Source organism: Amblyomma mixtum, chromosome 7, assembly GCF_055824585.1.
Source record: "Amblyomma mixtum isolate Tamu chromosome 7, ASM5582458v1, whole genome shotgun sequence".
In the NCBI taxonomy this organism is placed as follows: Eukaryota; Metazoa; Arthropoda; class Arachnida; order Ixodida; family Ixodidae; genus Amblyomma; species Amblyomma mixtum.
Genome location: NC_143018.1, coordinates 125,441,918 through 125,586,096, shown reverse-complemented (window position 1 = coordinate 125,586,096; position 144,179 = coordinate 125,441,918). Strand labels below are relative to the sequence as shown.

General features: G+C 48.1%; 3 protein-coding genes and 1 non-coding gene across 9 annotated transcripts; 1 reads left to right on the top strand and 3 right to left on the bottom strand.

Moving 5' to 3' along the window:
* Nucleotides 1-37,759: 37,759 nt before the first annotated feature.
* Nucleotides 37,760-38,767, bottom strand: LOC149337422 (uncharacterized). The gene has a single exon (XM_089554881.1). It carries the CDS (start codon nucleotides 38,765-38,767, stop codon nucleotides 37,760-37,762), a length of 1,008 nt encoding a protein of 335 aa, XP_089411007.1.
* A 2,596-nt stretch (nucleotides 38,768-41,363) lies between these two features.
* On the bottom strand, nucleotides 41,364-42,533 carry LOC149337421 (uncharacterized). The gene has a single exon (XM_089554425.1). It carries the CDS (start codon nucleotides 42,531-42,533, stop codon nucleotides 41,364-41,366), a length of 1,170 nt encoding a protein of 389 aa, XP_089410551.1.
* A 124-nt stretch (nucleotides 42,534-42,657) lies between these two features.
* TRNAD-GUC (transfer RNA aspartic acid (anticodon GUC)) lies at nucleotides 42,658-42,729 on the bottom strand. Its single transcript has one exon. It is a non-coding gene; the product is annotated as a tRNA-Asp (tRNA).
* Nucleotides 42,730-61,700: 18,971 nt separating this feature from the next.
* Nucleotides 61,701-132,596, top strand: LOC149337419 (uncharacterized). Of its 6 annotated transcripts, none has more exons than XM_089553435.1 (9): nucleotides 61,701-62,096; nucleotides 100,207-100,342; nucleotides 104,820-104,971; nucleotides 113,252-113,507; nucleotides 118,953-119,119; nucleotides 123,499-123,590; nucleotides 125,294-125,452; nucleotides 127,288-127,357; nucleotides 131,835-132,596. In XM_089553435.1, the coding sequence occupies exons 2-9, from the start codon at nucleotides 100,215-100,217 to the stop codon at nucleotides 131,945-131,947; spliced, it is 1,137 nt and encodes a 378-aa protein (XP_089409561.1). In that variant the 5' UTR covers nucleotides 61,701-62,096; nucleotides 100,207-100,214; the 3' UTR covers nucleotides 131,948-132,596. The 6 variants fall into 6 exon arrangements, with proteins under 6 accessions (XP_089409561.1, XP_089409557.1, XP_089409560.1 ...); XM_089553431.1 differs by having other exon boundaries at nucleotides 100,204-100,342; XM_089553434.1 differs by having other exon boundaries at nucleotides 61,701-62,106.
* The last annotated feature ends 11,583 nt before the right edge of the window (nucleotides 132,597-144,179 follow it).

The following is a 144,179-nucleotide window of genomic DNA, read 5'->3' as shown; positions in this document are numbered from 1 at the left end:
AAGGTACGCCTGTCTGAGGTCGCTGGACCCCGCTGGACAGGCTCGAGCCGCTGCAGGTCAGAGGACACGTGCGGGCGAGCTCGAGTAAGCACTGGTCCGAGCGGCAAAGGCCGGCAGGGACAAAACAGTAGCGTACGCACCTTACGCTGTCTCGGAGGGATCTCTCTCTCTGGGCCCCGCTCGGACGGTCGCGCGGTGCGCGGCCGCCCAGAGCGGGTCCCGGATTCCCGCCAAAAGGCGCCAATGGCAAAGGCCCTTGGGGAGCCGGGGCGGAGCTGTGGCTAAATGACAGTGATTAGTCACCCAGCCGCCTCTCCACCGCCTGAGGCGGAAGCAAGGGAAAGAGGAGAAACAACGCGGGAAGCCGGCACAGCCGAGCAACGGCAACGGCGGAAAGCCAGGATTCCCACATCCCCCTCTCCTTAAATGCCCTCCTACCCATCGGCAAAGCACGCGGCCAAAAAATAAAAAAGAAATCAATACACAAAAAAAACTAGCTACACTTCAGTTCCAAAATAAAGAAATGAATACACAAAAAAAAACCAGCTACACTTCAGTTCCAGCCAGAACAACGTAAGAAAACAAAGGAAAAACAAGGCAAACAACACTTGCATACACTTCAAGAACACTAAACAGCTTGCAGATTATATACACGGTACACAAGATGTGAATACAACTGTACAACTATGTGACAGGTGGATGTCAGCCTCAAAGTTCGATGGCGCGGCCCAGTAGGCCGGTCGGCGACTCACCGCTCGCAGACTTCAAGTTGAACGGGTTGGGAGGGCTGACGACTGATGGTGGTCTTCTTTCCGTTGATGACGACGGGGCCGCGGCAGGGCACTAACCTCGCGCCCTTGGACACGACGTCACGTTCGGCACAAGACAGTCAGTGCACCCCCTTCACGCCGGCTGAAACGGGCGAGGACGTTCGGCGGCGTCCTGATGTGTAACCTTGGCCACAGCGAGGGGTCCTTCTCATCCACATGCTCACGCAGAAGCACAGAACGGCACAGCTCACAGGCGTCGCCTCCTCTCACGGTTACGGGCGCACAATGCCACAAACACACATACACCGGCACGTGCTCGGACGCCGGTCGGCGGCAACGTTCCGCTCATCAGAAGCGTCCAGAGGCGCCGCGGTGAGGGTCAAAGGGTGCACTTTCCGCCCCCCATCGCCCCCAACGCCCCGCCAACTTCCCCTTCATACGGGCCGCACAAAACCCGCACCGCGGCACACGGCTCCTTAACGAGCCAACCACCCACAGTCGGGCCGGAAATGAGAAAAGGCGCGCTGTACAAACGACACATAATCCAATCTATTCCTTCTAGAAGATAAGAGCAAGCACGAGCGGGCTGAAGTTTGCCTATGTACATCTGGGTACGTTAGAACGAAAACAGACGTACCAGCGGGGAAACGAAAGTGGCTAGAAACTGACTAAAAACAAAACAAATAAATAAACTGATAAACACACAAGGCTGGAACTGAGCATGCTGCCAAAACAAAACAAAACACACCGTGCTTCGCCTGGGTAGGGCCTGACGAGAAAGCTCGCCAGCTAGCTGAGGCTGCGTGCCTTCGGTTGCGGAAAAGTCCGCCGGCCGGCATCAATCACACCGGTGACCGTCGCCTCAGATTGTATCGGTGCTCCGTACGCTTGCGTTCCGCAGCACCAGTTGTGCCTTTGCGCTTGCCTTTGATACCAATGGGTACCGGCGCAAGCTCGTCAGACCGTGACGCGTAGGCCTTCAGGTCTGCGATGTGGGCACGGCTGGTTTTCCCCGTAAGGGGATCCTCCAGCAGGTACGCGAGTGGCGACCAGACTCTGACCACTCGGTACGGACCAAGCCACTTAGGAGCGAGCGAGGCTTAGAACCCCTTGCTCGCATCGCTAAGGACGTGGTTGCGCTTCAGGACAAGATCACCCACCTGCAAAGTCAGGCGGCGGTGCTTGCGGTCATACTGAGCCTTCTGTTGGGCTCTGGCTGCCGCCAAACTCTGCCTTTCTCTGTTGAGAGCCCGACCAAGCCGGTCCCGAAGCGTCGACGCATAAGCAGAGCAGTCTGCCCGCGTCTGCTCATCCCCGAGCTGGCTCTGCACGACGTTTGACATCGGATTCGCCAGCTCCCTCCCGAAATTGAGGAAGGCGGGAGAGAAACCAGTTGAGCGATTCTCAGCTGTTCGGATGGCGAACGCAAACTCGCTCAAATGGTCTGCCCAATCCTTTTGACACTCGGCAAAGGCCGCAAGCATTGGCTTGAGCGTTCGGTTGATTCGCTCGGTCAAGTTGGACTGGGGGTGGTAGGGTGAAGTGGTGTAGTGCTCGATTCCGAGGGAACGGCACGTGTTGCCGAACACCCGAGCGGTGAAATAGGACGCATTGTCCGTGATCAGTCTTTCCGGAAAGCCGAACCGACAGAACACTTCCTGGAGTTTATCCAGCACCGCTCGTGCTGACACTTTCCGAAGGGGGTACAACTCAACCCATTTGGAAAAGTGGTCAGCGACTACCATCAGGTAAATGAACCCCTGCTTGCTCCTGGGGAAAGGCCCCATCAAATCGCAGGTGGCCATCTGCCACGGACGCACACTGTCAATCGGTTTCATCATTCCAGGCGGCTTGCCGCCCCGTGACTTCACCGCTTGACAGACATGGCAGGAACGGCAATAGCGGAAAATGTCACGCTTCATGCCAGGCCACGTCACCGATTGACTCAGTTTTGCAAAAACTTTGGAGCCACTCAGATGACCGGCCAGTGGTTCGTCATGAGAGAATCTCAACAGTGCACCCCTCAGACTTTTGGGGATAACCACCTTGAACGGGTCGATGGACTCGTCATCGGTGGCTATGTATTTCAGCACGAGCCCGTCATTGTCCAGCAAATATGAATCCCCGGGGTTCGCCGCGACACACGCTGGCTTCTGCCCCCCTGCGCCCGCTACAATACAAGTAGCGTCACGGCGCTCCGTCTCCCTGAGACCGTCGCTCACCTCGCGACAAAAGGGGTCATTTTGCTGGGCTTTCAGTAGCTCTTTACGGCTGAAAACGATTCCAGTCATCCCAGAGGGGAGCATGGTCTCGTCCCCACTCAGGTTTGCAGCCAAAATTTCCGTTCGCGTCGACACTTCCGAGGCGCTCACGAAGAGCTTTGCCTCTCGTCCGCTTTGCGAAGCGCTGCTTGCCTGGTTAGCGGAATGGGTTAACCCGTTTGCGGGCTCCCCCTCCTTGCCGCCCGGCGGCTCGTCCGCTGTTTCGCCCCCTCCGCCTACAGGCGTCAAGGCGCCGCTGGCGAGTGGGGCACGGGATAGCGCGTCAGCTACCACGTTTGTACTCCCCGTTCGATACTGCACGGAAAAGTCGTAATGCTGTATCAGGAGAGCCCAGCGCGCCAGCCGACCCGCAGGCTCGCGGAGCCGCATCAGCCAGCTGAGCGCACTGTGGTCTGTCTGCACCACGAATTGCGTTCCATCAAGGTAGACGTCAAATTTGCGCAGTGCAAACACGATGGCGAGGCACTCCTTCTCGGTCACGGAATAATTCCTCTCCGAGGGCAGCAAGGAGCGGCTGGCAAAGGCCAGCGGTTGCAGCACGCCATCGAATTCCTGTAGGAGAACTGCTCCTAAACCCAGATCGCTCGCGTCAGTCTGGACTACGAACTGTCTGGTCAGGTCGGGTAGCCTGAGCTGCGCTGTCTCGGCAATGGCACTAGACAGGAGGCGAAAGGATCGCTCTTGCTCGGGCCCCCATCGCCACGCTGCAGTCTTTCCCAAGAGCTTGGTCAAGGGTGCCTGCACGCGGGCACAGGACGGGATGAACGACCGATAAAAATTGGCCATTCCCAGAAAGCGGCGGAGGCCGCGTACGTCCTTGGGCGCGGGAAATTCGAGTATGGCTCGAAGTTTGTCCGCATCAGGCTCAATGGAGCCCTCGCCCAGCGTGAACCCTAGTAACTGAACCCGGGTCCGCGCTATTTGGGCTTTCGCAGGATTCAAAGTCATCCCAGCAGCCCGTACCCTCTCGAGCACGTCGGCAATGTGGCCTAAGTGCTCATCGAAGGTTCGTGAATAAATCACGATATCGTCCAGGTAGCACATGGCGTGGGACCATTTCGCTTCCCCCAGGACGCGGTCCATGAGCCTCTGAAAAGTCGCAGGACCATTGCAGAGACCAAAGGGCATACGAGTGAACTCAAACAGCCCTCTGTGGCACGTGAACGCGGTCTTAGACCGGTCAGTGTCAGCCATCTGGACCTGTAGGTAACCTTTGGAGGCATCTAGCGTGGAAAAGTACCGCGCGCTGCCCAGGTTTCCTACGATTGAGCTGATCGTCGGGAGCGGATAGGCATCCTTGCGAGTCAGCGCATTCAGACGGCGATAATCCACACACAAACGGTGGCTGCCATCTTTCTTAGGCACCAACACCACCGGAGACGCCCAGGCGCTGGACGAGCGGCGGATAATGTCCGCCGACAGCATCTCGTCCAGCAACCCATCAATCACCTGCCTTTTCGCAAGGCTGACGGGTCTAGGGTTGCACTTCAAAGGAAGCGCGTCTCCAGTGTGGATCTTGTGGCTCACTAAAGTGGTACAGCCAGGTTGATCCGTGAAGAGCTCATCGTACTGACGCAATAGTGCTGTCAAACGAGCCTTCTGTGTGTCATCCAATGTTACCGCACAGGCGGCCAGCGGATGTGGTGCCTGGTCGTGCCGCGCCGCTCGGTCCCTAAGGGGAGGCTGAACGACGGAACGCTCGACACAAGGGCGTGGCCCTGTCCGCTGAGCGTGGCACTCTCCGAACGTCTTCACTGCGCAGGCAGATACTGACGCCGGTGGGCTAATGAACGGCTTAAGCTGGGAAAATGGTCCGTCGCGATAGCCGCCATTCGCAATGTCCACCACGATCCCGGTTTTCAGGAGAAAGTCCCGTCCGAGAATCATGGGCACACTGAGCCCTGGGAGATGGATGAAACGCGTGCGTCTCGTCCGCTCTCCCCACCTGACAGTCAGCCTCGCGGCGCCAGCCGAATGGGCTACGCCTTTCGCAAGGTTGAATGCCGTACGGCAGTCCCGCAAGCGCACAGAGTGCTTTTGCAAGTGGGACAACACCTCTTCACCGAACAAGGAAGCGCTGGCTCCCGTATCTAGTAACGCCGAAACTTCGCGGCCAGCAATGGTGACCGGAATAAATGGCTCGTGCGCATTAGCAAGGCAGCTTGCTCTGTACGCAGAGGGAATTAGCAGAGATTGGGCCGGTGGTCCCTTTACGACCGACCCCCGCCGCCATTTCCCTGCCTCGCAGGAGTCCTGGCTACGGTGCATTCTCTTGCTAAGTGGCCCCTCTCTTGGCAGCGGAAACAGCGCACACCGCCGCGAGCTTGGTCGCGGGACAATGGCGCCTCTCCCTGCCTGGGTCCGCCCGCTGCACGACCAAAGGGTCGGCCGAGTCGGGTTTCCCCCTCCGCTGTGCGTTGGAGCGCTTGGCGCCCCTCAGCACGCGTTTCAGAAAACGGTGCAGCGCAGGCTGCTCGTCTCCCGTACGAGTAGGGATCGAGAGCTCTGTCGCTCAACTCCCATGCCTCGTTTTGCCCGCTAACAGCTGCAAAGGCAGGTTGTGCGGGTGGTCGCCGGTTGGGTAAGGGCAAGGCCCCTCTCCATGCACAACGTGGCTCAAGGGCCTCGCTTGCCGGCGGTGGCGGACGATAGGCACGCGCGGCGAGAATGTCGCCTTGAATGCGCTTTGCCTCGGCGGCCAGGTCCTCCAAATCTCGGAATCGGCCGCCGCGCAGGTAAGCCGAAAAGGTCGGATGTGCCTGCCTGATCGTCCTTTCGACACGCTCCTCGTTCGAGGCTCTGGGCTCGGCGATTGAGAAAAGGTCTTCCATCGCACGAACATACTCTTGCAGCGACTCATCCGGAGCCTGAGTACGGAGCTCCAGCTCTCGCCGCATCCTACGCTCGTAGTCAGCGGACAGGAATTCGCGCAGGAATGCTGCACGGAACTCCTCGAGAGTCGCTGCCCGGTGGCCGGAAAGCCGATGCCACCGAGCTGCCGTGTCAGTCAGCGCTGCGGGGATGATGTGTGCAAGCACCACCTGCTCAGTGAGACCCATAGTTCTCTGATAATGGGTGAGGGACTCAAGGAAATCCCGGGCACTGAGTAGGTCATCATACCCGCGGTATGTTGGCATGGGCAACTTGACCGCGGGGTGAGACAACTTCGGCGTGGCCAAAAGCGTCCCAACAGCCCCTGACAGCGACTGGATCATCTGGGCAGCACTGGCTAGCAGCGCCTGCGCCCCAGCCTCAGTGGAGGTTTGGGCGGGCTGCACGAACGAGGGAAGCAAGGCTCCTAGTTCGATGAGCGGCGCGGTTTCCGCAGGGAACCGGGCCAGCGCCTCGCCGTTCCCAGAGCAGAATTGACTGCTCGCGGGGCACGGCTGCTGCTGTTCGAAACTGCCGGTTGCGGCAGCGTGACACGAACTGCTTTCGCACTGGGCGGAAAGCGTGCACAGTGAGACATGTGACCAGCGGATGCACCGCAGGGTGCTTCCGATACTGCTCCAATGGGAGCCGCGTGGTCGACATTTTGGGTTGTGTCGCCGTAAACTCCAATGGGGGCCGCGGCCAACCACGGTGTCTGGCTGTTCGAAGGAACAGCAGCCAGCGGATCAAACGACGCTACAACTCCGTAGGGAGCCGACATGTAGCTGCCGAGTGCCCCGCTGGGGGTAGACATGGTGCGCAAGCGTGATCGGCAAGGCGACCTGCTCGGCTAATGTGTCATCAAAGGCGTAAGCGCCAATGACTTAGCACGTTGGGCGCCAGTTGTGGGTTTCTACGTGGACACAGGCCACCACCCACCGCGGGTTCGAGCTTCGCGCGAGCCAAGGGCCCCGATCAGCCGTCACCACACACACACTGGGACACCGCTGCAGCGCACTCAACCTCCGCTGGGAGGAGAGCGATTCGCCGCAAAGAAATTGGCCTCCAAGTTCACAAAGGAGACGTTTATTCACGTCGTCCTTCAGCAGTACACAAACACTCAATAGTCACCCCGTCCCGGGGGCGCGCGAGGAGCAAGGCTCCGCTGCGCGCACGAAGCGACTCGAGTAATGCGCGCCGCTAGCACGCCGCTGCAGGAGAATGTCCCCGCGGCAGTGCTGTGATCTCCCTCTCGTGTCGACCGTTGGGCCGGTTGCGAGAGAGAGTGGGCAATCAACGCAAGGTACGCCTGTCTGAGGTCGCTGGACCCCGCTGGACAGGCTCGAGCCGCTGCAGGTCAGAGGACACGTGCGGGCGAGCTCGAGTAAGCACTGGTCCGAGCGGCAAAGGCCGGCAGGGACAAAACAGTAGCGTACGCACCTTACGCTGTCTCGGAGGGATCTCTCTCTCTGGGCCCCGCTCGGACGGTCGCGCGGTGCGCGGCCGCCCAGAGCGGGTCCCGGATTCCCGCCAAGAGGCGCCAATGGCAAAGGCCCTTGGGGAGCCGGGGCGGAGCTGTGGCTAAATGACAGTGATTAGTCACCCAGCCGCCTCTCCACCGCCTAAGGCGGGAGCAAGGGAAAGAGGAGAAACAACGCGGGAAGCCGGCACAGCCGAGCAACGGCAACGGCGGAAAGCCAGGATTCCCACAAGTTGCACTCGTGAGGAGCCCGAACCCCCTCAACGAGTCGAGTCTTCTGTCCGCACAGGCCACACCGGTCCAGCCCCTGGCCGGGGCAGGCATCCACGCGGCCGACCACATCGCAATGTCCGGAGGCTGGAATGGTTCGCTGGTAAGGCCTGACTTGCGCAAGCTCCGAGTCGTAATGCGCGAAACGTGGCTTTTCTGTTCCGGTGAAAATCAGTCTGGCTTTGTAGGAGCTCTCAAATTCACGCACTTCCACGATGGTGCCGTAGTGCCATCACAGGCTAATGCGGAGCAAGTACGCAGTGTCAGTGTTACGGACGGTAACGACGCCGTAAAAGACGTCCTTGCCGTCCTGGCGTAGGTGCCCCAGAAGGGAGACCCGCCCGCCGGGTGCATTAAGTTCAAAATCCCCGAAGATACGATCGGCTAGCTCGGGTTTAGCAGTCTGTACAATAACCAGGTTTTGTTCTCTTCCCGGTATTATGGTAAGGTTTGATGCGGGTTGCGTACCCAGGATAGCCGTGAACGCCTAGCCGTAGCCAGTCTCGTGGAAAGTCTCGTACAATGAGACGCCGGTCCGAGGCTTGATGGCGACTACGTAGTCGTCTGGAGTAGGCTAGGGGATAATAGGCCGTTTCCACTTCGTGAGTAGTTGCCGACTGCGGCCCGCCGCGCGCGTGAGCTCCGGCCGCGTCTACCGACTCCGGCTTTAAGGCTTGGTCCTGCGCTCGGCGCAGCACCACGGCGTTCAACGCGGCGCTGTGAAAACTTGCCGAAACTGGGCCTACTGTTGCCGCTTGGTTAACCGTTGTCCAGTGCATGCTTTCTGGCTCGTTGCCCCGGCAGGGGACTTGCGTAGTAGCCACACTAGCATCGGCGGCCAGAGGCGCCGATGCGCCGGGTGCCGGTTCAGCCGTTAAGCCTAACCACGCCACCGGCCCGATCGGGCGATATGTCACCCGAAAAAGGGGCTTAACAGGGCCCACCTATGAGAAACTGGTTTCCAGATGTTCCCGACAGCTTTCGGTGCACGTTGGGGATGATCTTACTGGGGTCAGGCTGAAACTTCCGCTGCTCCGGCGGAAAATCGGCGGAGCCGATCCGCAGCACGTCGATGCCAGGCGATGCGCAGCACGTGGGTGACCAGGTGGGTCCGATGCTCCGCCGGGTATCCAAGCAAAGGGGGGGACTACGATGCGAAGATGCCCTGCGGCTGGCCAATCCATTCGTAACCAGCCGGATTTTATATTCGGCTCCCTACCTCCACCTATACGCAAATGCGGTGAGAACGCCTTAGAAGTAGTTCTCCGCAAGATTTAAAACAGAGCGCTCGACCTCCCCAAAACGACGTCCAACAAGCGTCTCCTCAACCTGGGGATGACCAACAGTTTTGGGGAGTTCAGAGAAGCTCATATTAATAATCAATACTTGCGCCTGGGCAAAACACCTTCGGAGAGCCGCCTTCTGACCCGCATACACATCTACGCAACGCAGACAGAATAACGGGTCCGCATCCCTAAAGCCTGACGCTTTGCACTCCAGGTGCGACACCTTCCGAACAACATGACTACAGACACCCATGATGGTGGCCTCGCGCGGGAGGGGGCTATTTGTCAACAATGTGGCCATAAGCCAGGTTTCTTTTACGTGGATGCGGACGGCCCATACCATGGGGGTTGGTACATAGCGATCGTTATCCACCAAAACATTACTTTTCAGGGCCTTAATTTCTATGCCCCAAACATTACATTGCAGAAGATATCGCCATTGCACTGGCCGCCGCAGATCCAGAGTCCCGCGTCACGGACTCTAGGGGCGCCTGCCGCAGTATTAAGCAAGGATATATTCCAGACCATGCTTTCAACATCTTCCATGAAGGCGAGTACAGAGGGTTTCCGCCCCGTCGTACCATCGTGTGGGCTCCGGCTCATGCGGGTTTTGGGGGGAACGAGGCCGCCGACGCTGCCGCCCGCGCGCTTACTCACCAGGCATCGCCTAATCCGACGCCTGATCCGGAATTCAATTTCAATCCGCCCACCACCTCTATAGAGATCACCTCTCTTTATCAGACCTTTCATTGCCTCTATCCCTTTCCCTGTAAAGGCTTCACCAGGGGGGAGGAGCGCTGGCTTCTCCGCCTCTTTACCAATACTGTGCTGTGCCCGGCAAAACTTAAGCACTTCAAATCTTCTTTGTCGGGCGCGTGCCCGCACTGAGAGGAGGCGTTTTTGGACACCTACCACATGGTGGGGGCATGCCCTTCTAGTCCTACCTACCCATCCCACCTCCACCCCACCGATAGGACTGGGAAGCTGCCCTGCGCGGCTGTCCCGAACTCCAAGCCCAACAGGCATTGGTAGCTAGAGCCCGGGCCGCTGCGGAAGCTACAGGGATCCCAGACTAGGGATCCCTCCTAGTGTTTGTAAGGGGTGGGTCCTTCCGGCTTGCCCTATCGACCTCTCGTTGCAAATAGAGAATAAAATTTTCCCCCTCCTCCTCTGTCCGACCAAATCGTCATGGGCCTCTTCGACCCTTTCCCTTTGTCGCAGGGTGGCAATAAGTGTATCATAGTTGCTAGCGACTATTTGACTCGCTACGCCGAGACCAAGGCGATCCCTCGTGTCACAGCTTCCGAAGTCGCGGAGTTTTTCATGCACAGCATCGTCTTGCGACATGGCACCCCTTCGCACGTGATCACCGACAGAGGGACGGCGTTTACAACGCAGCTAATCGACCACATCTTTCGGATGAACTGCACAACGTACCGCAAGACCACAGCCTACCATCCGGAGAGCAATGATTTGACCGAACGATTGAACAGGACCCTTGCGGACATGTTGTCTATGTACGTACATGTCCAACACAAAATTTGAGATGAAGTCCTGCTGGATATCACCTTTGCCTACATCACCACCCTGCAGAAAAAAATTCAGGGGGGCACTTTATTGACCCAAAGTGCAGTGAGGCGGAAGCCTTAAGCGCGATGTTGCTGCTTGTGTCACTGATGTTTGGTTGAGGTGTTAAGCTTCGCCTCTAAGAGTTTAACGCCACAGCGTCATGCAACGCTGCCAGGGAGTCCACAGAACACCATCGCCCGTTCAGCTGTGCGCCTTGCTCGCCGGGCTGTGCGGAGAAGTCTTCGGACATCTACCACATGGTGTGGGCCTGCCCCTCCAACCCTGCTATCCCCCCTCACCCTAACCCAACCCGGGAGGACTGGGAGGTGACCCTGCTCGGCTGCTCTGACCTGCAGGCCCAAGGGCCTTGGTCGCGCGAGCCCGGGCGCCGGCTGACGCCACTGGGGTCCCGAACTAGGGACCTCCACCTAGTACTCGTAAGAGCTGGCCCCCTCTGGGTGAGCTCCTACATAACCTCCTGAAGTGCATGTGTATATAAATGTTTTTCACCACCACCTCGTTGGTAAATTTGATTTGAGGAAAGGAAATGTATATGTCTCGCATATCTCGATGGATACCTGAACCTCGCCGTAAGAGAAGGGAGAAAGATGGGAGTGAACGAAGACATCGTATTCACTAGACGCGCCTCTCTTCATTCGAAACCATCGAGCTCGCATGGCTGAGTGGTTGCGTGCTCGTCTCGCACTCCGGAGACCCTGGTTCGATACCCAACTCGACCTATTTCTAACTCGGTTTTATTTATTTATCTGGTCTGATTAGAAAGGCTAATTAGGCTAGCTGGTTAATTAACTAAGTACCTAAACTCGTTCATACCTAGCTTGAGCGTCAGTATACCATCCCTTTAATTGGTTGCATGGGTACTAGCCAAAGTACAATTGACCCCGTCTGAAGTTCGCGCACTGTGACGTCGCGACCATTTCAACCAATTGAAAAGCGTGACATTTCTGCCAACGGCTGCTTGCAACAATGAGTATTAAAGGCTTCCGCCTTAAAATACGCGCTTCACTCCGTTTCGCCTTGTGTACGGGCGTGGTCCAGAGCATGCATGATGCCATTCTCCCGTGCCCAGAGGATGACGAACTCGACCCAGATGTCCAACAATTTGCCCACCTTGCTGAAGAAGCCAGCCATCTGGCCCGCGTGCACATCGGGCAACGGCAGAGCAGGGATGCGCGCCGTTTCAACCTTCACCACCGACAGGTTGACTACAAACCCGGTGGCCAAGTCTGGGTGCCGACTCCTCTCCGTCGCCAAGGCTTGTGTGAGAAACTGCTCTGCCGCTATTTTGGCCCTTACAGAGTGGTACCACGTGTTAGTCAGGTTAAATCAGGTTAGTCAGGTTTTTTGTGAGGTTAACAGTCAGGTTAGAAAGGTTTTTTGTCAAATCGGTGTCAGTTTGTGGTTATTGAGTATGTTTCATCCAAAACAGTTCCAGTAACGTCGGCCTTCCTCAGGGATCAGTCCTTGGTCCATTGTTATTTCTGCTCTTCGTCAATGACATAACTAATGACATTGGTTGCAGCATTAAGCTCTTCGCAGATGACTGCATTCTTTACCAAACTATCAACAACCGCGAGGACCATCTGTCGTTAAACAGTTCTCTAAAAAATAACAGAATGGTGTAACACGTGGCAAATGACAATAAACACTAAAAAATCCGTTTGTATGACATTAACAAGAAAAAAATTCCCGTTTTGCTTTTCTTACTCTGTAAACGGCGTTCCATTAACGAAAACCAAACACCATAAATATCTAGGTATTACGCTCCCTTCTGACCTGAGGTGGGACTCTCACATTGCTAATATCACGTCTACTGCTTTACGGAAACTTCTCTTTATCAGGAGACGCTTACGGTCCGCACCAGTATCTTCTAAACTCCTGGCCTACAAAACCCTTGTAAGGCCAGTCTTAGAATACGCGAACACAGTCTGGTTCCCCCAATCAATAACTAACATCACAAAACTTGAGGCTATACAACGCAAAGCCTTACGAATAATTCACCATAAATACAAGCGCACAGATTCCCCAACATTGCTTGCAGCTTCATCCGGTCTCCAAACACTATCCGCAAGAGCAAAACAAGCGCGTTTAAAATTTTTGTTTCAATTATTACACGAGCAGTACAGGATAGATGTGAAAAAATACGTGACGCACTCACAATCGCCACCTTCACGGCACAAACATACGAACACAATACCCGAGTATGTGTGCTATAATGACACGTTTAAGCATTCCTTTTTCCCTCTCTCCATTAGTGAATGGAATCGCTTGGATCGTAACATCACCTGCACTCAATCCTTATCATCATTCGTGTCACAGATAGAGCATTTGTCGTAATGCACAGTGGCGATGCAGCAACCGTGACCGCAAATCTAGGCAAGAAGACAACCCATTCTAACTTGTCATGTATGCCATTTTGAGTGCATTCTGAAATTGTGCCTACCATTGTCGAAGATCTGTTCTGTATATCCTTTTGCTATGGCCAATTTACTTTTCCCTACCATTGCTTTTATGCCATGTTTGCTGCCTTTGAATAATATGTTTATATTTGTTTTCCTTTTTGCACTGTACTAATTGCCCCTGCTATGGTCTTGCAATAAAACCAGCAGTATTGTAAATAAATAAAATAAATAAATAAACTATGAAGTGGTTCCAGACGGTGCTGCGCAACCACGATGCCTACAGCCCAGCTCTGACACTGTGCACGTTGTGCGGCTTAAGCCGTACTGTACACGGTGACGCTAACGTGTTGATGTATTCGCTCGCTTCAGTTGCGACACTTTTCTCGTTTTTCGTTTATTTTTTGTTTTACCCTTGCATCGACAGCGCTTTTCTTTTTCATAAGGGGGAAATAATGCCACCTATTATTGCCATTGCTGCCTCAGCTTGCCTGGCCTTTCCTGTCTTCGTGCCTGATGTTAAAGCACCCTTCATTATCAAGTACGCTACAATATAACCTTCTTAGATTGCGAGAATGCATTTGACTTAGCCGAAACTCCAGCAGTCATGCAGCATTTGGTAATGAGGGTGTAGAAGAGCTTGGAAGATAGACATCTATAATGCTGGATGATATCTCTAATTGCTGCATAGCCATATGCTTGTGCTTCGTAAAATCGGCACTAAAATTTCAATAAGGAATTGCGTAAGATACGTGGGCACGATCTCACCAATGGTATTCCCGCCTGTTTAGACAAGATATTCAGATACGTTCTTTGGGAACAGTTGGAAATAAGAGTTAATGGAGAATACCTTAGTAGTCTGCGACTCATAGATGACATTGCCTTACTGAGTCACTCTAGAAATGAATTTCGAAGCATCATGCACGACTTAGAGAGGCAGAGCAGAGCGATTAATCTAAAAATCAATATACAGACAACCTAAGTAATTTTATGCAGTTTCGTGAGGTAACAGGAGTTTAAAACTTGTAGCGAGGTGCTGAAAGGGGTAAGGGAATATGTCTGTTTAGGGAAGCCAGTGACCGCAGATCCGGATCCCCAAAGGGAACTGAGGAAGAACACGACGCTGCATTCTGTTCTACAGCTGCTCCGCACTCTGCAGTAGTCCTAGTTTTCCGCATTGTGACAACTGTGCCTCGATAGAAACTGTAGAAGATATCCTGCTTGAGTGCCCTGCGTATGCTAACGAGCGTGCGTACTATGAACATTGCATGCAGAAGCTCTGCCCAGTGCCCCTAACAATGGACAAAGTTTTAGGTCCCTTAGCCTGCCTTAGGCAACTGAGCCTTGCAATGAACTTTCTATTTACATATTTAAAAGACATTGGACATCCTGATAGGCTTTAAATTCACTTGCACGTTACCTTCATGCATTCTTCATGCAGTGAACTTCGTCAGCCCATTTCTCGGACTATGCACTCCATTATTCCATAGGTGACATCAATACTCGCCATTGCATCCTTAGTACCCTTTCATGGCTGATTTATCTTTTTTTTTACCTTTTTCACACTGCTCTCTTTCTGTCTATATCTCCCAAATTCCCCTCCCTACGCGGAGTAGCATGCCAGCGATTTTTAAACGCCGGCTAAATTCACTGTATTTCATTAGAGTTTCTCTCTCTCTCTCTCTCTCTCTCTCTCTATTTTTCACTGTGTTCCGTGCCACTCAACGGCTATAACGGTGCTAAGGAAGACCCTTAAGGACAGCCAAGGCGTCGACATGCCTCAGCTCAATTTTCGCGCCGATTCGTGAAGAGTGAAAAGAATTATGGACCCTCCGGTCGTTGCCACAACCACAGCGAGTGAGACGACGAGTGCGGACCGGGTCCTTCATTGATTGGCGCCGGTCACGAGTCAATTGCTGAAGCCAAAACGCGGTCGCACAGCAACATTGATGCCGGCATAGCTGCACGGCCAACCTAGGTGACCTCAAATGCATCGTAGGCTATGGAGATGCTTCTGCTTCCAGGTACTGGTTGGTCCATACGGATACCAAGGCCAGTCAAGGTTTCAGGGCCTCCAATCGAAGCCTCATCGGCAAAGAAGGTAAGGATGGCTCCAAATACTTTAGTTACCGCTTACCCTACTCCTACCCACAAGCATTCCTTCCGAGTTAACCTCAGGCCAACAGTTCATTTTGGCATTATCGAAATACCCAGTAGACCGCCCAGCAGGAAATTGCATCATTCGGTACCAGAGGACGTCAGGTGTTCACGAGTCACAAGTCATCCAATAGCGTCACTGTACAGGCGCCCAAATCTTTAGCTTGCGTGCGCGAGCGGCGACTTTTCTGTTCGTCAGCGCCATATGACGGGGCGAAGTTGGAAACAGGATGAGGCTAAGCGCATGCTCACAAAGCACGCTCGGCTGGGCTCGTCGTCTGCTAGGCTGTTCCTTCTTAAGGACGTCACCCCTTCTTATCGCTTTTCCACGAGCGGGCAGCGTGAGTAGGCCAATGGTTTTGCTCGCATTTTACGTTCCCAAGAACAGCGTTGTAGCAGCCAAGCGAGGAAATAAAACTGAAAGATATGCCGAACACGCCAAATCATGCGATAAGCCGGAGAACATGGGTCGTTATCATTATGAATGGAGAATATGGGTCATTATCGTTATGAAAGTGTTATCACTAGCTCAGGCAACAATCTGCAAGTCTTCTTATTTTGTTTTTCTGATGAGGTAGCGAGGAGCATCTTCGATCCGACCTTCGTCCCAGTAGGCACGTATGATTCTGCCCACTGAAGTCTCAGTCACTCCACTTGCTTTAGCATCTCCTCCTGCGATGAGCCGCCCAATGACATCCCTATAATTCGGAGCCTTGTCGCTTGACATACACGGAGTGGTATCATGATAACTGTTCCGAACTGCTTCGAGCACGGCTGCAGAGCAGCTTCACTTCAGTTTCACAGCGGCCTTTTAGTTTCGTCGCCACGCTGAATCGTAAAGCACACAGAGTGTTGATAAGCGCCCTTCGTGCAGATGAAAAAAAGTTTTCGCGTCAGCAAGTAACACATGAACGATATATGTTCTTCGGGTTATCGCATGATTGGAAGTGTTCGACCTATCTTTCAGTTTTATTTCCTCGCTTGGTTGCTACAACGCTGTTCTTCGGAAATGCGAGCAAAACCATTCGTATACTCACGCTGCCTGCTCGTCGAAACGCGATGATAAGGGGTGACGTCCTTAAGAAGGAGCAGCCTGGCAGACGACGGGCCCAGCCGAGCGTGCTTTGTGAGCATGCGCTTAGCCTCATCCTGTTTCCAACTTCGCCCCGTCATATGGCGCTGACGCACAGAAAAGTCGCCGCTCTCGCACGCCAGTTAAAGATTTGGGCGCCTGTACCTTTAGCCTCACTCAAGGGAGCACAGAAATGCGCACGGTAGCACAGTCGCCCGAACAGTCATCATTACCATCAGCCTGACTATGGCCACTGAAGAGCAAAGGCCGCTCCCATGTCTCTCCAATTAACTCTGTCCTTTGCCAGCTGCGGCCACCGTATCCCCACAAACGTTTTAATCTCATCCGCCCACCAAACGCTCTGCTGCCCCCTGCTGCGTTTCCCTTCTGTTGGAATCCACTTTTTCGATCACAATCTCTCCTCCGTCCTTCAACAAATCTGCTTTTATCTGATCCTCACCAGCTGCTTTCGCCATTTGTATTGCTCCTAAGGCTTTCTTTACTTCGTCTTTCGTTACTGGCGGGATGTCCCACTGCTCTGCTTTACTGCCTCTCTCAGTAACATTCTAATTTCATTCGCTACGGTATAGATTCGTGCAAAACTCTTCGGCTACTCTAACTCTTTTATCCATATTGCTAATGACATTGCCCTCTTTGTCTCTTATCGCATACATCTGGTTTTTACCTATGCCTAGTTTTCTCTTCGCTGCTTTTAGGCTACGTCCGCTCTTTAAAGCATGCTCGATTTTCTCCATGTTAAACTTCCTTATGTCAGCCACCTTGCGCTTATTTATTAACTTCGACAGACCTGCTAGTTCTATTCTGTTTAAGGAGTTAGACGTCCTCATGATTTGCCGTTTCTTAATCAGATCTTTAGTCTCCTGAGATAGCTTGCCGGTCTCCTGTAGAACCACCCTACCTCCTACTTCCGAGGCACACTCCGTAACTACAGCTCTCATATTATCGTTCATTGTTTCAACATTACAGTCGTCATCTTCAGTTAAAGCGTAAAATCTGTTCTTGAGCAAAGTCCTAAATTCCTCTACCTTCCCTCTTAATGCTAACTCGTTGATAGCCTTTCGCTTCAACAGTTTCCTCCGTTCCCTCTTCAAATCTAAGCTAAAACGAGACCTTACCATTCTGTGGTCGCTACAACGGACCTTACCGAGGACCTCCACATCCTCTACGATGCCAGGGTGTGCGCACAGTATGAAGTCTATTTCATTTTTAGTCTCACCATTGGGGCTCTTCCACTTCTACTTCCTGTTGGCTCGTTTGCGGAAGAAGGTATTCATGATCCGTAAATTATTTCTCTCTGCGAACCCTACTAATAACTCTCCCCTGCTATTCCTAGAACATATGCCATAGTCACCTGCCGTCTGGTATCCAGCTTGCTTCTTGCCTACCTTCGAAATGAAGTCGCCCATCAGTACAGTTTACTGTGATTTTACTTTGGTCGTCGCCGATTCCACGTCTTCATAGAAGGTTTCAACGATCTGGTCATCATGGCTTGATGTAGGCGCGTAGGCCTTCAACACCTTCAGCTTCTACCTCTTATCAAGCCTGATTAGGATAGCTGCCACCCTGTCATTAATACTATAAAACGCCTCTATGTTGCCAGCTATAACCTGATTGATGAGGAATTCGACGCCTAGTTCTCGTTGGTCTGCTAATCCACGATAGCCAAGTACGTGCCCGCCCTTTAGTACTGTATATGCCTCATCTGTCCTCCTAACCTCACTAAGCCCTATGACATCCAAATTATTACCCGTTAATTCCTCCAACAGCACTGCTAAACCAGCCTCACTGGATAAGGTTCTTGCGTTAAACATCGCTAGGTTCAGTTTCCAATGGCGGCCTGTCCGGAGCCAATGATTCCTAGTAGCGGTGTGCGAATATTCGAAATTTTCGAATATAATTCGAATATTATATTTTAACTATTCGTATTCGATTCGAAATCCAAGTAATCCTGTTGTTTCGAATATTCTACCCGACGCGAATATTCGTACCCAGCCGAATATTCTATTGCGAGCACCGGCGTTCATTTCGGTTTGCAAGTCCTATCGACAGAGACATAACAATATGGCGGCGCCCAGAGCCAAGTAAGAGGGCATTTTTGTCGCTGGTGAAGTCCCTTCAGCTAGAAGGGAACTAACTACTTCTGCCTGACCATGTGGATCAGCCTGTTTTCCGTCACGGCAACCTTTTATGTTCATCCCAGCAACGCGCTTTTTTGCATATGGCAAGCTAGCCTTAACCAATTCTGTGTACTAGCCATCTTCTCTGATATTTCCACTCCTCTAAGAGTAATCTTCGAGACTTTGATACTCTTTGTGCAGCCACACACATCTTTTGTGTTCATTTCATCACTCATAGTTGAACTGTGATGTTCTTGGGTGCTCACATAATGTTTTGTAGTGGTTAAATGCGTCTGTCCTTGATTATTCGATATTCGATTCGATATTCGGAACCAAGTATTCGTATTCGATTCGTATTCAAAAAATTTGATATTCGCACACCGCTAATTCCTAGCAACCTCCGCTGCTTCACAGGTCTGACCGCCGCCTCGGTAAGCTGCTCCGCAGACGCTGGCGACTGAGGGCCGAGAGTTAATTGGGTTGTTCATAGAAGCTTGGGGCCAAGTACTACACCACGGTGGCCAAATACTGCTCTGCTGAGGAAGTGCGTTGTCGGTTCTAGTCACCGAGGTCAGGCCGCACCCCAGGCCTGTTCCTAGAGTTCCATCGACACACGGAGTGTCCTCTTTCTAAAAAAAAAAACCGGTGGAGAATTGTGAACAACGGGGACCCAGGGGAGGCGGGGGGGGGGGGGGGGGGGGGCGGCTTTACGCCTTGCTAGAGCTAAGCCTCAGCGCGTGTTACGCGTTAAGCCACTAATTTTGCTTTCCTTCAGCCATGACAATAAATGAATAAGCTAACGAATAGGCTTCTTGCGCTGCAGTTATGAACGCACTACGGTGCAATCTGATGCCGAACAACAAAACGTGGATGGGTAGTACAAGTCGTATCTTCGTAAAATTAGGCTGTCATCAAAGAGAATAACCCGTCTCGATTGTTTTTTCCACATGTTCACGCTGTACGCGAAAGTAAAAGCGAAAAAAAGACAGCGCCTGCCTCTTGCACCACTACATGCATATCCATCACATTTTGGGCATCAGTGGGCACGGCGGACCGAGAGCGACCATGTCGCCTAACAGACCATTCTTCTGCCTTGTGGAGGTCCTTGCTTTTGGTCTCGTCGGAACAACAAAGCAAATCAACCAAGTTGACGGGCAGATCGACCTTCCAAACCTGCCAGATGCAGTTGCTGATCCCCGATCTGCGGCTGCGTCAAGTTTATCAAGGAACCGAAGCTCTTTTCTTCCTTTGGAGATATCTTTACTGCTCCGTGATGCACCGACAGCGCCACCATCACGACACGTGACCTCGTCGCTTTGGGATCCTCGTCGCTTTGGGATATAAGAGAACAACTTCAAGCCTTCGACTTCAGTGGGCACGGCGGACCGAGAGCGACCATGTGGCCTAACAGACCATTCTTCTGCCTTGTGCAGGTTAGTGCTTACTACAGCTCTGTTAAAAGCGACAACCTTTGTCTTTTGGTCTTGCCGTGCCCACAGCAAGCTGTATTAATGGTGTATGACGTGTACTGCGTATGCTTGCTCCTCTTGAGCGGAGATATCGAGTTGAATCCCAGACCTGACACGGAAGGTTCCAGCACAAATGAACTGCTTGAAAAACTGCTTTTGGGACAGAATAAATTAATTGAGGATGTTGCAGCACTTCGTATACAACAAACTAGCATGGAAACACGTCTGGCGGACTGGGGGACTCGATTTGCTGAAATGGAGAAACAAGCCGCGCGCGTGGAAGCACTTGAAAGCACGGTTAAAGCCTTAGAAGCGAAAATTACGGATTTGGAGGATAAAAGTAGACGCTCGAATTTACTGGTTTTTGGGGTATCAGAGGAACCAGAAGAGACAGAGGCTGTACTGCGTCGTAAAGTTCTAACTGATATGTTTTCTACCAAGTCACAAATCACGTGCAAGTCTGTAGCCCGAATACATCGGATCGGCAAGAGCGATAAAAAGCGGCCAGTAATTTTATATTTTCAAGATTACGAAGAAAAGAAAAGTATCATGCAAAATGCTTTCAAACTCAAAGGTTCTAATACTTCTGTTCAAAACGATTACTCACGAAACACGCTCAGGAAGCGTAAGCTTTTGTGGGACGATACTTCAGAGGAAAGGGAGCTCAAAAGAAAAGTTCAACTAATCAACGAGAAACTTCGAGTCGACAACGACCTTTACATTTGGGATGACGCTAAAAACTGTAGGAAAAAAAATGGTAAATATAACACTGCTAAACAAGACTGACTTCTCCGGCCTGATACGAAAGATATGCGCATATTAAATACAAATGCACGCAGCATTGTTAACAAAAGTGATCAGTTAGAGGCTATTATTTTAGGTTACAACCCGCACATCGTTGTTTTGACCGAAACTTGGCTACACAGTGGCATGGATGATGAAGACGTCTTTCCACCATCTTACAGTGTTTTCCGTCGTGACAGATCAACGAGGGGAGGCGGGGTGGCTGTGTTGGTAAAGAAAAACTTGTCAGCAACTCTCTTGTGTCAGGCTGATAGCATAGAAGCTACTAGCCTAAAGATTTCTTACTATGGACATTCATTCTTGATATTTGCCGTTTATCGAGCGCCTGGCTCACCACCCCAATTCCTGTGTGATTTGCGTGAGCATGTCAGTTCATTCGTACATAAAAAAATTTTTTAGTGGGGGACTTTAATCTTCCAGGAGTTAACTGGGAACATTGTTCTTCTAGTGGTGAATTAGCACTCATGTTAATTATATGCGTGAAATAATCTTATGCCACAATTTGCACCAAGTTGTCAACTTACCAACGCGAGTGCATGGTTCTTCATCATCAATGCTTGATCTTGTCTTCGTGAGCAAAACAATCGAGCATTTTTCAGTATCGATTGAACATGGAATGTCTGATCATAGGATGGTGTACTATTCGTGTCATTTTAAAAATGTACCGCTAAGAAGGCAAAAATTGTACAAGTGAAGGACTTCACACGTGCCAGAGACGAAAGCGTGTTAGATTACCTCGATTAACACCTAAGCACCTTTCACGGAAGCAATGTAGTAGAACTTTGGGACAAGTTCAAAAAAATCTGCACTCATTGCATCGAAAATTTCGTTCTAACGAAAACAAAGAAAACAGGAAATGAAAACCCTTGGATAACGCGTGAGGTCATTCACTTGAAAAGAAAAATAAAACGGTTGGTTTAGGTTGGTTTATGGGGTTTAACGTCCCAAAGCGACTAAGGCTATGAGAGACGCCGTAGTAGAGGGCTCCGGAAATTTCGACCACCTGGGGTTCTTTAACGTGCACTGACATCGCGCAGTACACGGGCCTCTAGAATTTCTCCTCCAAAGAAATTCTAGCCGCCGCGGCCGGGATCGAACCCGCGTCTTTCGGGTAAGCAGCCGAGCACCAAAACCGCTGAGCCACCGCGGCGGCCCTTAAGACGACGGAATGCCTCACGAACTACAGTACAGACCTTACAAGCTACGCTGAGCTCGTCAATTGGGCATGCCAAACGGCATTATTTTAATAACACTTTGCCGCACTTTATTCGCAGGGCTCCAGAAAAATTCTGGAAATTTCTGAGTAAAAAGAACAAGGCAGTGGATCAAATAATAAAAGATGGCATTCCCGTTGTCGAAAAGCAAAGTATCGCCGAACACTTTAATGCATTCTTCCACACTGTGTTTATTAACTCAGAAGAGCTTGCACTTCCCTTTTCACCTTTATCAAATGTATCTCCTGAATTTGTATCCGCCCAAGGTGTGTGATCCTTAATCTAAAAACAAAATCTACCCCAGGACCGGATAACATACCGAATGTTTTTCTTTCGCCGATACGCAGAAATGCTGTCACACTTTCTGGTAAAAATTTTCTGTGCGTCACTGTCCACTGCAGCCCTTCCCCCTGACTGGCGAACGGCACGTGTAGTACCAGTGCCTAAGAAGGGAGACCCCACAATGCTTACTAACTACCGACCAATTTCGCTAACATCATCTTGTTGTAAGATGCTTGAACACGTCATAGCCAACTTCATCAGAGATTTTCTGGAGGATAACAATATACTTTCACCGGCGCAGCATGGCTTTCGTAAAGGATTTTCTACGGTGACAAAATTAACAACGGTAATCCATTCCCTTGCGAGAATTTTAGACAAATCCGGCCAGGTGGACGTTATTTTTTTAGACTTCAGGAAAGCCTTTGACCTTGTTTCACACTCTGAGCTTATTGAAAAACTTAAAATGATTAACCTTCCTCCTTTCATTATTAACTGCGTTGCTGTGTATGTCACTGATCGAAGACAGTTTGTTAATATTGATACTTACTGCTCCCATGAACTTCCAGTTACTTCCGGCGTCCCTCAGGGCAGTGTGCTAGGACCATTGGTATTTTAATATATATTAATGACATTGTGAGCGTTATTACCGAACCCGTCCAAATGCGATTGTTTGCAGACGACTGTGTGCTGTTCAGGGAAGTGTCAAGCGAGGATGACCAGATAACTCTTAATAATAATCTACAAAACTTTCTTTCCTGGTGTCACTGTTGGGATATGCAATTGCACGCTGACTAAACAGTGTATATGAAAATAACCAAGAAACTTAATAACCTTTCTTTTCCCTACGTCCTAGGAACAGAACCATTAACCGAAGTCAGCGAGTATAAATATCTTGGCGTCACACTAACAAACAGCCTAAACTGGAACACTTACATAACTAACGTATGTGACACATCTTTTCGGAAACTTTGCCTTCTCCGCCATAAATTGAAACACGCCCCCGCCGAAACTAAACTTTTAGCTTATACATCATTAATAAGACCAAAACTTGAATATGCATGGGACCCTTATACCAACACTAACATTGACGCTCTCGAAAGAATCCAGCGTAAGGCAGTCAGGTTTATTTTTTCTAAGTACCGTACAACTGATTCCCCGACAGCACTAATGAAACAACATGGAATACCGACACTGGAACTGAGAAGAAAATTTCAGCGCTTAAAATTTATGTTCCTTCTTAAAAATAACCTTCTTGCTCTAACTCCTGATCCGTACATAACACTACTTACGGCACGCCGAACACGACATCGACACGATGACTCTCTAACGCCATACAGCACCAGAACTAATGTTTTTAAATATTCTTTTTTTCCTCGCACGATAACAGATTGGAACAACTTACCTCTGCCTCTTCTAACCAGCATAGATTCAATTGAAACCTTGAATTGCTCTTGAATATTTTTCTTGTCTGCTTTTTGGTTGCCCAAACTGATCGTGTTTTTGCCTTGCTGCAAGTTTGACATTTCATTTTTGCATATTTCATTCATTTGCTTACTTCTGTTTGTTTATGTTTGGCTTTCCCAAATGAAGAGCTCGGTTTGCATTTCGTTTAGTCCTTGTTTTGCTCATGTTCTATTTCCCAAAGAACAAGTGTTTTGAAATTATTATTTGCTATCTTCGTTCTGTACACTGATGTCATTTGTATGCCCCTCCTGCTTGGGCCGTAAAGGCCTGCAGTATTGAATAAATAAATGAATAAATAAATAAATAAATAAATAAATAAATTTTTCTTTCTTTGCGGCATACAGTGCAATGAACGAAGCCTTCAATGCAAGCCAATCTCCAGAAACCCCAAGACAGTGTTACTCATCGCTTAGCTGAGGATCTGGTTTTGTTGAAACCAGTAAAAGCTGCATGGAGGCACCGTTTCTCAGCTAGGCATGGTTCGAAGCATGGGAAGCTAAAAGCCAAATACCATACGAAGAACACATGAGCCAATTATACAGTAACAGGTGGGCAGCTAAGGTGTTTCAAGACTTGCACAGAAAGAGCGTTGAGTCACAATAGCTTAAAAGGACTGAAAAGGTTACTATAATATATTCACGAAACAAAGACTGAGAAATAAGCAGGTTTAAAGGACGGGTGAAAAATGTAGAGGGTAGCACCCACTCTCTGACGTCCGAGGGTTTGAGAGATTAATGAGGTGAGGTGAATGAATCTGCGGTTGACATCAGCGAAAAGCATTGGGAACATTGGTGGCTCGAAAACAGTGCTGTGCCGTAAGGATGGAAGCGCAGGATTAAAAACGGGTCGAGCATAAGACTGAATAGAACTAGTATTTAAAAGAATGGTGAATTTAAAGTTAATACCATAAAGTCTGACAGATCGCCGAAAGAAATACACATAAAGAAATACAGAGCACGGTTGCTCCTGCCAACACCTCACCTCAAAGGGAACGCTCCTAACCTCCATCCATCTATTTGCAGTCCTGCTTGGGGAGCGATACAGGCATAGAAGTAACAATTACAGCCGTGTTTATTTAAGACGGAACAAGTTCACATTTATTTATTTATTTATTTATTTATTTATTTATTTATTTATTTATTTATTTATTTATCATCATACCCACAGCGCCATTGTCTGGCATTACAGTGGGGGGGGTTGAACAAAAAGTACACAAATGCTACCTCATGCAGGTGGTTACAAAAAAAGATAACAATGAGATAGAAAGAACACGGAATTATTATACATAAAAAATGTCACAGCATGGATGAAAATGAATCATTTGATAATATGGACACTACTTCCTCAGGCAGCCCACAGCGCCATTGTCTGGCATTACAGTGGGGGGGTTGAACAAAAAGTACACAAATGCTACCTCATGCAGGTGGTTACAAAAAAAGATAACAATGAGATAGAAAGAACACGGAATTATTATACATAAAAAATGTCACAGCATGGATGAAAATGAATCATTTGATAATATGGACACTACTTCCTCAGGCAGCTTGTTCCATTCCGAAACCGTTTTAGGGAAAAAAGACATTTTAAAAAGGTCAGTCCGGCATCTGTATTCTTTAATTTTAAGTGGATGATCTCTTCGTAAAGACACGTAATCAGGATTGGCTATATATTTGGTTTTGTCTATTCCAGTTCTAGAATGAAATATGTTATGAAATAATTTTAAACGCAGAACTTTCCTACGTTTTTGAAGGGAGTCCCAGCCCAAAGATTTTTTCGCGCTCGTTACACTAAAATATCGCCCATAGTTATTGAAAACAGAACGAACGGCCAAATTCTGAACTCTTTCTAGCTTTTGAACGTAGAGAAAGGATTTCGGATCCCAGACTGTGCAAGCATACTCAAGTATGCTTCTAACGTTTGTATTATACACCAGTTTTTTAGTCTTTAAGAGGAAAAGTTTAGCGTTACGTCGCAGGAAGCCTAACACACGACAGGCTTTGGCAGTAACGAAATCCACGTGACGATGCCAAGACATTGAACTTGTTAAATTACACCAAGATATTTAATATCCAACACTGAAAGCAGTATGCTATTATTTATGTTATAAGTGAAAATATGGGGAACCTTCTTTTTAGTGAAACACATATGTACAGATTTTTGTAAGTTAATATGCATTCCCCAGTTCTCACACCACTGGGCCACTTTACACAAATCCTGTTGTAATGCATCACAGTCACTTTGATCGTTAATAATTCTATACAATACACAATCGTCTGCAAAAAGACGCATGTATGAAGAAATACCTGAAAAGATGTCATTCATGTAAATTATGAACAGTAATGGGCCCAAGACGGATCCCTGGGGCACCCCTGATGTTACAGCCACCTCATGCGACTGTTTCCTGTTGACAACACATTGAAGCCTAAAGCTCAAATATTCCTTTATCCACCTAATAACGTTCTCATTTATGTTGTACCAGTATAATTTTTGTATTAACAAGGAATGTGATACGACGTCAAAGGCCTTCTTAAAATCTAGAAAAATACAGTCAACAGAATATCTCCTATCCAAAGCACTTGACAGGTCATGTACAAATTCGGTAAGCTGGGTGACACACGAGTAACCACTGCGAAAGGCATGCTGATTAGTATTCAATAATGAATGTATACTAAGATGATTCATAATAGTAGTATAAACACGTACTCTAAAACTTTGCATAATACACTGGTCAAGGACACTGGTCGATAATTTGAAACAACATTCCTAGTTCTTGATGGAACAGCGCAAAACATCGGGACAAGAGACAAGCGCTGTGCAGACGAGTCTGTGCAGACGAGTCAACTCCGATCCGACCAAAAAGAAGCAGGGATGCACGATAAAGCATCGAACCCCCTTTGTGGAGTGCACCGAAGGCCTTGTTTATTCGTTGCCAGTGACTTGCGGTAAACAGTACATTGGGCAGACTGGCAGGTGCATGAATGAAAGGCTGCTAGAACACAAAAATAATTTCGAGCAAGCTTGCAGGAACCTGGGAATACATTGCAGAGATTGCCCTTCAACTAGTTGTGCACCGGTTTTCCAAAAATGCAAAGCTTTGGCTAATCACAAAGACCAGTTAGTCCGGGAAATAATCGAGGCAGCATCGATAGCGAGTCTGCGCGACGATTGTGTCAGCACGCCGTCTGTTGCTTTGACTAAGAAAGAATTTGACATGTTAAAAATGTGATTATAAATATCTGCGATTATTTGTCTTATGCTTTTTTGTGGACGCTTGAACGATATGGTTGCGACGCATGTGCTTTTTGAGAGGGTGAAGAAGGTATAAGAAGCAATGTTTCTTCGAAATAAAAACCAGTTGTACAGCGCTTGTCTCTTGTCCCGATGTTTTGCGCTGTTCCATCAAGAATGAATAACCAACATGCCCAAGCTGCTATTCTAACATTCCTAGGTCCCGATTTATGTATAGGTACAACATTAGCAAGCCTCCATTCATCAGGCAAAGAGCCGTCCTGTAAAGACTTTGTGACAAGAATTTGAAGGTACCTTGACAAAGCAAAAGCGCAAGAAGAGAGCAGGACCGTGGGTAAGCCGTCCGGACCGGTGGCACTGTTATCTTTTAAGCGTTCTAAGAGCGACACAATTCCTCGCTGATCAAATTCAATGTTCTCCATAGGTTCCATGCAGTTCAAGGCCAGGCGAAAACCGGCAGGGCTATTGCTGTCCTTAGCAGAAAACACTGAGCTGAAAAACGTGTTAAAGCACTTGGCTTTCTCCAGATTATCATGAACGATACTTCCGTTGTGATCGAGTGGTGGGATAGACAATTCATCCTTTCTGTTTTTTTATGTACTGCCAAAATTCTTTAGGGCGATCCTGGATACGCATGTCGAAAGACTGAAAGTAGGTAAATTTAGCCTCTTTGACCGAAGCATTCATATCTTTTGTAATCTTTTTTAACTGATCCATGTTATCTTGCGACGGATTTCTTTTGAAGCGCGCATATAGTTGTTTCCTCTTTTCAACGACTCTGCGCAGCGCTTTTGTAAACCATGGCTTGCTTTTGCTGCGACGTTTCGTCATCACCCATGACGGCACATATTGCTCACGCAAATCAAAAAGTTTGGCTGTCAGTGTGCGCTACAGCTCATCAACGCTGAGTGAATCAGACAATGTTTTGTACACATCGACATAGGATTCAAGTGCCCGGGCTATCTCGGGGAAATTTGCTTTTCGATAACTGTAAATGCGGCGATTGCCACAGTCTTCAAGTTTAACATACTGAAAGTTCATTTCTGCTAAAACACAACTGTGATCACTGATACCGGGCACTACAAGGGTAGAATAAGCTGCCGATGGTTGGTTAGTCAATAATAAATCCAAAACTTTGTTACCACGGGTTGGCTGCAGCACTAATTGGGATAAGCTAAATGAATTGCATAGATTTAACAATTCTTTGCCTACTGCAGAATTGGCTCTAGACGGAAGACATCCTGCATGCCTTCCTGAATGGCAGAGGCATGCAAACGTTTCTGCCAAATCTACAACTGTGAATGTTAGGCTCCCCGAGTGTGTGTTCACCTGGAAATTAAGTCAGAAAAGCCATTAAACAATTTCTCTGTAGACCTTAAGTACCTGATACCATTCTAGAACAAGCATATGAGCAGAGCACAGCAATGTGAGTCCATGCAAGCGCAAAGCGATCGAAGATCTATCGATGGAACAGTGAGGGCCGAAATAAGTAGGTACTAGGAAGTGATTATGAATTAGTTTTGTCAGCTGCTAATGGATATAAAATATGGAGATAAATATGTAAACACGTGAGTGTGAGTTTATGTTCCTTTGTATACACACCATGCTGTGTACGTAATGCCTTATGACCCTGAGCGTACCAGAAGCTTGGAAGAACGCTAACATTAGCTTAATACATAAGAAAGGGTACATCAGGGGCCTAAAAATTATAGAGTGATCAGCTTACTCGCTGTTGCCTACAAGGTACTAAGTTACTACAGCGTCTACTCAGAGAGTTAGGACAACCTTAGACCAATCAACCAAATTATCAGGCAGCATTTCGTAACGGGTGCTCGGCAATAGACCATATTTGCACTATCGATCCGGTGATAGAGAAATGCGCAGAATGTAACCGACCACTATTTACAAACGTCATTCATTACGAGGAAGCGTTTCACTCACTGGAAACGTCAGTAGTAATTAATGCCCACATTGCGGAATCATGGTCGTTTGCGACCCAAACGCATTCCGATTCGTCGGAATCGCCCCATTGAATTTCAGCATGTCCCACTGGCAGATATCTCTAACACTGGATGATATCTATAACGACTCCACACTTACCGTAGTCGTCCACAAAGTCGGCAATAAAATTCCAATCAGGATCGGTGTAAGGCAGGTAGACATGATCTCGCCAGTGCTATTCACCGCCGCTTACAGAAGGTGTCCCAAGGCCTGAATTGGGGACAGTTGGAGATAAGAGCCAATGGAGAATAACTAAGTAATCAGCGATTCGCTCACGTCATTTCATTGTTAAGTCACTCGGGAGATAAACTGCAAAGCATGACCAATGCGGTAGGAAGAGCGTAACGGGGGGTCTAAAAATTAAGTGTCACAAGGGAACAGCAGTTCACAGTTGGTAGCGAGGTTCTGGAAGTAGTAAGGAAATACGTCTACTCAGGGCAGGTAGTGATCGCTGATCCGGATCATGAGAGGTATGTAACTAGAAGAATGGCAATCGGGTGGAGAGCATAAGTCAGGGTCTCTCAGATAGGAATGGCAGTTCACGAACATCCCTAAATATAGAAGTCTAGAACAGCTGTAACTTACCGGCACTCACCTACGGGGCAGAAACGTGGAGGCTAACGAAATGGGTTCAGCTTAAGTTAAGGACAACGCAGTGAGCTATGGAAAGAAAAATGGTAGGTGTGACGTCAAGAGAACAGAAGCAGCAGAGTTGATGAGGAAAAAAACGCGGTTTAATGACATTCTATTCAAATCAAGAGGAAGAAATTGGCTTGAGCAGGGCATGTAATGAAAAGGCTAGATAAACGCTGGTCTTTAAGCCTTTAATTAATGGTGGGACACATAGGTCCCACTTTGTGACTTTGCGACTTTGAGTGGTGTGACTCCCTCTATGGGGCTTTAAAGAAACATTCAGTGCAGTTTTCTGTGCTGATCAAAAGGTGAGGCCACAAATTACTTTCATTCAGTTTACTTATTTTTTTGTTCCCACTTTGTCTTTTTTGCTTGTTTTGGAAGCTTGTGAACTGCGTTGAGATGGCTGGTAAAAAAGTTTGCCAATTTATTCGACTGCAGAAACGTCCAGAAAAAAGGAGGCAACATAAGTTACCATTTTCGGTGAAAATACTGTTCCATGAATGAATCTTCCGGCAGTCGTTCGTTCTGACGCCTGTAGTGCTGGGTTAGCGAGTCTAGTGCGTGCGCAAACTTGACGCTGGAGCTGAATACCACGATGTATCCTTTTTTTTGCGTAGAAGAACGAAACTATCTGAGCACCGAAGAAGCCTTGGAGTTTTAGTTTGGTTTGGTTTGGTTTATGGGGTTTAACGTCCCAAAGCGACTAAGGCTATGAGAGACGCCGTAGTGGAGGGCTCCGGAAATTTCGACCACCTGGGGTTCTTTAACGTGCACTGGCATCGCACAATACACGGGCCTCGAATTTCTCCTCCGAAGAAATTCTAGCCGCCGCGGCCGGGATCGAACCCGCGTCTTTCGAAACAGCAGCCGAGCACCATAGCCACTGAGCCACCGCGGCGGCCCTTGGAGTTTTAATTTAGTTTACTGGACAAGTGGAACGACAGTGCCGATGAGTACTGCGAGAGTTCTGACGAGGAGGACTTAGTGCTTAGAGGTGATGAGAGCAGCGAAGAGGACGATGTGTCGTGATCACTGCTGTTTCCACTACAAGTAAGCGCGAAAGAGTTGCGCGGAAAGCCTTACTCAGGAAAAAGGTAAAAGAGAAAAAGGCCAAGAAGCCCCCTGAAGGGTTAGATGATATTACAGCCAGCCAGTGGGACATGTCGAAATTAATTGCGACGTTTCCGTCGAATCACAATGTGTTTGTGTCAAAAAATACCTCGGAAAGAAGCACTGCCCTTGAAGCATTGATGGTGAATTTCGATGACGACGTGATCGAGCATATCGTGGAGCAAGCCAACTTGTATGCAGCCCAAACCAGCCGCAAGGAATAGGCGACACTCACGTGCTTGCAGTTTCGTGCTTACCATGGTTTCCTCTTTTCACGAGTGTAAGTTGCATGCAGCACTTACAGATGTACTGGTGCTCAGACAGCTTACTTCATCTAAGCGAAATCGTACCTACAAACGATTTTAACCCATAACAAACTGTCTGCTCCCTAATGACAAGGACAGAATGCTGGATTACGGCTCGAAATTTTTTAAAGGCTCATACAAGGTTCGGACATTGATAGAGATGATGAACAAGGGATCCCAGACCCACTACTCGCCATGCAGTCCCCTCCCTGTCAATGAGAGCGTGAACATCTTCAAAAAAGAATTGAACAACACCTACCAAATGAAGCAAAAAATTAAGAGAGGATACAAAGTACAGTCACCAGCAGATTCTGAGACGGGCTATAACCTCAAGTTCCAGCTCTGCGAAGGGAAGAGTGCGCAGAAGCCTTTAGGCGGAACGTTGGGCGAACACGCGGTCCTGACTCTGGCCGATGGCGCAGCCCTGCTGCCTCACAGTAATTTTTGATAATTTCCTCAGCTCTACCAAGCTGCTTCAAGAGCTGCGAAAGAAAGACATTCTTCCCTGTGCTACATTTGGAGCGAACAAGATGGATCTACCACCCGAAGTCGAAGTCGACAACAAGCTGGAGCGAAAGTCCTCCATTTGGAGGGAGAAAGCTGATGCGATCGAGATTCCAATGTCGAGATTCCAAGAATGTGCACATCATGTCGAACTATCATGACCCAGAAAGTGTTGTGGAATTCCAGCGAACCCTTCAAAACAGAAGAAAGAGGCATTGTAGATTATCCACGTGTTGTGAAAGAATACAACATTTGGATGGGGGGGGGGGGGAGTGAGAAATTCGAACAGAAAAGAAATGGCTATCCACCTGACCGCCGTTCAAAGCGCTTGTGGAGCCGTATTTATTTTTTACTTCATCTTGAACGCAACGGTGATCATTGCTTTCACTAAATTTCCTCCATGAGCCCTGTGACCTATCTACAGTTCCGCCTGATGCTTGGGCGTCAGCTGATAGCCCAAAACACCTTTAGAAACTAAAAAGAGCCAAAAGCGCCAACAAGAAAGGCAAGAAGAATAGACGCGCAATGAGTGGTGTTCCTGATGAGCTCCGATTTGGCGGAAATGGCCACCACCCCGTTCTCACTGGGAAACGACTGCGATGCGGGTGGTACTCTACAAAGCAGAAGGAAGTGCGCACCAAGTACATCCGAAAAAATGTGCAATGTGCCACTTTACGTCACTTGCTTTGTCCCGTTTCACTGCCGCTGAGGCCTTGCCTGAAGTGGATGGTGGGACCCTATACACCCTATGTGGTTGGTGGGACATACGCTGTCCCACTTTTTTCTGCTTTGTGAAGTGACAGTATCAATCCGGCTTTATTTTTTTTAAATAAAACTGCACTAGAAAGGTTCTGGTAAAGAAAAAAGTGCATAAATTAGTTTTTTCCTCCTTGCATCTATCAACGGAGTGAATTCCAAGAGATAGCAAGGGTAGCAGGAGGCGGCACAAAGTTAGCTGGCTGAACACGTTAAGAACTTTGCGGGAATCTTGTGGCCGCAGCTGGCAAAAGACAGGGTTAATCAGAGAGACATGGGAGGGGCCTTTGACCTGCAGTGGGTGTAGGAAGGGCGGATGATGATGATGGAAATTCCGCCCGATAGGGTTTCGGTTGCAATAACAATGTCAGGCAGCGCGCGCCCCATCCTTACTTCGCACACGGTGCGCAAAAACGGATCACTGACATCACGCAGAAACATAAATCTGTTAACAATCTGCCGCAAGAAAAGGTGTCCCAGACCCACTCCGCCATCCTTCACTCTTCTAAATAAATTCGTCCGGCTGCACCTTTCCCATTGTGCAACCCACACAAAAACAGAAAAAATCCGATGTAGCTTTTGTATGTTCAGTCTTGCACAATTCAACACTTGCATCGCATACCACACCTTACTGATAAAGAAAAGGTTGCACACGGTGAATCTACCGAAAATGGATAAGCATGTTCCTTTCCATATTTCCGCCTTCTCACGCACATCTTGGGTCTGCACTCTCCAATATGTTTCGCTATCGCGATAGCTTTCTAGCGGTACTCCAAGGTACTGCGTTGGGGTTTCACCCAGGGTACGTTTGCAAAGTGGTCAATCGTCGTTTGCCATGCTCCGTGCCAGAGCCACACTGAATTAGACCAGTTCACTCTGCTACCAGAGGTTTTGCAGAATTCAGCGACACATTAAACTGCCTCTGTTACACCTTCTCGATTAACGGAAAAAACCGCTAAACCATCCGCATATGCCAGCAGCTTCACCTCCGCAGCTTGCAGCCGATAACCAGTTATTCTCCCGTTTTCGATGATGTTTAAACACATAGTTTCGATGTAAATGGCAAATAAAACAGGGCTTACGGGGCAGCCTTGACGTACCGAACGCTGCACACGAATGGGGGCCCCCAGACTCTGGTTAACAATCAATCTCGTCGTACAGTTCCGATACGCCAAGGCGACTCCCTCCCGGATAACATAACCAACATTCACACAATCAAGTATTCACAGCAAAATTTAATGCGCGGCACAGTCGAACGCCTTTTCGAGATCAAGCTGCAAGATGGCAACGCGACTATTTGTAAAATCACAGCACTCGAGCACACATCTTGCCTTCTGTATGTTTGAAAGAATAGACCGGCTTTTTATCGCACACATTTGAAGGGGGCCAACAATTTCCTGGATTACACACTGCAACCTTTGCGCCAACACCTTCATATAAATTTTATAATCAACATTTGTGAGAGCAATTGGTCTGTATCCTGTTACGTGTCGTAACTTGTCAGCTTCATCAGCTTTCGAAATTAGGGCAGGGTGTGATTTACCATAAGACGGGGGCAATTCACGTACGTCGTAAGCTTCATTAAGACAGTCTTCAACACTGGTGCGGTTCTGCTCTCAAATGATTTGTAAAACGCCGCGCTTAACCCGTCTGGTCCTGGTGATCTCCCAGAGTTTAAATTGTCTATTGCCATTTCTACCTATGATTCGGTTATTGCGAGCTCTAAAGCGTCTTTCTGCTTGTCGCTGAGTAGCGGCAGTGCCCCAAGAAACCTGTCCATAAACGTATTCATGTCTGCATCCTGTAATGCGAAGAGCGCCTGATAGTATTAAAAAAAAATTACCGACGATTACGTTACTTCCTAATGCGAAATTTGAGCGCAGCAAATAAGCTGTTTCACCTTTTCGATAGATTGAGGCAAAGAAATCGAGCAACACATGTATGCGCTATCACAGAATTTTTTTTTTTAGCAGACGGAGGACTTCCATCGGTCGTCTCGCTCATGGCTCAGAAAGAACTGGCAGATAATTTCGCAGTGGCGAACGGCAGCGGCAATTTCGGCTCGGGCGGTGCACATATACAGATCCGCCGCCACCGATCTGGCTCTCTGATTGCCACCGCACAGGGCTAACGGCAGCGGCAATTTCGGCTCGGGCGGTGCACATATACAGATCCGCCGCCACCGATCTGGCTCTCTGCCACCGCACAGGGGTTGCATTGGAGGAGGAGCGAAGAAAGGAATTAAGTTCGAGCCGGCGCTTTGACAACCGGAGACTCGCAGGAAAAGGGGGGAGGGGGCGGCGTGTACACCCAGCGGCAAACGATGGGGGCAGAAGCGCGCGCAGCAAGCGGACAACACGATAAAGGGAGGAGGGAAGAGATAGCAGCGACTGACTGATGCCGCTGACGCCGATAGTGAGTCAACCCCAGCTGCGGATGAAAGGGGGGCGGAGCTGGTTACGAGGCCGACGCCGACGGCAACGCCGACGACGACGACGACGCGAAACCCAGGAACGGACGCCAAAGAGCTGCGCTCTAAAACGCACGCTGTAAATGTTCGTTTTCGTTTGATAAAATGCCACCCCATTCTATGCTATCAATGTGATTTCACCGAGCATGGGCCTTTTCAATTCCCAACGCTCGTTTCGACGGCGTCTCCGCTGCTGCTACATCTTCCGCTCTGGCCCGCACCAACGCTCCACGATAACGGTCCTCTTCTATTAGCTGAATTTTTTGTTTTATTTTCCTGATGGCATCGATCCATTTACCAGGCGCTTTACTTTCCTTTTCTAGCAGTTTTGCAAGCATACATCGTAGAATGCGTTCGTTTAGGTTCTCTTCGTACGCAATGGCACTAGATCGTTCAACTGCTTTAATTTTAGCCTGTTCTTTGCAAAGCTCCCACTGTTGACATATTTTCAGTTCACTACTAGCGTCTATTCTGCTGATTTCTTCAATTAGTGCACAGTTAAAGTTATCGTCCTTAATTAGCTTGTTATTTATTTTCCACACATCCCAACTAAAAGCAGTGCCCCGTTTTTTCAATCCTATCCCACATTCTACTAAACAGTGGTCCGAAAAAGCCACCGGCACTACATGGTAACTGTTGCATTTTAGAATCACATCCGGCGATACATAAATGAGGTCAAGCCGAGCATGGCTTGTCCTCTGAAAGTGTGTGTACTTCACACCGCACGCGCCTTGCAAGCACTCTGCCACATCCTCAAGGTTCCATTTGCCAATGATTTGCTACAGTATCTTCGTACTTGCGTCCCTGAACACCCTTGCACTGGTCTTATCAAAGCCACTCAGGACGCAGTTGATTGCGCCCATGATAATAAGCTGTTTCTCGGAACTAAGACGCTGTTCAACACTTTGGAAAACCGCGGCCCTTTCGTCCGTAACATTTGGTGCGTACGCACAGACAACTCGCCACTCAGTGTTGTTCAATGTAAAATCGATAGCGACACAACGACCTGAAGAACACGAGAAATGAGCGTGCACGACAAGACCCGGCAACTTCTTTACAAAAAGGACGCTGCAGCGGATGTACCTATCGCATAACTCACTACAGCATAGAATCTAGACGTGAAACGTCGCACCATGCTCCCGGTCTCTTCCTCCCCTTCTGCTCTTCTCTCCTGCACGGCCGGTAGGTCAATATCCTGCTCCGTTAAAAGCCGGTACACTTGGCTTTGCTTTTTCTTTCCTGCCGAGCCCCTAACATGGAGTGTGGCTACTTTCAACGGGGTTACAGAAGCCATTGTCGCAAAGAGTGAAGAGGCCAAGATCATGGTGCTCACCCCACACGTCTAGCACATGGCTAGACGCCGTCGTTGCCACCGCAGCCATCCGGTGCAGGCCCCTGACCTTGCCGCGAGGCTGCCTTAATGCCGGCATGCTTGTCCGCCAAAATGTTGGGTTTCGGTCTGAAAGATGACCGTCAGGATTGAGCAGTTTTTGTTGGCGGCTCCTCACCACTGAGAGCTGCCGCCTTGTCCCCTTCGTTGTCGGTCAGGCCATGAGGGCTCTTGGCTGAGGCGGTTCCGCTCGCTCAACGGGCACAGCTATGGTCCTGCTGTTCCTCGCTGATCATTGGCTCGGCGTCATTAGTTGCCAAGATGTTCTCCCCGTTTGCCGACGTGTTCACCTGACTCGTAAGTAATTCTTCCTCTTCGAGTTGCTTCCCTTGGTTGCAGTGTCCACTAATGTCTCCGCTGGGAGGCCCTGATGCGTCGGTCGTCCCAGCAGCCTTGCCAACTTCCACAGCTCCTTTTGCCGCCTCCTCCGCCTCGACGACGTCCATGAGAAGTTCTGCCGTGTCGTCTCTCGATACCGCACCGGTAGCCACCTCGTATGTGCGAACACACTCAGTGTCACCGTGGCCATACCGCCTGCATTTGGAACACCGGGTTACCTTGCATTCACGTCGAACGTGACCCGTGCCGCGGCACCGTAGGCACTGCATAGGCCGCCCAGGAACCACAACAAGGGCCAGCTCCCCGACGACGCATAACTGGTGTGGCAGGTCGTCAACCTTCATACCGGGTTTCAGCTTCAGGAGAACGGTCCTGGTTGTACACCCCTTCTCCTTGACGCCTGAAACACGCCAACGCTCCCGGGTCACCTCCATTACATTATCAAAAGCCGCAAAAGCCGTCCGAATGTCGTCGTCGGCTACACCGTGCAGCATCCAGTGCAGCCGTAGTTTCACCAATTGGTCGGCACGATCGATGATTATGCAGCGCCGTCCTTTAACTTCCAGTTCCTTTATCGCTGCCAACTTCTTTGTTGCTTCGATACTGTTGAGCGTGACCGCTCAAACATGGTTGACCTTATACGCCCCTAACGCCACAAAGTCGGGGAGCGCACCAGCGTTGGCGAGGGCGTCGCGGAAATCTTCGACCCTGTAGGGCCTAACTCGCACGTCGCCATGCAAAAACACGGTGTTCAAAACAACACGACCGGTAGGCAACGTAGGCAAAATGATTTCGTACTCCTGTTCTTCCTTATCTTCAATCCTGTTTCCGCGGCCATCGACGGCCGCTTCGCCGCTCCGTGGGAGCTCATGATCCTGCGTCCGTACACGCCAGTGGCCGGAAGTAGAATGGTGGCCACTATACTAACCAGGAGGCAGAAGCGCAGGAGCAGCGTCGCTTTGGTAAAGGCGCACAAAGCCTAAGGGGAAAAAAGGAAAAGAAGCTCCCCGTTGGGGAATCGAACCCCGGTCTCCCGCGTGACAGGCGAGGATATTGGCTACTATACTAACGAGGAGGCAGAAGAGCAGGAGAAGTGTCGCTTAGGTAAAGACAGGCAAGACCAAAGGGAGGAAAAAAGAAGAAGAAGCTCCCCGTCGGGGAATCGAACCTCAGTCTCCCGCGTGACAGGCGGGGATACTGGCCACTATACTAACGAGGACGCAGGAGTGCAGGAGCAGTGTCGCATAGGTAAAGACACACAAGGCCAAAGGGAGGAAAAAAGAAGAAGAAGCCCCCGTCGGGGAATCGAACCCCGGTCTCCCGCGTGACAGGCGGGGATACTGGCCACTATACTACCTTTTTTTTTTATTGCCTGTTTTGACAAAGCTAACAACCAAACACACAAACAAACCGCTAAAACACGTGAACCGGCCTACGGTCAACGTGGTTGTTTAAAACTTCTTGAGGGCTGCAAGTTCATCCAGCACGCCAAGCCATTCGGGTAGCTCGGATTGGGCTCGGTAACATTCCCGCACACGCACAACACTTTCAATGAAACTTTCTCTGACAGGTCGAATGTTCACATCGGCATTTCTCACTGACATCCTGGTTTTCCATATGCTGTGGAGGCCCAGTAGCATGATGAGGTCATAAGGAACATCTCGGTCATCTTCTACCGCTAAGAACCGGATTCCATACGGCGTGATTGGCAGGTCTTTCTTTATTGTTCTTTGTAGAATGTCCCAATGGAATACCGGATCCCAATATTCTATAAACACATGCTCGACTGTCTCAGGCTTTTTGCAGAGCATACAGTTAACCGTCCATGGCACAAAAATGTCCTTTTGTTCTAGCCAGGTTTTAACTGGCAGAGTGTTTGTATTTAGTTTGAAGAAAAAACTTTTCACGTTAGGATTTACTGGCATACGTTTCACCCTTTTCAGAACATCTTGCCCTGGGCCTCCGCAACCAAGCTGTCGATACACTGGTGCAGGCAGCATGACATCCAACAAATCTTTACACAGTTTCTTTCGCGGCACAGAACTTAAATAATCTAAAGAAAAGCGCACTTTCAGCATGTTAAAAGCCGTGACAACTTCGCGCCAAAATCCTCTTACGGCTGTCGTTCTTTTATCAGAACAGGACACCAAAAACTCAGGCAAAGCATTGCGCAGGCGCACTTGCACAAAAGTACACAAAAATGGATCATTCTGGTCTCGCAGAAAAATAAAACGCGACACAATCTGTCTGATAAACAAATGCATAAGCCCCACTCCCCCTTTTCGAACCGAAAGAAACAGATTTGTCCGACTCGTACGTTCCCATGTGCTTCCCCACACGAAAAGAGCAAAGATTCGATGTATTTTTTGTATGGTTACGCGCGACATGAACAATACCTGCAAGACATACCACACTTTTGCAACCAATAAAAGGTTGCAAACAGTTGCTCGTGTGAACATAGATAGGTTCCGGCCGTTCCATGCTTGCGTTTTCCTTCTGAGATTCTCTATTTCCCTATTCCAGTATTCCTCAGTGTCATTGTATTGGTCAAGTGGTACACCCAAGTACTTTGAGGGCAGCGCTGTCCATCGCACATTGGCAAACACTTCAGGCTTTTGATCCCAATTCGCGTGCCAGAATCCAGATGATTTCTCCCATTTAACACGGCACCCCGTTTTAGCGCAGAAATCAGCCGCCACTCTAACAGGTTCTTGAACGCTTTCTTTGTCTCTACAAAAAATAGCGACATCATCTGCGTACGCAAGCATTTTTACCTCCGTTGCTTCCAGCGCGAAACCGCGTATCCTTTCGTTCTGTATCATGCTCAAGCATAACGGCTCTAGGTATAAAGCAAAAAGCAACGGGGATAATGGAGAGCCCCGCCTCACAGACGGTTTCACTGGCACTCTTTCGGTGAGATTCCTATTTATAATAATTCGCACTGCACAATCAGAGTAAGCCATTTTGACTCCCTCTGTAATAACATTTCCTATGTTCACAAATTCTAGGAGATTAAAAAGCACTTCAGGGCACACTCGATCAAAAGCTTTTGCTAGGTCGAGCTGCATCATCGCAACTCGTCCATCAAAAGTATCGCAACACTCCAAAACACTTCTCGCCACATGTATATTGGTCGTAATACTTCGTCCTTGTATTCCACAAGTTTGGTGTGGTCCCACTACGTCTTTAATGACGCTCTGTGTCCTTCTCGCTAAAACTTTCATAAGGATTTTGTAATCTACATTGGTGAGGATTATCGGCCGATAAGACCCCACCAAAAGCAGCTTTGCTGAGTCCTCATACTTCGGAATCAATACAACGAGGGCAGCTTTGAAAGATGGCGGCAATCGTTTTGTTTCATAGGCTTCTTCGATTACTCTATGCAGAACCTGACTTAGTTCATCTTTAAAGGCTTTGTAGAAAGCTGCTCCCTGGCCGTCGGGCCCAGGGGACTTCCCGGCATTTAACTGGTCAATTGCTTTCTCTATTTCTGTTATACTGATTGGAGCTTCAAGTCTTTCCTTCTCACTCTCATCTAATTTGGGCATTAATCGAAAATAGTCACGTTCAAAGCCGTCCTTCTTCACTTGCTTCTGTCCTAGCAAAGCTTGATATTGCTCAAAAAAGGCGCGTTTTTTCTTCTCTGGATCAGTGGTTTCTTCATTTCTGTACATTAGTTTTTGTATTTCTTTTTTCGAGGCATAGCTCTTTTCATCGCTCAGTGACCGCTTAGTGGGCGCCTCACCCATCCATAATCGCTCAGTGCGTGCCCGCTTAACGGCCCCTCGGTACTTATCTTCATTGGCCTGCTCTCGCTTTCTTTTAACTTCCTTTATCTGTTTCATGCATAAACCAGGCTGCGCAGATTCTATGTTCAGCAATAGTTTCAACTGGCTGTGCAATTCCTTTTCTTTCTGTTTTTCTTCGCGTCTTAGTATGCTTTCTCTCTCAATAGCTTTCATTTTTACGTCATTTTTGAAGCCTTCCCACCTTTCCAACCAGCTTTCGGCTCCAGACACATGCAATGACTTCAGTAAATTATTTACCTCGCAAACGAAGCTGTTGTCGTCCAGAAGTTTGGCATTAAATTTCCGTAAATCCCAATTAAATCTCACCGCCTTTAATTTTGATTCTAAGGGGAAGGAAACCATGCAGTGGTCAGAGAAGGATACTGGAATGACTTCGTAGTTTTCGCAGAGCGGCGCCAGATGCACCGATATGTATATGCGATCGAGCCTGGCATGGCTTTCACCCTGGAAATGAGTAAACTGTGCCTGACTGTCGGGTGATAACATGCAGCCAACATCTATTAAGTCGTACTCCTCTACGAGCTCATCCAGAACCTGCACACTTTGATCCTTTAGAGTACGGACTTTAGCTCGGTCCTCTGGCCTACAAACACAATTGAAGTCTCCCATAAATATAACATGTCGCTCTGTTTTCAAATACTGCTCGAGGTTTTCAAAAAAAATTCTGCGATCGGTTTCTTTGTTAGGCGCATAAAGACACACAACCCGCCACAATAAATCACAGAATGAAAAATCCAGGATAACAAAACGGCCACTTTCGCAAACAGTGACTTGCTCCTCCAAAATCCCAATACTGTTACGTACAAAGAGCGCGCATCCCGCCGATGTTCCAACCGCATGAGCTATACAAACATTGAAATGAGTTGTAAAGGGCTGCACCATGCGGTCCGTTTGGTCCTCGCTGCTGACCTTCGTTTCTTGGACAGCAACGATGCCCAGCTCGTTTTCGATAAGTAGCCTACTAACCTGGCACTGCCTTCGCCTACTTGTCAAGCCCCGAACATTCAATGTTGCTACACGGAGGGATTTTTTAAAGTTTGCTGCCATATTTACGCTAGGACACAAGGACCGCACGGGGCTTACCTCGACAATCTGAGGTACGCCGCTGCCGTTGAAAACCGCGGCACCTGACTTTTCCGCCCCCGCAGCAAAGTAGTAGTCCTCGTCGTTGTTTTGGCCCTTGATACAGCTCCATGTTGCACGCTAATTGCAGTTTCGTGGGCAGGAACAAGACTGGCCCGCGCTTCTACGAGGGCTCCGTGCCGCCCCCTCTGCGGTCGGGCGGAATGTTCGGCTTGGGCTTGAAACTCGGCCGCCTAGTAGCAGACGTCTTTGGAGGCGGTTCCACGTCGGCGTTGTCGCCCGCGACGACTGTTTCCTCGTGCACTCTTTTTCCTGGCACTGCACGTGTGGTGTCCATGGTTTGCTCACCATCCCACCAGCCCCCCGTCGACACTACTTCCAACTCCTTGCCGGAGTCGTCTTTCGCAGTCCCCGCCCCCGAGGGGGTGGTGTTGCCTTGATTTTGTTGGTCGCCTTTGCTGACGGCGCCTTGAGCGTCCTCGGTGGCTTCAGCCTTGTCGCCCGTTGGAGACTGCACGGGCACATTCCCAGCCCCTCTGGAAGCCTCTTCAGCGTCTTTGTCATCCGTAACGAGCTCGGTCACATCGTTCTTTTTCGGCTGACCGGTGATGGTTGCGTAGGTTTTAACGCAGTCCGTATCGTTGTGACCAAAGCGCCGGCACCGAGAACAGCGCGGGACTTTGCAATCACGCCGTATATGGCCCTTACTGTTGCAGCGCAAACACAAGGGTGCCCGGTTCGGTACCACAACTAAGGCCAGCTCACCGCCCACACGCACCTGATCGGGCAGGTCTTCCACACTGACACCGGCCTTCAACTTCAGGGCGACGAGACGTGTCGTCGACGACCTGTCGGTAATGCCGTAGATACGCCACTTCTCCCTGGTAACTTCAGTTACCTTGCCATAATTTGCCAGCGCTGCCCGCACATCATCGTCGCTGACTCCATGAAGGAGCCAGTGAAGCTTGAGCCTGACGTCTTCGTTGTTCGGGTTTATAACGAGACACCGACGCTCCTTCACCAGCATGTCGCCTTTAGCGAGCATGCTCTTCACCGCTTCCGCTGTCTTGAAAGTTACCGCCCATACATGGTTCATTTGGTACGCCCCCAGGGCGATAACATCTGGGAGTGCTCCCAGATTAGCAAGGGCGTCTCTGAAATCTTCGACGCGGAAAGGCCGCGCTCTCACATCGCCGTGCAAAAAAACTGTGTTCAAAACAATCTGACCTGATGGCAGTTGCGGCAGTATCACTTGATAATCCCGATCAGCAGTGTCCAAAATCCTGTTACCGCTGCCCGACTGGGCCGCTGAACCCGCTCCGACGGAGCCCATCGAGACACGTCCGTTCGCTTCTGCGTCCGGAAGTAGAATCCCGCTATACTAACGAAGACGCAGAAGTGCAGGAGCAGTGTCGCATAGGTAAAGACACACAAGGCCAAAGGGAGGAAAAAAGAAGCTCCCCGTCGGGGAATCGAACCCCGGTCTCCCGCGTGACAGGCGGGGATACTGGCCACTATACTAACGAGGACGCAGAAGTGCAGGAGCAGTGTCGCATAGGTAAAGACACACAAGGCCAAAGGGAGGAAAAAAGAAGAAGAAGCTCCCCGTCGGGGAATCGAACCCCGGTCTGCCGCGTGACAGGCGGGGATACTGGCCACTATACTAACGAGGACTTTTTTTTCTTTATTGCCTTCAAGAAAACAACACAAAATCTACAGGCACCAAACATTGAACAACCAGCAACCTGCCACATCTTCCTGGAAGGCCTTGTCAAGTTTAAAATTCTCTCAACAGAGTCAAATTTTCCATCCTGGGTAGCCAATCGGGTACACATGTTTGTAGTTTCATTACTTCCACAAATCTACGTACATTTTCCCGAAAATACATGCGGGCTAGTCTCGCGTCAGAATCGCAGTAATACCCCGCCATTCTGGAGCGCCATATACTATGTAGGCCCCAGAGCATTACCTTATCAAACGGGAACCCGTCCTGGTTCTCAATTGCCAAATATCTGATACCGTAGGGATGAAGCGGCAGCTCTTTTTTAATTGTTCGTTGCAGAACGTCCCAAAAAAACACCCCCTCCCAACAGTGAAGAAACACGTGGTCTATTGTTTCGGGACACTTGCATATTAGGCAATGCGAACCCCACGACAGGAATAAGCCCCTTCCCTCTAAAAACCTTTTAACTGATAGTGTTTCTGTATGTAACTTGAAGAAGAAAGTTTTGGTTCCTGGCTGTACTTGCATTCTTTTTACTCTTTTCAGAACATCCCCTCCGTGGCCTCCATCGTACAAAGCTCTGTACATTGGCACTGGAAAAACAACATCACACAGATCTGCGTATAGCTTTTTCCGCTTCACGTCACTTAAATATTCTCTCGAAAAACGCACAACCAGAAATTTAACGCTATCAGCAACTTCTCTGAAGTAACCTAAAGTTCTTCCGGAAAAATAATTTGTTCCCACAACAAAATCAGGCAAAACACGGGTCAACCTTAGTTGACACATAGTTCTCAAAAAAGGGTCACGCACATCTCGAAAAAAGAAAAACCTGTTTACAAGCTGGCGCAGAAACAGATGTCCTAGCCCAAGGCCGCCATCTTTCACACGTCTAAACAAATTCGTCCGTCGGCACCGTTCCCAGGTCGAGGACCAAACAAAAACAGCTAAAATGCGATGTATCTTCTGTACATTTGCCCGGGAACAGTGCAACACTTGCATGACGTACCACAGTTTGCTTAAAAAGAACAAGTTGCACACCGTCGCTCTCGCAAAGATTGATAAATGTGCCCCCTTCCATCTATCTGATTTTTCCCGTAGTTCGTTCGCTTGTTCTTTCCAATATGCATCACTGTCCCTGTAGCAATTTAGTGGCACTCCTAGGTATTTTGGGGGTATAGTTACCCAAGTCACATTTGCAAAAAGATCTGGGGTTGATGGCCAACCCCCATGCCAAAGTCCCCGGCACTTTGCCCAGTTCACTTTACTTCCGGTTGCCTTCCTGAAACTGTCAACAGACACAACCAGCCTCCCGTATGCTCTGCTGATTCACAGCAAACACCGCTAGGTCATCCGCGTACACAAGCAACTTGACTTCAGCTGCCTGCAACCTAAAACCTTGAACAGCCTCGTTCTTAATAATGTTCCAACATAGTGTGTCTATGTAAATGGCAAACAAAAGGGGACTGAGGGGGCAGCCCTGGCGTACCGAACGTTGCACCCGAATGGGGGCCCCCAGACTCTTGTTTATAATTAATCTCGTAGTGCAGCCGCGGTACGCCATGACCACGCCCTCTCAGATTACTGAACCTACATTCGCGTGGTCCAGAATACTGAGCAAAATTTCGTGGGCTACACAGTCAAATGCTTTTTCGAGGTCTAATTGGAGGATGACCACACATTCATTAGTCAGATCACAACACTCCAGAACCGATCTTGCCGTGTGTATGTTAGTCATAATTGATCTCCCCTTTATCCCGCACGTTTGATGAGGGCCGACAATATCCTGAATTACTGACTGCAGTCTCCTTGCTAGCACTTTCATTAATATTTTATAATCGACATTAGCCAAGGAAATTGGCCTGTAAGCTGTGACCTGCTGGAGCTTTTCCTCGTTATTTGTCTTGGGAATTAGAATAGTGTGAGATAACCCGTATGACAGCGGCAATCTCTTTATTTCGTAGGCTTCTTGGAACAACGCAGTCAATATTGGCGCTACTTCGTTCTTAAACCCCTTATAGAAAGCTGCACTTAAGCCGTCTGGCCCAGTGACTTTCCAATATTTAAACTATCGATTGCTTTTTCGACCTCGAGTTCTGTGATTGGCATCTCTAATCTTTTCTTCGTGTCCTCGTCTAGTCGTGGCATAGCCATAAGAAACTTTTCTTTGAACACGTTTATGTCGACCTGCTGTTTGTTAAAAAGCTGCTGATAATACTGGAAGAAGCCTTGTCTGATATGTTCGTCATCTGACGATAGCCTGCCGCCCCATGCAATCTTATCAATGTGATTTTTCTCTGCATGAGACTTTTCTAATGCCAGTGCTCTTTTCGAGGGCGTCTCGCCCATGTTCCAACTTTCCGCCCTTGCCCTTACTAACGCTCCTTGGTATCTGTCTTCTTCCATCAACGCAAGCTGTTCTTTTATTTTCCTAATATCTTCTATCCATTTGCCGGGTGCCTTACATTCTTGCTCATGTAGTTTTTCCAGCAAAGCCTTTAGCTGGGTTTCTTTAATTTTCTCCTGGTACCGCAGGCAACTGGACCTATCAATGGCTTTTATTTCAATCTGTTCTTTGCACATCTCCCATTTCTTCCAGATTTTTTTTTCTTTATTGTGTCACGGATTCTCTCCGTGTAGGGGGCAGAGGTAAAGGCAAAATGCCTGACAGAGCCTCTGCGCCCCCACAGTTCAAGGCAGCATAACGTGTCATTTACAAACATATTTGCTAAACATTTTTAGCACACAACAGAAAGCAAAAAAAAAATTCAGTTATTTAGATCACATGTCTTCACAGCATTAGTTTTTCTTGAACATGGTATATTTTAAAGAGGAAGAAAAGGCATATGCAATAGGTATTATGTAATAACAAAATTGGCTTGCATCAGAAGCCAATCAAAGAAAAGAAAAACCACAATTCATTGGTCCGAAAAATAAATCGCATATGCAGTAAATAGATCAGTACATACAAGCATTTCAGAAAAAAACGAGGTTTAGACTGATGTGTAGGGTACATGCTGAAACAATGGCAAATATATTGTACAACCGAACAGAGAAATAACATAACATAATACAACCTAAATAATAGAAATAACATAACATAATGCAACGTAGCTGAGGTTACATTTGTTATCAGGGATGAGCGCAAGTTAACAAAAAGAGAATGCAATGTCACTGACCACTAATAGCTTTTTACAGTTCTTTTTGAAGTTGTGGAAGGATTGTGTGTATTGTACATTAAAGTGATCACTGTTTAATACGTTAATTGTTTGATAATTCAATGTTTGCCTTCCGTAATTAGTTCTTGTGGCGGGCTTGAGATGGTGTGGTCTACGTATTGGGTATGAAGTGCAACTGTCTACGGGTATTGTGTGCAGCCTATTTTTATAAATCCACTGAAGTAGTTTGAAATAATAAACTTGATCTGCTTTAAGCATGCTGTGTTTAATGAAGAGCGGTTTTGTTCGCAGTCCTCGTTTGTCACCAATATAGTTTTCACACATTCTCAATATTTTCTTTTGTATCATGATTAGTTTGTTGTAGTTTGAAGCTGTTGTAGTTCCCCATACTAGAATGCCGTAACTGAGTTTTGAATAAAAAACTGAATAGTATAATGCTTGCTTCAACCAAGTGGGTAGTATATTTTGTATTTTATACATGCAACCAGTAACTCGATAAAGCTCACTTTTTAATTTGTTAACGTGAGTATTCCAGTAAGGTCCTCTGTAAACCATACGCCCAAGAACTTTTGCTCTGTGACTTCTTCCAGTAGCGTGTCCTCAAATTTCAGATGAACACAGTAGGGGTCTCTTTTATTTGCTGGCTTAAAAATTATGCATTTGGTTTTGCATGTGTTTAAACTCAGCCGGTTGCTTTTAAGCCATCTGGAAAGATGCAGGAGGTAACTGTTAGCTGATGATTCTATGCCCTCTTTTGTGGTGCCAGTGAAGAAGATATTTGTGTCGTCAGCATACATTATTATTTCAGGGGAGTTTGGTATTGACGTTATATCATTTATGTATACAAGAAATAAGAGGGGTCCTAAGATTGATCCTTGAGGGACGCCATATTCGACTTTCAATTTTTGTGACACCAATGTATCACAAAAATTGTATCACCAATTTTTGTGATACAATGTGCCCGGCCTTACTTTAATGAGTTCATTCAGTACAACCCGTCTAAAGGCTTCGTCACTGAGCAATTTGTTGTTAAATTTCCAAAACTCCCAGCTAAATGCATTCCTTCGTTTTTTCGTGCCGAATACGCATTTCACTAAGCACTGATCAGTGAATGTCATGGGCACAACTTGGTATTCATTGCAGACGGGAATCAAATCCAGCGACACGTAAATTCTGTCAAGGCGCGCGTGGCTCGAACCTTGGAAGTGCGTGTACTGTACGGCACGCGCTCCCCCCAGCTACTCAGCCACATGTTCCACTCGCTTCTTAACTGGCACAACACATCAGTACTCTTGTCTCTGTAGCCGCGTGTGCTGGTTTTGTCACGAGCATTCAGTACACAGTTGAAATCGCCCAGCATTACTACCGGCCTCTCCGTACTTAACTGCTGCATAACATTCTCGAAAAACACTGCTCTTTCCTCAACAATGTTAGGAGCATACACACAAATAATGCGCCACTCAGCATTGGAATATGCAAAATCGGCTACAACACACCGTCCTGACAGACATGAGTAGTGAGCCTGTACAATCAGTCCAGGCAGCTTTTTGACAAGCAATACACACCCAGCCGATGTCCCTACCGCGTGGCTCACAATGGCGTAAAATCTAGCCGTGAAACGTTGCACCATGCTCCCGGTCTCTTCCTCCCCATCAACCTTTGTTTCTTGCACGGCAAGAACGTCGATATCATGGTCACTTAGCAGGCGGTGTACTTGGCTCTGCTTCTTTTTTGCTGCCAATCCCCTGAAATTTAACGTGGCTACTCTCAAAGGGGTTTCAGGCGCCATTTTCATAAAGGGTGCAAAGACCGAGAGCATGGTGCTTACCTTCCTCGTCTAGCGCGCGGCTAGACGCCGTCGTTGGAACCGCCTTCGTCTGGTGCAAGCGGCTGAACTGGCAGCGGGGGCGCTTTATCCGCTGCACGCCTCTCCGAAGAAAGGTTTGGCCGCGGACGTAGTGCGGACCGCCGGGATTGGACTGTTTTTGCTGGCGGCTCGTCGACACCGAGGGCTGCTGCCTTGTCACCTTCGAGATCGGTCTGTGTGTGGGGTCGCTTGGCTGGGGCTGTGACGCTTGGCGAACGAGTACCGCTGGTGTCCGGGTGCTCCTCACCGTTATCCTGCTCCATGTCGTCTGCCGGCTGAGGTGACGCCTCTTCGTCTGACCTAGGGAGGTTAGGTGTAGAGTCACTCCCCCCCGCATCGCTGGCAGCATTGATGTCTCGTGCGGAGTCCCCCGACGAGTCTGTCTCCCGTGCCTGCATACGCGCTTCTCCGGTTCCCTTTGCCGCCTCCTCTGCCTCGACTACATCCATAGTGAGCTCCGCCGACCGCTCCCTCGTTCCAGGTCCCGCGGCCGAAGCGTACGTGAGCACACAGTCAGCCTCCTCATGTCCGTAGCGCCTACATTTTGAACATCGGGGCACCTTACATTCGCGGCGGACGTGTCCCGTGCCTCGACAGCGTAAGCACTGCATCGCCCGCCCAGGCACCACGACAAGGGCTAATTCCCCGGCAACTCGCAGCTGGTGCGGCAAATCGTCTACCTTGATGCCCGGCTTCAATTTCAGGAGCACCGTCCTCGTGGTGGACCCCTTCTCCCTGACGCCTTGAACTCGCCACCTCTCCCGGGTCACTTCGGTCACATTCCCAAAAGCAGCAAAGGCCGTCCGGATGCCATCATCTGCCACGCCGTGCAACATCCAGTGGAGTCGCAGCTTCACTTGTTGGTCTTCGGGATCGATGATGAGGCAGCGGCGACCTTTAACTTCCAGTTCCTTGAACGCCGCCAGCTTCTTTGTTGCTTCTGTGCTGGTTAACGTGACAGCCCACACATGGTTGATCTGATACGCCCCCAACGCCAAAACGTCGGGGAGCGCACCAACGTTGGCAAGGGCGTCGCGGAAATTCTCGACCCTGTATGGCCTAGCCCGCACATCGCCATGCAAAAAAAGCGTGTTAAAAACAACGCGTCCGGTGGGCAAAGTTGGCAGAATAATCTGGTACTCGCTATCTTCGTCGTCCTCGAGCCTGTTTCCGCGGCTGGAAAGGGCCGCTATCGCCGCTCCGCTGGAGCTCATGATCCTGCGTCCGTCACGCTCGGTAGCCGGAAGTAGAATGATACTAACGAGGACGCAGAAGTGCAGGAGCAGTGTCGCATAGGTAAAGACACACAAGGCCAAAGGGAGGAAAAAAAAGAAGAAGCTCCCCGTCGGGGAATCGAACCCCGGTCTCCCGCCTGACAGGCGGGGATACTGGCCACTATACTAACGAGGATTTCTTTTTCTTTATTGCCTGAATAGATCATCCAAACACCAACCAAGATCACAGAAACGAAGTACAAACTCTCATATCACAATAATAATATTCTTAAGCCCTCCTTCAGCTGAATATGTGGGATTAAAAGTCACTGAGATTTACCAGCACTTCCACGCGTTCCAGTTATTCAGGTACACATTTCTGCACTTTTTGCTCATTAACATAGCTTCTAATATTTTCCCTAAAAAACTATCGTGCTGAACGAGCATCAATGTCACCATTCTCAACAGACATTCTCCTTTTCCATATGCTATGCAAGCCGAGTAACATGATGAGATCAAAAGATGTGCCAGCATCTCTCTCTATAGGGAGGAACAGGATGCCGTGTGGGTTCAGGGGAAGTTCTTTTTTGAGTGTCCGCTGGAGAACATCCAAGAGAAAAATGGCGTCCCACCACTCCAGAAACACATGCTCGATGGTTTCGTCCTTTCGGCATATGATGCAGTGCGCCCCCAAGGCACAAAAAGTCATTTCTGGTCCATCCACTTCTTGATCGTTAGCGTATTGGTGTGCAGCTTAAAAAAGAACGTCTTAGCCCCAGCCGGCACCGGCATCCTCTTCACTCTTTCCAAAACATTTTTCCCTTTTTGGAAAGAAAACATCGTCCTATACAATGGCTCAGGAAGCACAACATCACACAAATCTTTGTGCAGATTTTTCCGACTGACACCACACAAATATTGTAACGAAAAACGGACAGTCAAAAATCTGCAAGCCAAAACCACTTCCTTTATGAAGCCATAAATGCCTCCTGGTACGTAGTCAGTCGAGACAACGAGATTCGGTTGAGCTCGTCCCAATCGCAACTGACAGACCGTACGGAGAAACGGGTCCTTTGTTTCTCTGAGAAACATAAATCGATGGACGATTTGGCGCAGAAAAATGTGAGCAAGTCCAAGACCACTTGAGCTCACTCGCCGAAAACGGTTTGTCCGACTTGTCCTCTCCCAAGAGGACCCCCCCACATAAACAGCAATCACACGGCGCAACTTCTGAGCATTAACTTTAGAGCAGTGTAGTACTTGAAGTAAAAACCAAATTTTGCTGATTAAAAATAAGTTACAAGTAGTTGCTCTCAAAAAATCGACCAGTTCTACCCTTTCCATTTCTCAACTTTCTCCTGAAGTTCAGTCGATTGACTTCTCCAGTACGGGTCACTGTCTCGATAGAATTCAAGTGGTGCTCCGAGGTAACTGACGGGGGTCGTCACAAAGCTAATACTGGCGAAAGTACCAGGGGTTACAGACCAGTCGCCATGCCAGAAACCCAAGCACTTTGCCCAGTTAACTGAGCTACCGCTTGCAGCACAAAAATCCCTTGCAGTTTTTACAACTTGTGTGATGTTGTAATCAGTACAACAAACCGCGACATAATCTGCATAAGCAAGCACTTTCACTACTGCTGGCAGTAGTTTGAAACCTCGTCTTTGCTCGTGATTTATTATGCTCAGACAAAACGATTCTAAAAACAAACAAAATAGGATGGGAGTGAGGGGGCAGCCGTGGCGTACTGAGCGCTGTACTTCAATTCTCTCCCCCACAGACTTGTTTACTCTCAGCCTGGTTGTGTAGGCATCGTAAGCCATGGCCACTCCCTCTTTAATAACATACCCGACATTAGCATGGTCTAGTATACAGAGAAGAACATCATGGGACACTTTATCGAATGCCTTCTCAAAATCAATCTGGAGCATTGCTACTCCATCTCCTGCAGCATCGCAACATTCTAGAATACTATGGGCGACGTGAGTGTTGGTGAAAATAGATCTCCTTTTAATTCCACATGTTTGGTGGTCTCCCACAATATCCTTTATCATGGTTTGTTGTTTTTTAGCTGGTACTTTCATCAGAACCTTATAATCAACATTGGTGAGACTTATTGGTCGGTACGATTTGACACTACGTAGCTTATTTATGTCATCTGTCTTTGGAATTAAAACTGTATGGGATGAAGCAAAAGATGAAGACAGCGCTTTCAGATCATACGCTTCGTTAAAGACCGCTTGGAGAACTGGCGACTGCAGTCCTTTACACGCTTTTGTAAAAGGCTGCGCTAATCCCGTCTGGCCCCGGCGACTTCCCGGGATTTAGGCTTTCGATTGCACTGGTCTCTTCTTGGAGTGTAATAGGCTGTTCCAACAATTCTTTTGCCGTCTCATCGAGGCGCGGCAGTAAGGGCATATACTCTGCTTTGAAGCGCTCAACGTCAACTCTACTTCGAGAGAACAGCTCTGCATAATATCCAAAAAAAGCCTGTTCTATTTCCTCGTGCACGTTCTTTCCATTCCACTTCTGCAATGTGATTTCTACGACCGTGCCACTTTTCTGTGCTTAACGCTCTTTTTGTAGACGCTTCTCCCCTTATCACGTGTTCAGATCTCGCTGTGACAAGTGCACCGCGACATCATTCCGCATCTAACATCTCAAGATTGTGTTTCAGCGCTCGAATATCTGCGATGAACAAACCCGGTCTCTTGCACTCTTCTTGCATTAGGCGTTGCAGGTTTGCGCGCAGTGAATTTTCTTCAGCTCGTTTTTCTCTAGCCACTACGCTTCCTCGTTCCACTGCCATTAATTTGAATTCTCGTTTAAAACCCTCCCACTTTGCTGCAAGTTTTGTTACCCTCTCCTGATTCATATTCGCAACAAGTTTTTCTACAACAGTCATGAAGCTGTCATCCTCTAATAATTTCGAGTTTAGTTTCCACATTTGCCAGTTGAATTTCTTTCCATTCTTTTTCTTATTACCGATCGTGAATGTGCCCAAACAGTGATCCCTAAATGACACTGGGCGTACCTGATACTCCAGAAAAAATGGTACAAGGTCAAGGGATACATATGCCATATCTAAGCGAGCATGACTAGATGCCTGGAAATGTGTGAACTGAACAGTTCGTCCATCCCCCAAGCATTCCGCCACGTCTTCCAGACCACACTCATTTATCATATCAGCAAGAACAGTCGTGCTAGCATCAATGAACGATCGGCTACTTGTTTTGTCTTCCACTGAAAGCACACAGTTGAAATCTCCAATCATAACAACAAGCTTCTGGCAGTTGCAACACTGGCGAAGGCTTTCAAAAAACTCGCGTCTATCATTCATGTTATTTGGCGCGTACACACAGATTACACGCCATTCACAAGATCCCAACGATACATCGCAAACCACAAGACGACCCGACCCACATGTCATGACGGACTGAATCACGGCATCAAGACACTGGCGCACAAAGAGAACACATCCTGCTGACGCTCCGACAGCGTGGCTAACAACAGCATTGTACCTCGTTGTAATCTGATTAACCATTCTTCCGGTTTCCTCCTCATCATCTTTTGTTTCCTGTACAGCGACTATGTCTAACTCCTGCTCGCTAAACAAACGAAACAACTGATTTTGTTTCCTTTTCGCAGCCAGCCCTCGACCATTAATAGTCGCGAATCGAACTGCTCTTTCGAGCCGTATCATCGCTTAGGGGAGAAAACCCGGGAGCATGGTCATACCTTTAGCCGAGGCGGCGGCTTGGCACCACGCCGTCACAGCCGCCTCAGGACTGAGAAGGGAGTGGCGCTCCCGCCACCTGGTTCTCTGAGAGCATGTGCGGCCGGGGCCGAAAGGGCGCCCGCCGCGTCGGAAAAGCCGCTTTTGTGGGTGGTTCTTCGTCGGCCACTGTCTCGGGAGCCTCCAATGGCGAGGTTCCAAGAACGTGCAGATCATGTCGAACTATCATCACCCAGAAAGCGTTGTGGAAGTCCAGCGAACCCTTCCAAACATGAAGAAAGGGGCATTGTAGAGTATCCACGTGTTGTGAAAGAATACAACATTTGGATGGGGGGGGGGGGGGGGGGGAGGGGTGTTGAGAGATCCGAACAGAAAAGGAATGGCTATCTACCTGACCGCCGTTCAAAGCGCTTGTGGAGCCGTATTTATTTTTTACTTCATCTTGAACGCAACGGTGATCATTGCTTTCACTAAATTTCCTCCATGAGCCCTGTGACCTATCTACAGTTCCGCCTGATGCTTGGGCGTCAGCTGATAGCCCAAAACACCTTTAGAAACTCAAAAGAGCCTGAAAGCGCCAACAAGAAAGGGAAGAAGAATAGACGCGCAATGAGTGGTGTTCCTGATGAGCTCCGATTTGGCGGAAATGGCCACCACCCCGTTCTCACTGGGAAACGACTGCGATGCGGGTGGTACTCTACAAAGCAGGAGGAAGTGCGCACCAAGTACATCCGAAAAATGTGCAATGTGGCACTTTGCGTCACTTGCTTTATCCCGTTTCACTGCCGCTGAGGCCTTGCCTGAAGTGGATGATGGGACATACCCTGTCCCACATGATGAATACACCCTATTTGGTTGGTGGGACATACGCTGTCCCACTTTTTTCTGCTTTGTGACGAGACAGTTTCGATCCGGCTTTATTTGTTTAAAATAAAACTTCACTAGAAAATCCCTAATAATGAAAAAGTGCATAAATTAGTTTTTTCCTCTTTCATCTATCAACGGAGTGAATTCCAAGAGATAGCAAGGGTAGCAGGAGGCGGCACAAAGTTAGCTGGCTGAAGAGGTTAAGAACTTTGCGGAGATTCGGTGGTCGCAGCTGGCAAAGGACAGGGTTAATCAGAGAGACATGGGAAGGGCATTTGCCCTGCAGGAAGGGCGGATGATGATGATGGACATTTATAACTAGCAAGCTATCCAAGTCTAGGTTGGTTTTATGGAGTTTAAAATCCCAAAGTGACTCAGGCTGTGAACGACGCCGTAATCAAGGGCTCCCGAAATTTCGACTACCTGGGGTTTCTTAACGTGCACTGACCTCACACAGTAAACTGGCCTCTACATTTCGTCTCTATTGTAACGCGCATCTATCGTTATGCACCATCACAGCCGAGATCAAACAAGCATCTTTCGGGTGATCAGCTAAGCACCATAACCACTGAATCATGGCTGCGGCTTGCAAGCTATCTAAGAGCAATGCAGGTGGATGGGTGTTTAAAACTACCAACACGCTTGCTGACATCATACAGCACATAAATGCGCTTGGGTTCACTCTTACTTTAGTCTATCAATGCAAGAAAATCTTTTTTGTATGACTGAATATGTGCGTTCAGAAATGAAACTACTTTCACATGAAACACTGCAGTGTTTGCTTGAACACTTGAGTGGTGGCTTCCCTGAAGTGTTCTCCTCTGTCTGGCATAAAACAGTTGTGCGCACGTTCAGTCATCAGTAATACACTTCGCAAAGGGTGCGGTTTTCAGATGTCACAGAGATATATGTTCATTTGCCGAAACATTGACACATCTGTTATGCGTAAAATTTTTCATGTACACTGGCATCCTCAGCGAACGATGTGAGCCCTCTGCAGATGCAAGAGAGACAACGTGTTTTTCAATCCATTTATTGAGTCAATTGCCATACTGACTGGACAGAGCAGTTCTTTAAAGGGATACTGAGGCGGTTTTCGAATCAGCTAATTTTTTAGGGTTTTGAAGTAGTGTCATTGCTGATCACGTCTGTGAAATTATTTTTTCGATTTTGGCTAAAACAGTGGCACAATCACCAATTAAAAACGCGATGTTCAAATCTCCCGCGCCCCGCGCGAGCGTAGGAGAGGAGAACAGCGGAGAGGGAAACCTCGTCCATGGCGGCCAACGTGACGTCACGTTGAGGAGCCGGGGATACTTCGGCGCACCCGAGCGAGCTTTCAGCGCGCGTTGTTTCTCCTGCTGCGTGCGTTGTGACGTACAAAGCGTGTCAACCGACCTTGAGAATCAGAATCAACACGAGGTAGTACTCTGCGTTCGTGTCCATGAACAAATACGGCCGAGACTGTGTCGTCTTCCACTGTTTTTAGCAAGATAAAAAGCTCGCAGCGCAAGCGCTCGCTGCTGTGACGAAGTATTCAAGCTGACCAAAGCAAGCCTACTCTGCTCGAAGCACTTTCGTAAGAGCGGCTACATGCAGAGCTTATCCTTAATGTGACCTCTGGAGATTTCTGTCGAAAACGTGCGGCTGAACCATGACACAGTTCTTTCGATTTTCTCGCGCATGAGAGGCGTGTCACCATTCCGAAGAAGCGCCTCTTTTAAAAGTAGAAACATGCTCACTTAGCCCCTGAAGAAACCTTATAGAGCCTCAAGCATGTGTCGCTCTCCTCAGCTTAGGTGCGGCCAGACCACCTGAGACGTGCTCAGCAAGGCTCGGTTAGTGATTTTATACTCGGTTCGACGTGTCCAAGCAAGCAAGCAAGCAAGCAGAGCAAAGCACAATAAAACAAAGCAAGCAAGCATCGAAGCTCTTCATATGCGGCATCTCGTTTAATCGTAGCTAAGCAATTAAAATGAAAGCGTTCGACGTTGATTTCGGATGCGAATTTATGAGAGAAATGAATGCCAACCAAGTTTTTGTAAAAAAACACCGCAACCTTACTCGGTTTCTTCATCAAGTTGTGGCAGCGGGCGAGTTGCAGCTAGCTTGGCTTTTAAACACACATATAGTTGGCAACTACTTCACTGAACCTAAACTGCAAATCTAGGAAGGGCGAACGTTTCCGAGGCAGCGATTAATATTTTCTGGCATCTGCTGAACGCGCCACGAGTGAAGCAGCAGCCTTGTGCGCGTATTTGGCTTGGTTTCCAGCGCACAATGATTGCGTCACTATCTTGTGGTCACATGTCTCGCAGTGCTTGGCCACTGCGCTTCGCTAATTTTGACACTAACTTTGTGCTCCTTCATCGTTTCCTTGAAATACTTTCTTGCCCCAACCTGCAACGCCGGGTACTGAGAACAGGATTTTTTGTACACAGTGCTTTGGGCCTTTTCTTTAGGATGACGCTCTTCCGGGCGAGCCAGGAGGCGTCCGGTGGTGGTAATTGACTTGAGTATTGTTCGCACCCCTTCCTTTCCGAGAATACGAGCCGAGGTTGTGCTGGCACCTTTTACGCATGGTCGGCATCGTGTCTTTGACGCTGGCGTATGGTTGTGCTAGGCGTAGAATTTTTTGCTGGTGTCTTTTTTGGTTTCAGGCGATACGTGGAATGAGCAAACTGCAGTATCCTTTTCTTCGGAGGTCAGTAAAAAAAATAGTCGCCGTATTCGCTTTTACAACGACACGGAAAGCTGCGATCTGCACTCAACGCAGCGCCGGATCCGCATCGGCAGCTTCTCCAGTCCTCAAAGTGACGTCACGACCTCTCTTGACCAATCACGGGCGGCGGCGCGCCGCGCGGCGTGCCCCGCGGCACAGGGCGCATATTTCGGCTAAAAAAGGCAATTCGCGCTTGGTTTTGCCTTATTTGGATGCGATACTCCAGTATACAGCATGAAAAACTGTAGGATGCCGCTGCCAGCCCGATTTTCAAAAAACGTGCTTCAGTCTCCCTTTAACTGCCCAGTATGCATGTAAAAAAGTAAATGTAGATATTAATCTTATTCCTTAAAGGAGCTTACCACAAGACCATATGTCTCCCCTTGAAAAAATGTCTTGTCATAAATGGAGTTTTCATTCCTGTGGTGGTATATTTCACCAATATTAGGAATTATCTTAAGTAATCGAAGGCCGGAGTAGAAGTGTAACTTGAAAACTGTGTGCTGCATGGCATCAGGTAGAATGCGCACGTGGTAAACAGTATTTAAGCACACAATACACTGCCTTATTAATAAAAATGTCGTTCGGCACGGCATAGTGAGGTCTTTTGCTTCTTCCCTATGAGTCGTTTGTTAACAGTGGCTCCAGCAGCTCATGAAAAATGATTGCCAGGCAAGCAGTCGCCGTCTTTAATCAGGAGACCCAGCCGGACTTGCCATCTTTTGTCTGACTTGCCTCAGATGTCGGCATCGTGGCAGGAGCCAGGGAACCTGGCATCGATGTTCAAGATGTGCAGGTCAGCATCACACACCTGCAGGAAGGACTGAAATGCGACTCATGCGATACCAGAATAAATTACAAACATTTCATAAGAATTCAATCGGTCAAAAAAGACATCAATGCTAGTGTTTAAAAATAATTGAAAATCTATGCATAATATAAGCGAAGAAGAAAAATGCTTGCACTCAGTACATGTTTATAGCATGAGGTAAAGAATAACCAATTGTTTGCATTCTATGTGAGACTGCTCAGTTACGGATGGCAGTGGTTCGTGGCGTTTAATGTTCCAAAGTGACTCAGGCTCTCAGGGACGGCATGCAGAGGGCTCCAGATAATTTCGACCATCTGGAGTTCTTTAACGAGCACTGACATCGCACAGTAGACAGGTTCATATTACTAATAAATGGGGCAACATTCTATCAGCAATGACATGCATTAAAGCAAAAGTAGGCCATACGTACAACATTGTGTTCAAGGCCTTTCTCACGAAATAGTTGGGCTTGACCACGTGTGGCTTCGACTTCAAAGGGGCATTTGCGCCAAGGTATGTCCCGTCGACGCACCCCACGCCGTCTGTCATGCCGCTGCGCAAAAGGAAAGCTTCCTAAATTACGCACGTTCGGTCGTAGCATAGATAAGTGTGTCAGGCACGCCCCTCACACATGGGCTCACAGCGCACTGGTGGCCTCCACTATACCGGTCTGCGCCGACGCTTCCCTGGAAACTCCCGGTCGCGTAGAACCGGAAGGCGCAGAAATCTTGTTCTTCAACCGAGAGCGAATGAGACCCGGTACGCACTCTCCGCAGGAGTGGGTCGTCGCCTAGCGCGTTGCACAGCCACTGCAACGATGTTTTGGACAGACGATAATGACACGAGAATTCATCGTCAGCCGTGTCAGTAAACGCGTCCAGCTAACGTTTACCGTCGATGATAGCCATGGCCTAAGCTGCTGCGGTCGCCGCCATGACAGTCCCGATTTGGATTTGAGGCCTTTCATCATTTACGAGTTTTGCCCAGAGTTCCCTTGTCAGCCAAAACCACTGGTAAGGCCCCGGGCACGGCGTGCCATTCCTGTGGGCGTACACAGTAGGGGTGGGCCCCGTCCAACGTACTTGCCGGCTACTGCTAAGCTGTGCTGACAGACCATTCGGTCGTGTGACCAACACCGCCGACGTTGACCGTCACACTATAGCAGGTTCAACGTATGTCATCGCTGATGAATCTAAGCATCGCTGTCAAGGACACAAAATGTGGCGGCTAGCGCTACTTTCTTCTTTCGTATATTACCATAGCATAACAACACTGTAACCGACATTTTAACCACGTAGCACGCAGCAAAACACTACCGGCACGTCACTATACCTGCTTGAAAGTCATTAGTCATGGCGCACGAAGGTGAAGCGTTGCTATGGGATACGCGCCATGCTCCGCCATTGCATCACAGCTGTAGTTGGTACGGCCGTCCTTCCATCAGCACCAGTGTGCCAAATACATCCAGCGTTTAGAATCAGTCGCTTCTCCAGACCCAGTGCAATGCGAGTTTCTAATTTTCATTACACAAACACCACGCACTTAAAAGCCGCAACATCTTCCTCTTTTCCAGGTTCAAATTCATCATTAGAAAAGCCCTCGCCTGCCAGAGTGCAATTACTGCGCTGTCACTGCGACATCCATCGGCGATCGCTATTAGCCAGCGGCAGAAGTAATCCGCAAGAGCCTTGAAGTGCGGAACGCAAAACAAATACTGGGGAGATGCGCACAGCAGCACCTTTACAGCTTTCAGTCAATGTATGTTGACAACGGATGAGTTGTGTCGCCGGACAGCACGCTCTTTTTGTCCGCAGTGCATTGAAGAGGCGCCACATGCAACAGGTGCACTTAACGAATCATTTATACTTAACAGCCCAATTTGTTCACACCGCAGCAGCACCCGCTGGCACCGCCATTGCTCCCATCGACAAGACGAACGTAGTGGAGGAGGGCTGTGGCCAAAAGCTTCCTAAAAGTTAATGGTAGGCCATAGCGGCGGGCGGTAGCGGCCGCAGCATGACGCGGCGCTCTAGTAACGCCTCGCGAAGGGCGCGAGAAATGGCGGGCGTCTGCTACACAGTTCCCTTTTTGGCGTTATGCAAGCCAGAAGGTGACTTCTTTATATTTTGCAATACGACAGAATAATTACATTATACCACGCGCTGCATTTCGGTACTTCTCCCGTCGTTGGTACTTTGTACACTATATGCTAGTCATGCGACTCTAATTACTTCATTTACAGGTATAAAAAATTTAGGGGGCACTTTGTTGACCTAAAGTGCGGTGAGGCGAAAGACTAGAGCACGGTGTTGCTGCTGGTGTCGCTAATGTGGGGTTACGATGTTAATTAAGTACACAAATGTTTGTGAATCTTAAATGCTGGAGACAATGGAGGGCGCTTGGGAGGCATCCGTCTGATTCGACGCCTTTCTGCAAACACTCTCCAGCGTCCTAGACAAGGATATGTGCGTTGGTAGTCTCTACTACTGTGGTCTACTTTAGGATCAGCGGCTTTTACCGGGAAATCGTAGCGATTGTGAGATTCCGTTCCGCGCGGTTTTCAAATGATTTTCTGTTGACAGTGAAACGTCAGAAACTGTACCGTGCTTTGTGCGATATAGTTTTCGCAGTGCCCTTGTACAGGGCCGTGTACCTTGGAGGCCCATACAGAGATGTTTTAAAGAGAGTGAAAAAAATGCAGGTGCCGCCAGGAACAAAAACCTTCTTTTTTAAGCTGCACGCCGGAACCTTACCGGTTAAAACAATTTTAGAGGGAAAGGAATTGTTTTTACCTGGGGATCTCACTGTTTAATTTGCAGAAAGCTGGAAAGAATAGACCACGTTTTTTTTTTTTTTACACTGATGGGAAGGGGTTTTTTTTTTTGGATGTATTGGAGCGAACCCTAAAGAAATAATTACCACTAGACCCGTATGGCATCCGGTACTTATCTGTAGAAAATGAGGATGGGGTACCGTTTGACCTAATAATGCTGATAGGCCTCCACTGCATATGGCGCTCCAGAATGGCAGGCTACCATTGTGACAAAGACGCCAGACCGGCAGGATTTACTTTCGGGAAAGCATGGACTGGTTTCTGACCATCCAGAAAGCCGCTGCGGAGTTTTCGGAGTGGCTCTCGAGACTAGAGCCGCTGTGCAATTTGCGTGAATTTTAATGAGAGGAAGCCAGATTCATGCTGGCTGACCACGACAGTGCCGTGTGCATGTACATAGCGTTTAGTGTTTTTTGTTGATTGTTTTTGTTGAATGTTTTGTGTGAAAGCCAGGCAATACGACAGAAAGCAGAAAGTAGCGTAGCTATTAGCACACTCGGCTTCGGAACGGAAGGATGGTGGTTCAAATTCCGCCGTGTACGAAATTTTTTTTTTGTATGACTAGAAAAAGCGTCACACCTCTGCTGACAACCTTCTATCGCCAACGATGAGCCATTAAAGGCGTTCGCCTTAAAACACTCACACAGAACTATCAACGCAGTCTTAAATGAATTTAGAAATACTGACTCGTGATATACATTCGATGTAAAACTTTTTTTTTGCTAAAAAAACGCTTTTTCGCGTTAAAATGCGTACAGAGTCAGAATTTAGCCCTCAGAATGCTTTAATAACACGTTTGCGTGCAGTAGTAGCACGATTTTCTTTTTTCTGGGCTAAATCCAACATGCGTAAATGGGCTTTACCGTGGAAACCTCAGGCAAGTGCTTCGAATAGACGTACTAATAAATAATTCTGACCACTCAGTTCCACCTCTGTGTGCAGCTTCAGCGCGAAGGAGCGCGTGGTTTAGTCTGAATGTGTTTTTTCGATGGAACATATAATGTGCTTTAAAGAGTCAACATTTGTTTCTTACAGCTAGCACTGGAATATTATTCCATGGCGGCGGACTATCTAATGTGTCAAGCAATGATGGCACTGGTGGAAAAATAAAAGAGATTGAGCGTATAGTAGTCGCCCAGTCTTCTCGAGCACAGGCAGCCAACGGGAATGGCACAGCAGCGCATCCGGCGGCATGTCGACATAGGAGCTCCCTCATGTGTTCGGCACGTTTGGCCGCCGCACTAGTCCGTCTGTAGACCATCCTGCCAGCTTTGACCTCACTAACGCCACTCGCGGCAGAAAGCGTCAAATTTTGGTGAATGCCTCAAGCTGCTTCTTTATGAAAGCTTTATTCCTTTGAAGCCTAAAAACAGTTGCGTAGATAAATATAACGTTAAATATATTACATGCAATCTTTTAGCGCATTTCAAAGAAAAGAGAGGGTTGATAGGTATAAGAGCGCACGCAGTTCGTACTGTTTTCCTTCTACTTTGGGTAGACAGATAAAGCCCGAAAGATACGCCCTTGACGTGTCCGAAAAAAGCGTGTCAAGTGGCTTCTGGCGAGTGTGCAGATAGATAGCGTAGAAGTCATATTACTCTGATTGCTGACCTTGCGTTGATAACTCAGCGGCGATATGGCCTTGCATTGCGCAGTCGGCTGTGTTTGAAGCATGGAACCGGCGCGCACAGGGTGCGACTTCTTGGCTTACGTTGCATTATCTCGGCATTTTATTGTCTGTCGCCTACGCACGCTCCGCGCTATCTTTGTTCACTGCCTGCTGTCTCGAAAACTCGGCAAAACCCGGGATGAGCGCTCGAGCTTTCTTGAAAATACCACCCGTGTTCTCCTTTGCACCGGTGTGGTAGGTGTGCGTCACGGGTGCGACGATCTCCCCTCTTGCGAACGGTCTATGTGTCACCATTTATTCTGGTCACCTTATCAGTAAGTACAGGTTAGAAACACTGTTTCATTGATTTTCGCTTTTTGTTGTTGTGAAGATGTCCGCTTTTGGCGCGTACTTCAGTGGACTTGTGGCACATTGAGACGACACCCCGCAGAATAAGATTTCTGCGTATCGACAAAACGCTATGACACAGCGTGAATTTTTTGCAGTGCAGCCCTTAGGAAAAGGTCTATAGACTTTGTTTAAACTCATTTAAACCATATTACCTTATTATACATGTTTAATTTTGTCTACTCAATGTAATACTATCGATATACAAGTTGAATGGGAGTTTATTAGAAGTTTTTTTATTCAAACTCTATAAACAGAAAAAGTTCTATTGCCTTATCATTGCCATTTATTTGGCATCTGTACATCGACAGTTTAAGTACTGCCTATAGAAGAAAGTCGACTAAAACCTTTAAAACTTTTGTCTTTTACTGGCATATAATGTTTCTAGGTGAAAGGCGATTGCGAATTTGCTATACTTTTCTTCATATAGTGCCTATGTAAAAATGTCGACTGTAAGTTTATTAAACATTTGTCTCATCACTGTCTATAGACGGCCTGTAGGCTAAAGCTGATTCGGAGTCTTATACATTTACCTATTCAGGCTGTATAATACTATCCATGGGCACGAGTTGAATGGGAGGCTTGACTGTATTTGCGTACGCATTTTTTGTAGACAAAAGTCGAATAGACTCTTTTAGACTTTTGTCTAATCACACTCTGTAGACATGGTGTAATCGCATATCAAGAGAGCATTTTTAGAATTCTTCCCATTTATAGTCTATTGACGGTCGTAGACGCAAAGCAGTTGAAAGTTCAACTTGCCTGCTTTTATAGCGTCCGTATACGAGTCAAATCGGAAAGCTGTTATTCTTGTATTACTAACTTATTGGTGCAAGTTCACACGAACAGTTTTATTCTCTTCTATTCGAGGCCTACAGGCTGAGCTCGATGCAAAACTATAGGAATGCCTATTTCAACTGTCCACTAGCCACCTTTAGGTTGTTTGCTGATATTGGAAGAAAAGATTTACTTGCCTGTTTCATAGCTTATAAACCATCTGTGGTAGCTAACAGACCGAGAAATTTATTTTCTGACTAGATTCGTGCTTTGGGACAGCATGTTAAGAAGTCTCTTTTCACTTTGAATATCTCTAAAAACAAGACAGAAAGTTGCTCTGTCTTGGCTACGTAATCATTGCCGCTGGAAGCATAATTCCAAACATAGTTAATGGTTCGTTCCCAGCAGTTCAGTCAGAATTCTTCCTAGGTATGTATATCCCTCGTAAAATCTGAGTGTCTGCTCGGCCAAGGGTTATAGACATTCAAAAAATAATTTACTGCTAAATGTAGTAAAAAAAGGCTTTCATGTTAGCAAATATTGTTCTGGTAATCGACTATCTCGCTGGCATTACTCACTTTTTCACCTTTGTTTGTCAATTCTGGGAGCTTGAAGCGAAATATTTTGTTTAGAGCATGTGCCACGCCCCGCAGCGGTGGCTCGGTGGTTACGCCGCTCGGCTACTGACCCGAAAGACGCGAGTTCGATCTCGGCCGCGGCGGCCGAATTTCGGTGAAGGCGAAATTCTAGAGGCCCGTGTGCTGTGAGATGCAAGCGCATGTTTCAGAACCCCAGGTGGTCGAAATTTCCGGATCCCTTCACTACGGCGTCTCTCATAGCCTGAGTTGCATCGGGACGTTAAGCCCCTATAAACCAAACTAAACCAAACCATGTGCCACACGTCCTTTGGCACATGTGTCCGTTCTTCTAGTGCCCAAATGTTGAATCATCTGCGCATTCAGCACTGCGCACAGAGCGCAACTACTAGATAGCTGGTGACCGCAAACTATGGCTAGAGCACTTCACGACCTTTGCTATTTAGAGAATTAATTTTTTTTGTTTCTGTTGTTTTCTATTCCTTTACACAAGCGGCTTTTTTCATTATTGCAATACGTATATTCTACGCACAAATAAAGAAAATTTATAGCTAACAGTAAAAGAGAGGAAGCCAGCCATTCGCGATTTCTTGTGAAACAGCGCAACGGCACAAGGCCAAAGGACAAGAAAGGACGATACGCAGCGCTGACTAACAACAGAATGTTTATTCAGTAAGACAAGCTTATAAAGGCGCCAGCAACACTGAGAAACAGAAAAATACAAAGAACCGTGACAGATATCCCTCCGACAAGGCAAGTATTTGATAACACAAGGCTAACACGTGTGCAAAAGTTCATGTTCTCTCTGCAAGATAGCGACAGAAGGGGTGCTTACACACCTCTGACCCCGCTTAAAGATCTCGGACGCTTCGATAACTTCTCTAGTCAGCTGATCTTTGTGTCTATCCACAATCCTGCTTTTGTCATACAGAGGCTGGCACGAACAATCACGACAGTGAACACCGATGTGGCGGGCAGCATTCTTGACATCATTTTTGTGCTCCCTCAGCCTATCGTTAAAACAACGACCAGTTTGTCCAACATAGGAACCACCACAACTCAAAGGGATCGAATAAACCAGATTCTCTACACACTTCACAAATTTAACCTCATGCTTTTTTGTGCAGACGGGTTCGCCTTCATTTAACTTTTTGGGGCCATTTACACGCGCGCACAATGTTTATTTTTAGGCCCACCGTTCTGCTCTGCCTGCCTAATTCATTGATCATACTTTAAAGTTCTTGTCCTGTATGACTTATGAAGGCAATGTCATCGGTGAATCGCAATTTATTTAGGTATCCTACATTAACTCCTATCCCCAACTGTTCGTTATTCTGGCTTCACAATACGTCCTGTAAACAAGCAGTGAACAGCATTGGCGACATCGTGTCTCCCTGCCCCATAATACTGCATGTACACTGGTAAGAAAACGCTGCATTCACTAGACTTGCCTTTATTAAGCTGCAAACGTCGAACTGTCGTGGTACAATGAGGTCAATCAAGTGGCTCTTATTCAGATTTATCTGGCAAACGCTTTTGATGAGGTGCGTCATGATTTTTTGTTTGCTCTATTAGAGAGTGCAAATATTGGTGATGTCTTGCTTAAAGGCATACAACTGTGTTATAAAGCGGCCACAACAAGCCTGATTGTTAATGAAAAGTTTACTAAACATATTCCTCTTAAAATGTCTATTCGACAGGCCTGCCCGCTATTGCCTTTGTTATTTGCGTTACATCTCGATCCCCTATGTCGTAGTATCACCAAAGACACAGCAGTTGGTGGCTTCTCACTATCGCAATGTGAAATTAAGATTTTAGCTTATGCTCCTGACGTTGCCCTTTTCTTTTTGATAAAAAGAGTGTGCAGGGGGTTTTACGTGTAACTAAGCAGTTTTTTGGCAGTTCGGATGTGTCTCTTAACCTTGATAATCAATGCGGTCCTGGGTAGGTCTCTGGGGTACAAACTAGGCTTTTTTGGCGTCATCAGGTGGGACTACGAGGATTTAAAGTATCTGGGGATTCCCTTTCATCGTAAGAGTGGGCCTCACTGCGATTCTCAGATCTCGTTAGTTAGGCGATAAACCCAGGCTTGGATGGGAAGGACTTGTTTCTATTTTCACGATCACAAGTTTGCAATATCTTCTTGCTTTCGAAGCTTATATACATGTCATGCAGGTATTGCATTATGCAAGGAAAAAAGTGCAGGCAGTTCATAGAATATTTGCTTCTTTTGTGTGGCGCTTTCAATGGAAGCCTATGCTTCGGTACAATTTGCTTCTCCCTCTGGAGACTGGTGGATCTTTTCACCAGCACTTGTTTGTTCATCAGCTTGTTGCAAGGTTTTTCTTTTTTCAAGCAGCGAGTCATCCCTTCCTCCTAGCTGTGTTGAACAGACGATTAATTGCTATTTTCCCTATTCTGTTCGGGCCCACAGGTCATATATGTGAGAGGCCTTTGGGGTTTGCCTTAAAGGAGTCGCCAACACATGTCATTTCCTCACTGTACGCTTTTCCTTAGAATTCCTTAAACTCTATGCAGAAGACAGGTGACAACAATTCTGATTGAGGCGTTGTTTCCTGTACTGATTTATTTGCAGCCTTACCTCTCCTTTCTGGATAACAGTGTATTAAAGCGGGTGCAACGCATATGCGTTCATGAGACCGCAAAGACTTCGTTTTTTTAAACTTCACACGTCAACTTCATATGTCAAAACATGGCTTCATGGAAAAAAAGGACTTTTTTGCTATGGTCTGTGAACTGTCGCTTGTGTCAGCGGCCAGAAACTTTTCATCATTGCTTTATGTTTTGTCGTGGTGCCGTGTTCTTCGCAGACATTCTTCAACGGACTGTCAAAAAGGACATTGATATTACGCACCATACCATAAGACGTTTGCATAGAATGGAAGGTTCTAAGGTTCTATGTGATCTTTTAGTGCTCACAGGACTGTTTAGCCTGTTGAAGAGCCGCATGACAGATTGCCATGCAGAGCAGCCAACCCCTTCTCTCCAACAGGAGGTCAAACGAGCGGTCTCCGCCCTGCAGCCTTCCATCGTTTTCCTCCGCTGGGTCCCTGGGCATACAGGGATTGACGGCAATGAGCTGGCCCATCAGCTCGCCCGCGACACTTTTCCGGGCACCGTTGATCTCCTGCCCCAAGCCCTCGGAGGACGGTGGGAGACTCACCCTTCGCTGCACCATAAAAGAGGTCTACCTCGAGCTCGGCCTCTACAAACGCCTTTACCCTCCCCCTCATCCATCACTCACAGTGCCGGAGGCTCGCCTTGTTCGGCACATCCAAATGAACGCAGTCATCACCCCTTTCCGCCTCTTTCTCTATCGCTATTGATCGGACCCTTCCTGTCCCAAATGCCCCTGTATCTATGCGGACCTGGCCCATTGCCTCTTCTATTGCCCGGCTGCTCAGCAGTCGGGTTCCTACCCCCGACCTTCTCTATCCATCACCACCTGGCACGACTGGCTTGGCGCTGAAGGGGAGGAAGAACAGCGACTTCTGGTCGTCCAGGCGGTCGACATGCTCGGCCTGTAAATTATGGTCGAATAAACGTCTACTACTACTATTATATTCATGCATTATTTTTCGAAGCCGCTCTGATGTAACTAAATCAAATACAGTGTTGAGAATGCTTAACACCGATATGGGTCGGTAACTCCATGGGGTGTTCAAATCTTCATCTTTATGAACAGGGGTAACTTTCGCGAAGTTTAAAATATCCGGGTATTCTCCATTTTTCATAACGAAATTGAACAACTCCGCCAATATCGGTGCCAGAATGTTAACACTGTCCATGAGAACCTTTACGCTTATGGGATCAGATCGTGGGGCATTGCGATTAGCCAGGCTAGGAATTATTGTTATTTCCTAAGTATCTGTGGAATCAAGCTCAAAATTGTATTCTGCTGTATCAGTTCCTGGGATGCCCTTATCTAAGGCCAGCGGGCTAGCTAGTTGCTACCGATGTTCACGAAGTAGCTATTGAAATTCTCTACTCAACTGACATCACCGAAATTGGGAGCTAAATTTTTTTGAGCCCGTTTCCCTAAGGATTTATTTACAGCCTCCAGCATTTTTTTCTTATTTCCTTTGGCGAGTTCTACAAGTGAAGTATTAAATTCTTGTTTCCTCTTTCTTATCACAGCAACCTCTTTGTTCCTACTAGCACGAAGTTTCAGCAGGTAGAATTTATTGTTTTTTTGTGCCTTCCATGTTCGGTACCAAGCGTTGTCACGCCGCAGCTAGCGTGCGTCGTGGTAAAGTGTGAGGAGTGTCGCCGAAGGGGAGCAGGGGAATGCGCAGACAAAAGGAGAAGGACTTAAAACGGCGTAGCGTGCGAGGGTCGCGCTTCTCAGCCCAAGCGAGTGGGGAATGGTGTCTTCTAGGAAGTCGGTCCGAAACCCGAGACGACGACAGGACGGCTGGGGGGGACTGGCGTTGTTCTTGTTTTCGTTCTTGCTAGCTGGCCAGAGCGGCTAACAGTGGAGCGTGTGTTTTAGAATTATGTTTGTTTGTTCTTGTTGTAATAGCTTTTAGTTACCCATGGCCGCTTACAGCGAGGCGTGTGTTTTAGATTGTGTACTTGACTTTTGCCTTGTGACCTCTTACTTCTAAACAACGGCGGGAAAGTCGTCTATTGGCTAAAAAGTAAGTTTTGGCGGGAGGATTGTTTATTGGCGGAGGATGGAGTTTTGGCGCGAATGTGACGAGATGGGTGCGCGCGAAGGAGAGCGCCGAGGTTGGGTGTGTGGCAGCCGGACAGATCGGTCGTGTGTGGCCGGTGGTGGTCCAGGGGCCGAAAGCGTAGAGTTGGAGACGCGAGTTAGTTGAGCGGCGGCCGGACGGGTTGGCCGTGTGGTGGGTGGTCCAGAGTCGTGGAAGTTTTGAGGTTTTTATTTTTAGTTAAAGTGGAGAGGCCGAAATCACTCGGCATATGTAAATAAGTTGTATATACATTTGTAATAAATAATTTCTCGAAGAAAGCCTTCCAAGTGCCTCACCATCCGAAGACCTGCACACCTGTCTAAACTCACCAGTAGCGAAGCACGTCCCCAGGGTCACTCACGAGACCCGCCCTCTACGACTCCGCGTCAACATCAAGGAGAACAACATCAACAAGATCAGGGAGAGAGAGGGAGAAAATTCGTGACGTTTCCCCGACAGGATTCGACACAAGGGACCGCTGCTTTGCGACGGGAACGAGGAAGACAGAGGCAACTCAGGTCGAGAAGAAGTCGATTTGGTGAGCTCACAAGGAACGCTTGCCCTTGGGTGGCGAAGAGAAGTCGAAAACCGGACGTCAAGAAAGAAGAAAGAAGAAACAAGAGACAGCAGAGGGGTCTTCACCGATCATCACCGATCATCGCAGCTTCGAGACCAGTGTAGGTGGGAAGAAGAATCGTGGACACCAACAGAGGAAAGGAGGACGGACTTAAATTGAAGAGTCCTTGAGAGTGCGGCGGCGTTGCGTAACAGGACTTGTGGCGTATCAGCGTGAATTTTATTGTGAGAGAACTCTGGAACTTGGTTTGACTGACGATCTTTGAAGAGAAGGCGGCGAAAGAAAAACGGTGAGCGAACAGCGCTGCTCTCAAACTTTGTGCTTTGTGCTTACGAGGGGAAAGAGTAAACTACTGGCGCCGGAGATGGATAGTAGCATCACTGAGAGAAGGAGCGAGACAAGCACGGAAAACGGCCAATCTGGACCCAATAGGCAAATTCAAATAGAACTTGAGAAAATGAGGCTAGAGAGGGCCAAAATTGAATTGGAGACAGAGAAATTACGCAGGCAAGGCACAGCTGATCTGTCAGAGGGGAAAGAAGCAGTAAAATACTCCACAATGCTGAGCACTGTACTACCTCGAATGCCGAAAGATGACTCGCTTATTCCGGGGTGGTTTGATTCTGTGGAGATGCTGTTTCACTCCTTCAGAGTACCGGAAAGCGTGCAATCTATCACCTTGATTCCATACCTCACTGACCGCATGCGAGCGATGGCGATGCAAAGTGGAACAAAGGAGATACTCGAGTACAAACTGCTAAAAGAGGTAATTTTGAGGGAGTTGCGATTAAGCCCGGCGGAATATAAAAGGATGTTTGACACAGCTAAGAAAGGACCGCAAGAATCATGGCGCCAATTCGGCTACCGACTACGCAGCTATTACTCTTATTATATCAGCAGCAGAAAAGTGACCGAAATTGAGGAGCTGATGGAGCTGGTAGTGGTCGATAAAATGAAAGAGGTCTTGTCTAACGACGCGCTCCGACAGATAGCTCTTCAAGAAAACAAAAATTGGCTTAAAATCGACGGACTTACAGAAGTAGTCGAGGCGGTGGAGAGCAGTCGAGGGAGATCATTTGGGGCTGGCGTTCCGCGCATGAGTACGGCCCGCGGCGAAGGATGTAGAAAAGAGGGGGAGGCCGGGGCGTCGCAACTTCGTGGGGAAGAACCCATGGAGGTGAAGTACGCGCCATTTAGAGCCCATACGATGACACGCCAGTGTTACCGTTGTGGGCGACTAGGTCACATGTCTAGGGAGTGTCGGGAAACTGAGGTAAAGATCGGAAACAGAGATATGGGTGTCCGCAATGTTGCTACGGAGGGGCATTCTGCCGGCAGGGAATGGGAGCAGGATAGGGGAAAGAGCCCAGTGTCTCCCCTCTGTTACCGCTGTGGCCGTTTAGGGCATATGGCCCGAGAATGCCAAGAGACGGAGGTCAGGAAGATTACAGCCAGAGTGAGAGAAGTAACCCCTCACAGCGCTGAAATTCTGTGCCAGGATCGGGAGCGAAAAGCTAGCACTCAGTTGACGGAGACGCATAAGGTGGGCGATGTCTCCCTCTGTTCTGGGGAATCAATAATCTTGGCACGAGTGGATTCGGGCGCGGACATCACAGTGGTCAGGAGGTCACTACTGCCGCAGGAAAGGGTAGATCCACGAGGCAAAGTCGCATTGAAGGGTGCCTTCGGACACCAGATTGAGGCTGAGCTCGCGTGTGTGCCGCTGAGAGTCGATCCCGGGGGCTTACCCGTGGGCATCTTGTGCGCAGTGACAGAGGAACTGGCGAGCGAAATTGACTGCTTGGTAACAGTGAATGATTATAATGAACTGGTAAAGCAGAAGGAACCCCTGAGTACGAAACATGAGAGCAGCGATGTTCGAGGCTCGCCTTGGTGGACTGTTGTTGTGGTTGCTTTGCTTTTTGTTTGCATGCATGCTTTTTGTATCATTAGCCTTCCGTTGAAACATGTAATCTTGTGGCGTATGGTGTGGTGTGTAGAAGTGTGCCTTGCTTTCATGTACTTAGATACCTGTATTCTTTTTTGGAGTGTATCTCAGGGTGTGTCTCGACGGGAAGATTTAGTGCTTTCTCGCACTAGAGAGAGAGGCGGCGGCTTGAGGCAGCCTAAAGGAAAAGCATGCTTTATTCGGAACTGGCGGAAAAAAAGGGGGGGGGGGGGTCGGGGGAAAGAATCGAGAAGAAGGGGGGAGGTGTCACGCCGCAGCTAGCGTGAGTCGTGGTAAAGTTGAGGAGTGTCGCCGAAGGGGAGCAGGGGAATGCGCGGACAAAAGGAGAAGGACTTAAAACGGCGTAGCGTGCGAGGGTCGCGCTTCTCAGCCCAAGCGAGTGGGGAATGGTGTCTTCTAGGAAGTCGGTCCGAAACCCGAGACGACGACAGGACGGCTGGGGGGGACTGGCGTTGTTCTTGGTTTCGTTCTTGCTAGCTGGCCAGAGCGGCTAACAGTGGAGCGTGTGTTTTAGAATTGTGTTTGTTTGTTCTTGTTGTAATAGCTTTTAGTTAGCCATGGCCGCTTACAGCGAGGCGTGTGTTTTAGATTGCGTACTTGACTTTTGCCTTGTGACCTCTTACTTCTAAACAACGGCGGGAAAGTCGTCTATTGGCTAAAAAGTAAGTTCTGGCGGGAGGATTGTTTATTGGCGGAGGATGGAGTTTTTGGCGGGAATGTGACGAGATGGGTGCGCGCGAAGGAGAGTGCCGAGGTTGGGTGTGTGGCAGCCGGACAGATCGGTCGTATGTGGCCGGTGGTGGTCCAGGGGCTGAAAGCGTAGAGTTGGAGACGCGAGTTAGTTGAGCGGCGGCCGGACGGGTTGGCCGTGTGGTGGCCAGCGGTGGTCCGGAGTCGTGGAAGTTTTGAGGTTTTTATTTGTAGTTAAAGTGGAGAGGCCGAAACCACTCGGCATATGTAAATATGTTGTATATACATTTGTAATAAATAATTTCTTGAAGAAAGGCTTCCAAGTGCCTCACCATCCGAAGACCTGCACACCTGTCTAAACTCACCAGTAGCGAAGCACGTCCCCAGGGTCACTCACGAGACCCGCCCTCTACGACTCCGCGTCAACATCAAGGAGAACAACATCAGAGAGAGAGAGGGAGAAAATTCGTGACTAGCATCTTTCACTTTTATTGCAGCAAGGATGACAGTGGTCATCCAGGGGCATACTGGCTCGCTATACCTGCGGTTAGGATACATGGAACACTGATTTAATATATCCTTTAAGACTACTATAAACTTCGAATATTCAGCATTAACCCTATAGCTAACACCGCAGCTGTATTTTATGTGCACGAGCTCATTACGTAATGAGCTGTAGTTCATTCGGGGTTTTCGTGAAGACGTTTCACTGCTGTAGCCGGTGGCTCCAATGCGAAGGAATGCAAATACTGGTAAATGGTCAGACATAGGCACATTGTAGACTCCCTAGGATATTTCGGTAATGTTGCACAAAACATGAGCTAAAATTGCGGCTAATGTAGCCGTGATTCGAGCAGGTTCCGATATAAAGGTCGTAAGATTGTAAGACTGCAACATTTGTATATACTCGAAGCCGACACATTAGAAAGGTCGATGTTAAAGTCTCCTGTTATTAAAACAAGGCCTTTATGTTTAGTATATATCGGCTCAAGAATTCCATTCATTTCCGTTAGTAATATACGGGGATTCGAACTGAGTGGCCTAATTACTACGCCCTCTAATATACCGTTAAAAAGAAAAAAAATGGTAATGAGCTGATGCGTTGTTAATTATCGTGTGCTGTAAAGAGCGCCTAATTAAGAGAGCTACTCCTCCTCCTCTGTGTAGCGAATTCCTTTAGTACAGTTAGTAGTGTACATCCAGCACACGGATCTGCTCACCGCTTATCAACCAGGTCTCCGTTAAAGCTACCACATCAGACAGGAAACCATGCTCAGATAGCAATGCTATCAATGAATTTGCATTTTTAAGAAAACTTCGAATATTGCAGTGAAACATGGAAAAGTTATTTCGCTTACGAAATTCAAGACTAATTTCGGCAGTCGTAAAACCCATATCTGTGTTCAAAGGTGAAAAGTGTTTAGCCTTGTAGGCTCACTGGTCTACACGACTTAGTCAAGGGCCTCCTCTTTAGTTATGCTCACAACTTTAGATGTTCAGTTTTCAACATTAGAATCTTGCCATAGTTTGCACATGCGAATTTTCCGTTTTTGTTCTTTTTCTTCTGCACAGCCCTGCCGAGAAGGATCTTGCTCTCTGGACAGAGGTGTTCATTTATGTACAGAGGGCAAAACGCTTGCCTAGAACACGTTCTGGGCCTGTTTTGAAGTGAGCACGTGATATCTAGCGATAACATTTGGTTAAAAATAGTCTGGATGTAAGCATGTGCAGTTAAACTCATGGGATTTCATAGTTATTTCATGCCTTCCTTGTCGCAGCAGCATTAAGAGCTGCGGAAAACTCAGTTCGCTCGTTCTAGACATGCGTTTTGCCCTTTGAGCACTGATTCACTACAGCCAAGACCCAGAACAGATGATATTGTCGCGAGTGTGCTCCCTGTCTCCACCTGTTCTCGCCGCCGGCCTGTACGTCAAGCTGTGAAATTTGGTGCAGGTGCTGGGTAACGCATCTCATGCAGCGCACCCCACCTCGTAGTTCGAGCCCCGTACTAAGTCTTGGCCGTCGAATGTTCTTGGAGGAGGCCTCGGCGGAAACTGAGACTCGCGCTAGCCGACGTAAGCAAGGCCAAGCGCCGGAATTCGGACTCTTGCCCGAGGGATCGCGGACATCTAGGACAGCCAACGTCACCATGGCGTCCCAGTCACAACAAACCGACCCCGCGATTGCATCGAGGATCGTCGACGTGTCTGTCACTCCAAGATCTGTCGTGCCGTTCCGTGGCGATGGCCTTGACGATGTTGAAGACTGGGTCCAACACTATGAAAGAGTAGCGCGACATAACGGGTGGACTCCCGACTAATGCCTGCAGAACCTGTACTTCTCCCTGGAAGCCACAGCGAAGTATTGGTTTGAGAACCATGAGGCTTCGTTAACATCATGGGAGACGTGTAAGAGCGAACTGGCACGCACGTTCGCGAACCAGCACCGGCGACAGCAAGCTGAAGATTTGCTCCACGCTCGCATCCAGGGACCTACCGAAAGCGTCAGAAGCTTCGTCGAAGACGTGCTGCGTCTGAGTACCCGCGCCGACCTGCGGGCCACTGAGGAGAAAAAGGTACGGGCGTTGATGAGGGGTGTCCGGAATGACATCTTTGGAGGCCTCATCCGCAATCTTCCGACCACAGTAGCCGCATTCGTCGCTGATGCTACCAACATCGAGCACGCATTGGCGACAAGAACCAGTCACTTTCAGAGACTGAGCGCCCTTCCTGTCGTCTCAAGTCTTGCCTCGTCTGACCTGGGCGGAGTTGGTCTCGCCGATGTTCGAAAAATAATTCGCGACGCCATCCGCGAGGAGCTGAAAAAGCTCTTCCCTGCTCCTGAGCAGCCTGCCTCTGTCTCCATCGCGTCGACCGTTGGCGAAGAACTGCGACACGCGCTGGCGCCAGAAGACGGGACGTCTTCGGCTGCAGCTACAATTGGGACAATTGTAGCTCCAGCCGACCCACCAGCTCTGAGCTACGCCGCCGCATTTCGTCGTCCTCCTCCTGCCCATCGCCAGGACCAGAGCGCTTCCGATTCCGGCCTTCGACGCCGCGAGTTCCTGCACTCGTCTGATCCACGCCTGGGACCGCCGAGACGCAGGAAGACCGACATCTGGAGGACTGCGGACCGGCGACCACTGTGTTTTCACTGCGGTGAGCCTGGTCACATGTATCGCTCCTGTCCATACCGCGAACTCGGCGTTAGGGGTTTTGACCGGGCCGATCCGTGCCCCCGCTACGGTGAGCAGCCCCGCGACATACAAGACTACCTTCGACGTTCTCCATCACCGGTTATAGCTCCTCGTCGCACCTCCCGGTCGCCGCCACCTCGCTTCCCACCATCCCTTACTCGCGGGTCTCGCCGTGAGAGCCTTTCGCCACTTCGGGAAAACTGAGTACGGCGACGCCTGGAGGTGGCGGTGCCGGAGTTGCACGAAGCAAAGAACCTCCGCCTACGTTAGTCTGCCCCAACTCGACCGATGGCATCCTTGGAAGCGCAAACCATTTTGTAACCTCTAGCATTGTGAACATTCTGATCGACGGGCGCGACGTAACGGCGCTTGTGGACACCGGCGCTGATTGCTCGGTCTTCAGCGACAGTTTCTCTCGGCGTCTTCGCAAGGTTACCACCCAGTGGGACGGACCGCCCATACGTACCGCGGGCGGCCACATCGTAAACCCTGTGTCACCAAGTGCACTGCCCGCGTCGAGATCCACGGCGAGACGTTCCCCGCCACATTCGTGATATTGGAGAATTGCTCTAAAGATGTTATTGTGGGCATGGACTTTCTCTGTGAATATGGCGCCGTAATCAACATAGGGCAGAACAGGTTGACCCTCCGCGCACGTTCTTCATCGCCAGAACCACCCCGGGCCACAGGCTTTGCGATGAAAGTTGATGCCGACCATGTACACTTGCCGCCGTTGTCGACAGTTTTCCTGCCGGTCCGAGCCGATACAATAGCATGTGGAGAAGGCGTTCTGGAAGGCAGTATCCAGATGTTACTTACGCGTGGCATTGGTGTTGCGCGAGGGGTCGCAAATGTTCAACGAGGGCGAGCCAAAATCTTCGTGACCAACTTCAGGAACGAGCCGCAGCACCTGACGAAATGGTCAGTAATAGCCCAAATGGAAGAACTTAGCGACATTCGTGAAGCAGTTACGCTGCCTAAGGAGGCGGCCCCGCCCGGGTCACGAGATCCTACAACGTGGCCCCTGGATATCGATCCCAAACTTAAGCCTTCCCAAACACGCGAACTGCTCTCTCTTTTGCATCGGTACAACGACTGTTCCGCGACGACATCCCGAGTTCGCCAGACGCCCGTCGCCAAGCATCGAATTATTGTCGACACCGCAACGCATCCGATTCGCCAACCGCCGTACCGCGTTTCCTTGAAGGAAAGGGAAACCATCCAGGAGCAAGTGCGCGAAATGATACTCGACGACGTCATCCAACCATCAAACAGTCCGTGGTCCGCGCCTGTAGTGCTGGTCAAGAAAATAAGACGGGACCCTTCGATTTTGCGTTGACTACCGGCGACTCAATAAGGCGGCCAAGAAGGACGTGTATCCACTCCCACGCATCGACAACACCCTCGACAGTCTTCGTCATGCCCGCTATTTTTCGTCCATCGACTTGAAGAGTGGATACTGGCAAATTGAAGTGGATGAGCGCAACCGCGAGAAGACCGCATTTATAACCCCGGATTGCCTCTACGAGTTTAAGGTGATGCCGTTTGGCCTGTGTACAGCGCCCGCGACATTTCAACGAGTCATGGATACTGTGCTAGCCGGTCTGAAGTGGCAGACATGTCTCGTGTATCTGGATGACGTTGTCGTCTTCTCAAGCACTTTCAGAGACCATCTGGTGCTTTTTGAAGCAGTTCTTCAAGCTCTTCTGAATGCCGGACTTACGCTCAAGCCTTCGAAGTGCCGCTTCGCATACAGTGAACTGAAGTTCCTTGGTCATATCGTCAGCCAAATGGGTGTGAAGCCAGATCCCGATAAAATGGCTGCCGTCGTATCCTTCCCTCCACCGTCGGACAAGAAGACCGTCAAAAGCTTTCTCGGTCTCTGCGCATACTTCAGGCGTTTCGTTCGGAACTTTGCCGAGATCGCGGCGCCATTTTACCGCCTTACGAATGATAGCGTTGCCTTTGAGTGGACCGAGGAGCAGCAATCAGCATTCCGCCAATTAAAACACGCCCTTGCAACATCCCCCATACTAGGCCATTTTGATCAAGACGGCGACACTGAACTCCACACGGACGCCAGCAACAAAGGACTAGGAGTAGTGCTTGTGCAATTCCAGGACGGCGCTGAGTGGGTTATTGCGTATGCCAGCCGAGCTCTTTCGCAGGCGGAGGGCAATTACTCGACAACTGAAAAAGAGTGCCTCGCTGTCATCTGGGCCATCACCAAATTCCGGCCCTATCTGTACGGTCGCCTTTTCCATGTCGTCACCAACCACCATTCGCTGTGCTGGCTTGCCAATATTAAGGATCCAGCAGGCCGCCTTGCTCGGTGGAGCCTTCGGCTACGGGAGTACGACGTCACCATCACCTACAAGTCCGGCCGCAAACATCATGATGCTGACTGCTTGTCTCGAGCCCCTGTGGAGCCGGCACAGGGAGGCGAAAATGACGACGAGGATGGCTTTCTTGAGGCATTGGACACGGCAGATATGGGTGCTCGGCAACGCAGTGATCCTTTGATTGGTCAGCTGATGGCGCACTTGGAAGGCCACGAAGCTGCGGTGCCTCGTGTTTTCCAGCGCATGCTGCCGCATGGCGTATTGTACAAGCAGAACATCGACAGCAGCCCGAGGTCGTGGCTCCTTGTTGTGCCGGAAGACCTGCGCTGCGAGGTCGCCCAAGCTTGCCACGACGATCCTACAGCTGGTCACCTTGGCTACAGCCGGACACTTTCACGTATTCGAGAGCGGTACTACTGGCCGTCACTTCATAAGTACGTCCGTCACTACGTAAGAACTTGTCGAGAGTGTCAAAGGCGCAAAACACCGCCCATACGACCAGCTAGTCTTCTCCAACCACTCGAACCACCGCCTGTTCCGTTCCACACTGTCGGAATGGATTTTCTTGGTCGATTTCCGACGTCGTAGTCGGGCAACAGGTACGTTATTAGAGCAATAGACTATCTAACGCGATACGCGGAGTCCCGAGCACTGCCGTCTGCGACAGCTGTTGAGGCAGCCAAATTTTTTATTGAGTGCATTGTGCTCCGTGACGGTGCCCCTGCCGTTTTGATCACTGACCGCGGTGCCGCGTTTCTGGCCAAGCTCACACAGGAGATCCTCCGTCTCAGCGCACCAGCCACCGCCGAACTACTGCGTACCATCCGCAAACGAATGGGCTGACGGAGCGGCTGAACAAGACCATGGCCGACGTGATCGCCATGTACGTGGATGTCGCCCATCGCAGTTGGGACTCGGTACTGCCCTACGTTACATTCGCTTATAATACCGCTGTCCAGGAGACGACCGGTATGACGCCTTTCCAGCTGGTCCACGGCAGACAGGTCACCACGATGCTGACATCTCCTCCAAATACGTAACCACCGACTCACGAGGGGCTTGTCGAAACGTCACGCAAGGGTGGGTTACTCCCCTAGCTTATCGCATTTGCCAAAATTGTAGCCGAGACTCGGATCCCGCGCACCGATCTATCGTTTGGGCTCCAGGTCACCAAGGCGTCCACGGAAATGAGGCAGCCGACGCCGCCGCCCGCGCGCTCTCTCTCCGGGCATTTCCCACGGGACCCGACGCCGACCATGACTTCCATTTCAATCCGCTTTACACTTTTAAGGAAATATGCGATTATTACAAATCCACGCGCCAAACTCTTCCCACCCCATGCAAAGGGCTGGGGAAGGTGAACGAGCGGGTACTCCTGCGCCTGCTCACCAACACGATATTGTGCCCGGCAATTCTACAGCATTTCGATCCTAAATTAGACGGGCGGTGCTCACACTGTGGGGAGGTGTCTGACACCTACCACATGGTGTGGGCCTGCCAGCAGAACCCATCCCTACCCCCTATCCCGAACCCCACCCGAGAGGACTGGGAGGCGACCCTGTCCGGTTGCTGCACCCTCGAGGCCCAAAGGGCCTTAACGCAGCGCGCCCGGGCTGCGGCAAACGCCAATGGTGTGCCTGACTAGGCATCCCACCTAGTGGTTCTAAGGGCGTGACCCTTCAGGTCACGGCCCCCAACACCTCTCTCTATGATTAAAGAAATGTTTTCACCACCACCACCATCACGATGCTTCACGCTATGCTACCGCACGAGCCGCCTGTCGACGTAGACGATGGTGCCCGACTAGTATGCGAGCGCGCGGAAGAAGCTCGGCAACTCGCTAGACTCCGCATCCAACACCAACAGCAAGCCGACGCTCGTCGGTACGATCTCCGTCGACGCGACGTCCATTTTTACCCTGGAGACAAGGTCTGGGTGTGGACGCCGGTACGCCGTCGAGGTCTCCGACAAACTCATAACGCGGTACTTTGGCCCGTATACAGTTCTTCGCCGCATCGGTGAATTTAACTACGAGGTGCTGCCCGAAGGAACACGACCGTCATCACGTCGTTCACCCCGACCTGAAATTGTGCACGTAGTGCGGCTTAAGCCGTATTACGCGCGATGATCGTCTGCCCCCGAACTGATTTTCCCACCTCCTTCTACACTGGCCAGCAGGAGTTTTCCGCCGTGTGCCCTTGCTTCCGTGTTAGCATCGGGATGATGCTTCTTTATAGGGGGAGGTAGTGTCGCGAGTGGAAGAAAAAGACGAGGAGTGTTTGCCGCGTGCCGACGACGACGTTGCTGCTGGTGGACCTCCCTGTTTTTCTGTGCTCCCTGTCTTCACCTGTTCTCGCCGCCGGCCTGTGCGTCAAGCCGTGACAATATGATCTTCAGTTTTCGTGCCATTTGCGGAATTGTATCTCGTGTCTTCCTTGATATTAATATAACAACTATGTGGGGTACAGTGTGGTTCTTAGAACACGGTGAACTGCATTGATTTCCTCATCGCGAATTTCCATCTCTAGTGCAGCAGCAATTTTCGAAACCACATCTGGAAGGAACTCATCAGCAGAGTGCTCGACGCCTTTGATTTCGATGTTGCTTCTTCCACTATACTGCTTCATGTCAATTACTTCGTGACGCAGTTGGCACACGTTATTTTGGAGCTCCTTGATTTTTTTTGCGTCCTCCCTCTGCTCTTGCTACACTCAAGTAAGCTCTGAGCAAACATCTGTACACTGGATTTCAGTTCCTGAAACGCATAATTCATGAAATCACTTGATGCTTTCAGTTCATTGTGATCATCTGCGACTCCACGAATATCTGTTCTTATTGTAGTTGTATCCATGGCTAACTTTTGTGTCGTATCAGGCAAGGCCTCCGCGATTTCTTTCACAGTCCCACGTGGCTTATCAGACAGTGAGTGTGCAAGCATTATTGAAGGATTGGCGTCATCGCCTGTTTGCATGTTGACTGATTAATCCAACATCAAAGCAGTAGCAGTACGAAGCGGTATGAAGCGGTTCAGGCGCCGAAATGCAAGCAAGAAGGTGCAAAGTTCATAACGTACCTGTGAAATGCAAAGCAGAGCCTTAACTGCCTGTAGTGTTTTCGGCTGCCTGAACCGCTCCGTAGTGTGCCGACTGGTCCGTGCAGCGAGTTTTTAAAGGTGGTCTGACGCGCAGGAGGCAGCGTCCGAGGTTGGTATGCAACCGCTGTCAATGGTGTTGACGTGTCTTTTGCTGCTGTCTCGTCCTCGTGCGGCCCCTGTTGTTGGCGTGGCTATCGTCGCTGACCACGTGCAGCTGTCCCAGCGATGCCAACGGCTGCACCAATGTCCAGGGAGCGGCAGTCGAAAGTGCACAATGCAAAGCAGAGCCTTAGTTTGCATTCGGTATAAATACAGTCTAAGCATGAAAGAGGAAAGAAAGAAGTCCAGTTCGTCGAAGTTCTTAGAAAAGGTGGCGCACATGAACACATACAAGCAAAAGGATGGTGGCAGAGTGTAGTAGCGACAAAATAGTCTGACGCCAGATGGAGCCACGTCTTACTAGCTAAATTTGGGGTGAATTTGAAATAACTGCAAAAAGTACGTGCACAACTTTCAGAGCCTTTAAAACACAAAGAAAAGGTTCGATATGGATGAAAATTGCTGTTTAAGGATCAAGAAAAAAAAGTGAAAGAAAAGTTGCGGACGGTTTTCCCGTACAGTGTTCCTTCAATTCCCTCTGTGACAAAACAGTTATACCATAAGGCATCCGAAATTTCAGAAGTCAATCCACTTAATCATCTCGTAAAGTAATTTGCCATCTCAGCCTTTTTCTCATAATTCCACAGCACTACATTTCCATCGCCTCGAATGTCGTCACGAAATGGGCATTGAATTGCAGGTCCCTCGAACTTTCGCTCCGTCTTTCATACCCCGTACTGATAGAGAACGGAACCAGTTTCCCGTGGAACTCTTGCATATTAGCGATGGCCCAATTTTTCGCAATGTTTTGATCAACGTTCTATATTCGTATGCTGGTTAACGTTGCATAATTTTTATCGCCTTTTTTCTCTCAGAGTTTATATCAATGTTTTCTTATTAAAGCGATAACGTTAAAGGCCCCGTTACACCAAGAAATCCGGCGTCCTCGCTGTCGCCGTTGTGAGAGAAAAATAGGGTGGCGTAGGGTGGCACAAGTGGCCACACGCCGGAAGCAAACTAGGTGAGCCATCAAGGTCACGTGACCGTGTGGCGTCATCGCAACCTGCCCACCGCATTGTGAGCAAACAGGCCATCGTGGCAGGTGGCTGTTGAGCGTGAGGTGTTGCTCATCACTCCTTGAGCATGACGGGTTGCTCGGGAATAGCAGGTCGCACAAGGCCCACCGGTGGCAGCGCCTGCCATACCAGGGCAGTGGCGCATTCCTTAAAAGTGCTCTGAAGAGGAATCTGAACTCGTCTTTTTGCCGCGGGAACTCAATCTACACGTTCCGAGCATTCTTAGAAACTTCGATTTATTGCCCTGTGTGGCCGATTTCCCTAATTAAATCGAATTAACGTCCGGCTCCCGCCTTTATTTTTCGAATTCTCCCAGTACGGTGGGCGGAGTCGACCAACGCGTGTAGTGCCTTTCAGCCAGCTCCGTGGAGGCCTTGCTTTCGCTTTATTTTGTTTTTTAGGTTTCCGTGAATAGATAGTTTCATTCGCAGATAATATAGCCACAAAATAAGCCCGCAGAAATAAAAACACGCGCGGACTATTTGCTACTACCGACTACTACGTATTACTCCGCCGATGGCAGAGCGGCAAGCCGCCACGGGACTGGGTGAAAGGCACTCCAGGCGTTGGTCGACTCTGCCCACCGTGCGGGGTGATTTAAAAAAAAAAACAGCGCGGTAGCCGGACGTTAATTCGATTTAATAGGGGAAATCGGCCACACAGGAAAATAAATCGAAGATTCTAAGAATGCTCGGAACGTGTAGATTGAGTTCCCGCGGCAAAAAGGCGAGTTCAGGTTCCTCTTCCCTGCACCTTTAACCACTGCAGCATTCCGGAAGGAATAGTGTGAGGACTCCCAGGGACCTGCGAATGTGAAGTAGAGAATGACCAATTCCGTATATATGGGCATTCACTTCACTTTATTACCTTAAAGACCCCACTTTGGGGGTATTACATAAGGGGTGGGAGTACAAACATAGATTGAATATGATTGCTTGCATGTTATTTATGAAGTGCATATTTAAATTGTTAACCAAACTTGATTGGCAGGTGATGGCGTCAACGTCGTGGGGAAGGCCATTCCAGTCTTTAGCAGTGCGAAGAAAAAAGGATGCGGAAAAAGTGACGGCGCGGGTGCGTTGGCATGAAACTTGCAGTGGATGGCCGGTGCGATGAGATATGCGAGCTGGCGGTGTGATGTAGGGTGGTTGTCCGAGAGAACTGTAAAAAAACTTATGGAACAGACTAAGAGAAGCAATGCGACGACGATGGGCAAGAGTCGGTAAACCTGATTGTCGTTTAAGTGACGATACACTGATGTCGTATGAATAGGCAGAATGAATGAACCTCGTGGCGCGATTTTGGACAGATTCTAGTGAACTGATGAGATATGCTTGTTTCGGGCTCCAGATAGCAGATGCGTATTCTAGTTTGGGTCGAATGAGTGATTGGTAGGCGAGAAGTTTAATACTTTGAGGAGCGTGCCGTAGATGACGTTTCAAAAAACCCAATGACCGGTTACCTGATGCGACGATGGTCGTTGCATGAGAGCGCCAGGAGAGATCCTGGCACAAGGTGACACCTAGGTACTTGTATGAGTATACGGATTCTAGTGGAACGTTAGCAACGGAGTAAATGAAAATATGGGGGTTATGCCGGCGGTGAAAAGATACGAGTTTACATTTATTAGGATTAAGTGACATTAGCCAGTCATCGCACCAGGCATGCACTGTGTCAATGTCGTTTTGGAGCTGTGATTGGTCAAAGGGGTTGGAAATTGTGCGGTAAATAACGCAGTCGTCTGCAAACAGACAAACATTGCAAACCAGCAAAACTAGGGTTGGGCCTAGTTGGTACATGATGTTGTGAAGGTATAGGATGCGCAATCAAAGGACGAACCACGAAGAAAGACACAGGGACACACACAAGCGCACTAACAACTGTTTATTTCTTGCTTGGAACGCTTACTTATACACCTGGCCACGCATGCTCAAAAGCAATCTTTAACCACAATAGTCAAGCCATGGGCTGTTAGCGCAGACGCGAACGCAAAAAGTTGATTTCGGCAACGTTTGATTGCGCATCCTATACCTTCACAACATTGCAAACCAGGCTTGAGGGTAAGCCGTTTATATAGATTAAGAATAGGAGGGGAGCAAGTACAAAACCTTGGGGTACGCCTGATGTTACTGGAAGAGGGTTGGAACTCTGGCTGTTAACGAGAACAAACTGGGAGCGGTTAGAAAGGAATTCTTCGGTCCACAATAAGAGGTTAGGATGCAGTTTTAGCATGGTTAGTTTTAGCAGTAAACGCCTGTCGGGAACTTTATCGAATGCTTTAGCAAAGTCTAGAAAAATAGCGTCAGTTTGTAAATTTAGGTCGAGGTTGGAGTGAACGTCATGAAGAAAGACGGCCATTTGAGTTTCACATGACAAACCGCTGCGAAACCCGCGTTGTGAGGGATGATAAAAGTTGTTAGCGTCAAGAAAGTCCATGATTTGAGAATAGATGACGTGTTCCATAATTTTTCAAGGTATGCTGGTTAATGATATCGGACGGTAATTTAAAGGAGTATCTTTGTTACCAGACTTAAAGGCGGGCATTAGCGCTATCGCGTCATATCCTTAAGGCAGAGCCTTAGTGTCCCATCCATTTTTTCGTGCGGCACCCCCTCTGTCACGCCCTTGGCAAAGAGGGGTACTATAAAGTAATATATGTTTGCCCCGGCATGCCCAGCTCACTGCGGAATATCCGTGTGCTGAGTGTCTTTGTTCCAGAATGAGCACATGAGTACCATGAGGAGTTTCGCGACTGATCAAGAAAAGTGCTCCAGTTTGGCGTCGATCGGTTCTTCTTTAAGTGAAATAAAATAAATAGAAATCAACCAGCTTTTCTGCAATAACTTTCAGTTGAGATTTTCAGATTTTCTACTATGGTAATCAGGTACCTGTGAAAGCACTCGGCTTTCAACGTTACGACTGTAGAAAACCGATGCAGCCAACGTGCGCAGCTGTCCTTCAACAGACCGAAAGCAGCTGCTCTCGCGGTCTTGAGTGCCAGATGGATGACACATGCTACAGAAACGCAGCTCCGCTGTTAACTGGATCCGTTCTTTTTTTCATTGTTAGTGGTCAGGGCGACAGACGCAAGCGCTGCTCACGGGAAAAGTTTTAGTGGTGTTTTTGGCTTTCAGAACTTGCACTCAGGTGACGTAGACAAGCAGAAAGATCCAAAATCACCTGGAGAGGTTCAACGGAGGAACTGTACAAGTCGATCTGTGTGTATTTGCAGCGTTGACTCATCCGACTACAAGAGTAAGTAAACATTGTACACCGTTGTTAAAAGCTCTGAGGGTTGTATTTCAGTGCAACCCTTCCCAGCATTTCTATTTCCATCTCTCTCGTTTCGCTGCGTTGCAGGTCGTAGTGACGAGGAAAAAGTAGCGAAGAGGTTTATTTTTTCTAAGGTTTGCTAATCTGCGGGCACATATGCAGTTTGCACTGTCAGTCACTTACTAATTGCTTATGCTGAAAAAAAACCGTTACAGGGCAGCCTCTACCTGCGCCTATTGTTCCACAAATTGCATAAATTAATTTATTCGGGTAGAGGCAGAAGCAAGAAACTGCTATTATCAACTTTCATATTTCTCTGCTAGGAGCCGTTATAGCGCCTACGACTCATAAACACCTGTCCCGCATTACAGCGCCTCTCCTGTGTCTATCCTCTCTTCTGTGTTTGTCTGTTGTTTGCTATATAGTTCTTCCTCAAGACGTAAACCATGTTAAAACGAATACAATGGCGCAAGAAAATGAAGACAAGAACACGCAAAAGATAGGAAAAGCACCACAGCCAAACCATCTAACCCGTGTGCAAGTTGTTTGAAATTCGTATTTGTCGCTGACGTTAATTATGCTGAGAACGCAGCGCCCTGTGTATATCGACTTTAATGACTGGAAACAAACAAGCAGACCAAATGTAGAGGCCCTAGTCATCAGCTTTATTTGATGATGATGTCCTCAGGCTGAATGGCACATACCCACGGCGGGGGATTGGCGAGGGTGCATAGCGGATACAAACGCACTCATGTACAGGGAATGGAGTATATTTAAAATTTTGGGACGCAGAGGTAGAAAACGAAAAATACGAAGAAGGAAAAGTTGTGAATTCGCATTCTAGCAGAGGAATCTACCAGATGAAATTATATAATTGTGAATAGAATCGCACACTGGTTTCAGGGCATATCCCTTGGCGCTTGCCCCGAAGGATAAGAGAATCGGAATAGATAGAGGAAGCCGCTCCGCTCCTTCCTCTCTAACAATTGGTTCCACCACATAACTCGTGGCACTCCTCAAAGCAATGTTCTCTATCCTAACCTTTTAGACCTTGCTATGGCCCTTCTCGCCTCACAGTTGATCGAGACTCTCGACCTCCACCACATCCATGACGACGACCCTCATGCAGGGCGTGGAACTTAGTGGACGAGGCGGGGAGGATGTGAATATTGAGAGCAGGGATTGGGATAAAAGAGAGAAAGCTGGGGAGAGGAATGGAGATACCCGCCTGAGTGAGTAGCCTTTGACTCTGATGGGTAAGGAAAGGCGAGGAAGCTGGGAGTCACGGTGTAGACTACGAAGAGACCGGAGAGGATGGAAGAGGCCCGTGACAAAGAGCTTAGCGGTGGAGGTGATGATAGGAAGGTAGAAAGCTGCCTTGCACAGGCCCACAAGGTCGGTCTCGAGAGCGTTGAGTCTGGTGAAGGAAATATAAAGTACAATGTACAAGAACTTGTTGGGGGCGCGCGTGGGCAAATCGGCACGCATCAGCCTCGTTGAGACCTGAGCGCCGAGTGACCCCGCCACATATCGAGTGGCAGGTCGTGATAGCGTGACGGAGGGCTTGCACGTTCTTGGCCGCATGCAAAGGGAAGCCAAGAACTCTGCAATGGGTGACGAGAGTAATGGGAAAGCTAGAAAGGTGGTGAGAGACAAAGTGGTTGCGCGAGCGCTGGTATGAGAAGTGGTTGAGAAGAAGCTCGGATTTCTCCAGAGCAGGAAAGAGGCCTGCGGTGGTTAGAAATAAGTCGACTAAATCTAGGCTACGTTGCAGGGCGTCCTGTGTGTGACCGGGAAAGCCAGACTAACAACAGACAGGGATGTCGTCGGTGTAAAAGATGTGGTGGAGGTCGAGAATCTCGATCAACTGAGAGGTGAGAAGGGCCATAGCAAGGTCCAAAAGGTTAGGATAGAGAACATTGCTTTGAGGAGTGCCACGAGTTAGGTGGTGGAACCAATTATTGCAGAGGAAGGAGCGGAGATAAGAGTACCTGCGGGAGCCGCCGACCAGGGAGGCGAGTTGACAGGATGTCGTTCGCGGTCGAAGGCCTTGCTGACATCAAGCGGTCACAAGAGCGTGAACTTCGGTGGGGGTGGGTAAGAGAAAGCTGTACAGGAGAATCAGAAATATGTCCTATCCACAGACCGGGTATCCAAAGCCGATAAGAGAATGGGGCATGAACTCCCTCACCTAGAGAAAATCACATAGTTGAATCAGAGGCAATTCGTTCCAGGTTCTTGCCAACGAACGATGTCAGGGAGATGTAGGGAAAGTTATAGACTGAGGGATTTTTGCCAGCTTGGGAATCATAGAAATGAGGAGGAGGTCTAGGAGCTCGACAGGAAGCCGCTATTCCAGATGTAATTAATTGTCTGGAGGAGTAATTCTTTGGCGTGGTCAAGAAAGTTGCGGATTGTAGTTAATGGTCCTCACCAGGATCCGAGCGCCCGTAGAGCAAAAAGGCGGTCCCGATCGGGTTTAGGCCAGCCCAGATAAGCCAGGTAGGATGGAGCAAGAGGAGGTGGGAGATACAGAGGGTGAGCTTGTCGAAGGCATTGGAGAGAAATCTCCTGAATAAGAGAATTTAGCTCGAATGGAAGAAAGGGCTTATTGCTGAGGGGGACTTAAAGGCAGACCATGTGGATCGCTCGTGCAGTGCAGTCGAGACTACCACAAAGCGCACTCCAACAAAAAGGCTCGAGGAAGGTGCAGTGGCCGATGGTCTCGGCCTGCAGAGCAGCGATAAGGGAGGAAAGTTGGGAATTTTTGGGCTGGGACGGGAAAGAGCATTGGGGATGTTTGCGGTGACGCCATAAACGGAGAAAGTGAGTGTACGGTTCTTGGATCGGGTGACGCGAGTGAACACGGCGGCTGTTGGATGAAAGCACTGAGGAGATGCGTGATGTTCAGTGGCCATAATATGCAAAAAGTCCGAAAGGAAATTAGCGCGAACGGCTTGCTAGTCAGAGTTAGTGACCGGATGGTTTAGGGGGACGTAAGAAAGAAAAGTGGTAATATGGGTGAGAAAGTGATCACTGGGCAGGTCTTCGGCTGTGAGTTTCCTGTGTGTTACATCCTTCCTTTATTGCTGGCGGCAGGGTACAGACTGGCGGGAAAGCCGCCAACACGTGACACATGGTAACTCAGGGTTGCTTGGCCCTAAAGATTGTCCCGCTATAACACTCCTACGCCCTACGTCACGAAGTCCTTCAGATACGCAGGGCGGCTGCGTTGGCGCTGTGGTCGCTGGACTTGAAGGGAAGCACTCGCTTCACGGTCCTCACCACAGGAAGAAGATTCGGTACTGGGCGCTGCAGCCTCCTCCAGTCTTTCTCCTTGGTCCCGTCTTCCAGGGTCCTCTGGGCTTGAAGGAATGCTAAGCCCGGAACACCCTGCCGCGGAAGCAACCAGCGGTTCCTCCTCTTCACACATCCCAGAAGCGGAACTGTCCAATGCGTAGCTGGCAGAACGACTTCTGAGTTGGTCAACATGACGTCTCCATCGACGACCGTCCTTGGTGACGGCGAAGTACGACACTGGTCCTGTGACAGCATCCGCCATGCCCGGCAACCACTTGGGCCTATAGAGATAGTTGCGCACAAACACTCGATCCCCCCCATCAAACAGTCGCACTGCCTGGCTACGGCGCTGCATCACCTGCTCTTGTTTCTGCTGCACACTGGACTGCAGGTCAGGATGCAGACGCTCTAACACAGTTGAAAGTTTCCTGCCCATTAGCAATTCGGCCGGGCTCTTGCCTGTTGTAGCATGAGGCAGGATATGCTGGGTCATTAAAAACCTAGCCAGACGTGTGTCGATATCGCCTCCAACCATTCGCTTGAGTACTTCCCTGGTTTCGCGCACCATGCGTTCTGCTTGACCATTCGAAGAAGGGTGATATGAGGCAACGGTCACATGTCGGATTTGATTTCGGCACATGACGTCTCTGAACTCCTCCGAAGAAAAGGCAGTTCTATTATCAGAAACAACAGTTTCTGGAATGCCATGGGTAGCAAAAAGGAAACGAAGCTTCGCACAAACTGCAGCTGCCGACATGGAATTCATCCGGCACACTTCCAACCACTTTGAGTGAGAGTCCACCACAATGAGGAAGACCTTGCCTTGGAAAGGCCCAGCAAAATCGATGTGTAGTCTTGTCCAAGGACGCTTGGTGAATTCCCAAGGGTGAATCTTTGCAGCTGCTGGCGCAGACCTGGATTCCTGACAACGTGCACAGTCTCTCACCTTCTGCTCAACATCTCTGTCGATTCCTGGCCACCACACGGCTCCTCTGGCAAGCCCCTTCATCTTGACAATTCCTGAATGAGCTGTGTGAACAATGTCCATGACATACGGTCGAGCTGGCTCTGGAATGACCACACGACTGCCCCACAGCAAAAAACCTTGGTACACCGACAGTTCATGCTTGCGGCTCACAAACGCTGCAAACTCTTCTGGCAGCTTGCCCTCTGGCCACCCATGCTGCACCCAATTGCAGACTAGCCAACAGCTTATCCCTTGACGTGAATATTGCCACCCTCCTAGAGCTCCATGCTACTTCCGGCGCCATTTCCAGCGTCCCTACTTCCCAAAGACGCTGCTCCACTTCCTCTGCCCTACTGGCTCTCAGTGGTAAACGACTGAATGCATCAGCAATGGAAAGCTTCTCCGCTGGTCGATACTCAATTTCATAGTCATAAGCTGATAACATGAGAGTACAACGCAGCATCCGTGGGGATAGCACCTGGGGAATGGGCTGCAACAGTCCTAAAAGAGGTTTGTGGTCCGTCACAATTTTGAAATGTCTCCCATATAGAAACTGATGATACTTGTTTATGCCAAAGCCGATGGCGAGCGCTTCTCGGTCTGTCTGGGCATAATTCCATTCTGCCGCACTCATAGTTCTCGACGCATAAGCAACCGGTCTCTCGCTGCCATCTTCGCACACATGACTCAACACAGCACTCAGTCCGTACGGGGATGCGTCACAGGCCAGCACTAGGGGCTTGTTGACATCATAGTGCACCAGAACATGTCATGACTGCAGCAGATCTTTCGCCCGGCAAAATGCTTCTGCCGCAGCTTCCATCCAACGCCACTCGCGACCCTTGTCCAAAAGCCGGTACAGTGGCTCCAAGGCATGAGCTGCTCCTTTAAGAAACTTGTAAAAGTTCAGAGCTCCTAAAAAGGCTTGAAGTTCCTTTTTGCATGTCGGTTCTAGGGCCTTGTGAATAGCACGCACCTTGTCTTCTGTCGGCTGCACACCTTCAGAGTTCACAAGGAATCCCAAGTAACACACTTCCTCAACACAAAATTGACATTTGTCAAACTTTAGTCGCAGACAGTCTTCATGAATTCTTTTGAGTACTTCTTGTAAACGAGCATTGTGCTGCGCCTCATCCTTTCCACCGATCAAGATGTCATCCCAGAACACAAGAACACCATCAATTCATGCAACAGTTCTTCCATGTACCTCTGAAAAATAGCCACTGCCACGCCAAATTGAAGATGGGTTACGCGGAACAGTCCCCGATGTGTTGTAACCGTCAACAAGTCAGCTGTTTCTTCATCAACAGTCTTCTGTTGATACGCCTGTCCGAGGTCTAGCCTTGAAAACTTCGAGCAACCTGCCAGCCTGGCAAACAGCTGCTCTGGTGTCGGCAGGGGATACGTTTCCCACTGCACTACACGATCGACTGTGTTCTTGTAGTCCCCGTAGATCCTTATCGATCCATCTTTTTTGACAACTGGAACGACAGGTGTTGCCCACTTCGAGTGCCGCACAGGCTGGAAAATGCCTTGGCTCACCAACCTGTCCAGTGCTTCGTCGACCTTCGGTCTCAATGCAAACGGTACTTGTCGTGGCTTTAGAAATCGCGGCGGAGCTGCCGGGTTCACCTCTGTGCGTACAGGAGGCCCTTTACTTGTCTCAAGTCCAGGCTCAAAGACTGAAGAATACTTCTTGAGCAAGGCTGTTGTTCCCCTACTGCCAGTTCGACTCGGCTCGTACACACTGTAAACACCACGCAGACTTATTCCCAAGGACTTGAACCAGTCCCGACCGAGAAGTCCGATACTAGCACCCTAAACCACCACCAATCGCAGGCGATGCTCCTGCCCCTTGAATTCCACCTTCACGGTCAGTTCACCCAACCCTCGTAGTTCCTTGTTATTGTAAGCTCGGAGATGAAGATTACTGGGGCGCAACGCCCTTTTCGATATTCGCAGCTTCTGCATAGTCCGGTCGTTGATGACTGAACACACTGCACCAGAGTCCACCTCCATCTCTAGGGGACTTCCGTTGACGCGCACTTCCACTCTCACGGCTGGCTCTTCACCAGACAGCACGAACACGTCGTAAACATCCGACGCAGCATTCTTGTGATGGCCTCCACTGGCCCGTTTTTTGTTCTGAGAGTTGGGTTCAGCCGAAGCGCGAGCTGCAGCCTTCCTCCTGCATGCTCTCACTATGTGCCCTCGTTGCTTGCAGAAGTGGCACGGCATATTAATGAATGGGCAACTGCTTGGCGAATGCGCACCCTTGCAGCGGAAACATCCGCTTGTGCTCCCAGGAGAACCAGCCTGCTTCTGGGCACCCTCCTTGGCTGTCACTGGCGGAGAGACCTTCGCAACACGGGGCGAAACGCTTGCCGCTCACGCTGCCAACTTCACACGATGCGACACTGCCGCGAATTTGCTCGGTCTGTCGCTGCGCAGATTCCATTGCAATGGCTTTCTCCCGAGCTGTCGCAAACGTAAGCTCCGGCTCTGCCAGCAACCGACGCTGAAGAGTCTCGCTTCGCACCCCGCACACTAGCCGGTCGCGCAACATGTCATCGAGCGACGCACCGAAGTAGCAATGTTCCGAGAGACGTCGCAATTCTGCGATGTAATCGGCAATTGACTCACCGGGCTGCTTTTGACGTGTGCCAAACTTGAAACGCTGTACTGTCACCGACGGTCGCGGCGAGAAGTGGTTTGAGAGACGCCTGACGATCTCATCGTAGGCCACGGCCGACGGCGCATCCGGAGAACAATGGGAGCGAACAATGGCATACGTTTCTGGGCCGCAAACGCTGCAGAGCGTTGCTCGCTTCTTCTCGTTACCGTCGATGTCGTTTGATCGAAAGAAAAATTCGAGGCGCTCCAAATACAAGGGCCAGGACGTCGCCTCCGTCGGAACGAATTCCGCAATCGTGCCCAGCGCAGTTGCCATTTTTACCTCGTCGCCAATTATGTTACATCCTTCCTTTATTGCTGGTGGCAGGGTACAGACTGGCGGGAAAGCCACCAACACGTGGCGCATGGTAACTCAGGGTTGCTTGGCCCTAAAGATTGTCCCGCTATAACACTGTGAAAGGAAGGCAGATCCCGAAATAATGTGAGTTTGTGTCCCGTGCGCTGCTGTGAGCCAGTTCCTGCTCGAGTAGGAAAGCCAGGAGTGTTGAGAAACTGAGGTGGTGTTCCTGGGCAAGACAATGGAGAAGGCGGCCGGATTTGAGGTGTTTCCGTAGGGTGGGGTGTGTGAGCGGCGTTAAAGTTGCCCCATAAGAGGAGATGGTTGATGTAATGAATGAAGAGAAGGAACTTGTCCAAAGGAGATAGTAAAGAGAAATTGACACCGGACTGTAGAAAAAAAATTCAGGGGGCACTTTGGCTCTTTAAAGTGCCGCAAGGCGAAAACCTTTGCTGGCGCACTGTTTGGCATTGACTGCGAGACTGTTTGTGCTGTACTAGTGCTTTGTTTGACTACGAACTTTGGCTATACATCACAACTAGACACTTTGACCGCCTACTTTGACTACTTCTTTAGCACGACTCTCTCTCTCTGCTTCGATGAGTTTGGTTGTATCCATGGCTCTGTTCGCAGTAATGAGGGCATCCACGGACGCCTTACGCCCCGTGTCGGAGCCGACGACAACTATTTTATTAGTTGTCGTCTGCTCCAAAAGGATGGGCCAGGCATCCGTGGGTGACCTCATTACTGCCAATCCGCGCACTCTGACGTCATAACCACTTCAACCAACCGAAAAGCGTGACACCTCTGCTGACAACCTTCTGTCGACAAACTTCTGTCGACAACGATGAGGCATTAAAGACTTTCGCCTTAATATGAAAGGGAAAGTGAGTTGCGGGAAGAAGGGTGATAAAAAGACCACGCCAACCAAATATTTGAGGACCTTGTAGTGGGATGGCTAAGGACGGCTGTCAGCTGTCACTGTGAACACGGACCTAACCTTTTTCCTGTTGTACTGCAGGTGAGGTTATTTGCACTTTTTCCAAAGAATTGTATCTGTGTGTGCGCTGTTGCCGAACACGACGTGTGCTTGAGTGTCGCCCTTATTACTTGAACATGAGAGCGTACAACGAACAATTTTCTTTGTATCCACACCTTTTCCACTTTCCGTCATTGTATGAGTAAGGAGGCCAAAGAATTTTATTAGGCCCTTGATGACTTCAAGCGCGATCTTCGAGTGGACCGCAGAATTTTGAAAGACAGTGCGAAATTCTGCAGTGGCACATGTGATGGTGTCAGTGATATTAAGAAAGAGCTGAAAGAACTGCGAAAAGAATTTCAAGAATTTACTGCCGAAGACCGCGGGTTGAGTGATAGAGTCAAAGAGCTGGAACAGTGTCAGAGGTCTAACAACCTAGAAATCAAGGGTGTACCAACCGAGCGAAATGCAACCGATGTCGTTAATAAAATTGGCACCCTCTTGGGCGAGCCAGTCACTGACACCGACATCGGTGTCTGCCATTGTGTCCCTGTGCACTAGTCAGAAGAGAAAACATTGTGATTCGTTTCTTCCAGAGTACCGAGCGAAGTGCAGTCCCGCAAAAAGAGCAAAAAACAAAGGATCACTACCGAAGACCTTGACTATTGGGGACAATCGTGTCCGGTATATGTGAATGAGCATTTGATCATGCTCAACAAAAGGCTCCTGGAAGCTGCAATTGCCAAGAAAAAAATCTGCAGGATGGAAGTTCGTCTGGTGCGCGGGAGGAAAAATTCACGTTCGGAAAGACGAGGACTCCGATGTCATTAGGACTGCTAAAACATCTGATATCGAAAAAAGAAACAAAGGTTCGTGCCCCATCACAGGATGCACTTCAGAACAATGATGGCGGGAAAGGATATTCGCCAGTATTACGACTGTCTTTTAACCGAAACTACAAGTTGAAGAAAAAGAATTTTCGGCTGTGCATACAAACATGCGAAACGTAAAAAACAAAGTCGACAATCTTTAAATACCTCTCCAGTCACTAAGCACTAATTTTAGATAATAGAGTTACAAAAACCTGGCTAACACAGGCAGACACGGTACCGCACCTTCCTGGTTATAAGTTTGTAAACCTTAGTACGGATGTCAAAAATGGGCGCCAGCATAGCAATTTTTATACAAGAAGACATACAGTGTGAAGCGCTGAGCGACATGACCACATGCGATCGAGATATTGAAAGTCGATTTATAAAATTGTCCAATATCACTGTTGGCGCTATCTACAGACCGCCCGCAGGCAAAACAGCGGAATTTATTGAATTCATCGACAACGTGCTGTACTGTTTAAAGAGTGTTACGAAATCTTTTATGGTTCTCGGTGACAGCAATATTGATACTATGTCAGATAGTTCATGCGCAACAGACTTTCGTGACATCCTAAATTCCCACGCCTGTTCTAACCTGAGAAAGTTGCCAATCAGGATCACAGCAGATACTGCCGCTTGTCTTGATGTATGCATCACGAACTTGAATGATACGGATGTTAAGGGCGGTGTTCTGGCATATGACATCAGTGATCATTTACCGGTCTTTTGCTTGGACTTCCATTTTCACAAAAAGGACTGCTTCTCCTCCCGAAGAGAAAAAATTTTGTACCGAGCAGTAACTGACGAAACATTCATGCGGTTTCACCGAACCTTATAGAACAAGAGAACTAGGATGATGTTTGATTTGAAGCAGCGCAAGGCCGAAAGCCAAAGAAGAGAGCAGAGAAAGAAACGGACAACACAGCGCTCTGCTCTCTTCTTTGGCTTCCCGCCTTGCGCTGCTTCAAATCAAACAATGAATAACCAACTCGCCCATCAGCTTGTGCTTTCAAGGAAGATGTGTTCAAGAAATGTAGAAATGTAGCGCCACATTGGCATACCAGGTGTTTTTGAATATATTAAAGCACTGCTATGATGTAACCTTTCCGCTCAGAGAAAGTGGTAAGCAATAGAAACGGATTAGGAAGCCAACGGTTACTAGTGAGCTTCATACCGCAATAAAAGAAAAAAAAAACAGGCAATTTCAAGAGTTTCTTAAGAACCGAGACCCACGTTCAGTGACTGAATTAAAAGAAATAACAAACACACTGAACTCGGATCTCGTGAGAGCAAAGTCCAATTATTTCCAAAACAGATTCTATGCTGTTCAAAAAGAAACACAAACGGATTAGGAAGCCGTGGGTTACCACTGAGCTGTACTCCAGAATAAAAGAAAAAACTGCAAATTTCAAGAGTTCATTAAGAACCGAGACCCACGTTTAGTGAGTGAGTCCAAATAAATAAGACACACGCTGAACTCGAATCTCGAGAGAGCAAAGTCTAATTATCTCCAAAACAAATTACAGGATGTTCAAAATGACAGCAGAAGGACATGGGATAAGATGAATAACAAATTAGCAAAAAACCAAGCTGGTTGTAGTCTGAAGGAAATCCGCATTGACAATGTCGTGCTAAGTGGGAATGATCTAGCAGACGCAATGAATCAGCATTTTATCAAAACAGGTGTTTACTCAGGACGATATGGCAGTGCTGACGACTGCATTCGTGTAAACAGTTCGGTAGACTCCAATATGCTTACTCCTACACCACCACATGAAATAAAAAAATAATAAGAAGTCTAAAAAATCGTGTCGCCTGCGGTGATGACGCGTTAAAGGCCTTGCCTGTCAAACATGTCACGCGCTTGATAAGCCCTGTATTGTCGCACTTAATATACCGGATGCTTCTTAGCGGAGATTTCCCAGACGAATTAAAGATCGCAAAAGTTACACCTATTTATAACGGCAAAAAATGAGACCAACTTAGATAATTACAGACCACTTAAATTTCTCACAGTATTTTCGATGGTATTTGAAAACATCAAACAAAAGTTAAGCGATTTCATTAAGAAACATCGAGCGATAACAGAATCTCAATACGGGTTTCAAGGAAACAAATAAAAAAAATATAGAACAAATCAGAAAAAATATACAAAAAATATATAGAACTATATAGATATAGAAGTATACGAGGTCTGTTAGAAAAGTATCCGACTTTATTTTTTTTTGCGAACACCTGATGGATATGAAACAAGCGCGCTTACAGCAGCCTACCTTGAACCCTCGTGTGCATGCAAGAATTTTTTCCCGCCTGCCGATAGCGTCAGTCGCTGGGAAGCAGCGTTTGAGTGAAGGAGTGCGCAGTGCTCTCGTCGGTTTTTTGTTGCAAGGAAAATGGCGGAGCGAGAGGAGCAGCGCTACTACCTCAAATTTTGCCAGAACTTGGCGATAGCCAAGTGGAAATTATTCGAAATGTTCAGACGGCTTTCGGTGATGATGCTATGAGCAGCACACAGATTAAGCAGTGGTGCAACTGGTTTAAAGACAGCCGCACATTCGTGGAGAGAGAGCCACGCTCCGGTCGGCCATCAACATGCCGAAATGACCAGGTAATTGCCGAAGTGAACGCTGTGGTGATGCGGGACTGTTGTGTGACTATCCGAGAAATTGCGGAAGAGGTGGACATCAGCAATTTTTCTGCACATTCCATTATCACCGAAGATTTGGCCATGGAGAGAGTTGCGGCGAAATTCGTGCCGAAGCTGCTGACGGTGGAGAAAAAGCAGCTTCGTGTTGAAGTCCACAGGAGATGCTGGATTCCACAAACAGTTACCCTGACTTCACCGACGCCATAATCACTAGTGACGAGTCTTGGGTGTACGGGCACGACCCGGAAACCAAATCCCAGTCGTCACAGAGGACGCATTCCACGTCTCCAAGACCAAAGAAGGCCCGACAAGTACGCAGCAATGTCAAAGTGATGCTGACTGCTTTTTTGACTCCCTCTGTGTGGCACACCACGAGTACGCACCCCACAGGGTCAAAGAATGACTAAACAGTACTACAGGGATGTCCTCCATCGCCTACGTGGTGCTGTGCGGCGCAAGAGACCGGAATTAAGGTCAACAAGAATTGGCGCATCCCTCGCGGCATTGCTCCTGCACATTCCTCGCATTTGATTCAGACTTTTCTGGCGAAAAACCAGACTTCTGTAGTTCAACAGGCTCCTTACTCTCCTGATATGTCCCCCTACGACTTCTGGCTGTTTCCTAAAATCAAGAGGCCATTGAAAAGAGCGCGATTTCAGAAAAGAAAGGACATTATGGCTGCAACGACAGGAGAACAAAATTCCATTCCGAAAAGGGTTTTTTCGGAACACTTCCAACAAAGGCAGCACCGCTGGGAGATGCATATGGAGCCCCAAGGAGACTACTTTGAAGGTTATTAGGTTTCTAACGCTCCAGTTATGCCAGTTTTTTTTCTTCGGCCAAAGGTCGGATACTTTTCTAACAGATCTCGTATAATGTCGAAAATATAGACAAATCAGAAAATATAAGATAAAAATCACCCTTGGCCTATTTCTTGACTTAAGCAAAACCTGTGATACTATTCAACAAAATATGCTATTAAGAAAACTTAAAACATATGGCATCAGAAGAGCGGCGTTGGAACTGATTCACAGATAGAGTAGACGAAGCGTACAAAAGACAGCACACAGACAGATAAAAACACGAGGCAGGTGCTATCTGCGGTTATCTGCAGATAGCGCTACCGCAGTTACCTGCAGACACGTTGTCAATATGTGTGTCATAGTAATTGGTTTATCAGAGTACACTGTGGGGCCAGTTGGTCATACATAATCGGAACGAACAAACGTAGCGTTTAAACAGGACACAGAAAAATGAGGACAGGACGGGGCTACATCCTGTCCTCATCTTTCTGTGTCCTGTTTAAACGCTACGTTTGTTCGTTAAGATTATAGTAATTGGTCCTCAAGAAAACTGGAAGTGCAACATGGAGTTCCGCTGTTATTTATATTGAAGATATTACAATACCCGCATCCCCACAAATAATAATATATGGAGACGATACCAATTTTTTTTTCACCTGAGTAAATGCGCAGGGTCTACAGAACTTTGCTAATTATTATTTGATCAGTTATCTAAATGGCTGGAAAGCAACCGCTTGAGTCTAAATATAAATAAAACGAAGTAAGTAATATTTAAACCAATAAACAAACGACTGCAACTCGGTCAGTATTATTTTTGAAGGACGCTTGCTGGAACAGGCCACCGAACAAAAATTTCTGGGTGTCTGGTTCAGCACCGATCTTTCATGGAAGACCCATGTTAATCAACTTAAATATGTCCTGTCCCGCACCATGAGCTGTATATCTAAAGTACAACATCTGATACTCAGACGCTTAAAACAAGCCCTATACTATTCGTTGGTTTAGTCCAAAACAAGCTATGTCGTTTTCATTTGGAGAAAAACAACAAGCCCGAACTGCTACAAACTTAATATATTAAAGAAACGAACGTTACACTGCGAGATTAAATGTAAGAAGAAGTCTTTCAGAACAAAACCATTATTTATAAAATATAATATGCTAGAGGCTGACCAGGTGCACCTCTTCTATCTACTGCGATGGATTCATAAACACAAGCTACATATTTCCCCCGTACACAGTTCAAGTTCATACAACATTCGCAACCTAAAACGAAAAATACCACAAGTTCGAACTAACTACGGAAGGCAAACACTACATTTTCAGATAACTAATGCGTTTAACAGCAAAGATATACAGTTGAACTTCAATACAAGTCTCCACACTTTTAAAAAATACTGTACGAAGTTTCTTCAGTGATATTATAATTTTAGTAGCGTAAATTATTGCCATTCATACGTTCTCTGATCTCTCTTGTCGTGTCCCTGTCATTTCCTAAAATTTTTGTGTACTGCTCTAAATCTGTGGCATAGTGTATAGGCAGTAGGATGGTTATCATGGTTGCGCGTGGTGAATGTTGGTTGGAAACCAATTTGTTGTGCATTGGCCTATTGTTGCAGACATCATGTTTGCTATTCACCATTGAATTATCGCATTATTTTGTACTTGTTGTTGCACTGTTAATCATTGTTTGTGATGGCATGTTAATCTCGCGCAGACGAGTCCCTTTTAATTCCGACCTAGACTGCTTAGCCGAACTATAATTATTTTATTCGTTCACATTGTGTAAAGGGGTCAGGCCCTTGTCAGGTCCGCTGTCGCCTTTAGCCTCGGCCCCCTGTTAGTATGTGTCTCACTCTCTCTTACCCTTTTATTGCGATCGATCCGACCAATCGTGTCCCAATGTCCCTCTGGCTAAGCGGTCCTATCCAACTGTTTCTACTGCCCAGCTGCTCAGCAGTCGGGTTGCTATCCCCCACCTTACCTATCCATCACCACGTGACTCGACTGGCTTAGTGTTGAAGGGGACAGAGGACAGCATCGACCAGACACTAAGGTTTTTACGGTGTCACGGGGATTTCACGTCCCAAAGCGACTCAGGCTATGAGAGACGTCGTAGTGGAGGATAAGGCGTGCGATAGGCTCGTACTGTAAATTTTGTCCGAATAAATTATTTTACTACTACTACTAGATCAGGTGCAACATAGGCGTAGTTATGAAGGCACGTAACTTCATTTCAAACACCGCATCCGCGTAGACTTGACTTTGTAGTGGGCAGTGGTTTACATTTGTTAAATACAGTGTCACTTGAAGAAATGGCCGCCATGCAGTACGATAGTAAAGCGCAGCAAGCAGATGGACATATGAATAAGAATATGCAATTATATGTTCGAACCAAATATTAAATTAATAGGCCAACTTAGTACATCATAAACGATAGCAAGAATGAAAATGACACCATGCGTGCGAAAGCAGCGACTGCAATAATGAAACCACAACGAAGGATAGCTTATTGAAATAGTTGCGATATTCTGTCGCTCAATTAAATTGCTGAACACTTGAGCTCCAACTTGAATTATTCGTTTTTATTTTTACTTTGACTCGAGTTTAGGAACACTGATACACTAACAGTTTTCTTTATTTGAAACTGCCTAATGGGAAGAGACAGAAAATCCTAACTGTAATTGGCGACGAGAGAAAAAGAAGGTCCAGTAATTGCCTCGCGCAGGGCGTATTTAGAATACGCGGGGTTTAACATCCGCGGCATCGCTACGTGCAAAAGATGTATTTTACAGCTGGCCTCCATTGCAATGCAGCCGCCGACGCCTGGATTTCATCGCACATCTGCCGTGACGGGTACATGGAAAACACAGGTTTAGAAGTATTTTTGCATAATTTTTAGTCTTTATTAAGTGTGAATAGCATAACTTCTGCACGATGTCTATTATTTGTCAGAGAGGAAAGAACATACATTTCGGACCAAAACCCTGCAAAATCAGAGTATATCCCGTACCGCTAGACGATGAGCAAAACCGGAGCGAGTCAAGCTGAGAGAGGCACCAAAATGAGACAAAATTTCGCACTTTCTTAGCAGTGCAGTAAATGGCGGCCACCTTGTCGGACATCGAAAGCCTCGGCGAGGCGAAAATGGACGAAGGTGCGAGGGCGTACGTCTCCTTCGGAGCCGGTCAACGCCAGACCTTGAGAGAAAACGCCGAGGCTTTCAAAAGGTGAGCTCTTCCTCCCTCTGCACGCGTACCACATTTTGCACAGGTCAGGACGAATATCAACCGCAAACCTTAACTTGAACCTAAAAAAAAAAACAACGACACTTCCGATTGTCCTCACTTGTCAATGTGTGACAGCAAGCCACATTAGCGATATGGTTACGCTGTATCTTACGTGGTGACGGCAACTTATCGAAACACCGAGTTTTCTCCTGGTTCTGAATACCAGTATAAACGTTTTTAGGCACAGTGCGCATATTTGGGTGCCGAGTCAACTCTCAGCAGTTTCTGAGAGCATGCAATTCTCTGTTCTCATTTCTTTGCTCAATACATATTTACCACTCTTCAAATTGCGACTGGCGTGTTTTTTCGTGACATCTCCCGCACGCAGTACCGAGCGCAAGCCCGGTGCAGTGGGGGTTTAAGCACATTCTTCGACCTAGCCATCTTGACAGATTTTTGTCACACCCGCAATAAGGTCGTTTCCTTGCTAGTTTGTAGCAACTTTCGCATCTTGAATGCTCTCGAAATCACTAAAATGTTATAACTCGCCATTGCATATCTCTCGACAGTATCTATTTTAAAGCTTGAAAAGTGCACAGCAAGCGCAAATGTATAGAAGGAGGGCCAAAGCTTTAATTTCCGCAGTAGCGAGGAAATTACGTACCTTGTAACAGGCTAAAAGTTCTCTGCGGTTTGAAACAGCTGTCTTAAACACATACGCTAACCGAATTTACAGCGACCATGATCTCGTGTTCTTAATGGCACAAAATAGACGTTTGCATAAGCTGTTAATTTCCTTCTATAAAGTGAATTTCGGGTTTTAGATCGTCTTCTTTCAGCTTAACCTCTTTGAAACGCATGTATTTGTGACGAAAGTAGCATTCAGGAGGCAGCTTCACTGACGATGCTTTCGCAGACTGAAAAGGAAATAATGCAGACAAGGCGCAGGGCCCAAAATTCATTCAAGCATGCAGTCACGAATGTGGCGTAAATTTTGCTTTCCATATTACCTCGAATCATTGTACTGCTTGTTTGTTCCTTCTTCAAAGCTACCGGCTCGCGGCTTTATCACTTTGTCTGTGATACAAGATGCGATGAGATTTACACCTATTGATCGCAACCAGGCAGAGCCGATTCTCTGTTGTTCCAGAATGTTGTGCTAACTTTGCACGCCATATCTCAAAATTTCCCTATCAGCTTTAAAAAGAGCACGGCCGAGAGCGGCGGGCATTCTGTTCGACGACTGCCGAGCGTTTCGTTTGGAAGCCCTTCCTGCACGCTCTCTTCCTTCACGCCGGACTGCCGTCACGACGTGAGAATATCTATGGGGGCATCTGTAAATACACAGTGATGATCTCCGTACACATATGCTCCAAGCACTTCAGCAGTAAGGACTACCCCTCCACAACAGCTTTACAACAGCGAGGAATACAACACAGCGCAACATTTAGACAAGGACGATGTAAAGAGGGGACACAACAGCTCGTTGATATCCCGTCTTGTTTTTCGCCCTTGTCTAAACGTAGCGCTTTGTTGTATTCCTAGCTGTCACAAATTACCAAATAGCCCTATCAGCTACTCTTTCAAGGTTTACATTAATGCTTCCAACGATTGTGAGACATGTTGATATTGAACTCCAGGACTTACTGTCATGGCGTGTCCACTAACCATTAATAGTAATCTTCGTGGTGAAATATGAGTACACGATTAGCGCCGTAACACCCCTAGACGCAGATAGTCTCTGCAGACGCCTGATGGTAGCTAGTTCATCATTTCTGTAATAGAAAGGCATCGTCAAGCCAGGGTGCTGCAGAAGTTGAACCGAAAAAAGAATGCAGGCAAAGATAGACGATCTAACGCTTTGCCGTTGTAAGCCTTTGTTTTTCGTCTGAAGAATTATCCCCGCTAAGTATTGTATAACTTATTCTTTGCTGCAATTAATGGGTTTTAACTTGATTTACAACTTTTTTTCAGTTCTTCTGCCGAAATAGTGTACTTATACTCATGTATTTCTGAAGTGAGGTCCCCACACAGTTTTACTTTGTGACCTCCTACTGTACTAACTTTTTCATGCACTTTTGACGTATTTGTACATCGTTTTAATAAATCTTAAGGACGCCAGATTTACAGATAACCCAGGCAGCGTCTAGTTTGTTACCCTACACGTGGGGATGGGACTAAAGCCAGCGAAAGAGAAAACGAGGAATGAAAGATTAGGTCTGTTTGCAGCACGAGATGCCTTCATGGTACCCGTATGTTCGTGTGGTATGAGGAGTCGAAGGCTCGAAGCTGCACTTGACAGATGAGGGACGCCGTACTAGAGGGCTCCGGATTAATTTACACCCTTAGTTCCTCAACATTCATCGACAACGCAGAGCACAGGGACTCCATTTCCCTTCCATCTTCATCTAATTGAACCCGCCGCAACCGGGGTTTGATCCTACAACCTTAAGCTCAGCAATTTAGCGGCACGATAGAGCAATGACGAGAGAAACCGCACACCCCCAAAATCGGCGCCTTGAGGCTCCTGCAAAGAAAAAAAAATTAAGGATCACCTAATTAAATTACGCGTTGAGAATACGGTAGAGTACATGTCGGAAGTCCACACGACGTGATTCTCTTTCTCCGTCATTGCTGCTCGCCGCATACACTGAGCCTGAGCAGCCGCAGATACACCATCTGCAGCGACGTACTTCTGTGGACACCCTCTTCGCTTGCAGGGATTTTACATTACGGTTGAAACATGCGGCGTTGATTATGGCTCCATTCCAGCCTGGTATCCGGAGCTGTCTGGACACATCCGCACAAAACCAAGCACACCTGTCAAATGACGCCAAGTCCGCCATAGCGCTCGGCCCTGACACGTGGCCAGTGCACCTGCCATCTCGTTCATGTCATGTGTTTTCCTGACGTCCCACACCTCGTCTACCAGCGAGCGAATTTTATGACAGACGACGCCGAACGCCGTCGGGCAGCGCTAGGTAGTTTTCTTCCTCGAGGCTTTTAATGCCACCACATAAATATTGCGACAGCACAAGGACAGCCAATGCAAATTTTGAGCGTTTTCCAGCGCTTCTTGCTTCAGAATTCGTGAATTGTTCACTGGGACACATCCGCTCAAGTGACAGCGTTGGCGCGCGCACACAGTTGCTTGTCTTCCGTAGAACTGTTTCTGTCAGCACGACGCTCGATTGCTGTAGCGAGCGCGTACCCTACACTGGACGGGAGCAGAAAGCATAACTTACATTTAATAAATTATATTTGATAAGCTATTTATGGACACGCCTTCCTTAATATCTATTACAGTCGTATGCATGCATATTAGCCATGGTTACATGAGTTACAAAGACTGTCTTGTGATCGGTAAAATAGTTAAGCAAACTTTCTCTCTTTATTTCAGAAGCACAGATTCTCTCTGAAACACTGCACCTTTGCAGTTTTTACACTGCGTAGTAATCATATCATCTGGTGCAGCCCGATGCAAATTACGCATGGCGATCATATACCAGGTGTCCCAGCTAAATGTAACCAAGCTTTTAAAAAACACGGGATGTCCTAGCCGTCTGAAACCAAATGAGGTTTGTTTTGAGTCGCGTGACCTAGTCTGCAGTATTTTTTTGTCTTCAAGGTTGACTAATTAGTTAAGCTTAATTAACTAACTTTTTAATTATTGACTCGAGGAACAAAGTGACAATGGAAAAGTTGTAGATCACGTTGAAAAACAGCTTACTAAGACATTTGCAGCAAAGTAATAGTTACGTAAAGTAGTTTTTTTACCGGCCTTTAACCATAACCCGCACAATAAGAAAAAGCTTCCACATGACAACTGTGCCACTTCAACGTCCCACGACGCGCCTTAAAGACTAAAATCCATTTTTTCTGATGTCCTCTCCTCGATGAGACTTTGGATGCACATTGGGGCAGAGAAGTGTGTGAGCAGCTGGTCACGTGACAACTTTCTTTTAAGGCCAATAAATGAAGCTACGTAAATCGTAACTTGACGGAAACAGCACTACTAGCGGTTTTTCGAGGTGATCTAAAACTTTTGTATTGCCACTTTCTTCCTGAAGTTAATAATTGAAAAGTTAGCTAATTAAACTTAACTAATTAATTAACTTTGAAGAGCGAAAAAAATACTCAAGACTAGGCCACGCGGCTATGAACAACCCTTAGTTAGTTTCAATGGACTAGGACACTTCGCCTTTTTTACAAGTTTGGTTCCATTTAGCTGGGACACCCGGTATATGTACAGCACACACACACACACACACACACACACACACAGCATCATGGAAGATTGCCATCTAGTAACCGGAGAACCAGAAGGACACACGGTTTTTTTTTTGTGAATGTGGGCTTGAGAGCCGCTGCCCTAAACGAATAGCATAGTCCAAGGTGCGCCTTGGCCATTGCAGATCTAATTTGGGAGTTCCACTTGTGCAGCTTTCTCCACTTTACGAATCATCGTGGTGTGCAGGTTCCGCTTCAGGCCGCGGATTCTCGTTGACGTGGAGGCAGTCAACACCGCTACAAGTGTTCTGGGTCGGACCATATCCTTGCCTGTGGGTTTATCCCCAACTGGTGCCCAGAAGCTGGCGAACCCCATCGGTGAGGTCGGCACGGCGCAAGGTGGGCTATCGTCCATGACTTGCGTGGTGGAAGTTTTGAAATTACGCCTAGAAAATTACGGGCGGCTGTGCATCTACGCTTTTAGCGAACCCGGTGGCCCAATGGTAGAACATAGGCATTGCAATTCCGGAGGCATGCATGAAATTGAAAGCGTTAACTTTCTTTCCAACACTTGCAAAAGACCCTTCATACATGCTGCGAGAAGCGTTCACCATGGAGTACTCATGCTGAGGGAATTAAAGGGAAATAGCTCTTGCAGATCTCCCTGCTCTGACTCAAGGAATTAGGCACATAAGTGAGGGGACTGAAATCCGGATAGCAGGGTAGACAGGGGGACAGACGTAGCGGGAGATGCTGAACGCCTGGGTCACGTGGGCCTAGAGTGGCCCTGTTGTTTGGGTGGAGTGTAGTATGTGGAGTGGCAGCTCTCCCTAAGCCATACCTCGGCAACATGAGAGGTGCCTCAGTCACACTAACGGCAACTCGCACTCACACTCATGAACACTCGCAAAAACACTACTCATTCACACTCATGTCCGCTCACACAGACACCCATGTCCACTAACACTGAAGACCAGTCACTCACACTCAGGTCTTCTCACACTCACAACTATTCAATTACGCTCATGTTCACTCACTACATTACCGTTCCTTCACTCACCCCTAGCATAGCCTAGGGAAATTGGTGGGTAGCCGCCCGGGGCTCTGCACGGCTCTTTGGCAAATCTCCACACTATAGATGCTCGAAGGAAGTGGCCACTTGTCAAGCAAGTTCCATGTCTCGAACTAATGTTATGCACGTGTGCTTCCGCGGTTGCTGCCGACACGATTAGTGCCTGTTCAGCGACATCTAAAATGCTTAGACACGTTTTTGAACGGTGTCCAAGTAATACCAATGAGTTTACCTTGGCAATGACTTGTCCGTGAGTATTAGAGCCCAGTGGCGACTATGAATACTCCTTTCGGCGTGCGAAATCGAGACTCTTCCTGAAAAGATAGACAGAGTTCCTCACGAAAAGGGAAATGGCTGGAGTGGGCCTCAAATACATATTTGCCCTGCAGAAAAAGGATCCAAAGGGGAGTGACCGTTATCAATTCCTTCACAGCAGCCTCTTGGGCTTGCTTACTTTGTGGCGTAGTTAAGAGCACGGCTGGCTTCGTCTAGCCAGAGCAGGTAGGCATGGCCGATATGTGGACACGCCTGCCATGCAGTATGTCGTCTGCGCTGCACATAAGCCCTGTCAGAAAAAGGCCTGAGAAATCAGCGCACTGTTCACAATTGAGGCCCGTGGGCGCGGATACCACGACCGCATCTGCTAAGCAATAGGGAGTCCTAACACTGCACCTAGTTATTACCTTGTAGTCTGCTGCGTTGTTGGTCGAAGAAAAGGCATCCTTGGAAGAATAAGTATGCGGCTATTGAGCCATTTTGCAGTACATGCCCATCTTAAACGGTGGGACGTTACTGAGTAAAAACCCTATTTAAAAGTTCTTATAGGAAATTGTCGCATCCGGTTCAAAGCATTCTTCAAGCTGTCCAGATATCAGCAGGGGTACAACTGCTGAAATCGCAGCGTGCGAACAGAAGTTATTCCACTTACAATATTCAAAACACCAAGCTAAAACAGAATCGCATTGCATGCCCCGTTTCACTTACCCAATGCCGAATGTTTGGCGCCTCAAATCAGAAACATGCCTCGCACACATGCAAAGGAAGCTTTTATGCAGCTGTTTAATTGGCAGGGCAGTGTGCGTTCCGCATACATGATGCAGACGGGAGCGTTTTCAAGTCCCTCGATTTTTTTTTTTTGTGATTTGGAGGAGATCGTGGGGAGCTTAATTCCCAACTCTTTCTCGTTCCATAAGCAGTCCAGTGTCCAACATGCCAGCACCCTTCGACTTATTTATTAAAAGGTCTTCTGTGCCCCCTTTCTACAACCCGGCCCCACTATCCTGTTCTCTTTTCGCCATATTTGGCTATGGTGTCCGCTGAGTGGTTTCTCTTGGCTGCCTTCTCGGTATCGGCAGTATGAACAGTAGCATTCACTTGTAGGATATCTTTAGACGAAACAAAAACTGCCGCCTTATATTGGTTTTTATTAGATTCCATTCGATTGTACTACTTTTACTTGGTAGTGTTACAAGAGTGAAAATGTGGCCATACTGAGAAACAGTATATTTTAGATCCCTTTCCCAAGTATGGAACAATTATGCTCAAGCTGTACGTCCAACAATTTGAAAAGGGTACGGCCAATTTAGCTGTCACCTCATATCCACCGCCGCAAAACACCGCAACGTTTCGTCACCATCGGCACGAAACAACGCTCCTATGAAGACGTGGAATCTGCAAATGAACAAAGCACAGAACACTGTACTAATGGGCGACTTCAATGCGAAGTTAGGCAAGAAGCAGGCCGGAGAGTAGGTAGTAGGCGCCTACGGCATAGGTTCCAGGAATAGCAGTGTAGAGTTATTAGTAGAGTTCACCGAGATAAAGAATTTACAGAACATGAATACCTCCTTCCGGAAACAAAAGGACTGGAAGTGGTCGCGGAAAAGTCTGAATGGTGAGCCTAAAAAAGAAAAACACCTCACACTGTGCGCGCTCACCCTGGCATCGTAGAGGATGTGGAGGTCCTCGGAAAAGTGGTGAAGTTTCGGATTAGCCTAAAATTGGAGAGCGAACGAAAGAAGCTAGTGAAGCGAAAGCCCATTAACCAGACAGCGTTAACGAAGAAAATACAGGAATTCAGCTTTTCGCTGCGAAACACATATTCGGCTTTAACTAAAGAAGGCAATCCTAATGTTCTAACAATGAACGATAATGTCAAAGTTATCATTACGGAGTGTGCACTAGAAATAGGCGATAGGATGGTTCGACGGGATACCGGCAAGCTATATCAGGACACGAAAAATCTGATTAAGAAACGCCGAAGCATGAAATCCTTTAACCCTACGGACAGAATAGAACTGCCAGAGCTACCAGAGTTAATAAATAAGCGCAAGGAAGCCGACATAAGAAAGTTTAACAGGGAGAAAATCGAGCATGCTGTAAGGAATGGACGTAACCTGAAAGCAGTGAAGGGGAGGCTAGGCGTAGGTAAAAACTAGATGTATGCGCAAAGAGACAAAGAGGAAAATGTCATTGGCAGTATGAATGAGATAGTAAAATTAAGAAGAACATCGAACAGTTGTACACAAATCTGTACAGTAGCCAATGTAATCACAACGTTAATGAGAGAGGTAGTAGCGCCCAGCACTAGTACATCCCGCCAGTAACGAAAGAGAAAGTAAACAAAGCCTTAGGAGCAATGCAAAGGGGGAATGCAGCTGGTGGGGATCAGGTAACAGCAGATCCCTTAAAGGACGGCGGTAACATTATCTTAATTCATAAGAAAGCAGACGTCAACGACTTGAAAACTTACAGACCAATCAGCTTACTGTCTGTTGCCTACAACGTATTTACTAAAGCAAATGCAAATAGAATATGGAAAACCTCAGACTTCCATCAGCCAAATGATTAGGCAGACTTTCGTAAAGGATACTCGACAATAGACCATATTCACACTATCAATCAGGTGATAGATAAATGCCCAGAATATAACCAACCCTTATATATATGCCTTCTTTGATAACGAGAAAGCATTTGTCTCAGTGGAATCCTCAGCTGCAGGCATTGCAGCATTGCGAATCAGAAGATGCAGGCATTGCGGAATCAGGGTGTAGAAGAGTGTTATGTGAAAATATTGGAAGATATCTATAGCGACTGCGCAGCCACCATAGTACTTCATAAAGTCAGCAATAAAATTCCAATAAGGAAGGGTGTCAGGCAGGGAGACACGATCTCGCCAATGCTATTCACCGCGTGTTTACAGGAGGTATTCCGAGGCCTGAAATGGGAAGAGTTGGGGTTAAGAGATAATGAAGAATACATAAGTAATTTGCAATTCGCTGACGACAGTGTCTTGCTAAGTCACTCAGCAGATGAGCTGGGAAGCGTGATCAATGAGTTAAACAGGCAGAGCAAAACAGTACGTCTTAAAATTAACATGCAGAAGACCAACGTAATATTCAACAGCCTCTCAAGGGAACATCAATTCACAATTGGTAGTGAGGTGCTTGAAATGGTAAGTGGTACGTGTACTTGGGGCAGATAGTGGCCGCTGATCCGGATCATAAGAGGGACAGGAGTGGTTTAAATGTATGCAAGCGTGTAATAACGTTCAGTTGAAAGTCAGCGCTCGTGTCGTCTGCTCTTCGTTTTGTGCCTTGTCTTCTGCGCTGTTGTATAATTTGATAGGAAGGACAGACTTGCTCAGTTGGTAGGTGAGAAGGGAGGAAAAGTCAACAGATTAATTTATGGTGAAACTCTAGATGTAGTTGTATTAAAATATGTCGTAGCAGCGGTATAAAAAGCCATGTTGAAGAAAGCTTGCACAAAATATGCCTAGAAAAATTATTTATAAAAACATTAGACTTTGTCACGAATATTTGTGTAATTTTTGTATTAAATTCTTGCCCATTTGTGCCATTCAGTCTGAAATGGCTCTCCTTACAGCGCCAAGTATAAAATGTGGAAAGGAACATTTTTATAACGCTCCTTAAACTAGAGTAACTAACCTACATAAAAACTACATTTCCTAACATTTGTTTCCCTGTTTTCAGCTATCCAATTAACTAAGTGATACGAAAAATGTAGTTATGTATGCTTGACATCCTCGTTGCAGGTGTGTAATATAAATATGCCTTTCTGTACGCGTCATATTAGTGCTCTTTAGGGAAATATTTGAGCGAAAAGTTACAGATGTTTAAAAATTAGGAATATATACAAATTGAAAATCTAAATTCATGCTTTAAGATTTATTCGTAACTACACGTTTTTTTGTTACATCTGAAAATTTCATTTAACGTAGCTCCATGCTCAAAGAGCGCAGAGAGCAGGACAGAAGGGAGACGGGTCACAAGGTAATTTCTTCTGTTGTCTGCGCAGCTTAAGCATAAACCCATACCAAGTCGCCCAGTTTTCCGGTCTCTTGAACGTAGCTTTGATCAAATCATTGCTAGAGCTCATCTTATTATTACTACTTTTAAAGAATCTCCCAGTGTTAAAAGATTATGGCAAGCTGCCATCCTCCTACCCTTGCGGCTGCAACATCTTCAGAAAGCAGCGGTTACTATGATAATTCTGCGTGGTATAGGCGCCGAACACTTCATAGGGCTGCTTGTATAGACCCTTTAGATTAAGCGAAGCCTCACTGCGGAGGTACTACAATAATAAGGAGGATAACTTCTGGCAACAAGGACGGGGCTGAACGATGCCGATATTACGGCGACCATCACAGGGCAATCAGCTTCTAGCCTGCAGCAAGCATGCTATCGCCCGGTTCAATGACACCGCTGCTAGTTGAAGAAAATGGCAGCGAGTCCTTCATACAACACGACTGCACGCTGGGGATGCTCGAGCTAAAACCTATCTTGGTGTACATTTTGACTCTGACATGCACTGCAAAAATCAAGTGAAACAGGTTTGCACAAAGTTAGCTTATGGATGTCATGTTTTATTGCAAGCGCGAGAATGTTTCGATTTTTCAATCCTTCGCATACCCTACTTTGCTTTTATACAGAGCCAACTAATGTATTGCATATAGTCATAGCGTGACACGTATCCTACATATCTCGAACCTGTGATCCGATTACAGAAGAGAGCGGTAAAAATTATTACTGCTTCAAAATTATCTGACTCCAGCAAACCGCTCTTTAAGACAACCCGTATTCTGCCTTTTCACTCCATATTCACTTTAAACGTAGCGAAGACAATTCACCAAATCTTACAAATTAATGACTCACTTCCGCATAGCATATTTATAAGCCCTAAAAGGGAAACTAGGGCGGCTGGTGCCAAACATTTCAACTTACCAGTTTGTCGCAATAGTTACGGGCAGAAACTATTCGAGTTCAGTGGAGTTTTGATTTGGAACGGCATACCTGACGATATTAAACTGAAAAGAAACTTTGTGCAATCTTTGAAAACGTTTCTAATGAATATGTGAAGTTCTGATGTATTGTTGTTTTTTTTTTGTGAGGATGTTTGTATTTTGTAGGCTTGCTTTTGTTTACCTCTAAATTGTTGAGAATGTGAATTTTACTTTATGAACTCATGTGTCGTCTTCGCGTGCTGCATTTAAATTGTACAATGTTGTGATGGACCCGAAACTAGCCTCTGGTTGTGGGTCCTAGAGCATTGTGCGTAATGTACCGTTGTAAATGGATTTTCGTTTGAAATAAAAAAATAAAAGCAGTCTTTCTGCAATGAGGATGAAGTCAGTGGAAAAAAGGTCGACTTTAAGGAGAATTGTTACCGAACATTGATATGAATTGGCATTAAAGTGGCAGTTGCATTGGTAAGACTATAAACCTCGGATCATGCCTGATGAATATGGGACGTGTCCTTAGCTTCAACACTGAGCCTGGGGCTCACTTCTTTGCTTCTGAGGCCGCATGGCTCAGTCATTACGGTGCTCGGTTGCCGACCTGAAAAACTCGGGTTCGTTCCCGGCCGCGGCAGCCGCATTTCGATGGAGGCAGAATGCTAGAGGCCCATGTGCTGTGCTACGTCAGCGCACATTAAAGAACCCCAGGTGGTCGAAATCATCCGAAGCCTTCCTCTACGGCATCCTTCCTAACCTGAGTCATTTTGGAACATCAAACCCCATAAACAAAAACCCTTGTACTTTCGCATGGAACATTACATACAGGCAAGGAGAACATGATCTTAAATGACACAGTGACAACCAGTCATCATGGATGGAACGATGTGGTCACGAGAACACTCACTTATAAAGAAACACTGGCACAACAGCGTAAACAAGCGCCTGGCCTTGTTGTCTCGATATCTCAATGTTGTCTCGCGTTATAGCGGCTAAATCGAGCCACCAGCAAAGTTTCGTTGCCATTCCATCATTTCATGTAAGGCAGTTCAGGATCTTGCTGATGCAAAAGGGAATTTGGCCTTCCGTCTTCTGTGTCGAAACAGGTTACGTGGTCTGAATAATTGCGTGTGTAGATATGTTTTTAGGAATTTGGAAAGAAGATGTTTTATCCCAGCTTTCTAGATTACTGGGCCATGGTCGCTGCTGAAGCTGCCACATGCAGGAAGCCTATCTAAAAGGAAACAATCGTACAAAGGAAAAATCTGCCTTACGCTGTGGCCCTATCAATTGACGATTTAAGTGCATGAACCAAGATGTAAAAGGTTCCAATATTTTAGCATTGCGACTCAATGGCTGCCAGTAAGTGGTGCGCATCGACAAATCGATAACGACTTTGTGACAGCTTTAGCACGCAGCGGCTAACTACAGTCGCAAATTTAGAAGCGATCTCCAGAGAACACGTCACCACTAGGGTATCGATGTTGTTGACGTGGCTAATAAGAAACGTGCTTTTTTGCGCCTGTACTGATAAGATATTAAATGCAATCTTTTAGTTCTTGCTAGCAAGTTGACGATTTTTGCCACTAATATTGATGTGTGACACCACATATTATCCTATTTATGGCGGTGCACAGGCAGTAAAGAAGTCAGGGGAAATAATTGGTAGGATCATTCGTTCATGCGATGTTTTATTTCTTTTTTTATCTTTAGTAATTTTTCTCAGCTATTTCTCTCTTTTTTTTCTTAATATAAATGCAGACTTTGTGAGCTTCAAACAAGGCCTACCTTACGCATCTGCATTCCTCGTCTAGCTCACCGCTTTCCAGCATCACAGAAGTGGGATATCATCCTTATAGCTTGCTGGACCCAACTAAATAAAAGCCCCTTTCAGCTGTCATCATCACCATCACCCTGACTACACCCACTGCAGGGCAAAGGCCTCTCCCATGTCTCACCAATTAACCCTGTCCTTTGCCAGTTGCGGCCACTGTATCCCCGCAAACTTCTTATTCTCATCCGCCCACCTAACTTTCTGCCGCCCCCTGCTACGCTTGCCTTCTCTTGGAATCCACTCCGTTACCCTTAAGGACCAGCGGTTATCTTGCCTTCGCATTATATGCCCTGCCCAATCCCATTTCTTCCTCTTGATTTCAACTAGGGTGTCATTAACCCGCGTTTGTTCCCTTACCCACTCCGCCCTCTTCCGATCTCTTAACGTTACACCTATCATTTTCCTTTCCATAGCTCGCTGCGTTGTCCTTAACTTGTTACGGCTGTACGTGTAGACTTTCTCGCCCTGTATTCAGTCTCTGGAGAGCCCTTATGATGTTTCGACTACTACTCTCCGCAGCGGCGCAGGAAGCCGGCACGGTGATGATCCTAAGCTCCCACAGCACCGTGTCTCTGGAAGACGTGAGGGCCAGCGCTCCGGACTGCGTCCTCTGGCAGCAGCTAGTCATCTTCAACGACAGGTCCCTCACCGAGTCCCTGGTCAAGAGGGCCTCTGCCCACGGTTACGCTGCCATCGTAGTCACCGCGGACTCACCCGTTCCAGGAGACGGCAGAGCTCGCCACCAGAGCTTGACCCATCTCCCTGGGGGCCTCAGGTTCAAACTTCAAGGCTTATTGATAGCATCTGCAGCATTTATATAAATGCTTAAAAGGGAGAAAGACTACTGAAAAATGCCGGAGCAAAAAGCGCTTTCGTGGGACCACTTTGTCTCAGGTTAGCGCACATAGAAACGTTGTTTTCTTTTTTGGCTGGACGCGGTCCATTTTGCAGATCAGTTTTCCTACTAAGAGCAGACTTGTTTGCAACCTCAGCTTAGCTGACGGGGAGGGCTCTTCACAATGGTAAGAATAAATGAAACAAGCACTTCGGATTACAGTCCCAATTAATGTAACGCTTGGCGTATATCTTAGTGCACTGTGTACGCAGGAATTAAGCGAAGGCACTATAAGCTTCCTAGCAACAATATGCATTAAAAACACCCCATTAATTGCGATTAAGCGGTGACAGCAAAATCCAAACATCTGCATGATGTTTTTTTACATTTCGCAGCTCAGTCGCTAAACTGCTGACATGTTCTGTAATTAGGTGGGCCTGCCAACATATTAAACATCGTTTTCGTAGTTAACTGCGAAGTAATTCGACACCAGCATACCGAATGCCACCCTTATTGTTTGCTAACAGATTGTTTTGCTAACCCTTGTTTTTACTGCGTAATCAGAACTATCTTCGCAATGGGAAAATGGCTGTGTATCTGCAGCCACAGCCATCCACACGCAACAACTAGCGGCTGCCTACCGATCCTGCCCCCCCCCCCCCCCCGACCTCTACCCTTCAGTGGCATCATCCATCAACCACTCACACATACAACTCTACCCTTCAGAAGCGCCGCCCACCAACAACCCTCCTACCTCCCTCTCCGCAAAGCCTCTACTCGCTAGATGCTCACGCTGCAGCAGAACGAAAAAGTAATGGAGAAATCAAATTCAAAGACGCAATATGGAAAAACTAAGGGGCCGTCTTAACCACATTCTTAACGAAGAAAATGAGATACTATTTAAGTCACGCGCTATGGTGTCTGAAATAAGTGTCTAGCGTTATTGTAATTTTCCCTCCAAAACTCCTCTTACAACGAGTTACATTGCCTTTGTACTCTATGCATGAGTCCTCACCCTGTAAAATGTTCGAAAACATCCCATTAGATTATCATAGGGGATTATATCAATCAAAGTCACTAAATCACCTTAATCCATTTTCTCGGATGCGCCCACTTACAAAATTTTGCGAGCACTTTAGAGTTTTGCTGGTCAGCCAACTTTCAAATTTTTGAAGTCCTCAGATTTTCGAATTAGGCGGTGCCTTATGATTGGCACACTTGTGGTCACGTAGTGTTGACGGCGTCACGACCATTTCGATCGTATTCATAAATCAGCGGGTGTCCTCATACCATTACTGGCGCAGTGGGAAAACGGTTAAGCGATTTGCCGCCACTCCGGCAAGTGGCTGTTTCGAACACTGCCGTCTGTGGGGCTGTCTTGCCAAGCTCCCGTAAGACTAATACGCAGCGCCACGATGGCCCAGTGATCTCACAGTCCGGTGTCCAGGTTGTGATGATGTAACAATGCCACATGACATCTGTGGATAAATCGAGAAGAGCCTTGACAGAGAAACCGGAATTTTCTGTCGGACAACAACCTGAATGTTGCCGTATCAAAAATAGATGCTGTTCAGAAATACCACACATCAGCCATCTCTGTACCCCATTTTTTCATGTAGGTACCTGTTCATCCACCCAACATCACTATCCAAAAGCGTCACCCACTCACCTTCCCCCCACTTTCACACTCCGGAAAAACAGTTTCCCATGGCTGAAACTTCGGCTAAGAGTAAGAGCATTCATTACAGTTCAGGAAAGTATTAATCAGATCCAACTGCTTTATTAGAATTCTCCCACCTTCCCGTAATTTTCATTGTTCAGAAGTTTTCAAGGGATATTTACGCTCATTTATTTTTTGATTAAATGTCGAATTCCAGCTACACAGTGAGCGGTATATTGCCACGTATCATTGTAGTGTTTGTTCGTTCACGCTCAAGGCTGCAGGAAAGGGTTGTTATCACTTTTGTTCGTGACGCGAGAAGCGACCACACTAATCTCGATTGATCGCAGCCATGAAAGGCTGCATCTAGGTTTTTCCAGATTTCTGTAGATGATCTTGTCTTGTTATCTGGAAGTTTCCTTGCCGGCTTTAAATTGAGCGATGCCGCGAGCGGCGGACATTCGTAGTTCGACGACCGACGAGCGCGTTTGTTGCTTACGCCGCCGCCGAGTGATTCAGTTATTTTGCGGGGCGCAAATCAGCCCAAATAAAGAGCTTCGTTTCCAAGACTGGCTGGTGTCTTCCTGACCACTGGACCGCCGTCACTAAAACGTGACATCTGGTTGGTAGAGGTGCTGGGCAGCACCGGTCGTCCTAGTGAAAAAGAAAGACGGCACCCTTCGCTGTTGCGTCGATTACCGCCGCCTGAACAACATTACGAAGAAGGATGTCTACCCCCTCCCCCGCATCGACGATACACTGGACCGGCTGTGCAACGCTAAGTACTTCTCATCGATGGACCTGAAGAGCGGCTGCTGGCAAATTGAAGTCGACGAAAGAGATCGCGAGAAAACTGCGTTCATCACGCCAGACGGACTCTTCGAGTTCAAGGTGATGCCATTCGGCCTCTGCTCTGCCCCAGCGACGTTCCAGCGAGTAATGGATACGGTGCTCGCAGGCTTGAAGTGGCAGATTTGCCTAGTCTACTTAGATGACGTTGTCTTCTCCTCAAGCTTTGAAGACCACCTCAGAAGGCTTCGGATAGTGCTGGAAACGATCAAGTCTTCTGGCCTGACACTGAAACCAGAGAAGTGCCACTTCGCCTACGAGGAGCTGCTGTTCCTTGGTCACGTCGTAAGCAAGGATGGAGTTCGCCCAGACCCCAAGAAAACGGCTGCGATCGCAAAGTTTCCACAGCCTAATGACAAGAAGGCTATACGCAAATTCCTTGGATTGTGCGCTTATTACCGGCGATTCGTCAAGAACTTTTCGCACATCGCTGAACCTTTGACCCAACTTACCAGGGCTGACGTGCCTTTTAAATGGGAAAAGCCGCAAGAGGAAGCTTTCAACAAGCTGAAGCGCCGCTTACAGTCCCCTCCTGTGCTCGGGCACTTTGATGAAAACGCCGAAACCGAAGTTCATACCGATGCAAGCGGGGTGGGCTTAGGAGCGGTCCTCGTTCAGAAAAATGACAGACAGGAGAAAGATATCGCGTACGCTAGCCGTTCACTGTCGAAAGCCGAAGCCAACTATTCGACGACAGAGAAAGAATGTCTCGCCATTATTTGGGCCGCATCCAAATTTCGCCCCTACCTATACGGACGACCATTCAAGGTTGTGAGCGATCACCATGCTCTGTGCTGGTTGGCCAATTTGAAAGATCCCTCTGGCCGCCTTGCTCGTTGGAGCCTGCGTCTTCAAGAATTCGACATAACTATAGTCTACAAATCTGGCCGCAAGCATTCCGATGCAGACTGCCTATCGCGAGCCCCCGTAGACGCAGCACCGGAAGAGGAAAACGACGACGCTTTCTTAGGACCGGTAGGCGTCACTACTTTCGCGCAGCAGCAGCGCTCGGATCCTGAGTTGCAAAGCCTAGTTGATTATTTGAAAGGCAAGACCGCATCGCCTCCCCGAGGGTTCAAGCGGCAACTGTCGTCTTTCGTCCTTCACAATAATGTCCTTCTGAAGAAGAACTTCGCGCCCAACAGGACAGTGCATCTTCTTGTCGTGCCCAAAACTCTCAGGCAAGAAATTATGCAATCATGTCATGATGAACCGACTGCAGGGCATCTCGGGATTGCTCGCACGTTGCACCGCATCCAGGAGAAGTACTATTGGCCGCGGCTAGCTACCGACGTTTCCCATTACGTGAAAACGTGCCGTGAGTGTCAGCGACGCAAAACGCCTCCGACTAGACCAGCCGGACTCCTGAACCCCATACCACCGCCAACTAAGCCCTTTCAGCAAATCGGGATGGACCTCCTCGGCCCCTTTCCGACTTCATCATCAGGTAACAAGTGGATCATCGTGGCCACCGACTACATGACCCGCTACGCCGAAGCAAAAGCGGTGCCTAGTGGTACCGCAACAGAAGTTGCAAAATTTTTTGTCGAACAAATTCTCCTCCGACACGGCGCACTCGAAGTGCTCATCACAGACAGAGGAACAGCATTTACAGTGGAGCTGACGCAAGCCATTTTAAAGTACAGCCAGACAAGCCATCGGAGGACAACTGCCTATCATCCGCAAACCAACGGACACACAGAGCGTCTGAACAAGACCATCGCAGACATGCTCTCCATGTACATCGACGCCGAACACAAGACGTGGGACTCTATTCTGCCCTACGTGATCTTCGCCTATAATACTGCCGCCCAGGAGACAACCAGGTTTACTCCATTCCAGCTGGTATATGGCAGGAAGCCCACGACAACACTCGACGCAATGCTCCCGCACGTTTCCGACGAAGACAACCTCGACGTCGCCGCCTACCTTCATCGCGCCGAGGAAGCCCGAAGAGTTGCGCGGCTTCGCATTCAAGACCAGCAGCACACCGACGCCCGACGCTACAATCTGCGCCGACGAGACACGCATTACAAGCCAGGTGATCGGGTTTGGATATGGACGCCAGTTCGCCGCCGTGGATTGAGCGAAAAGTTGCTGCGACGCTACTTTGGCCCGTACAGGGTTCTCCGTCGCATCGGTGACCTCGACTATGAAGTCATCCCCGACGGCACGACAGCATCTCAGCGACGCCGCCCACGCCCGGAAGTCGTACATGTCGTACGTCTGAAGCCATATTATGAACGCTAAAGGACTGGAAGTTTCATTCTCCGTGTTTATTTTCATTTTAAAGCATCGAGACAATGCTTCTTTGGAAGGGGGGTAATGCCACGTATCATTGTAGTGTTTGTTCGTTCACGCTCAAGGCTGCAGGAAAGGGTTGTTATCACTTTTGTTCGTGACGCGAGAAGCGACCACACTAATCTCGATTGATCGCAGCCATGAAAGGCTGCATCTAGGTTTTTCCAGATTTCTGTAGATGATCTTGTCTTGTTATCTGGAAGTTTCCTTGCCGGCTTTAAATTGAGCGATGCCGCGAGCGGCGGACATTCGTAGTTCGACGACCGACGAGCACGTTTGTTGCTTACGCCGCCGCCGAGTGATTCAGTTATTTTGCGGGCGCAAGTCAGCCCAAATAAAGAGCTTCGTTTCCAAGACTGGCTGGTGTCTTCCTGACCACTGGACTGCCGTCACTAAAACGTGACAATATTCAGTTCAGTTCAATTTCAGTTTATTCGCTTTCGATGAGGGTTACACAGTTAAATAAATCACAGAGGGTTATATAAGTGGCCCCCCGACAACCCCAGTGATCAGTTCCTACAATGTGCTCCGTTACAGGGAATTCACTAAATTCAGTGTTTTTATGGTATTTCCAGTTACGCCAACCTGCTGGCTTCACTCAAGGGCACCAAGAATAGTATCGAGACAAACTACAGCGACTACTTCCCTGTTATGCACGCAAGAGATACAGCCACTCTTAAGGATCTCGAATGGTTGTGCAGCATCTCGGAGCTGCCCGTGGTAGTCAAAGGTGTTCTCACCGGTGAGTGGCAGATTTCAAACGCATTCCCAACTAATCAAATTACATTTCTTCAGTAACTGTCATGCTAAAATAACCTAGCTATTCAACACCTAAGCCGCGTGTTTCGTTACTTAGAGCGGCTGGATAAGTTTTCAGAGTACCACGATGTATACCTCTCCACGCCAATGGAATTGGAAACTTCATGACTGCCCCAGCCTGACGTCTCCAGCTCTGCAGTCGCATCCGTGGTTCTGTGTCTATCCGCTTTAACAACGTCGCTATCTTGATCATCTGCATGATTGCGACCACTGGAGGATAAAACTCTCTCCTATATATCTCCAATTAATAGTTCTGGGTGCCAGCTACCCTATCCCCTCAAAGTTCTCAATCTCATCCGCCAACCGATCTTTTTGCAGCACTCTGCCACGCTTCCCCTGTCTTGGAGTCCAGCCTGTTACCCTTAAGGACTCGCCGCGGTGGCTCAGTGGTTACGGCGCTCGGCTGCTGACTCGAAAGACGCGGGTTCGATCCCGGCCGCGGTGACTGAATTTCGATGAAGGCGAAATTCTAGAGGCCCGTGTACTGTGCGATGTCAGTGCACGTTAAAGATCCCCAGGTGGTCGAAATTCCCGGAGCCCTTCACTACGGCGTCCCTCATAGCCTGAGTTGCTTTGGGACGTTAAACTCCAATAAACCGAACCAAACCTTAAGGACCATCGCTCCTTTACCCGCGCATTACATGTCCTGCAAAAGCCCTTATGTTCTCCTTCATTTCGACTAGGATGTCATTAACATGCATTTGTACCCTTAGCCATTCTGATCTCTTCCTGTCTCTTGATGTTGCACCTCTCATTTTCATATCCTGAGCTCGCTATGTTGTCCTCAGTTTAGAATGAACCCTTTTAGTCATCCTCCATGCTTCTTCCCCGTAGATGTCTAGCGGTAAAACACCGGTGGTATACACTTTCCTCTTGAGGTATATTAGTAAACTGCCATTGATGATCTTAAAAGACCTGCCAAATGTGCTTCTCCCTATTCTTATTTTTCCAGTTATTTCACTCTCGTGAACCGGATCTGTGGTCACTACCTGCCCTAAGTAGACGTATTCCCGTACCACTTCCAGCGCCTCGCTACCAATTGTAAACTGCTAATCCCCTCCGAGAGGGATGCAGATTGGTTTAGTTTTCTGCACATTAATTATCTGCTCTGCCTAAGTCATTGATCCTGCTTTGTATTTCATCTCCTGAGTAACTCAGCGGGGCAATGTCATGAGCGAATCACAGATTCACGACGAGATCACTACGAGACCTACGCAATATATTTAAGGTCGGCAGCTAACGGAGAAATCAACTCTTAGCCCTTGGTCAAATTGTATGGCATAAGGGCCGCTGCCCGCTGGTTTGAGAGAACGTGAACGTAAACACTTTTCATAAAACAAGCGTTGTGCTTGTATCGAAATGTACACAACTAAAATATTTTTTGAAGCTAGTAACTGGAATGGTGTGTTAAATCGTTATAAGTCACGAATATATAAAGAATTATTTTTCTCTTATTTGTGTTTGTCCACTCAACTCACTTAAGGTTTTCAGTCCCAAATCCCTTACTCATTTTGCTGTTACTTGGTTTTACCCCGCATTCGAGCTCACTCTTCGCGTCTCTATGTAAATCGATCTTGACGCCGCTGCCTCAACTACATGCGATATGCTGGACTGGTCATATTAATCACATGTCAGTGGCTAAAGTTTTGGTTGTGTAACCTATACGTCATTCCAAATCAACATTTAATTTTTTTCCAGTTTCTAAATCACTGGAATCGACCCCTGTGACGAATAGGCCTATGTGGGCGTAAATACGCTAGTCATGGTGGGCTGACACCAGACTCAGTTGTAAATCTCACGTCAGAGAGAAAAGCTCATGCTAGTCATTAAACTACGCGTTTGTTGCCTTTGCTCCTCGTAAGAAGAGCGTTCTGTTTCAATACAGCTTGAAAACCACATCCATACGGCTTTTTGTTTTTTAAGAGGTAGCCATTACTATTCGCTGTTTATATAATGGTTTTGAAATTAAAAGTGAAGAAATGTCGACACGTTTAAAATAACTAAGCGCGCTTCTTCAGAGCGCTAGCACTTATCGTGGCCATTCCAGCATTTGGACGGTGTGTGTGTGTGTGTGTGTGTGTGTGTGTGTGTGTGTGTGTGTGTGTGTGTGTGTTTGTGTGTGTGTGTGTGTGTGTGTGTGTGTGTGTGTGTGTGTGTGTGTGTGTGTGTGTGTGTGTGTGTGTTTGTGTGTGTGTGTGTGTGTGTGTGTGTGTGTCTGTGTGTGTCTGTGTGTGTGTGTGTGTGTGTGTGTGTGTGTGTGTGTGTGTGTTTGTGTGTGTGTGTGTGTGTGTGTGCGTGTGCGTGCGTGCGTGCGTGTGTTTGTTTGTTGGTCTGAAGCCGTCAGGTTGCCTGCCATCTTAGGCGAGAGCCCATTTAATCGTTAAAGGCTGCTCGGGAAGAGCAACCTGGGTCGCGACCCAACCCAAGCAACCAAATCCCATCGATGGCAACACCTGCCACAGCACCTGTCTTGTGCCACTGCGCCACTGCTCATCTGCCCAACGGATATGGCTTACTTGCCAAGGTCTTGCCGTTGGTAACCAAGCGAGAACCTGGGGTACTAATTATGCGGCACCACCCCTAAGCGTGCCGTGCTACGCGGAATGAGCAGCATTGTTTAGGAGGAGAACCTGATTCAAATGATGCCTACACTGAATTATTTGTAATAATTCAAATTGTTTTATATTTGGGATATAATAAAGTAGTAAGTTTGGGTTTTAGGCGGTAAGCTGGTACCATCAAGTTGGTCGTAGGTCCAACCGGCAACTGACGTCATGCTAGCACACATAACCGCATTTGACCTAATTACCCAAATCGACTGACATTTTTTTTTCCATGTTCCATTTCTAGAACATTGGCGTTTGCCACATACAAAACGCTCATGTCGTCTCAAGCAGCATTTATGGCCTGTGCAGTGTAAATTTCTTCTTCTTGCTATTTCAAGACAAAGTTACAGCTGTCCGCAATGTCCTCGCGTATTACAGAGAAAAGCAGTAATGGTTGAACCGTGCGAGCTACATCGCATGCAGCGCTTCAAAAACTGCGGCAGGCAAGAAAGCATTTCTTGAGCAACGGCTTTCACAGCATAGCTTTGACACGCACGTCCCACAACGACCAACGCGCGGCTCCGTTCTACAATCACGTGACCACCCACTGCACGTTCCTCGTGCTGCCTTTCGGAGCGTCACGTGAGGTGCATGTTAGGTGGAGGGTTGCGTGACCCCGCTGCTCACCCTCCCCTCCCTCCCGCCCCCCCCCCCCCCTTTTCTTTACTGAGATAAATGTTGTCATCGCGGGGGACGCGTGGCCGTCAGGCATCCCTCGAATCCCCTCTCAGACGGCGCATGCAGGCGAGAGCCCGAAGACATGCGGCAGGTTCAACATGCCTAGCATGCACTTGGCACGCTGCCCACAAATGCGCTGCTCGCAACTCAGAAAATATCGGCTGACATTTTTTGCTGAAATGGTTACATCATTTGACGTTTACGTTAACCAATGCAATGCGGGAGACCCTAGGATAGGATTATCACCTGTCTTTGAATTCTGCTCATTTTAAACGTCAGTGTTCCAAAAACAGCACATTTTCATAAAACTCTGCGAGTAAAAGACGCCGAGGCTTTCGCTTCTTTATTTTCCTCTCACGAAATCACCACCTCATGGTCATTACGACTGCTCTCTTTTCCTAGTCTCAATATTGTTTTTTCCTCAGAAAGGGCTGCATGAACACTGGGCTGTGACAAGGCTCAGAACACACCCGTGTGTCTGTAATAATTCAAATTGTTTTATATTTGTGATATAAAAAAGGAGTACAATAACTGGAAATCTGCTCCACCTTGGGGTTTACCTTAAACATTTGACGTATATTTGTGATGTTCTCACTGTTATTGTACCGCATAAGAAAATAAAAATTCCGCAACATGGTGTATTAGGAAGGAAAATAAAAATTTACGTACGTCCATGCTTCTATTTTTAAACATTAGCAAGTAAAGAGCTAATCCTGACAAACAGCAAGGAAGAAAGTACTATAATATGACGCGGAGTAAAATTCAAACTTTTCCGAAATTGCTGCAGGGGAAAGGTGGCTGACATTCGTGTTTTTTTTTGTCTGATTGAAGGAATTTTCCATTACGGAACGAATAATTACTGGTGCGCTCCATATACGAAAATTCCATCAATTTCGTAGCCGTATTTCTCGAAAATAGCTGTATCCCAGTAAGGGCATGCAGCAAACGATAGCAGAAACTATTACAAACACCTTTTTTCAGTCAGGCCTCACACGCCCGATAAACGCCATTGTTGCAGCCGAGGCGGCGCTGGCAGCGTACAAGCACGGTGCTGCAGCTGTCATGGTATCCAACCATGGTGGACGCCAGCTGGACGGAACCCCCGCGACGGTGAGTGCGTCGGAAAAAAAAGTAAACTACTGGATCCACTTCAAAACACAAGTGAGAACCAAAATGTGAGAATGAGTGCGCTGTAGTCTAAAGTAGAATTGTAAGCAAATCACCCTATTGGCTTTATTGTACTTTGTTGTGAGCTTAAGATCAACGCAGTTCTTTTGGTAGCGAAAGCTACATTGCCCACGAACTTGCGATTTCGCTGTGGCGGTGCTCCGAGGAGGCATAGGGACCGACCTTGAGCCGTTGCCTAGCATACGCCGCAGCTGGCGGACGCCGCGCGCTCGCCGCGCCATCTGGCATGACGTCACATCGCGCGCTTCGCCGCGGAGCCGCCGCCGCCGTTTGGTATGACGTCACACCGCTTGCCTCATTGTTACGGTCGTCGTTAGCTGATTTAGCCGAGCTAAGACAGTGCCAATTTTTTTTTATACGGAGATAAAGCGGCCACTTTGCATTTCTTCTTAGAAACTCGCTTGTACTGCGCAGCTTCTGTGCCACTGTTGGGCCCCAAATTCCCTACAGGCGAGCAACATCCTCATTTCTACCGTTCTTCACGCCTTGTAACAGCTTCCTGGCAACCTGAGACCAAAATCTCAAAACACTGTGGTAATTCCAGACTGCCTACTTAGATCACTTCGTTCCTACAGAGTCTTAAGTATGTGTTCAGAACTACGGGTCGGCCAAATTGGTAATCAAGACTGGTATTTGCCGTGCATTCTTTGAAACCAATTCATTCGCATTCGTATTCGTATTATATCTGTGACAAATTTATTTTGCGATTTTAATGTGTGTAGTCGCCCTCATCGTGTTGCACATGAGTGCTAGTTTCATAACACCTGCCGGTATTTGTAGTTTAAAACAGTAGTCCTGTTCTCATCGAGTAGTTTACTATACTGATATGCTCGAGAGGGATTCCAACCCACGGCAGGACAAACAGATAAGCCTTACTTGGCGGCGCTTTAGAGCACTCCCAGCTATCGTCGCAGCCTTTCTCCCCACTTTTTAAAGAGCCAGCATCTCGCGCTGTGCTGCACACAAACACAAGGCCCGCCGCTTACTTTTCCTTCTGTGCATCAGATCTGTTTTACGGTGCGGATGCTCCTGCAGCTTCGCGAATCTATTGCCCGTTCCCTCTTTTATTCTTTCTCTAACGGCTCCGCTCCTTTACGACTATGTAAATAAAAGAATCGAAGGTACGCTGCCTTTATGGCAAAACAATTCCGTGCCCTGCCACCTGTACATAGAAGTTTGAGACACTCACCAGCCCAGCCACGTCCACTGTCGGGTATGGGGCACGCACTAACATGTCTCCACGTACGACTAAATCAGAGCACTATCGCCCTCTAAACCTCCCTCATCACCACACATCCTGTTCCTGAAAAACTAGCCGTATTTCCTGTTTCGCTCCTCCCAACAACATTGCCGCTTCTCATGGTGGCTTACATGCGTTAGGTGACCAGCATACCAAACGGCCCATGAGCCACGAAACAACACCTTACTCTGACGACTCCGACCTAGAACATTCAGTAATCGAGCAAGATGAGTTCTTGGGCAAGTTGGTTCATTGTAGCGTAAAGATGGGTTGCGCAAAATGGACAGTCATATACAAGAAGACGGTGCAAGCGCTTGTCCCGTCTGCTTTAGAGTGATTGTCCCTTTTGCGCAACACATTCAGTGCTGCTTTCTCTCTGTCACAGATGGACGTCCTGGCCGAGGTGGTGGCAGCCGTGGGCGACCGCATGGAGGTGTACCTGGACGGCGGAGTGCGCACGGGTGCCGACGTGTGCAAGGCGCTCGCTCTCGGCGCGAGGGCCGTGTTCGTGGGGAGGCCCGTGCTCTGGGGACTCGCGTACGACGTACGCACACTCCCCTGTTCCCAGCACACTGTTTTTAAAAATTGATATATCTATATTGAGGCGTGTATACCGGATTATTACTCAGCGACCACTGCTAGCTGTGAACAGAGAACCTCTTCCACAGCTCCACTCGTACCTGCGCAATGTATATCCGCGCTGTAACATAAATAGGCACTTAAAGGCTCAGAATGGTCTTCACGGCTGCTCCAGCAACAGACCACATGGATTACAGGAATGGGTCCCTTCTGGACATCTGAACGAGGAAAGCAGTTGCTCTATCGCAAACATTTGTCGGTGCTACGAGTTCCTAACCTCCCCATAAGCTAATGTATCGAAATTGGCGGCTAGTAGCGTCGTCCTGTGTCCCTCTCTGTGCCTGCGTCCTTCCGCTGTTTTTTTTCGTTAGCACTATGTGCCAACTGTCCCAGCTCTCTACCCTACTGAGTCACACCACCGCCGGCGCTCTGATATGTGCTCAAAGCTGCTAAAATGCATGAATATTGTAATGTGGCATGCCCGCGCGGGCCCAGTGCAGGCAACCGCTGAAGAGGACGAAGACCAATGCGCGAGACCTGTTTTGGCTGAACCGCCTTTATGAGCTGACTGGACGTCGCGCTGACGCTGCCGTGATCGCTATCTTCTGAAACACCTAGCCCTCTTACAAACTTATTGGTTACCAACTCCTCCTTAATGGCCTCTGCGGAGAGCGTGCAGAAGCCCCCTATGTAAACTTTCTCCACTCCTACGAGCCAGTGTTCCGAGCCCTAAGCCCAGTGTACAATATGATAGCGGCCCTAGATGTATCAGTTAAAAGGTGTACAGATTACATTTCACAAGCTTCAAGTCGCCATCGACAGCTCGTTGCGCAGCTCATGAGGGGTGCCTGCCGTTTGTTAACCTCAGCGAAGTGACTTAGTGAAATAGGAGGTGGATCGGAATTTCATAACAAAGCAACTGTACCAGTTACCATCCATCCCGAGCAACAATATGGGTACAAAGAAAGACGGACTTCTCGCTCAGAATCTTTTCAAAGTAAAAACACGTCGTAGGTCAATGCTCTCAACCGAGACGCTATGTTTCCAACTAAGCCATTCCACGAGTTAATATAGCCAGGACGGTTAGAAGATAGTACGGCGAGAGCGAATCAATCTGCAACCAGAAATGTATATGGCGTTACCAGATAGTGCCGCCACGCCATCTGTTAGCCAGCAGGAAAAAGAACTGAATTGCCGATTTTAATCGGCAATGAGCCGAAAGACAGGTCTAATCAAGTAATATTACCATCGCAAATTTTCATTTTTGCAACTCGACGCTGTAGGAGCACGCAACAAAAAAGCAGCCGCAGACTGCTTGAGAGTGCCAGGGACCTATATATAAAACCGCAGAGGACAACTTAGTGGAAAGAAAATTCCTATTTTGTAATGGTCCAATGTGACAAGTCTGCGCCATATAAACTGAGAAGGTTAGGCATACTATTTTGTTCAAAAACAGTTTCTATGACGCTAACGGCCAGTAAAAAAAAAAAAGCTGCTGTACGTTCGACTGTTTGTTTCTGTCCATGAACTATTTATTCTTCTGTCCTGTCTTGCTCCGTTATATAAACTATACGTGATTAATTATCAATTGAGCCTGATGATTATCCCAAAGGGTAGATGTTTGGGATCGTTGATTCGTGATTCAGGGGAAAAAAAGCAGCGCAAGTAAAGACATGGACTAAGAAAGACGGACACACACAGTGTTGTATGTTTCCGCCATTCTCAGCCCCTGTCTTTTTTGCGCTACGTTTTTCCCAACTGATTACGTTCCTGACGTGGCGCTGCTTCTTGGCTTCGCAGGGAAAAGAAGGTGTCCGCAAGGTTTTGGACATTCTCAAAGAGGAACTGGAGCGCACCATCCGTCTGCTGGGTGAGAGGCTTTGAATTTCAAGTTTGGCTGGAATACCCGCGCTAAAAAAAAATGGCAGTGGCTTAGCTCAGCTATGCCAGGATATACGTAGCGAGATGTATGGTACATCCCTGGTTACATTTAGTTGTTTTGCTCATCGTCATGACTACGTGTTAGATACTAAAGACGAGACAGGTGGTGGTGAAGGCGGAACGTGTTCTTCAACTTTATTGACTGCCGGAATGACGGCCCGGTGATCCGTAAAGTAGCACGCGGCCCATCGGTCGGAGGCGAGCGGCGCGCCGCACCACCTGCGCGGCTGTGACGTCACTCGGCTCCTCGCGCATGCGCACAAGTGGCGCCAAAGGCCCACAGAGAAACGGCGAGACTGCGGGTAATGTAACTCCCGCTACAAAACGAGGGACGAAAGAAAGAGCAGGGCTCTTTTTTAATTCGATGCTGTCGTCGAAACAGAGCCCTGGTGTTCTCTCTCACGAAATTCAGTTATTGGTTGACATACTTGTGACGTCATCGAGGTCACGTGACATCAAGGTACCAATCACAATGAGAGAGTCAGATTTCCAAATCCATCACCAACGGAGTAGCTGGGAGTCTGCGGCCCTATCGACATCACTACCGGAGATGGCAAGCGTGGCATAAAATAAAACTTGATGGCTGCAAGTAGGTTTCGAACACGCAGCGACGCGAACAGATTAGCTTCGCTGTTCACTGCATTAGACCATTAAACCACCGCCGCTGTTTTTCTTCTTTTTAAGCCAAGCATTTATTGCAGTGAAGCAATGTTTTTTCCACCCGAACTACGTACAAACCATGAGGAAAAGAGTGGCAAATCAACACGATGCGTAACACGACAGACTTCAGCAGCTAACTATGATAAGAGAGGCAATGCAAAGCATATTACTAATATCATAACTACGCCATCACCGCAGGACAACTCGCGTGTTTGACTGCCACTCTGTCGCGCTATGCGCTGGATGTCGTGTTCATGAAATACTGCCCGGGCGCATGGCCCAGAACACAAAGAACCCCAGGTGGTCGAAATTTCCGGAGCCCTTCACTACGGCGTCTCTCACAGCCTTAGTCGCTTTGGGACGTTAAACCCCATAAACCAAAACAAACCAAACCAGAACACACCATCATGATCATCATCATTTATTCAACCTTCAAACGCCCTAGGTTTGGGCATTACATAAAGAGGAGGCGGGGAGATCCATTGCATAACACAATGGGTCAATGTTATGAGCCGTGTTAAAGAGTCAGTATATATGCGCAGACAACAATATAAGTACGTCAAAATCATAATGTAAGCATAATGAGCCCAGGGCATCAAAAGAAATGCAACAAAGGTGAGAAAAAAAAACGATGCACTAAGTGAAGAACAATCTGGAACACACACACGCACAAATAAAATAAATAAATAAACAAAAGGAGGGCACTCAGAAACGCTGAAGAATAATTTGATGCAGGGACGGAAAGTTCTTAGTTTTCGAAATGAGCTGTCAGTAACTGACTGAAATTGAGCGGGCCTTTTTCAATGGCTGGAATTAGGTAGATAATTGCCCTGGTCAGTTGCGTTAACCGGCCCTATAATTTTTTGGCGCTTGATAAACATGATTTCTTGATAAACATGAGCCATCAACAACAAGCCATACTGGTGGACTTAATTTTCTTTGCGTTTGTTTGGAGTTTTTTGTCCGAAATTCTTTTCTAGCTATTTTGTGCTGTCAAAGACGTCTATCGTAAATAATTCAGCCGAATACAAGATTCCCCACAGTTACCAGTATTCAGTTGCCAAATGCGACTGCACTTGCGCAGCTCACGAATCGACATCTAAAACTAGTATTGTGTTACTGTCGTGCCACGCCTGGGCGCGACGGGTGAGCGGCTATGCTTTCAGCTATTGGGCGCGAGTTTGCGAGTTCTGATACATGCCGGGGCAAGCATATATTTTAAAGCGGCAGGTTATAGTGCTGTGTCGTTGTCCTTAGCCCGTAAGACATGACGCCATCACAACACGTCATGCTGGCTGATTCGAACACACTAACGACACTCGTGACGTCACGAATTCCACCTCCTCGTACGTCATCGCATGATTGGCACACGGTCTTTTGTGACGCACGGCTACCCTTCACTCCTACCTCCATGAACCCAGTCCATCCCTCCAACTTCATTACACGTTACTGCAACAGGCTACTCGAACGCTACCAGCAACAAGCAAACCTACCCAGAGTTAACTGGCGATTTTCATGAAATCAACGCCAAGCTGCGGCGGTGCCGCGGACTAGTCTATAGAGGATCGTCGTGCACGTAACAGAATCAGGGTGGAAAAAGCAGAACACAGACGCAGGACAAGAAAAAAGCAGGAACACACACCACACCGCTGGACTTGCAACTGATTTATTTCAAGGAAAACCACCACATTTAAATGTTTCCCTGCGCAAGCGCACACTCTGGACGATGGGATCGACTGCATTAAGATAAAAGAAAGTTATATTATGGAAGCGTTTTTAATCAGGAAAAACAAGCAGATGTGTGTCAGCGATCCCTCGGTTTTTATCACGGATAAAGAATATAACTTTCTTTTATCTTAATACAGTTGATCCCATCGTCCAGAGTGAGTGCTTGAGCAGAGAAACAATTAAATGTGGTGGTTTTTTTCGAAAGAAATCAGTTGCTAGTCGCGCGATGTGGTGTGTGTTCCTACTTTTTTCTTGTCCTGCGTCTGTGTTCCGCTGGTTCCACCCAGACAACATTATGAACCAACTATCCCAGCAATTTACGCTCCCGTAACAGAGTCGTTTGCGCCTCTGCATGAGTGGTTCGCCGGCGGACTGAGGCGGTGTTGTCAGAAGCTTGCGGTAAAAATGCATCGTAACAGCCCTCTTACGTGTATGTTTGTGTGCTAACACAATAGAAGAACCGCAAAGCGTCACTGCGCCAGTGTTTATGCCAGCAATACAGAGAGACCACAAAAATTGGATTTTCTATAGGCTATAACCGAACGCACGCAGAACCGTGCGGCGCAGTTCCTACGAAGCACACAGTCTATATTTCTAAAAAAATAATTTGTCTGGATAGAGGACCATGTTTAAACATGCGAAGCTTTTCGTTATGATCCATCGCTGAGCACACATTACTAACGTGACCTTTTCAAGTGCCTGGCAGTTTAATTAATCTCGGGAATTATTACAGCATTCATGTGTGGCGGTACCATGCTTCGTTTTCCCCAGAGAGGTTGGGAAGGCTGATTCATAATTTCGTTTGCGTTCCATTTCATTCCGCCTCTTTTGCGACCTTCATAGCCACATGCCCTCGCCTAGCTGTCGCTGCAATCAGATGGGCGGATGGCAACAGTCGCTCATAAAAGCGCTCAAAGATTTGTATGCCTGCATGTCACTGCTTGTGAACAAACTGAAGCCAAAGGGCGCGGTTAACTGCTCCGAGAAGAAATTGCGCGTAAAATGGCGACCTTATTGTTTTCGATTTCTACCTGTACACGCGACAACAAAATGATATCCATATTTAAAGTAGCACATGAATAATAAAACATCAGTGCGCAAAAGCAAAGAAAAGAGCGCAGTAATTATCTCACAGCTCGGCGGACACCCGAACCGCTCCACAAGGAAAGGGAGGAAGGTGGGTCTGTGAGAAGAAAAAAGTGCCGTAATTAAGGACTCCGGAATAATTTCGGCCATCTAGAGTTTCATTGGATCGCAGACTGGTACCCCCGCTAGACTCGATATTAAACAACAGACAGGCAGTCGCGTGGAGGCGTCTACAAACCTACACGTATCCGAACTCGGTTATTGCGAACCACATGTTCTCCGAGGCCAGAAGCAGGAGGTGTAATCTTTTTTGCGCCGAGAGGGACCCTCGATCACATAATATGGGAATGCTCGTACTCTCCCGGGTGGTCGCATAATATAGGTACCCGAGAAACCTGAGACCTTGCTGCGCCGCTCCGACCCTGATCTCCAGTTTCCGCTCGTCCAACTGGCTGAAGAGGCCGCCGGGGCTCATGATAGCCCGGCCAGCATCGCACCGCCTGTTCCACCGGCCGCGGGGGCGGGGGCAGTTGCCTTTCTCTGTTGGACAGTAAAAGTTTTGACTACTACTACTACTTATTTAACGTGCACCGACATCGCAGAGCACACGGACGCCTTAGCGTTTCGCCTCCATCAACGTGTGGCCGCCGTGGCCGGGTTAGGCCAGATTTGTCCTTTTGCGAGAAGGAGAATAATATTTTAGATAAGTTCAGTATGAGGATGGCTTGAATTGTCGAGGACATTCATGGTAAACTCGGAAACAAGCCTAATATAGTGGGCTGTCTAGAATTACGTTTTGAGAGTCCCGTCTTGGCAGACAGTGAAATAACACGCAACCTAACAGAGATTATGCAATGTATGAAGCAGGAGATTGGAAATATCAGACACAGTGATTCACTGTTTTGTGACCGCACCCTTCCATCTCTTTCTAGGTTGCCCTGATGTTCGCGACCTTTGCGAAGACTTCGTCGTGCACGAAGAACACTACTTGCGGCCGCTGCGCGGCGCTGTGTCCCGGCAACGAGCCTGGAACAACGAAAGCTAGCTGGAAGTGCCGAGCGCTAAAAAAAAATAAGTTAACTCTAATAGTGGAGGCGCCACTGTTCGGCTTAAAACAAGTATACGTTATGTTTTGAAGCTAAATGGTACGTTTATCAAGACATAAAACTAGAGCATGTAATGAAAATGCAGATTCCAATCGCACTCAATTGGGATAATGTTTCCACATGCACGGTACAAGGCAAAAGAAACAAAATACAGGCGTATAGCGAGAGCGGCAGAGAAAGGATACGGCGAGCACGCTGAACATTTTATGCAAAAGGTAGGGAGAACCCAAACGCAGGCAACCCCGTGAGGCTTTGGCCTTGCAAAGCCGATATGTACTTGCTAAATCTCAGAACGACCTCAAACGGACAGCGAGAACAGATTGAAGTTGGCCTGTATTAATGGGCTACGGCATTCCAACGACAGTAAGACCAATCTCCGCGACAACTGAGCTTTTAAAAGCAGTAAAAGCCAAAAAAGTGTATGCAGGTGTCGCCACTACTAGGTGATTTCGCAAAAAAACTACATGCGTTTACACTGAATTTTAGGCACGGATTCCAGAGGCTATGCTACATTAACACTCGCAAAGAAACGGTGGCAGCCGGTGATTTTCGGTGTAGATGTCACGAGCAAGAACCGAGTGAAAATATTTTTTAGAGCGCAGCTCTTTGGCGTCCGTTCCTGGGTTTCGCGTCGTCGTCGGCCTCGTAACCAGCTCCGCCCCCCTTTCATCCCCCCAGCGCTAGCAGCGACCGACTGATAACGACCGACTGATACCGCTGGATGCCGCTGACGCCGCTAGAGAGTCAAGATAACGTGACTGCATAGAACACCGTCGCCGCGCCATGCAGAAAGAGGAGGAAAGGGTCCCCCCCTCCCCCCTGTTCTTGTGTGGCGGATAGGGTGCTCTTCAGTTGCCGACGCGCCGGTTATTTCACGTAGGCCCCGGCACGTCGACGAATACGTGACCACCTTCCCACGGCTAGACCTGGTTCTTAGCGCTGCGGAAGCGAGGGTATCATATTGTTTGTGTCGGCATCGGCGGCGTTGTCCCTGAAACCAACTCCGCAGCTGGGGTTGACTCACTATCGAAAAGGTGAAACAGCTTATTTGCTGCGCTCAAATTTCGCATTAGGAAGTATTTAAGTCAGTTTCTTTAGCGCAAATTGTTTTTTTTGCTTGTCGGGCAAACGTCAACATACCCAGAAAGCGCAGGATAATCAATTTATACGGAGGGCAATAATTTTATGGTTTAGGTAAGGTGGTCGAATGGTCTAAGCAACGTGACTTGTGTAAGCATTTTCACCTCAACCGAATTGCTGACTTCCAGGTCGAGACAAGACGAAAGGGGCGGGGTCGAGTAGTGAGCTCTAAGGTGCGCATTTCTGCAAGCTGTGAATTGAAAAAGAATGCAGTGAAATAAAATTAAACTGGTACGCTGTTTTCTTGCCTTTGTTTTAGCGAATAACTTCCAGCACGCCTATTACATTGCGTAGGCAGTACTACCATCAAACACACGGACAAGCAAGATGATCGTACAAGCGCGGAGGTAGCCGATGATGTCGATAACTATTTGGGGCCCTTTATCTTGGCATCAGTGCGGTATGCATCTGCCGCGAGTTATCAATACGGCGGCCCACGCTCCTTCGAGTGGTCTATTTAGCGCCATTCATTCTGCCCATCTAATCTCCGAATAACTGTTCGTGCGCGAAAACACTGCAGAAAGATTGTTTCCAATGATCTTTCTTTGGCGTTGGTAAGATTATGTGCTCTTCTGGGACATAATTCAGCGGACTCGGGGACATTGACCACTCAATAATGTTTCTGTCTGTGCAAAAAATTTAAGATATAAGCTTAAATTTGTTTGTGCCGTGATCGCTGAATTGCGACATGTGCGAGCAACGAGAAACAATTCAATAATGAAGTTTTTTGTATTATTTTGTAATGATATCTTCGTTTGAGACATACTTCAGCCTTTGAGATCACGCCTACACTGAGATTTCCGCCTGTGATGAGGGACTTTTCCATTTATTAGGACCCTTTAGCGTGTGCGAAAGCCGCATGATGGATAAACACGCACAACCGCCGCGTTCAGCGAGGTCACTGTTCAGAGGACAGTGCATTTTAATGGAGAAGGTATACGCTGCTCAAGTTCAACCTCCTGACTGGTTGCCCTTTCTTGACCTCTGCGCCTTCCGGAATTTTATGCATGTGCTAGCGGAGTGAGGGAGTGATGGTGGCGTGAGGCCGTATGCAGACTACCGGTCAAATAAGTCAAGTACGCAGTCAAGGACGCAAGTATGCAGACCAAGTGTACATCCGCTCAAGTATGCAGACCCGGTCAAGAAAGTCTCGAGGAGGGTCAGGGCTGTTCCTGATATTCCATAGGACAACAATAAAAGGTGCGGAGATGGCCGAGTAGCCTAAGGCATCATTAAACGAAGCTTCTCTGTTTCTGGAATCCCACCCGTGGTTAGAGTATGTTAGTTGTTTTCTTTACTGCCTTAATAACAATATATGCGCTCTTTTCACCAAAAATTACCGTGGTGCGTGCGTGCGTGCGTGCGTGCATGTGCGTGTTTCTGCATGTGCAGCCTCCACCTTTGATGCGCACTCTGGTGGGCTCACATCCGGGCACTCACTGGTAAAAACGAATCTTCACCGACCTTCACCTTCCAGCCCCCCCCCCCCCCCTCCCAACCCCATTCCACCTGCGGCCACTATAGCAGAGGCGAATTGCTGTGAATGATCCACGCATGCCGCCGCCAAAGCGTTCTACGAAAGAACGCCAACAAGCATAAGACTCGCGTCTCAGACCCCAAACTGAAGTTCGACAGCAAGTGACAGGTATAAGCGGCCCGTCAGAGAATTCAAGATCCGGCAGCCCTAGAATAGCGTATTGAAGCCGCTTCTAGCGGTTGGCATTTCTTCTTTTTTCACAAGCAGAACAATTTCAGCACATCGGCATAACACAAAATCATTGCATCATAGTTACATTTCAGTGGAGTAGCATCTTTCTGGGCATAATCATTATGGCATGCAGCCAGCGCTTGTATTTCCGCATTGCCCTTTTGTGTAATCTCAATTTATTTTTTGTTAAGTATTTCTACCGCTAATACAAGCCCGCCATTCCTTGCTTATTTCCGTCACGTGCAACAATGTTCAAATCCTAAAAAAGAAACTGTACTGATTTAATTTTGCAGTAGTGGTATTAATATCGTGGGATTAATGCGTCGACTCTGGATTAACGTAGACCCGCTGAGGCTCCACAATGTGCGCTCACATCGCACAGTACACACGCGTTTTTGCATCTCGCCGCCTTCTAAGCGCGGTCTTGCGGCCGGGGTTGAACCCGCAACCATGGGACCAACAGCCGAGCGCCACAGCTACAGAGCTCTCGTGAGGGGTCTTGTTTAGTATCTGCTGTCTGAAGGGAAGAATATCTCCGAAAGTAATGGTTGCACAGCGTGGTTGGGCCTTTGCGCCTATTTCACATATGTATGGCACATGACTCAAATAAAGCGAGGCCATTCTCACTGGTGCTTTATGAGTTCAAGCAGCGCCAACAATTTGACCAAAACTGCACGCAAACATGTGAAAGGAGGATACTAATAAACTCAAGTTGTCGCGTAAATCTGGCGTAGAGTGCGTCAGAATTACCGAAAGCAGATTACCGAAGCGCCAATCGGTCCTCTTCCTAGACACCAGCCTTCCTTCAGTTTTGTTGTTTGCGTAGACTGGATGCCATTTTCGCACTGCCCTGAGCACAAAGCTTTCGCTGCGTAAATCTGTGCTCTGGCACGTGCCGGGTTGCAAAAAAAAAATGGGGCTAAACTGATCCCCTAACCCGTTCGAAATGGTTCCTTCCGATCCTTTAAATTCAGGTTCAGTTCAAAGATGGCAAAAAAAATATTGGTTCGGTTCTGTTTTCAGATTCAGGTTCGGTTCCGTTTCGACACCCTGAAGCAGGGAAATGCATGTATAAGCACTCCTTCGCTAACACTACTGCAAAAAGAGCTGTCACTTCTGGGGGCTGATAATCTCCGCTGATTTCTAGCGCGATTCTGTTGCTGTTGTCACATTTATGTTTTTGGGACTTTGTATACCTTTCCCTCTTTGCCGACATCTATGTATTTATACTTGTATGATCAGCAATAAACCCTCAGTTGTTAGTAAGCGCTGTGTCGTCCGTTTCCTTTTCTTTTGTGCTCGTCTTCGTTCGCGCTGTTTATTCAAGATTCAAGACCCTGATCAAAATACTAGTCGTCGTCCGATGCCAATAATTGAACGCAGTGCATTATGTGCCTACACATTAGGGAGAACATCCGCCTCACGTGCAAGAAAACCGAGGTTCAACTCCCTGTGACGCGCGATTCTAAACATGATTTTTTTTTAAATGCGCTTGTTGATAGAATTGCATAATCAGGCCGCGGGTGCTGATTGATCTTGGCCTCCAGAACCCAAAACGCACTCCCTCACCAGAACAGGATTTTGCCACCCTCTTGCACTACTTGGCCAAAACCTGCTATGAACAAACCAACTAACCCTCGGCCCTCAATCCCCAGCGGCTGCGGAGCAACTGACCAAGGCGGAGGTCAGACTTGTGACTCAGAGGAGGTTGCTAAAAATCTGTGGCTCCGGACAGGCCACCATTGGAGACTGACCCTGGAAACGTTTAACGCTAGAACCTTATCCAATGAAGTCAGTCTAGAGGCGCTGTTCGAGAAACTAACGGGCAATGAGTGAGATGTCATGGGGATTAGGGAGGTTAGGAGGGCAGATGAGGCGTATACAGTACTGAAAGGCTAGCATGTATTGCGCTATCGTGGATTGGCAGACCAACGAGAAATGGGTGCAGGATTCCTCATCAATTAGGATATAGCTGGCAACATAGGGGAATTCTATAACATTAACGAGAGGGTGCAGCTATCTTAATTAGGATTAATAAGAGGTACAAGCTCAAGTTGGTGCAGGCATACGCGCCTACATGCAGCTACGATGACCAGTTCAAAGCTTCTATGAAGACGTGGCAAGAAGCAAGCTGGAGACCAGGCGGTCGGCGTCTATGGTATAGGTTCTAGGAATAGCAGGGGAGAGTTATTAGCAGAGTTCGTAGAGAGAAATAATTTTCTCATCATGAATACCTTCTTTCGCAAACGAGAGAACAGAAAGTGGACGTGGAAGAGCCCCAATGGTGAGACTAAAAATGAATTATACTTCATACTGTGCGCTCACCCTGGCATAGTGCAGGATTTTGAGGTCCTCGGAAGGGTGCGTTGTAGCGACCACAGAATTGTAAGGTCTTGAATTAGCTTACAGTTGAAGAGGAAACGGAAGAAGCTAGCGAAGCGGAAGCCCTTAACGAATTAGCGGTAAGACAGAAAGTAGGGGAATCCAGGATATCGATGCAGGACAGATATTCAGTCCTAACTAAGCAAGATGATCGTAATGTTCAAATAGTAAACGGTAATCTAACAGCTATCATTACGGAGTGCGCAGTAGACGGTGGGATGGTTCGACAGGATACTGGAAAGCTATCCCGGGAGACGAAAGATTTCATTAAAAAACGTCAAAGCATAAAATCCTCTAACCCAGCAGAGTAGAACTGGCAGAGCTATCAAAGTTAATAAATAAGCGCTAGGCAGCCGTAATAAGGAAGTTTTATATGGAGACAATAGAGTATACTGTAAAGAATGGATGTAGCCTAAAAGCGTTGAAGAGGAAACTAGGCATAGGTAAAACCAGATGTTTCCGTTAGGAGACAAAGAGGGCAATATCATTAACAATATAGACAAGATAGTTGAAGTTTCCAAAAAATTCTACTCAAATACCCGCCACGGTGGCTCAGTAGTTACGGCACACGGCTGCTGACCCGAAAGGCGCGGGTTCGATCCCGGCCGCGGCGGCCGAATTTCGATGGAGGCGAAATTCTAGATGCCCGTGTACTGTGCGATGTCAGTGCACGTTAAAGAACCCCAGGTGGTCGAAATTTCCGGAGCCCTTCACTACGGCGTCCCTCATAGCCTGAAGAGCTTTGGGACCTTAAACCCTAATAAAGGAAATAAAGCAAAGTTCTACAGAAATCTATACAGTATCCAATGCAGTCAGAACGTTAATGCGAGAGTAGTAGCGCAAAGCAATGGGACATCCCGCCATTAACCAAATAGGAAGTAAAGAAAGCCTTAGGAGCAATGAAAAGGGAAAATCAGCTCGTGAGGAAAAGGCAAAAGCAGATTTGTTGATAGACGGAGGGGAGATTGTGGTAGAAAAACTAGCCACCCTACAAAGTATTCTCTAAGGTAGTCGCGAATGGAATTGGGATAAACTTAGACTTCAATCAACAAATTGATCAGGCACGCTTTCGTAAAGGTTTGATTTTTGGGAGTTCGTACCAAAGCTACTCAAGCTATGAGGGACGCCGTAGCAAAGGGCTCCGGAAATTTCGACCACCTTTGGTTCTTTAACATGCATTGATATCGCACAGTACACGGACCTCTAGAATTTCGCCTCCATCGAAGTTCGGCCGCCGCGGCCGGGATCGAACCCGCGTCTTTCGGGTCAGCAGCCGAGCGCCGTAACCATTGAGCTACGCAGCGGGCGCATGCCATCGGCGAATCGCAGATTGCTAGGATAAGGATCCATAGCGCGCAATATTTAAGGGGCACAACACGAGCGCTCGTGTTGTGTCCCTTGAATATTGTGTGCTATGGGTCCTCATGTTGACTACACACTAACCCGAACCCTGACACTTCTAAGATTACTAAGGTATTTTCCTTTAACTCTTGTCCCTAACTGTTCCCAATCCAGGCCTCTGAATACCTCCCGTAAACAGGTAATGAATATAATTTGCCAGACCATGTCTCCCTGCCTGACATCCTTCCTTGTTGGAATTTTATTGCTGACTTTATGGAGGACTATGGTGTCTGAGCAGCCGTTATAGATATTGTCATAGGCCAGACGGAGCACAGTCGTAGACGTAGAGGGGGACCGCAGAACGGCCGAGGTTTTTAATCGCCCAAAACAGAGCCAGCTCGAGCACGCCTCACGCGAACGCGACCACTTCGTCCTCGTCACGGCTTAGTGCGCAGGTAGCTCGAGCCATGTCCGTGGCATTAGTCCCCCGAAAAAGAAGAGCATCCTCCCGAGGCGAGGGTGTGTGCAAAGCGGAAAACGAACAGGAAAAGCAGGAAGACAATGTTAAAAAAACGAACAAAAAGAAATAAATTAAAACGCAGAACCCGAACACAGTTTAAAGTGGAGCGTCATCGCTGTCACGCGAGAAGTATGGCTTAAGTCGCATTACATGCAGAATGTCAGTCCGTGGTTGCCGACGACCGGTAGCCACAGTTCCACGTGGAACAACCTGATAATCCACGTTGCCAACACGACGGAGCACCTCATAAGGCCTGAAATATCGGTGCAGCAGTTTTTTGGACAATCCCTTTTGGCGGACGGGGGTCCACACCCACACACGGTCACCGGTGTTGTAGGTAACCTCCCTGTGGCGCCGGTTGTAACGTCTGGAGTCCGTGTCTTGTGGAGCTGTGATAGGCAAGTGAGCAAGCTGGCGAGCTTGCTCTGCTTGCTCGACAAAGGAGCCCGCATCTGGTGTCAAGTCATCATCCACGCACGGGAGCATGGCGTCCAGCATCACCCTCACTTCTTTTGCCGTAGACTAGACGAATGGTGTAAAGCAGGTTGTTTCTTGAGTCGCAGTGTTGTACGCGAATGTGATGTAAGGGAGTATTTGGTTCCAGGTTCTGTGCTCCACATCCATGTACATGTAAATCATGTCGGCCAGTGTTTTATTCAGGCGTTCTGTGAGCCCATTTGTTTGGGGATGGTATGCTGTCGTAGTTCGATGGCTGGTGTGACTCAGCTCAAAGATGTTGTGGACAAGCTGAGCTGTGAATGCCTTCTCTCGATCTGTAATGACAACGGACGGAGCGCCGTGTCGAAGCACTATTGCACGCATAAAGAAGTGCGCAACTTCGAGGGCTGTGCCTTGAGGGAGAGCCTGTGTTTCGGCGTAACGTGTCAGGTAATCTGTTGCAACAGCTATCCACCTGTTTCCTCCTGACGACATAGGAAATGGTCCGAGGAGGACCATGCCGACTTGTTCAAAGGGTGTGTTAGGAAGCATGATAGACTGCAACATGCCAGGTGGTTTCAGAGGCGGCGTCTTCCTAAGCTGGCACTCACGGCAGGTCCGAATGTATCGTTTCACACATGAGGCAAGGTTGGGCCAATAGTAGTTCTGCCGCACTCTGGCAAGTGTTCGCGTGAATCCAAGGTGCCCAGAGGTCGGCTCGTCGTGGCAGGCGAGGAGGATCTCGTGGCGGAGGGCGGCTGGTATTACCAGGAGGTAACTCTTACCACTGGAGGCGGAGTTTTTCTTATACAACACTCCGCCTCGAAGAAATAGGGATGGCAGCCTGCGAGCCAGGTGAGAGGGTATCGAGTGATGGTGACCTTCTAGAGGTTCTGTGAGCAGCTTCAACTCGTCGTCCGCACGTTATTGTGCGATGATGTTGGACGACGTGACTGCACAAAGGAATGCGTCGTCTTCTGCATTACTTTGGTAAAGTAGCACGGGTGAACGCGACAAGCTGTCAGCGTCGGTGTGCTTGCGACCAGACTTGTAGATGATGGTGAAGTCAAATTCCTGTAAGCGTAACGCCCAACGTGCTAGGCGGCCACATGGGTCCTTCAAGTTTGTCAACCAGCACAATGAGTGGTGGTCAGTAATAACCTGGAACTGCCTGCTATACAGATAAGGGCGGAACTTTGTGATGGCCCATACTACGGCCAAACATTCGTTCTCAGTTATAGAGTAGTTACACTCTGCGCGGGAAAGTGCACGGCTAGCATAAGCCATCACGTTTTCGACACCGTTCGGATGCTGCACGAGAACCGCTCCAAGACCGACGTTGCTGGCGTCCGTGTGAATTTCAGTGCCGCGATCATTGTCAAAATGGACTAGTACTGGTGGTGATTGTAGCCGACGTCGTAGATCATCAAAAGCAGTTTGCTGCTCTGCACCTCACAAAAATGGCTCCTCATCTCGCCTCAAACGCGTCAGAGGACTGGCCAGCTTAGCAAATTTTTTATGAAACGTCGTTAGGACGAAAAAAGGCCTAGAAATCGTCGGACGGCTTTTTTGTCAGTGGCAACCGCAAAGTCCGCAACGGCAGAAATTTTGTCAGGGCCTGGCCGGATGCCCTCGGCGCTGACGACATGCCCGAGAAACTTCAATTCAGTAAGGCCAAAATGGCATTTTTGCGGCTTTAGAGAAAGATGAGCTGACCGGACGGCTTCTAACACTACTCTGAGCCGCTGCAGATGTTCCGAAAACGTTGTTGAAAAAATGATTACATCGTCCAGGTATACTAGACATGTTTGCCATTTAAGGCCGGTGAGCACGGTATCCATCATTCGTTGGAACGTTGCCGGAGCACAGCAGAGTCCGAAGGGCAGCACACGAAATTCTTAGAGGCAGTCCGGAGTGACAAAGGCGGTTTTCTCCCGGTCTCTCTCATCAACTTCTATTTGCCAATATCCTCTGCGCAGGTAGCTCGAGCCAGGTAGTGGCAATATTGTCACGGACAACAAGACGACAAAGTGGGCCGTGGCGCGACCAATTCACAACTTTTCCTTCTCCGTATTTTTGTTTTGTACAAATTCTAGCTCTGCGTCACAAAATTTTAAAAATGCTCCATTCCCTGTACATGAGTGCGTTTGTATCCGCTATGCACCCTGGCCAATCCCCCGCCGTGGCTATGTGCCATTAAGCCTGAGAACATCATCATAATCATCCAATCCCCCGCCGTGGGTATGTGCCATTAAGCCTCAGGACATCATCGTCATCACGGAGCGCTCGCCCTAGGCCAGTGGCCATTAAATAATTACATCGCCATCCATCATGTAGTCTGTCTTCATCGGCTTGCCGGCACGTAACAATTAAAGCGATTGTTCTAATTTACTCGTAACAACAACGGACACTCTGGGATAGGCAGTGGCTGGTTTAGGCGCTGCGGCTACACGATCCAAAGGAGGCTCTGTCTATCAACGCCTAGGAGCGGTGCACTGCCGGCACGCCGGCGGATGGCACGTCACTGCGAGAAGCGCGTCATTAGTGCAAGTGCACTGCATTCTTCCACATTATATAGATGTAATCGGACCGAACAGCAGCAGTTCAAGCGGCGGGACGAAGAGGTCGACGAAGGGCAGTTGGGGATCCTGAGTGTCTCCTGGGAGTGTGCCCGTCGTGACGCTCTTCGACCAGCGACCACCGACCTGCGCTTCGAATAAACACCTATACACTTGGTGGAGGTGACTCGATCTCCGTCCCGGTCCTCAACCTGGAACTTCAGAGCCGAACTTTACTCGCCCCAGCCACCAAGCGAGATGGTCTTACTCAATCATCGCCGCCCATCCCTGCCACCGTCCTCAGTTCCAGGGTGCAACACCAGCGCGACTCCTCTATCAGTGGCACAGATGACCATGACATCGACGATTAGCCAGGCTCGCCTCATACGAGCGCGTCAGCAGTTACGATCGGTGGGACGATTTCGTTAAAAATGAGCAATCCCCTCCTCTACCTCACGGGCGCTGCCAACCTATGGTTTCGCAACCATGAAGCAGACCTTGCCACCTGGTCCCCATTTAATACGACCTTCGCTGAGGTTTCCGGCCGTCCCACCATGCGGAAACTTCATGCCGAGTAGCGTCTCTGAGCTTCAGCTCAGCTACCGGCCCAAACCTTCACGAGCTATATTAAGGACATCGTTGACATTTGCAAGCGCGTCAAGCCATCGGTGTCCGAGACAGCCAAAGTTAACTACATCCTTAAAGGGATCGTGGATTACGCCTTACAAATTCTCGTGGCGAAGTAACCCACCTCCGTCGGTACCGTCATCCAGCTGTGCTAAGGCTTTGAAGAATTACATATAGCCTAGCAAACACGTTGCCCCGTCTTTTAATAAGTTTCATGCTGCAACAGTTTATGTATCACGAGCATGCCGCAATGATATACAGGATGTATGTGCTACTTTTTAGATTTCCCCATGCTTGCACTGCTTCTTTATATCTTTCGCTCCACAAAGTGTCGACCTAATTTGAATAACCAAAGACCTCTTTTTCTATGAAGTCTATTTTTTCTGTTCCTTTTTTTGTTACCATTTTTTCTGTGCGCTTCATTCATTATTGGTTTTTCTAATGATGCACCAAAGATTTTTGACAACCATTGTTTAGATTTTTGCGATGCTACTTGTGTAGATAATTTGCATATTACTTGCTCCCTGCAATTTAGGGGCCGAGAGCCATGTAAATCATTATTCCTGGCTTTTTTTCTTCGAACCTCTTCGTGTGTACATGGGAAAGAAATTAACTGAAAATTGAAAAATTGAAAAACCCGCTGTATGCGGCAGTCTTCCGCGTCTGCCGAGGGTCTTGCTGGCTTGGTTCTTGGTCCCTCGCCTTCTGAGAAATCCCTGTTCATGCAGCGCGTCTAAGACGTCACCTGCGAAGAAGTCGCCCACCATGCAGCTTTCTCTTCTGCATCACTTTCAAGATTTCGTCCTTCCTGCTCTCAACCTAGCGCCGTCCCTCGCTCCGACTATTCGCCGTGTTGTACAGGAGCAGGTCGCCGCAGTCCTGCCATCCAGTCCCCCGCTTCTTCATGTGGCAACAGCCATAAACTATTCTGAAGCCGTCACCCAGACACCATGCTCGCTCGCCCCTCCCGCGTGCCACAACAGTCCTGCCTATTATGCTTCCCCACGGTTGGTGCCAACTTCGCCACCTTCGTTTCCTGGCATCCGACGACACCCTGCGAACCCTTGGTGCACCGACGACAATCGGCCCATCTGCTACAATTGTGGGCTTCCGGGCTGTGTCGCACGACTTAGCCATCAGCGATCACCACGTTCTGGGGATGATGTGCGTCTTTACATGCACGATCAAGAGCTTCCCTTTCCCAGTGGCTCTTCTGGCTCGCCTATGCTCGCCCACAGCATCCGACTCGCCGCTCGCCTTCCCGTCGCCGACGCCCAATTTCTCCAATGCTCCGGCGACCGGATATCCTCCTAGAGGAAAACTGAACGCCACAGTTCTGGAGGCGAGAACTGCGTATTTTGCGAACTCACTAAGTCCTCCGTTTCTTCCCGCTAACGTGATTCAGGTGTTTGTCGAAGGCGTCCCTGTTCTCGCGCTCGCTGACATGGACGCTGCCG

Excerpts from the sequence above, each read along its gene's own strand:
- LOC149337419 (XM_089553435.1), top strand. The coding sequence starts at position 100,215 with ATGGCGGCCACCTTGTCGGACATCGAAAGCCTCGGCGAGGCGAAAATG. Across the intron at positions 113,508-118,952 it reads CATCTCCCTGGGGGCCTCAG|TTACGCCAACCTGCTGGCTT; the intron begins GTTCAAACTTCA and ends TGGTATTTCCAG. Across the intron at positions 119,120-123,498 it reads AGTCAAAGGTGTTCTCACCG|CCGAGGCGGCGCTGGCAGCG; the intron begins GTGAGTGGCAGA and ends CCATTGTTGCAG.
- LOC149337422 (XM_089554881.1), bottom strand. The coding sequence starts at position 38,767 with ATGTTCACACGAGCAACTGTTTGCAACCTTTTATTGGTTGCAAAAGTG.
- LOC149337421 (XM_089554425.1), bottom strand. The coding sequence starts at position 42,533 with ATGGGCTCCGTCGGAGCGGGTTCAGCGGCCCAGTCGGGCAGCGGTAAC.